At 40.9% G+C, this 123,746-nt stretch overlaps 6 protein-coding genes across 11 annotated transcripts; 2 read left to right on the top strand and 4 right to left on the bottom strand.

The window, feature by feature from the left end:
* Window positions 1-8,167: 8,167 nt before the first annotated feature.
* slc26a1 (solute carrier family 26 member 1) lies at window positions 8,168-17,639 on the top strand. The gene is made up of 7 exons (XM_080755729.1): window positions 8,168-8,667; window positions 9,431-9,637; window positions 10,459-10,705; window positions 11,852-12,083; window positions 13,388-13,571; window positions 16,295-16,582; window positions 16,722-17,639. The coding sequence occupies exons 1-7, from the start codon at window positions 8,248-8,250 to the stop codon at window positions 17,313-17,315; spliced, it is 2,172 nt and encodes a 723-aa protein (XP_080611855.1). The 5' UTR covers window positions 8,168-8,247; the 3' UTR covers window positions 17,316-17,639.
* A 2,504-nt stretch (window positions 17,640-20,143) lies between these two features.
* LOC308310212 (progestin and adipoQ receptor family member 3-like) lies at window positions 20,144-36,172 on the bottom strand. The gene is made up of 7 exons (XM_080756422.1): window positions 36,041-36,172; window positions 35,118-35,379; window positions 33,082-33,244; window positions 29,347-29,502; window positions 28,077-28,274; window positions 26,913-27,003; window positions 20,144-25,700 (listed from the first exon to the last, which is right to left on the bottom strand). Exons 2-7 carry the CDS (start codon window positions 35,312-35,314, stop codon window positions 25,558-25,560), a joined length of 948 nt encoding a protein of 315 aa, XP_080612548.1. The 5' UTR covers window positions 35,315-35,379; window positions 36,041-36,172; the 3' UTR covers window positions 20,144-25,557.
* A 2,599-nt stretch (window positions 36,173-38,771) lies between these two features.
* Window positions 38,772-80,731, bottom strand: hook3 (hook microtubule-tethering protein 3). 4 transcript variants are annotated; one of them, XM_080756520.1, is made up of 25 exons: window positions 80,583-80,731; window positions 70,613-70,698; window positions 68,261-68,333; window positions 66,981-67,031; window positions 65,858-65,990; window positions 65,356-65,423; window positions 64,490-64,552; window positions 62,961-63,044; window positions 62,262-62,324; window positions 59,581-59,744; window positions 57,973-58,113; window positions 57,716-57,803; window positions 55,438-55,551; window positions 55,156-55,266; window positions 54,842-54,932; window positions 53,891-53,963; window positions 49,905-50,045; window positions 49,143-49,230; window positions 44,974-45,008; window positions 44,606-44,688; window positions 44,155-44,255; window positions 43,613-43,717; window positions 42,950-43,021; window positions 41,606-41,742; window positions 38,772-41,414 (listed from the first exon to the last, which is right to left on the bottom strand). In XM_080756520.1, exons 1-25 carry the CDS (start codon window positions 80,640-80,642, stop codon window positions 41,402-41,404), a joined length of 2,238 nt encoding a protein of 745 aa, XP_080612646.1. In that variant the 5' UTR covers window positions 80,643-80,731; the 3' UTR covers window positions 38,772-41,401. The 4 variants fall into 4 exon arrangements, with proteins under 4 accessions (XP_080612646.1, XP_080612645.1, XP_080612647.1 ...); XM_080756519.1 differs by having other exon boundaries at window positions 38,772-39,174; XM_080756521.1 differs by lacking the exon at window positions 62,262-62,324 and having other exon boundaries at window positions 38,772-39,174.
* Window positions 80,732-81,303: 572 nt separating this feature from the next.
* Window positions 81,304-89,360, bottom strand: rnf170 (ring finger protein 170). Of its 2 annotated transcripts, none has more exons than XM_080755832.1 (7): window positions 89,228-89,360; window positions 87,893-88,054; window positions 86,615-86,690; window positions 86,011-86,125; window positions 84,807-84,880; window positions 83,886-84,017; window positions 81,304-83,409 (listed from the first exon to the last, which is right to left on the bottom strand). In XM_080755832.1, the coding sequence occupies exons 2-7, from the start codon at window positions 88,030-88,032 to the stop codon at window positions 83,140-83,142; spliced, it is 807 nt and encodes a 268-aa protein (XP_080611958.1). In that variant the 5' UTR covers window positions 88,033-88,054; window positions 89,228-89,360; the 3' UTR covers window positions 81,304-83,139. The 2 variants fall into 2 exon arrangements, with proteins under 2 accessions (XP_080611958.1, XP_080611957.1); XM_080755831.1 differs by having other exon boundaries at window positions 89,208-89,356.
* Window positions 89,361-90,184: 824 nt separating this feature from the next.
* Window positions 90,185-93,689, top strand: arpc3 (actin related protein 2/3 complex, subunit 3). Its single transcript, XM_080755950.1, has 7 exons — window positions 90,185-90,275; window positions 90,609-90,708; window positions 91,091-91,167; window positions 91,748-91,816; window positions 92,584-92,710; window positions 92,903-92,997; window positions 93,404-93,689. The coding sequence occupies exons 1-7, from the start codon at window positions 90,270-90,272 to the stop codon at window positions 93,464-93,466; spliced, it is 537 nt and encodes a 178-aa protein (XP_080612076.1). The 5' UTR covers window positions 90,185-90,269; the 3' UTR covers window positions 93,467-93,689.
* Window positions 93,690-93,839: 150 nt separating this feature from the next.
* On the bottom strand, window positions 93,840-99,954 carry LOC308309949 (ubiquitin-conjugating enzyme E2 G1-like). Of its 2 annotated transcripts, none has more exons than XM_080755952.1 (6): window positions 99,680-99,954; window positions 98,707-98,809; window positions 98,505-98,602; window positions 97,528-97,706; window positions 96,875-96,983; window positions 93,840-95,471 (listed from the first exon to the last, which is right to left on the bottom strand). In XM_080755952.1, the coding sequence occupies exons 1-5, from the start codon at window positions 99,720-99,722 to the stop codon at window positions 96,897-96,899; spliced, it is 510 nt and encodes a 169-aa protein (XP_080612078.1). In that variant the 5' UTR covers window positions 99,723-99,954; the 3' UTR covers window positions 93,840-95,471; window positions 96,875-96,896. The 2 variants fall into 2 exon arrangements, with proteins under 2 accessions (XP_080612078.1, XP_080612077.1); XM_080755951.1 differs by having other exon boundaries at window positions 93,840-95,467.
* Window positions 99,955-123,746: the final 23,792 nt, after the last annotated feature.

Raw genomic sequence — 123,746 nt, 5'->3', positions numbered from 1 at the left:
CCCTAATCACTAATCATTCATCTCAACCGCAACAGGTTTCTCTTGCTGACCCTGGCACCTTGAAATTATACACTCAGCAGTTCAGAAATCATGCTACGGCAGAAGCATCATGTTACGAACTGTTCAAGTCTAGGGGTTTTACTGCCCGTAACATCTATGAAAGAACAACACGGCTCATAAAAGAGTGATCTACTCAATTCACAGAATAAGTTTCACAGAATAAGTTTCAGCAAAACCTAGAGGGTGGCAAAAAAGTGTCAACACAACAAGCTCACAACAATCTACGATCTATACAAGCTCACAACGTATCGCATCACGATGCGTTGTGAACTTGCAGATCTGCCACTTTCAATATAAGGAAAATAAACTAAAATGTTTGAAAATGTTGGCTTTTTTAAAAATATTTATATTTATTGGGTTTTTTCTTCAACATAACATAACATAACATAACATAATACATCACGGTGGGAGCGGGGAAAAGGAGGAAACATCGGGCGACCGATTCACACGCACACACACACACACACACACACACACACACACACACACACACACACACACACACACACACACACACAAAAAGTATACATACAATAACAGAATTTGAGCTTAAATGCAAACGCTAGGGGGAGGCAACTGACATCTCCCGGGACCCCTGAAACATTTTGTCTTCACCCATTAGGTGTTTGTGAGTAAAATGTTACCGGCCTGTTAGTCGTATATAGATAAGAGTGAAGTTTCTGTGTTTATTGCACCTGGGATAAGCCCATATCTTCCCACAACCTATGTAGGTCACTCAATAGCTAGGGGGTGTATGCAAACGGTGTGACATTACTACAGGTATGTCCCTGTGCATTGTGCAGGGATCTCTTCTTCTGTTTCAGTTTGCAAGGCAGGGTCGCAGGTTCAACAGGAGTAACACTATAACGGGGCAGATAAGCTTCAGCATTCAGTCAAAGATTGACTTGTGTTACCCTCTTGCCCAAATACACACTAGTTTTCCCAAGGGAGTACTACTCTCAAGCCAAACACACACACACACACGCATGCACGCACGCACGCATGCACGTGCACACACACACACACACACACACACACACACACACACACACACACACACACACACACACACACACACACACACACACACACACACACACACACACACGTGCTCACGCGCACACACACACACACACACACACACACACACACACACACACACACAGACAAGCTCTCACATTAACCCTAAAGGTGACAGCCGGTTCCGCCCACTCGTGGTGATTCAACCAATTGGAAAGAGCATGAGTTGGGTCAAAGAGCCACACTTATCTTTATGTTTATTCAACATAGACCATCAGCCTCACAACTCTCTCTCTGGCTGTCCACTCAGTTGACTGAGTCTCAGAGAGAGAGAGAGACAGTGAGCCAGACAGCCAGCCAGACAGAGAGAGAGAGAGAGAGAGAGAGACTCTCTCTTATGAGCTGGAATAGTCAGAAGTACAAATCAAGTGGAGCATCAATAGGTGACCAGCAGCTATAAAGTGTTAAAACAGTGTGAGAGAGGGAGAGTACAGAGAGATGTGATCAGAGCCAGATTGTAACAGCACTATACTTCTCTGTGACATTGTGGCTGTGTTGGTGAGTACGCTATGTTTATTTGGCACTATTTTATGTAGAGCATGGGACAGTAATAGTAACTAAATATAGTGCGTGTGTGTGTGTGTGTGTGTGTGTGCGCGTGCGTGTGCCATGCCATTTGCCATGAAGCTGTACAATGATGCTAGGGCGTTCTGTCGCGTCCGGCGTGGACCAATGTGACCGTCTGTCTGCCTTTATGCTCTTGGCCTCGGGTTTTTGTGGCCCTCCATATACTGTAGTTTTATTCTAATCCCTTTTATCTGTCTGGCTTTTTTTTATTATGTGTTCTTGTGTTTTTATTACCACTGTCATTTCCATGGTGACTGAACTTCCCTCATCAATAAAACTAACTCTCTCTCTCTCTATATCTCTCTCTCTCTCTCTCTCTCTCTCTCATATATACAGTATATATACATATAATTATACACAGTATATAATCTTTGTCAACAGACAATCGCGTTTGTGTTCTCTCTCAAAAAGTTTCAGATAATAATTTGAACTGTTGTTCACAAGATCAATAACACACACTATAAGTTGGCTTCAAATGTGAATAATTGTATTTGCTGACCCTTAAGCACTACAGACAAGATCCTCGGGCGGCGACTTGTGACTGCTTTTATATATCCATGTCATGTTTGTAGAGTATAGGCCTATTGATGTGGTGTATCTTTGTTTGAAGTTCTGATTTCACAATTTGCTCAATTCACTGATAAAACTTGCACTTGGAGCACATGGATGATGTGCTCTTTCTATAAACACCACTCAATGGCACTCCAAATGAGCCCGGCAGCGGCACAAAAAAGCTGGCCAAAGGCGTTTAAATGAACGGACAGTTCCTAACTTTTTATGGCCGAAGTCTACAGCAGCGATTGGATGGGATTATATTATACAACACATGATGGAAGAGAGCGAATTTCGAATAAGATACGGTCACGGTTACATAATATACAGTTTTTGTCTCTTTGTTGCTGAAAGCTTTGCGCTGTGATACAGTTAATCAGGTGTTTGCCATTTGTTACATTATCTCAAAGGAAGCTGCGCTTAGTGTCTGGACCATGTGGTGAGCTGAAGTGCCTTCTCGCTCTTCAAGAGCATTGTGCCGTTTTTAAAAGGTCTTTCATGTTTACTGACACTATATATATATATATGCCTGACAAATAGGCCCCGGTGTATGTGATGCACTTTAAAGCGACATGGGAACCACACACCTAAGTGAACTAGCCTACTATTTTGTCACCTTTTCAATGTCCATTTATGTCACTTTTCATCTTTATTGTATATGCCATGCAGTAGCTTTCACATTGTACCTTTGATGATAATACTTTGAGCATCACAGGGTACATTGTTGTCCTGTGTTTTATATCATATGGCCTAATGGACAGTGTGAGGCTCAGAACCCGCTTCACCCATTCTGACCGGGCACCCATTTTGGTGTTAGCATCATGTTATGCTTTAGCTATTTTTGAAAAATTCGAAGAACGACTGACATTTTTAGAATCTGATCTCAGGTCAGAATGGGTTCATCAGACCAGTGTGTGTCCAGTGAAAACCTCGTATGAATCTGATCTCAGGTCAGAATGGGTTAAAGGACCCCCTATAGACCCCACTTTAGAGAACCACTGATCTATAAGACGTGCAGTCGTTGCTTCTTGCTATACCGTCCTAACCATAAGATGCCGTAAAAGTGTATACGGTGTGCTCACATCATGGTGATTTAACGTAGTTATGATGGCAGCAGGGACTGATAAGATCTGAGGTCTTTTGTGGCTATATGGTTGTGACCTGGTTATCTCCTGGGACAGAGCTGCTACTGACTGAGAGTGGGTAAATTGATATGTCAAGGTGCAAACCATAGCAACAGGCTCCAAAGGCTTTGGGGGAGCATGATGGCAGTCAGATAAATGTCACTGTGGCTCAGGAGGTAGAGCAGGTCGTCCGTGGGTCGGTGGGTCGGTGGTTCGAATCCCGGCTCCTCCATGTCTACATGTCGAAGTGTCCTTATGGGCAAGACACTGAACCCCAAATTGCTCCCGATGTGCAGGGAGAAGAGATGAGTCTTAACGTGAGACTTAAAAATATTAATGGCTGGGGCAGATCGAATGTGAAGGGGCAAGCTCTTCCAGCGCCTGGGAGCTCTGGAAGATGTATTTTTTTAATCTAAATGATCAGTGTGTTTATGATAACCCTAACACTATAGGCCATAATGATAGCCTCTAAAATGTCATGAATGTCAGGCATGAATTGCAGTGTTGACCTTTAGGGACTATGAACCCATTAAGAGATCTTGACTAAACTTTCCTCTCCCTCTCTTTGAGCTCAGATGTCCTCTTCTAGTGGCTTTTGTAATATTGGACTTAGACAATGATAAACCGCAGAAGGGAGGCTTTCTAAGGCCATTTGGTCCGGAGTTAAACAGTCTTTCAAGGAAAATAATTTCGCCATGGATTAAAAAAACTAGTCGAGTCCCAAAGTATTTTTTAATTTAAGTAAAAATGTAATGAAAGAAAATCCATAATATACAATATTATACATTGTACAATGTGCACTGCACACGCGTAATGGAATAGAATACGATCATCTGACTTGCAGTGTGATGCTGGTAACTACAAACAGTTTTATCCAGTTTTATCCAGGTGTAACGTTCTCAATTGCAGGACAGACAACAGCCAAGGTTTTGTCTTTATTTCGGTGCGATCGTATGCTGCAGCGCTTGCCATGGCTTTGGTGTATAATATGGTAGATGGCCACAAGGAGACATAAAAAAGGCTGATACAGAACCCGTCTCTCCTCTGACACCTGATTTATTCGGTGCAGGTGCAGTCACGGCTATAGCATTGAGCCCAATTAGTTTGACTCAGGCCAGTATGAATCAGCGATCCCTCCAACCCACACCGGGCTTGGGAAAAAGTGATTTTATTGCCATGGTGCAGAAAGGTTGTCATGGTGCAGAGCAGTTGCCATGGTACCAAATGTCCTGCGCTGAAGATATATCGAAAATTATATTTAGAACCAATAACTGACTTGATTTTACTCATGGTCAGGTTAATCAAATAATCTTTTGACCTTTTTTTTTTTTTTTTTTACATTTCTTATACTGTATATCAACGAATCAACGCAAAATAAATTAAAATACACTTTTTTATGATCGACTAAATAGATCTTTTTGATTAACCAGTTAACCTTGACATCATTTACATCATTGTGCAATGGTGGCATACAAAAACATAGCTCACCACGCTTTTCACGCTTTTTCGCTTTTCAAAATTGTTAATTGTAATCGAGGCAAAAGTTAATAATAATCGTGATTGATTTGAAAACATATTGCCCAGCCCTAATTGTCTATCAGGCAAATATAAAATGATTATAGGGACGCACAACATTATGCTTTGCTGACTATTTTGTCTTTCACAGAGCAATGCATTTATTTTTGGCAGTCAAACTGTTACATGGGATAACTGCATGACATTAAACACAAGGGTAATTGTGGTTTAATAATGCATATAGACTATGTATTAGGAAGCAAAATCTATTGCTTTAAACCAGTTTTACATCTGTAAATATGACAGATGTATGCATAAGTAACAGATGGATACACTGGAAACAAAGCATTGTACAACGTAACTAGCTAGTTCAGTATACTGTAATTAATACCAAACCATGCAGTACGTCGCTATTAACTCTATAACTGATCCATAACCATTACTTCTCCAAAAAGTCAACTATTAACAAGCACATTCCATAAATGTCCATCACATTGAGACCTTGCAGGGCACTATCTTTCTTTCTAAAGTAGTCACTGACTTCAGCACAGGCTTGGCTACTTCTGCAGCTGCCAGCCAAGTGCATATATAGAAAAGGCACTTGGCCAAAATATTATGATGGAGATTGATGCCAGTCATGCCACGGTACAGAACAGTCACAGACAGTTATATTTTATTGGTTTGATGGCATGGTTTATTACTCAATGAAAAGATTTTGTTTTTAGATAGATAGGTTTATTTGTCATTTTTACAACTGTGAACAGCAGAAAAAACGAAATGACGATGTGCTAGTGCACGAGCCGCAGCAACATGAGTCGCGCCGCCACAATACATCTTTCTTGCGTCATAGAAAAATGCGACCGCCCTCTTCAAGAGGCAAGACAAGAAAGATCGCTGTAGTGCTCTAATATACGTTTTGTGATGCTATAAAAGCATATACTGTCCAGTGTTGATTTCGTCGACTAAAACTAAGACAAAAAATGTTTGTCGACAGCCTTTTTCCACTGACGACATGGGTGAGATGACTAAAACTAAGTACGGTATGACTCAAACTAAATATACTGACAAGTTCGTCAACAATTCAAAACTAGACTAAAGGGACTAAAACTAGACTAACACTAAAACATTCCAGTTGACTAAAATGTGACTAAAACTAAATGAAAAGTATTCAAGAGACTATGACTAAAACTAAAATCAAAACTTGCTGACAAAATCAACACTTGACCGTGACATCCCCTTTTGAGAAAAGGTTAAATATTTACATTACTAAGCATGTATATTAGAGCATTGAATTATTATTTTATTAGATGTGAACGGTTGATACTGAGAAACTGGAAGAGCTCTGCTACACCAGAGATCACAGACTGGACCCAATTTATGACTGAAACTGCATCCTTTGAATACTCAATTGCCAGGAGGAACAACGTCAGAGGAAAGTTCCATGAGATATGGGACTACTTTTATTTATATATTAAGGGATGGTTGCAGTAACAATGTATTTATACATTACATATGACATAATCATGAGTGTCAACAACAGAATGTGGAGGGGTTTTGACTGCTAGTTGTGTTTTGTTTTCTGTTTGTTTTTTCTTGTCTTTTTCTTTTGTGTAAGTAATGTGTATGCTTTATTGAAAAAAATCATTAAAAAACTTTGGTGACAAAAGAAATAAATAGATGTGAACGTGTAGACTAGCATAATAAAAAAACTTAAACTAAAAACTAAAACTAAAACAAAACACCCCACAGAAGTGGCCATGGCCCATTGCGGACGAACCTTTGTGAAAAGTTAATCAGTTAGTCATTGTCTCATGAAAAAACAAAGTCCAGCGTTACAGTACATCGATGAATGGTGGATTGATGTGCCTTTTTTTTGGACCAGTCAGCATGAAAAGTTAATCAGTTCTTCTTTGCCCCATGCTAATCTGTTCTAAAATGATAGCCAGCCACCCAGTCACCCACTCTTTTGCCCAGTCAGAGTGAAAAGTGAATCAGTTTGCAAGTATTAGATGGCAATGTCAACTAGGGTAGGGTATGGGGGGGGGGGGATTATGAATCAGCTGTATGATGTGTTATTATGGGCATGACTTATTGACTTATATACAGCCCCAAAAAGCCAACGTGCAGTGTCTACGCTTTTGGACACACCGACCTATTTGTGTACCCCATGAAAGGCCTAAGGTCAAATTATCTTGGGGGATTATTTTGGGGCGATAAATAATTACGTCAAGAACAATTAGCGTGTTGACTGTACGCCATTTTCTTTTCAGATGTTTTCCATGAGCTTTCTATCATCTTATTATATAGTATGCAATGTCACTGAGCAGTATGGGTGGGAGGGTTAAGGGATTTCTTTATCTTTTTTGTCCTTATTTTTTATTTCATTTTGTTTCATAAAAAAATAAATAATGTTTGTAATAATTTATCTGTTCAATAAAAACATATTTGACAAAAAAGAACAATTAGCGTAATATCACTTATATTCCCATATGTAATTTGGCTGACCAGTTGAAACACTTTTAAACCCCTTAACCAGTTCAAAGTTGGTGCAACCACTCCAAGGAACAGCAATGTCCGTGTTCACCTATGTGTCGTCCGCCTATGTAGGCTACCTGTATGTGTTAATGAGCACGAGTATGACTATTAGTACCAGTGGGGGTGCTGTTGTACAGAAACAGAGAGAGAGATAGTGCTGTACTGTTGCCTGCTAATGAGAGAGAGAGAGAGAGAGAGAGAGAGGAGGGGGGGGAGAGGGGAGTTGCACCACTCAGTTCACACGGGTGTGATTTTTTTCATAGTTATTGCACTTTGGCCGAAGTTACCTGCACCATGGGTTCCCTCCTCCAATTGTAATGGGACCTTTGCAATAGGGAGTTGGGATGCATGCATTAAGCGTCAAGAGGCGTCAAGAAAAGCGTCGGCAAAGCGTTTCCGTCTTTTTCCCGACTCTACAAGTTGAAGCCGTGCGCTACTATAGCGTCATTTCCATCCACCAGCTGTTTAACCCATTCTGAACGGGAACCCCTTTGGTGTTCTAAGCATCATGTTATACTTTTTAGCTATTGAGAAATAGCAGATCTACAAGCTCGTAGCGCTTATATTTGGTTGGTGAAACCATATGGTTATGTTGAGGTGAAAGCTATCACAGGGCCTGTTTGTTTAATTATTGTTTTCCTTGCACTACTCACTAACTGCCTGTCTAACCTGCCCTCACTCTCAAGTCTATCTTAACGGTAATAATTTCCTTCTGTTATGATCTCACAGGAGCACGGCTAAACCACCCTGCAATCAACTCCCCGCACAACAACCCCTACATCTACCCGACCGCCGCCTGCACCTCCACTGGGTCATGGAGGACGCCACCACCGCCAACAAGGTCACAGAAGCCGACTCACCTCCACCGCATCCTCACCTGGAACGGCATGTTCGCCAGCGCCACACTCCGCTCTCCACCCTGAGAGCCAGGCTCAAGCGGGGCGCGACGTGCTCCGTGCCCAGGGTCCGGGCGACGCTGACGGGGTTCTTCCCCGTGGTGCGCTGGCTGCCAAAGTACAAGCTTCGGGAATACGTGTGGGGAGACCTGATGTCCGGGTTGATCGTGGGCATCATCCTGGTGCCCCAGGCCATCGCCTACTGTCTCCTGGCCGGCGTCGACCCCATCTATGGCTTGTACACCTCGTTCTTTGCCAACATCATCTACTTCTTCATGGGGACGTCCAAGCATGTGTCCGTGGGGATATTCAGCCTCATGAGCCTCATGGTCGGCCAGGTGCAGTAATTGCTCTGCATGGACGAGAGAAAGTTGGAGTGGGAGAATTTGTGATCTCATTATTTGACAGCTGAAGCTCTGCATTGATCAGATTTTATATTAATTAAAAATGAGTGCAGCTTTTATGGTCAGCTTTAGGGGTAGCTGTGGCACAGAAGGTATATACGGTACTAGAGCCTGTTTGGGAACGGGAACCTGCTTCAATTCTGGGTGTCAAGGTCTCCTGAGCAAGATTATGTGCCCATAACTGCTCCTGAGTAGAAGTGATGTAAATAGGTTTTCAATGTAATGAGTCCCGGGATGCAGGGATGGTCTTTTAGATGAGTCCCAGGGACAAATTTAACTCCAATTTAATATGATATGGTTATAATTCATGTAGAAAAAGCATTGTTATACTTTAGCTATTGAAAAATAGCAGAGCTATGAACTCGTAGGTCTGCTATTTTTGAAAAAAATCTTGAAAATGTGCCTCAAATCTTTGAATATATATTATTACAGAGTGAACATTCAACTCAAATCTTTGCTTCTGTGAGGTCCCTGGAACAACATAGTTTTCAGATGGGGGTCGGGGGTATATTACATATAATTTTTGTGGTCCTTGACATGAAATAAAATATCGAGAACCACTGATACAGAAACATACGGTTTGTCAGAAAACTGTCAGGATTTTGAAGACATTTTTTTTTTTTTAATGTCGACGTCAAATGCTTAATTCAGGTCCATTTGGATTCATGGCCGACGATGGTTCCCTTTGCCTCTACAGGTGGTGTACAGGGAGGTGGATCTGGCCTTTGGTCCCAACGAGGACCCCAGCACCGACGCCATGCATCCTGGCATGGTGTTGATGTTGAACAGCACCGAGGGCACCGATGTCTTCGCCAGTGACCTGGAACCGGCGTCGGAGTGCGGCAGGGAATGTTATGCCATCGCTGTAGCAGGGGCCGTCACATTCCTAGCCGGAATTTACCAGGTATGGCCCCCGAGAGAGAGAGAGAGAGAGAGAGAGAGAGGAGTTGCACCACTCAGTTCACACGGGTGTGATTTTTCTTTACTGTCTGCATTAGCTAAGAGTAGGTTGTGGGTTACCTTATATTGGATGTTGAATTGCGCAACATATGCAAGTTAGCATCCATGCTGAGGACCCATACCTATGCCCATATACTCAACATTAAATGTTGAGTTGAACTTAACATAAAACATTAGGGTACCTACTCCAAAATGTCCAGGTTCACAATGGGGCTCTATGGGCTGGCAAGAAGACTATAAGGTGATGTTTCACTAGTCAAAGAAACCATGATTTTTTGAGCTAAACATGTATTCTTTCTTAGCTAGGATATTAGAAATATTGTAGGTTCACTACTGCTACACCAGCTCAGTGGCCTTGTGGTTAGAGTGTCCGCCCTGAGACTGGGAGGTCGGGGTTCGATCCCCGGCCGGGTCACACCAAAGACTCTAACAATGGGACCCAGTGCCTCCCTGCTTGACACTCTGCATCAAGGGTTGGATTGGGGGTAAGTCCCTGCGACATACTAGCGTCATGTTCAGGGGGTGTACTTGTACATCACGCTACAGAAACAGGAGATAGGCTCCTGCCCTATGGGCCTCATGGCTCGGCAAGGCTACTTACTGCTGCTTCAACTTTCTATATGTCCTAAAGGAGCTATACAGGCTATGCCAGTATGGCCATATTAGCCATATTCCAATAGTCCTGATAACGGTTGATTTCCGTATATTTAATACAGTGATAACTTAACCACCAACCCCACCCCACCACCACCACCGTCTCTCCAGATCATGATGGCCGTGTTCCGGTTGGGCTTCGTCTCCATTTACCTCTCCGCCCCCATGCTGGACGGCTTCGCCACCGGCGCTTCCTTCACCATCTTGACCGTGCAGGCCAAGTACCTTCTGGGCCTGAAGATTCCCCGCCACCAGGGCTACGGAACGGTCATCTTCACCTGGTACAACATCTTCGCCAACATTCACACGACCAACTTCTGTGACCTCATCACCAGTGCAATCTGTATCTTCATCTTGGGTAATAATATATACTAAAGCAGTGGGGTTTTTTCCCCCCGAAACCTTTTCATGTCAAGGACTCCAAATTGTTCTCGTATAATGTGTTTGGCCAAAGACGGCAATCTGAAGATGTATATTTTGTACCAGGGAGCTGCATCGCATGCACGATTTGTGTTATTAAAATGTTTCAACCGCTGATCAAAGCAGATCTCCAGGTTAGTGCGTGTAGATAACCGCGCGTCACCAGACCTTCCACCTCAGAGGAAATAGAGTGTAGATTAGACCAGCTACTTTCAAATTGCTAGTAGTAGTAGTAGGGTTAACTCAAATATGGAGACACAAAGGAGGTTCTTTGTGTTGTAGATCAGCAATGTTTTGCCATTATTTGAATTTAAATCCCGAAAAGTAAGCTACTAATTTGGACTGAAGTGATTGAAGCAGGTCATGTTTGCAAATCAATAATATATCAGTATTCTGATATTGACCTGAGGGCCACATTAAGTGAAGGTGGGGGGACGTATGTGGCCCCCGGGGGCCGCCAGTTGCCCGTGTATGTCTTAGGACCTAGACCAGTCCTAGAGCATGAAGCACTTTATTTATTTATTGTCCTAGCAGTGGTGGAAAAACTACTCAATATGTTTTACTTAAGTAAAAGTACCAATACTGCAATTTAGAACTATACTTCGTTACAAGTAAAAGTACGGAATTGAAAATGTACTTGAGTAAAAGTACAAAAGTATCGGCATCAAAATGTACTTAAAGTACTAAAATTAAAGTAGGCCTATTCATATTGCAGAATGTCCCATTTCACAAGTTCAAAATGTGTAGAAAGTCTATTGAAAAGAGCCGATCTACAAGCTCTCAATGCAACGCATTGGGAGCTATGAGCTATACGCAATGTAGTATACCGCAATGTATAGGGTCGAAGTCGTTGATGTACGTTTTCTAATCAAAATTAAAATAGCCAAAGTAACTAGTAACTAAAGTTTTCAAATAATTGTAGTGGAGTAAAAGTACACATTTTGGCTCCGAGATGTAGTGGAGACTGTAGAGTAGAAGTAAATATACTGGAAATACTCAATACTCAAGTCAACAAATACCTCAAAACTGTACTTAAGTACTTAAGTAAAAGTACTTAATTACTTTCCACCACTGTGTCCCATAGTGGCTGGGAAGGAGATCCAGGAGCGCTACAAGGACCGCCTAAAGATCCCGCTACCCACCGAGTTGGTCGTGGTGGCGGGAGCCACGCTGGCCAGTCATTTTGGGGATCTGAACGGCCAATACAGCTCCAGCGTTTCCGGGCACATCCCGACAGGTTTCATCCCCCCAAAGGTGCCCGATTTCACCCTGATGCCACGTGTGGCACTGGATGCCATTCCCCTGGCAGTTATTAGGTATGGTACACCGGTGTGTGTGTGTGTGTGTGTGTGTGTGTGTGTGTGTGTGTGTGTGTGTGTGTGTGTGTGTTCAGTTCAGCCCTATGTGGGAAATCTGAATAATAGACAAGATAAGATAAGAACAGTCAACAGATAAGAAAGAAAGTGCGTGTAAAGACTATGTGAGAAACATTTCAAACAGGACACGAGAAGATAATCGAAATCATAAATTAATTTGCCTGTGCTTCAATTTAACAAACTTAGCGGACACCAAAATGGCGTTTTAATGATTAACTATACTTCTCCAAACTGTATCCTACAGTATGTGATTTGAATGAAATAGGAACATGTTTGTTTACATATTATGCGGGAGTGTCCTTCTTTTAGATAGTTCTGGTAACAAACAACAACAAAGATTCTGGGCAGAACTTTTAAAAACCAAATTCAAAGACAACTGAGGTTGGTTATCAGAAGCAAAGCAAAGTTCTTTGTTTACCCAGGGAAGTGGACTAAGCTCGAGATGCTTGTTTACAGCCACACCCTGCTCATAGAACATTTCATGGTAGGGGTTCAATGTCTTCAACCCCATTGCAATTGCACATTGCAATTCTGCTAAAAAGGTGTTAGCGGTTAATCACAACCACCACACATACTGCCTCAGTGGTTTTAAAATATTTTCAATAGTGTTCAGTATCAACTATGGATTTCTATTTCCACATTTTGTGTGGAAAAGACACACAAAATGAAGATGCGAAGAAAACAAAAACAGGTAATAAAAGCAAGTATGTAAGTGTGATTTCAAAAGACACTTGAAAGAGAGCATTGCATTTGATAGACTAGACCAGAAAGGCCCTGCATAAGGATATCGGTGTGGGGCTATACACTATCAGTGGTTCCCAAACCTTTTCACGTCAAGGACCCCCAAAATTGACACTAATTAGCCTCGCGGACCCCCATTCGAAAAGACATGCCAGGGTCCCCCATAAGAGAAGATCTTTGGCTCTAGCAGTGATTTCTCAACCCGTTTAATTTCAAGGACCCCCAGTTTGATATGCATTAGGCTACGGACCCACCATTTAACGGAATTGTAAAATCAATGTTAATTGAATGTGTACAATTCCATTTGTATCACTCCCAGAGTTACAGACCCATAAGACCCATAAGGGTCCATTTGGTTCCTATATATAAGTATCATTTAGCTGCCCCTGGAACTCCCTCAAGGACCCCTATAGGGGTCCTCCGCCGGACCCCACTTTGAGAACCACCGATATACATGGCACCATGTACAGTACTCACTCTTTTATTTCTTTGCTCTCTCTCAGCTTTGCCTTCACCGTGTCACTGTCGGAGATGTTTGCTAAGAAGAACGGCTACTCGGTTCGTCCCAACCAGGAGATGCTGGCCATCGGCTGCTGCAACATCATCCCGTCCTTCTTCCACTGTTTCACCACCAGCGCAGCGCTGGCCAAAACCATGGTGAAGGACTCCACGGGCTGCCAAACACAGGTGATACACACACACACACACACAGGACACGGCAAAAAAAGGGTATTCTTGAGGCATTTTTCTGCTGTATTCCAAATGGTTCTCAAACATTTAAATGCCAAGGTCTCCCCCTGTCACAGTTACAGACTTGTATAAGGGTTCATTTAGACTCATTTAGAAATAAGGCATAGTTTTACTGGGGTAAAGTTTAGGCATAGTTTTACTGGGGTTAAGTTTAGGCATAGTATTAGGGTTAGGCATAGTTTTACTGAGGTTAAGTTTAGGTATAGGGTTAGGTTTAGGCATAGTTTTATTGAGGTTAAGTTTAGGTATAGGGTTAGGTTTAGGCATAGTTTTACTGGTGTTAAGTTTAGGCATAGTATTAGGGTTAGGCATAGTTTTACTGAGGTTAAGTTTAGGTATAGGGTTAGGTTTAGGCATAGTTTTACTGAGGTTAAGTTTAGGTATAGGGTTAGGTTTAGGCATAGTTTTACTGAGGTTAAGTTTAGGTATAGGGTTAGGTTTAGGCATAGTTTTACTGAGGTTAAGTTTAGGTATAGGGTTAGGTTTAGGCATAGTTTTACTGAGGTTAAGTTTAGGTATAGGGTTAGGTTCAGGCATAGTTTTACTGAGGTTAAGGTAATAGGAATAAGGTTAGGTTTAACCGTTTAAGCATCATTTACTTAGATTACTTTTTTTTAATCTTACACACCCTAGCGTTGTGGAGTCATAATAGGTGAACATTTGACAAATGCAGGCAGACGTTTAGGCCAGAATCGAACATCGGTGAAAATGTAACTATGTGATCGAAGCTTCAGCTACCAATTCACACTCGTATATTACACGGTTGAATTGTGAGTGTGAACAGTAGGCAGTTTAGTAACTTAACCCCACGTCTCTATCATACTGGGCTACTGTAACTATTAGGCAGTGTTTTATTACCGATCAAGTTTATTACAGAGTAATAAAAGTATGATAAAGTGAGATTGGTTACAAGGTTAATAATTATTAATAATAATGACTTGATAGCAGAGGGAAATTCCGTTCTCATGTAGCTAAAAATAGAATAAACATTTAGACATGCGTCCACATAGAAAGCAATTGATCACACCTTGCTGACCATCAGCTGATGGTCATTCATAGGAATTTTATCTTGTCTGTTATTTCTGCCACAATATCTGTATGGCTGCCCACACACTCTCCCTATTAAAACCCACATGCACCCCAGACCTTTTTTTTTGTTACCTGATTTGTTCATCGTTTTGTATTTCATTGTTACAGGTGATTTGTTTATACGTTGTACGTTGTTGTTGGGCAAAATAGCAGATGTACAAGCTTATATCAATACAAAAGTAGCACACAATACAAATATGTAGAAAATCTAGAAAGACATATTTGATACTTTAAAGAAAAATGCAAGTGTGTTAACTTGTGACTTGTGAGCCATCTATTTTGGAAAACGATGGAAACAATTAGCTAAATCTAGAAAATACGTGGAATGTTTGTCTATAATTAATGACATGCCCAAGATAGGGATTCCAGGTTTAAAGTTAAAATGGTAGAATCACAGACAGTATTCAAATTGTGACATGTATCACACTATTAGACAAGTAATGGGGACGCTGTGGTGCGTGTTCCCTCCTCCGCGTCATCAGTGCCCATACCCGAGGCGGGGTTGGTGAAAGGGCCTTTCTGTGTGGAGTTTGCATGTTCTCCCCGTGTCCCCTAGGGGTAGGTATACCCTCACAAAAACAAGCCGTAATCCTGGTCTCTAAACTACCTACCCCTGGCCAGCCGGGGCGCCTAATGGAGGGGAAAAGGAACTGGTCGGAATAACGTGTTCCTTCCACGTTCTATGTCCGGCTGGGGGAATTCCCCCGTCAGGTGAAACGAAGCAGCTTGGACTCAATCCCCCAGGTTGGCAGAGGAAGTGTAGCGCCCATGCAGGATTACAATAAAAATGGGTTGCAAAATCGTGGGATAATTAAAAAAAAAAAAATACAAAATAAATAAAAAAGAAAGGTAATTCATATCTGGGGAGGAGTGAAACATACTGCATTTGCTTGTATACAAATTATTAACTTGGAAAGAGGCGACCCCAAACCAATCTCAGGGCCCTAAACAAATGTTTTCTTTGTTTAGTGGGTCCGGCAGTCCCTGTTAACATGTGGCCACTCATTAGTCAACACCTGTTGACCGAGTCTTATGAGTCTATATAATTAAGTCCTACTCTTAACTCTGTCATGAGGACATAAAATAAAATTAACGAGTTGCCTCATAGTTTCCTGTGTCACTTTTATTTTACTGTCCACTGTGTCCTATAGGGTGCTGACCATTCTCCACTGGCGTTTGGGGTTGGATACTGAAACCAGAATTAAATATTACAGTAATGATTTTCCCACATTTTAACCCATCCTCGTCGGGAACCCCTTTTGGTGTTTTAAGCATTCTGTTATACTTTAGCTATTGAACAATCTGAGATCTACAAGCTCATAGTGCGGCACTTTTACATTCAATTCTGGGGGTCCTTGACAAGAGATAGTTTGAGAACCGCTGACATAGAAACGTAGGTTTTTTTTCCTGAAAACTGTCATGTTTTAGAAGACATTTTGTGGAATCGTCCTCCGGTCTAAATGGGTAAAGAGTATGGGTTTACCCAGGTTATGAATTATGTGTGTGTTAGCCTACAGTACCTTGCCTTGTTGACCAATGAAAGCACGCTTCAAACCGTCTCTCTCGTATAGGTCTCCAGCTTGGTCAGTGCTCTCGTGGTCCTCCTCGTCCTCCTGTTCTTCGCTCCTTACTTCTACGCCCTCCAGAAGTGCGTCCTCGCCTGCATCATCATCGTCAGCCTGAGGGGAGCTCTCCGGAAGTTCCGGGACGTCCCGTCAAAGTGGCGCGCCAGCAAGATCGACGCCGTCGTCTGGCTGGTCACCATGGCGGCGTCGGCACTCATCAGCGTGGAGTTGGGCCTCTTGGTCGGCATCGTGTTTTCCATGCTCTGTGTCATCTATCAGACCCAGAATGCTAAGGTGCATTTTAATTATTTTAGACTTCACTTTCTGTCTTTCCTCAAGTACTGTAAGTGTAAACTATATAATTCATTCATGTAAAGATCCTTGTAAAAGGTCAAACATAATGAACTATCTAATCCGTGTGTCTCTCTTAAAGGTTTCTCTCCTCGGCCGGGCGGATGATACAGACTTTTACGAGGACATGGAGGAGTACAAGAACCTCACAGCCCCGTCTCGTGTCCAGGTGTTCCGCTTCCAGTCTCCCCTGTACTACGCCAACAAGGACTCCTTCCTCAAGTCCCTCTACAAGGCCGTCGGAGTGGACCCTTTCTTGGAGCTGACGCGAAAGAGAAAGGCGGAAAAGAAGAAGGCCAAGGAGCTGGCCGCCAAACAAGACGCCGCGGCTCAGGCTGCGCCGGATAAAACCAACGGAGAGGTGAGCATTGCGCTGGTTCGAAGAGAACTGGACTTCCACACCATCGTCGTGGACTGCTCGGCCATTCCCTTCGTGGACTCGGCGGGCACGGTCGCCTTCAAAGGGCTGCTCAAGGACTACAAAGAGGTCGGGGTGAGCGTGCTCGTCGCCTGTTGCAACACTCCGGTCATCGACGCCCTGAGGAGAGGGGCCTTCTTCGGGAAGGACGACGGAGATATGGACAGTATGCTGTTTCATACCATCCACGCGGCAGTCATGCACGCAGACATGGCAGCAGCAGTAGTGGCGAGAACCACAGAGGATTCCACAGTATAGTGGTATAGAGCTGAAGACGACGACGATGAAGGGTACTACTACTATAGGCCACCTCTTGTTTCTTTTCTCTCATACATAAATATCTTGACCTAACATAGCCGATCTACAAGCTCACGATGTGTCGCAAGCATGGCTCATTGTGCGCTTGCAGACCCTATATGTTTGTCAAATGCTGGCTCCAGAATAGGGATGCTATAGGGTTCAAGTTAATTGAATAAAAAAATTAAATAAATACGCAGTCACACACAGAGTAAGTTGATAACTTACAAGAATGTCTGTTAAGTACATACATTTTAACTGTAAGGTGTTAGTCCTGTCCAGTGTGCGCACACACACACACACACACACACACACACACACACACGGTATCAGAACCTCGAGACCTCAATGGACTCCTGTCGGGTTCAGAGCAGCAGTAGTTCTCCGACCGAGGTTCTCCATGGTGACAGTTGAAGCCTTAATAATTGTTTCTTCAACCTATACAACATCCATGATCTCACTCAAGCACCCAGAGCATATGGTTATACTATAGCACAGGTGAACGCTGCGATGAAGCCAAACAGGCAAATCAATTATTAGATTATGTGTAATGGATCTGCTCCTTATTTTAAAAGATATATATGTTTCACTGTCACCAGTTTATTTCATATAAGAAAAAGTGCAGCTAAACAGTGAGCAAATATTCCTTTCTTTTTAAAATGGCTGCGATTCGTCCGTCTGGTCTAAATGATACAAAACAAAAGAATATGCATTGAAAAGGGAAATTAATAAAGTAGTATATGATATCACTGTATCTGGGTTATGATTGAAAAACAATGCTTTTTTTTTATGTACGTAAAATACATGTAGCCCTTTGTGAATCTCAAGGAATTACTTTCTTTTATATTTTCATACTTTCGGAATACTAGTTTGATTTTGGAAACATGCTATGGAATAAAAATGTACATGGGGTCATTCCTTTGATTCTTACTTGCAGGAATGTATTAAAACACTGCCTTAATACCGATACTTGAATAACTTGTTACATTTCATTGTGACCGAGTGAGAAACACAACTAATTATATAAATCTCACGTATTCATTGGTAATAGGAGAAATCCTTAACTTGCCTCAGTGTAAGTTTCAATGTATCTTATCTAATCATCCCTCTAACGCATATTAAAAACATTTATATATATTATTATTTTTTGCCATTTTTGTACTTTGATGTTCTGTTTGCAATGTCATCTGGAACCATTTAATTTAGGATTATACTTTTATGATCAGCATCTCTCCTCCACTTGAAATACTATATTTTATACCTTTTTATTTATTTAATTTGTGTCCTAATTCTATTTGAAACAAGTGGTCTGTGTCTTTCTAACTGCTTTTACAATATTTTTTAAAAATGATTGTATGATATTTTTTTAAATATACTGTACATACTATGTAACAAAATAAATCTGTTCATGACTCCCCTAATCTCTGCTCATCACCACAAACTAACTTAGAAAGACCAAAAAGAATGCTGCAATAGATCACCTTACCTTAAATTGTCCTTTTAAAATCGAGCCAATAGAGGGCAGCATAACATGCATTGTGTACAAAATAAAAAAGTGAGCTCCTTTCAAGTTATTAAAAAGGCCTGCAGGGTTAGTTTATTTACATCATTCTTGATTAATTCAACCGTTTTATAAACAGGCAAACGAAATAAACACCACAATGGTCCACCATGCTCTGAAACCAAACGATGACATACAAACGGTCATAAAAAGGTCATTCAAAACAATTTAACCACAAACCAGGGTATAATTAAAAGGCAAATGTTCCAAGAATCAAATGTAACGCACACTCCAAAAAGGCAAAAACGTCAGATCTCGCAGCACTATGGTGCATATCCCAGTTCTGCAAAGTGCAGTACAAGTGCTCTGAACTTGTCTGTGGCAGTTCATGCAGCATTGCTCACAGATATAAGAAAAGAAAAGAAAGAAAACAAACCATACCATCAAAGAATACAGGTATACACTGGCATTATGGAGTTAACGGTACACAAAGAGCTTCCTTCTGACAGATCCTCATTCAACGTGTAATGCCCGATTTGGCGCCACGCACCAAAAACAGTAGCCTGACTCCGCCAGACTGCGGCAGTATCGAGTTCACATGGTTCCCTCCTCCTATACCTTGATCTGGTCTCTCTCAAGCAGAAACGATGAACCGGAAACAGCGGGGACAAAGATCTTGATATCTCCATGACAATTTCGAGTCATAGTCTTAGCTTGTGTTTACATTTGCGCTGTGGCACAGCTACAATCGTCTCGCGATGATCGCGCCTCTAGCGGCCGCATATCGCTCCGATCAGATTTAGTTCGGAGTGCATCGTCTCTGCCCGAGAGAGAGACCAGATGGGAGCAGGAGGAGGAACTCACTGCTGCCGCCAGCTGGCGGAGTTGGGTTACAAAAACAGCACATGCACCTGCATAACAAGAGGGTTAACCACTTAAACCCCAGCAGCATCCGTAGTCTGGGGGGGAAACCTTCGCACGAGAAACAGCAGATCTGCAAGCTCGCAATGCGTTGTTGTTGTGCGAGCTTGTAGGCTACTTTCAGCGAAGTTATTTAAACAAACAAAAAAAGTCACTAGTACAGAGTCCTGAGGGATTCCGGTTAAACCAAGTTTAAGTGGTTAAAGGACCACTTCACCACTTTTCAACCTATCTTCATACAATAGGTCCTCACTAATAATCATTCCTACTCAGTCTGTGTCTCATAGGAGGGCTGTGGGCAGTTCAAAAACCCCTCCACCAGTGACATCATCATTAGGCAGATTTTTTTTAAACAATATTTTTTACAACATTTTACTATTTAACAAAATTTAGATTTTTATTATCGCGATAACGATGGCTTCCATTTTTGCATTGCAACTTTTCAGGACTATAGAAAGCCTGCAGTTTCTATTAGCTTGGAGTCCCCATCGATGATGTCACTGGTGGACGGGTTTCTGAACTGCCCGCGGCCCTCCTATGAGACACAGACCGAGTAGGAAAATAATTGTGCCATTTTATCATGACTATTAGTGAGGAGCACTGAGGACCTATTATATGAAGATAGGTTGAAAAGTGGTCCTTGAAGCAGTCTATATCCAGAGAGCTCTTCATCACAGAGAAGATGGATGAATGGATACAAGTTAAGGTATTTGTCCTTTACGCTCGAGTGGTCAAAAAACAAGGCAACTGTAAAACATAGTCATAAAGGTGTGTGGGGGGGGGGACTTAAATCCCCTCCAAAGCATTAAAACGTTATGGAATAAAGAACATACATTTGATTACATTTATCCTGGGAGGTAAAACATGCCACACAAATGGAAATAAAAGTACAGAAAATAACAGCAGGGTTCTTCTTATATATATATACATTCCAATATTAAATTACTTTTTTATCATTCTTACAGCTTTTACCTGATATAAATTCACAACACTTCATGGCATAAATAGTTTTCCCCAGTGATCATTGTTTCACAGTGTGGTTGGTGGTGAATTTCCAGCTGTTTCAAAAACCTGTCTCATGATTTGTTTTTGCATTTCCATACATATATATATGAATCCCATACATACAGTACATTCCAGAGAAGCCTGGATAAAGGCAAAAGTAGAGGCAACAAACAAAAACAAACAAAATAATACGCATCATTGTTGTTCACTAGGGCTGTCCTCGACTAAATGTAGTCAACTTAGTCTACCAATATTCATTGGAATTTGTCGACTAATCGGTTGGTTTATTGTTCACATTAACTCTGGCGTCCGCATTTTGGGCAAATATCCGAAAATATTATTTTGAATTATTTAAAAAGATATAAACTATTGGATGTGCTTCATTGTACTATTTGACGTAGAACAATAAGGGCTTATGTCTGCTGGTGATTGGCCAAAAGACTGGTAGAATTAAAGGTTTATACACATTACAAGAGATGTGCTCATCAGAAGAAGGGAGAAAAAAAGAAAAAAAAAGAATAATCAACTAACAAAGCGATTGAACTGACCAAAATTGATTATTCGACTATGAGGCACAGCCCTATTTTGTTAATTTTACAATGTGAAAAAAGTTAGATGATAGATAATACAAACATAGCTCAAGACTTGTATTGTCTAAACATTGTGATACTGATACACTTAAAAAGAAAATCAATTTAGCTGGCCTCATGCATTGATACTTGTGAGGTAACTTGAAGAATATAGAGATGCCAAAGTTTTGAGTCCAATACAATCACGATTCTGGAGTTCCAGACCACTCATTATTACCAATGTTTTGACCGATATTGTCATTTTCTTCAACAATTTGAAGATCTGTGAACATTTACACATACCTTTTTTTTTTTTTAAATAAACAAATTTTAATTTATTCAATTTTAACCACTAAAATAGCTGATCTATAAGCTCACAATGCCTTGTGTTACGACACTTGGAGCTTGTAGAATGGCCATTTTTTTTAAAGAAAACAAAAACCTAAACACAACACCGGGGACAATGGCTGTATAATTGCTGATACAGACGTTGTAAAAAAAAAAAGGTGAAATAATGGACTTTATATCGACCCGAGTGGAATAGTAGAGAGTGGCGACACGCTTTGATCTCGCCGCAAAGCAGGTGCCTATGGGCTAATAGTTCCAAACATTGGAACTATCCCATTGAGATAGAATGAGCACGTCCGCATTCCATTGTTACAACGGGAGTCAACGCTATAGTGTCGCCACTCTTCATTTTATTCCACTCGGATATCGACCAGACAAATGTATCAGTTGGGCTCTGATAAGAGATGAGACATGATGTAGCTCTGGTTTAATCTTCCATGACTGTGTCTACACAGTGTGTACTTCCCACTGAACATTTAAAAAATAATTACCACCCCTGGTCTCGTAGGCCACTACAGAACTATCTCTCCTACCTGCTAGGCAATTAAAAACATTTCCATGCAACACCAACTGAATGTTATGTAATTAACATAATTATAGTTCTATGGGAAATACAAAGGCCAGTTCAGATCTAAGATGCATAATGAGGGAGGGGGGGGGGGGGGGGGAAATCACACCCATGTTAAGTGAGGGGCGCTCTTATCATCATACATCATCTCTTTCTGGCCAATCACAATTTGCGTCCTCACTTTTGTCTTCAATGTTTGTGTTTACACAAACCCTCAAAGCTGGACATACTGTAGGAGGGGCTAGCACCCCTTTAAAAAAAGGACTCTTAACAAGCCCTAGCATAGAGTTAAAAACAAGCAGGCAATAGGAATTTTGCCTACCTGAAATGAGACGTTGATGGTCTTAAATGTAACTTTGACTGATCTTAGATCTGAAATGTGCCGACATGTGTGTGTGTGTGTGATGTGATCTATTTAATGACTATTCCATAGCACTAGAATTATAGTTCCATGGGCCTTTCATAAGGATTTGCCCTATGACCCCAAATAGGCTCTGTGTAGAACCACTGCCAAGTCCTGCATGCTAGTAGCAGAGCTGCTTTAAGTCCAAGTCAAATCAAATAAAACGTCCGCTATAGTGCCATTATCCAAAGCGCTTTGCAATGCGAGTTACACTCACCCGTTCAATCAAAACTGACGGCAACGATGCAAGGCGTCAGCCTGCTCAAGGATAAAACCAGGAGCCTTCCGGCTTCCCAAACAGTCACTGTCACCCACAGTCATCAAAAGTTGAGTCTTACTATCATCAGTAAGCCATGCTGTCGCGCTAAAGAACATAAATTAGCGGTGGCGTACCCTAGTGGTGCAGTGGCTAAATACATTGGATGTGGCTGAATGATATATTAACATTATTATGTATTCCTGGAGTCCAAATATGACTGACTGACTGTCATACACGACACGGGGACACCTCCCCGAAAACATCACAGAGACAGTGACCCCATGTAAGATGACCCCATGTTATTCTCCATAGAGAAAAACATCTGCGAACGCCTTGGAACCAGGGCGGATGAGCGTGCAACGCCAGGACTTCGGCGCTTTATATTGATGTGCCAAGTCTATACTGTATATGGCCCAGCCTTGCTGGGTTACTTACTTAGTGGGGGAATTGATCATGAACACCTCAACTTCTTTTGCCACACTGGCATCCAAGTCATTCTCACACTGCCTCTCCATTATTACTCTCTCAGGACTAGTATCACATCCTTTTTGACTGGGGTCAAGTCCTACATTTAGTTGGCAAAAAAGGGGCTTTTCTTCGAGAGACAACTATTGTTGAAAAATGTTGCACATTTCACTGAACAGGAAAACAGCAGAAATTATGTCATGAGATGAGGGAAGATTATACTAGACGACTGGTCAATATGCTCATATGCAATTATAGATCAATCGGTTCAGTTACGGTACTTACCGTAGATATGGTTCGAAATAAGCAATCACTTACAAAAATATCTCCCCGTTCCTTTTGTCCAAAATCCACAATTGCATTATTTCTACTTAGTTCCTACTTCTTGACAAGGCACACGGTAAGACGTTTCCCTAGGGCGTGTGTCAATGCGCATTTTTGCAGCTAGGAAGATTGCAGAAGGCAAACTGACCTTTACAACCTTTACATTGTGGATTTATTCACAATATTTGAATGTAGTCGAAAGGCGAGAGCGCATCATGGTGAAATGCAAATTAAATTATGCCTGTGACCGAGTGACAAGAGCTTGTCTGCTTCAAAGAGCTGGTGGTGGTGGTATCTCCAGTACACTCCTGATTTAATGCTCACTCATCAAACATAATTATTGAGCTTTAAAGGGGACGTTGCGCATCTCATTCCCGTTATTAGCCTTCAGAGATAAACGTCGACTACTAGGCCATACAATGACGCTCGAGTCAATACATTTGAGGTAGACGCTCCCTATGGACATCTATGTGCATATAAAAGGGGTGTTCACTTTACGCAATCCTGTAACGTAACGAACAACATCTTAATTACTGGTACAGTAATCTTATAATAAATAATAAAAAATAATAATGTTAGAATGTACTGTATGGAAATCTTTGAGGTATTCATACGAAGGTGCAACAGACTCACACAAGCTAGCCTCAAGTATAGCCCCTCAGCCTACCAACACGTGCGTGAGAACACCTGAATCTGGACGGCAGCGAGAACCCTATACGCCTACCGTTTTGAAAACCCAATCCTGACACTGTCCCGATATGTAGGACCGTCCTAAAGTCTTTGTATTGGTTTCCGCTGCTGCAATGCAAATGTAAAATCTCTGAATTGCTTCAGCTCTTAATGTTTAAATATCCTCACTCAGGATATATTGATAGGCAGAGATCTCCAACCGAGACTTGGCAAAGGCAGGTGCTTCTCCTCCTCTGACATGGCATGTTACCAAAATGCCAAATGCATGCAGGCGGGGGGGGGGGGGAATAACGAACCACTGTTCCCCCAGGACATTGTCAATTTGCCGGTGGCAGTACGCCTCACTCGGGTTTTGTTTTGGCAGTGCTCAGCCACTTACTGAGGACTAAAGTACAGTACAGTAGGGAGCGGCTGCGATAAGAGATACTGTAGTTAAATCGTTCTACGAGTAAGCCGTTTGCTACAGGGTTTTTACCGGGGTAAAATCTGATCACATTTTTGTGTTTTTACAGTAGGTCTTGAGTCAAGTCTTAAAACAGTGATGTCACGAGTAGGTTAGGCTACACCAAATCCCTCTGCAGAGGAGTTTCAAGTCAAGCTGCAAGTCCTGACTTTTGCAACTTTCACGAGTCGAGTACGAGTCCCCCCCCCCCCCCCCCCCGTCTACAGCTCTGGCTACTAGCCCATAGTGACAAAGTGCACTGGTCTGCTGTTTTAACTTAGCTACTGAACAACTTAGGATTTAGTTTGAGCCAGGAGTCCACTATCGAGAAAAACGGACCATGTCAGACAATTGGAAACTTGCAGTTCAGCAGTAGCCATCAGATATGAGCCTTAAGAATATGTAGCACCTTCAAGACAGTAGCCAATTGTTTAGAGCAGTGGTTCTCAAAGTGGGGTCCAGGGACCTTTCAGGGCCTCAGGGTTCCACTTCCAAATGGACCCTTACAGGTCTGTGAGGGTCCATTTGGAATACATTTTGTAGTTTGCACACTCTCAAGAGTGAAGTCCATGAAATAAAAAAAAGGTTTGAGAACCACTGGTTTAGAGGTAAATGGCTGATGGGTTATATTTTTGCCTAGTAGTGGTCTAGAGACCCAAATAATTCGGTCATAATATTGTCCCCAGTTTTTTTTCTCGTGTTTCTCTTCTATCCACTGTAGGTTTGGTCTGAGCATGGATGGGTGTGCCTGAAGCGCATGAAGTATATGGCGGTCTGGTGCCACCAGTAAAACATCATTACCACCAAGACATGCCATACCTGGTGGCTGGCGCCCACGTAGTTCACTTGGCCTAGGAGAGAGAGAGAGAGAGAGAGAGAGAGATACACAGCGTTCATATGCTTACTAGCCCATTGACGCCTGGTGCAGTGTTGTTTTCGTCGACTAAAACTAAGACCAACATTTTTCGTCGACTACCTTTTTTCACAGACGAAAACTAAATGGAAACTAAATGAAAACTAAGCTGACGATGACTAAAACTGAGACTTAATATACGGACAATTTCGTCAACAAATAAAAAAATAGGCGAAAATGTTAGGAAGGGACTAGTGGACAAGAGACAAGACGCGTTGTGGGCTTGTAGATCGGCTATTTTCAGCAAGTGAAAAAAAAAAATCATTACGACGGCATCAAGACCCGCCAAAATACATTTCTGTTCGACTAAATCAACTGTAGATTTAGTCGACTAAAATCTCATGATATTTAGTCGACTAAAACTAGACTCAACACTAAAACATTCCAGGTGACTAAAATGTGACTAAAACTAAATTAAAAATATTCAAGAGACTGACTAGAAACTAAAATAAAAATTTGCTGCCAAAAACAACACTGCGTCTGATGCAACCTACACGTTGTTCTACCTTTGACGCCGGTGCGCGCTCTGTGCCTCTTCAGTTATTGCTATACATGTAGCAACATAACTATAAAAAGAAAAAAATAATCTGAATTTGAAGGCTTTCAGAAACCTTAAGGTCAGGCCCTTTAGAAGGCGTTCCCAGATCCAGCACTCAGGCATCAATGGGCTAGAAATTGTTGGTTTCAAAAATATTTAAGCCTTCAAATGCACATGAAACACGTCACACGTGCATTTTTGAATCAGAGACGTGAATAAATGATAGAGTGAATCATTATTCAACTAGAAAGTTATTCAACTATTTTCACAATAGTTAGTTAGTTCAGCTCTGTGATTACGTAAGACAGTTTATATGTAAAAGCTAAAAAGACAGCAATATTCTATCACTGAGTGCCGCGCTATGAACTTGTAGGTCTGGCTATTTCTGAAAAAATCGTGAAAATGCGCCTCAAATCTTTGAATATATATTCTTTCAGAGCGAACTTTTTTTTTTTCGAGGCCCAAAATGGGCTAATAAAAAAAAAAAAGTAATCGATAAGGAGTAAGCGCTAAGAGCTAAGAAAACAACCAACATAGTTGCAGCCCTACCATCTATCTCTCCATCTCCCAAGACAGACAGACGGACGGACGGACGGACGGACGGACACTCACCGGGGAAGTAGCGCTCGGGCACCTTGGTGACGTAGAACAGGAAAGCGGAGCCTGCTATCAGGTACATCACCAACACACGGGGGAAGAAGATCTGCACCGACAGGAATGGAGGTTTACACAACAGCCATATTCACGGAGAAACAACAACAACACAGAGCAATTACACAACCTCCACAATTACACAACCTACGGAGACACACACACACACACACACACACACACACACACACACACACACACACACACACACACACACACACACACACACACACACACACACACACACACACACACACACACACACACACACACACACACACACACACACACACACACACACACACACACCGTCAGCAAGCGCCTCTGGGCTGTAGAGCGATGCGATCAGTTTTCATATAGCACTAATTTGACCGGGCACATGACCGGGCACCTGAACTTGACAGGTGATTTACGTCATGGGCCCCCCGATGGTGTTTTAACAACAGTGCCACCTGGTGGACACCAGTTTTAGCCCTCCACCCGAAGCCCATTATAACTAAAAGAAAGAAAATGTAATTCCATTGTGCATGTCATCACCTGCACACCAGATTAGAGGAATTTTCAAAATATGGATCTTTTTTTTTTTGTTTTTTTTTTGTTAAGTTGCCTGTGGCACTCTCGGGCCACCAGGGGGAGGCGTCCAAAGGCGTCATGTGGCATGCAATGAGTTGTACGTTTTCTAATCAAAATTAAAAATCGCCTAAAGTACCTAAAGTTTTCAAATAATTGCAGTGAAGTAAAAGTACACATTTTGGCTCTGAGATGTAGTGGAGAGTAGAAGTAAAAGTACTGGAAATGGGAAATACTCAAGTAAAGTACACAAACACCTCAAAAGTCTACTTACTGTACAGTACAGTACTTAACCCATTTTGGTGTTAGCATCATGTCGTGCTTTAGCTATTGAAAAATAGCAGATCTACAAGCTCATAGCGCGCCACCGAGTGGCGCGCTACGAGCTTGTAGATCTGCTATTTTTTTTATCTGATCTCGGGTCAGAACGGGTTAATCAGACCAGTGTGTGTCCGGTGGAAACCTTCGTATGAATCTGATCTCAGGTCAGAATGTGTTAAGTAAAAGCATACTTTGCACCACTGTGCAGTGTCCATGCATTACCCCCCCTCTCACCTGTATGACGTTGGTGGTGAAGCCTCCGTTGAGCCACACCCAGTGGCAGGCGGGCACGATGCTGATGCCGGCCACCGCGCAGAAGATGGCCGTGCGCAGCCGCCGCCAGTCGTTGCTGAGGTAGTGCGGGTGCACCTGGACGCAGAAGACGGCCAGGATCAGAGAGAGGATGATCACCAGGTACACCTGCCGCCAGACCTATATATATATATATATATAGGAGGGAGGGACAAGAGGGTAGGAGGAGGAGATGACGTCGAACTTTAAAACTTGTTGAAACCCATTTGGACCCGAGAACGGTTCTAGAAATGCCTTTCTAAATACTGACAGTTTTCTGAAAAACCCTTCTATGTTTCTATGCCAGTGGTTCTCAAACTATTTCATGTCAAGGACCCCCCAGAATTATATGTATTTGGCCACCGACCCCCCCCCCCCCCCCCCCCCCCGTCTGAAAATATGTGGTTCCAGGGACCGCCCCAGAAGCAAAGATTTGAGTTAAAAAAACGTTCGCTCTGAAAGAATATATATTCAAAGATTTGTGGCACATTTTCACGATTTTTCAAAAATAGCAAGTTCATAGCGCGGCTATGAGCTTGTAGATCTGCTTTTTTCCCCCAACAGCTAAAGTATAACATAATGCTAAAAACACCAAAAGGGGTTCCCGCCCCGGAATGGGTTAAAATAAATCACACCCGTGTGAAGTGAGGGTCTTGTCGTCGTACATCGTCCGATAAAAAAATTAATATACTTCAAGAATTAATTTGTCAACTTATATTATTATTTTAACCATGATACAATGTTTTTTTTTTTTAAACGCTCGTCTTTTCACCATGATCATGTAAGATGACAACTGAATTTATGCCATACATACGACGTAAATTGTCCTTTCATCGTCAATGGCATTTAACCTATTTAGGCCCGACCTCAAAATTTAAAGAAATTCTTCTAAATCCTCCAGTTTTCTGAAATAAATATTTTCACCATTTTTCAAAAATAGCAGACCCACAAGCTCGTAGCGCGCCACTCGGTGGCGCGCTACGAGCTCGCCACTCGGTGGCGCGCTACGAGCTTGTAGATCTGCTATTTTTCAATAGCTCAATTATGACATAACACCAAAAGGGGTTCCCGCCCCTAAATGGGTCAATGTTTGTGTTGCCACAAATGTACGCCACATTTCAGGCACATATGACGTAAATCCTCCAGAATACACATAAGCTACAGCCAAAGAGACCATCTGAATAAAGAGACACATTCAGCCATGCTTGCTTACGGTATTGCAGTAGAAGGCATAGAAGATCCCGGGTACATAGCAGCCGAGGATGCCGACGGAGATGCCCGCATAGTCCAGCGCTAACCAACGGCGACATGTGTTCTCCGACCGGTGACATGAGAACATGTGGTAGCCGACCGAACACAGCATACACACCTTAGAAAAGGGAAGACATTGTCAGTTATACGGTCTATGTTTACGATATGAAATTCGACGTCAGCCTTTGCGTTAAACACTTAAAATTCCCTGTATACTTTGGTCAACTTGACACCGAGTTGGGTCTGTACTTGCGCCTCTCTTTTTGTCCCCACACTAATACCAAATATCTTTGCACAAATAGCAGATCTAATAAAAAAAAAGGTGCAAGCTACGTTAACTGAATGCTCGCTCTGAGGGCCGATTCATACTCCTATTTTACCGCTGTTTCGGCGCTGTAGTGCCGAAACGATTTCGGCTCGTCAGAAATGTTCAGTAGCACCGAAGAGACGACTTTAGGACGGTACCCCCCCCCCCCCCCCCCCCCTGAACCTCAAATGACGTCACATTGTAGGCAGAGCCAAACCGACTTTTATTCGGCTCTAAAATAGGAGTATGAATCGGCCCTTAGAAATGGGGATGCTCGGGTTCAAGTAGTTAAGATTACCGGAAAATACCTCTAAATCTCACTAATCAAGTTTTATTGTATAGGTTTCAAAGGAATGAGACATTAAATTCCAAATATAAATATAGGGAGATGACTCATGGAGTTGCCAGGTCACCACTTAAGACCTATTTTGAGCTACAGTAGGTAGCCCTGCCAATTATTGTCATGTGAGCGTGACGCAAAAGTTATACCGTACTACTACATAAAAGCCAGCTGTGGAATGAATAGAAGCAAACATTATGGAGAGCTTCCGTTTATAAGCGTTACTGGATATTGTGGTTGGCGAAAATGCATATAAACACTATATGGTATCGATTAATTTAATTAACGTGGCCTCCTTGTAGATGATACTTAACACTCTAATTACCACCTGTTCCTCGCTGACAAACTCATTAGAGACTGCCCGACTCGTGTGAACCTATTTCAAACTGTGCGAGTTAACTATAGAATAGAGTCCATTTAAGGAATGACCATCTCTTGTTACTCCTGAAACTCTGTACACTGCTGAAAGGATAGAATGTGTGTGGGAGATGTGTGTAAGGGGGTGCTGGGGGAAGCTCTGGAGGGAGACACTATAGTCTCTCTCCGGTGTGATGACATTATACAATAAAAGAATGGAGTTCGAATCCTGACGGTTGAGTCCTGCTTCTTCCTGATGTTGTTTACTTACCAATAGTAATATCAAAAACTCCCACTGCAATATTCAGGGGGAAAAACTGCTTTGGTACCTTATTACAATTTAAGGGTGTAGTCAGCTGTTGTATATGCCATCTTACAAATCCATCTGTTACAGTACACAACCATTAAAGTGTGTACTGCCCTAGTATACACCCTGAAGGTGCCTCCCGAACGCACGGTTGGTTATTCATTTGGACCTGGATTATTATTCATGCCATTTCTCTTCCTCTCTCTTTGGATAGTACTCCCTTCCATGAGCACCAGTGGTTTGAGGGACATCTGTATAGCGCTCCTGTTGTGTCCCTGTTAAATGATGCTTATTGGGACAGATTTGGTCTAATTCTGCAACTTATTTAAACAAGAGCCGTGGTCCATCAAAGCATATTTAGAGACCATGTCAAACTGATTGATGACATTAAAGATCAACTTATTATGACACACAGCAAGTCAATCAGCTGTAGTTTATTAGAAAAAATACATCAGTCTGCAGACCAACAGTGAATGAACTTGTACAGCCTCCAATTACTCCGAATAAATAGCTGATTCATATCGTGAATTACTTGACGATATTGGAGGCGAGTGGGGGAAATGGCCGTATTAAAAAGAGCGTTGCGATTCTGCGAATGCGAGTGATGTTTCACTCTCGTGGTACTCAAAATATTTCCCTACGGTAGGGCAGGCAGGTCTACTACTGCATTGTTCTAAATAAAGCAAAAAGTAGGTCACCCAGACATTTTCATGCTACAACAAGTACTATTGACATATGATATTGTACCAGGTTATTGTAGGCTACACGAGCTAGTCCTACTGTATACATTTCTTACAAACCTGAATATTTTGAGGTGAACATACTGTATTGGCAATGCACCTGTATGGGGATCAGGGGGCAGTCAGACGGATATTTTGTGAAGCCACTAAGGAAATGAAAGTTCATATAATGGCCTGTTGTGGCGCTCTCATTGGGCTCAAAAAAACCCATAGCCCCATAGAAGTCCATGTATTTGGGCCCAACTTCACCTAGACTGTATTACCTTAATAAACATGGTCATGAATACTTTTTGCTTCCAGTCACTAGTTTAAAGTCTCATTTCTAATGTCATAATATTCTTTTTGGAAAATTATGGTCCCATTTATTAGAAAAATTACCATAAAGTCGCGCATGTTCTGAGGGGCGTGGCTACCGTTACAGTCTATGAACGGGATCCCCCACCCACTCGAGTCAAAATAAAAACCAACGAAGAAGAAGGGGGAAGTCCCGCCTCGTTCTCTGGGCCAGCCAATGGGCCAGCTGGCCTGAACTGGGCCAAAACGGATCTAGAAAGATGGCGACTTCCATTGCAAGGACTGACAGGCTTCATTTTACGTTCACGTTAGACCCGCGGGACGCTTTGTCCATATTTTTTACAGTCTATGATGGGGATATGTAAACGCGTAACCTAAGGGTACACCAAAGTACAAGCGCAACTGATCTACGGAATTAGTCTGCAGACATAACCGATGACAATTATGATTGAAGATACTGTACTGCGATACTCAAATGACACGATTGATGCGCTTGTTTTGATCAAGAATACACACCCATGAATGCTAATGAAAAATAATGGCTATTTATTAATGAGGGAACAATAGAGTGGCCCAGCCATGTCGCCACTTTGTAGGGCAAAGTTAGCCGCAAGATGGTGGATTGTTCACAAGCCAACATCTTATCATATCATCCCATTTGTAAAACATGGGATGACATGACGGTACTGGGAAAACAATAACAACATCCAAGAACAAAAAAGCTGGATCACATAAGGATGGACGGTTTTTATATGATGTGTAGGTTACATTATTAATTCACTCAGGCATGGATCATATAATATGATCCAATAATAATAATAATAATAATAACAACACACATGACGTGCACTAGTGTTGTTTTCGTCGACTAAAAACAAAACGAAAAATGTTCGTCGACTACCTTTTTTCACTGACGAAAACTAAATGGAAACTAAATTGAAACTAAGCTATGATGACTAAAACTAAGACTAAATATACTGACAATTTCGTCAACAAATAAAAACTAGACTAAAATGTTGGGAAGGAACTAATGGACAAGAGATCCAGTAAGTAAGTCAGTGATTTACTTACAGAGTAAGTAAGTCATTTTACAATTAGTTGCTTGTGTAAAATTAGCCATTACGACGGCATCAACGGCCACCAAAATACATTTCAGCCGACTAAATCAACTGTGGATTTAGTCGACTTAAAATCTCATTTAGTCGACTAAAACTAGACTAACACTAAAACATTTCCAGGTGACCAAAATGTGACTGAAACTAAATAAAAAACTATTGAAGAGACTATGACTAGTAAAAACGCACGCACGCACGCACGCAGGTGTGTGTGTTGTGGAAACACGTGAAGGTTACCTGGAAGCAGAACAGTCCTATGACGTAGATGACGTAGTCCTCCCTGTGGGCCCCGGAGACTGGCAGCACCGTGGAAAGGTCGTTGACCCCAAGAGAGAAGAACAACAGGAAGCCAAGCAGGTGGGTCCAGATATTCACAGTCTCATTGGACAACATGAAGATACTGGAACAAGGAGGGGCACACGCACACGCACACGCGCACACACACACACACACGCGCACACACACACACACACACACACTTCATATTTCTCTTATACTGTCTTTTCTGTTATACAATATACTGTCAGAGAAAAGATTAAGACAACTGTCCAGATCCCAATCTTAAACCTCCAAATCTACTCTTACCCACATGTCATGTGCTAAAAAAAAAAAACCCAAAAAAACAATGAATCCCACATGATTATAAATTGGAGGAGCATGGCCCGTTGTTAGCTAAAGTAGCACTGTGTGACTGTCCTGTTCTGCCCCAGATTTGAACCTGGCTTCCTGCGCTGAAAAAATCCAGTGCTTGCTTAGTTGCTTTAATAATTGGGGGATAAATTGAATCCTGTGTGAGACATTACCTTCTTGGACGCGATCTAAATAGACTAATCTGCAGAGGGCTTTTTTTTTTCTTGATTGATTGATAATTTATTTGATTAGACAATAGTGTCCCTTTCATGACGACGCCAGGCCCAGGAAATAATTCCCAATAAATTTTTCCCCAGACATTTCAAAAAGTATTTATTTAAAGACGGTTACGCCGCAGACAAAGCCAACTCGAGACAAATCATGACAACAAACACAATATTTTGGACCAAACAAATAATTACAAAGAAGTAAAACAACAAAAAAAGTGTTGTAAAGTTGTAAACCTGCCGTTTTCTTCTTCTAATTCTTTGTTCGGCCCAAAAAATTGTGTTTGTTGTCATGATTTGTCACAACTCGAGTTGGCTTTGTAAGTTTGTACGAGGCTTAAAAGGTCTTTTAATAAATACTTTTTGAAAAGTCTATGAGGACTAAAATGAACGGGGAATCATTTCCTGGGCCCTGGTAGGGGGCGGGATAGCCTCGATACCCAGGCTTTCATTTCGTCTGCGCAAAAAATGAAAGCCTGGAGGAACGCATTGGCTGCCTTGGTCTAGAAGTGGGAGTCAACGCTTCCGGGTGGGCGTCGCTCCAAATTATGTGACGTAGCGCTTCACTAGGTGGGAGAGGAGTGGCCAGGGCTGACGGACAGATCGGTGAGATCCAATCAGGGCGTGCGCAAATCTCAGCCGCGACCCACCCCTATAGACCAGAAACTTAACACGTTAGCTCAGGCTAGGGGCGGGACTGCGACACTATAAGATGCAAACAGTACAGGGTAGTCAAGCACAGCATTGGTCCAAAAGGACAGCACCGAAGAAAGACCTTGCGGTCTTTGTTTCCATTCGGGTCCCGTGCATTCATTCACAATGACAAATAAATAATAATTCTCAAACACATTAAATCTACACATACCATTAACAACCTATAGAAGGCAAAATTCCATCATGCTTTATGTAGCATGTGACGTGTCAAACTAAGGGAGTCCATTTCCAAGCATTAGTTTTGCAAAAAAACAACACTCATTGGGCAAAAAATGGCCATAGGCAGCCACTGGGCCGTTTAAGCCCAAGCATCATGAAAACACCCTATTTTGACACATTACATGCTACATAAAGCATGATGCAATTTTGCATTCTATAGGTTGTAAATGGTATGGTCACGAATTAGGACAATTGCTCAACATTATGCAAGTCAGCATCCGGCAGTTTCTACATGCTGGGGACCCATACTAAACATTGCTAACATAAAACTTTGGGTGTACTTAACATGTCTGGGTTCACATTCTGGCAAGTGGACCAACATGTAGGTTGGAATAGAAATACATTTGATAAAAAAAGGGGGTCACATGTGTGGGCCGTGAACAACACAAGTTGGCCCTGATGCAAGACACACTTGGGAACAACTGCTTTAGTCAATGTGGAGTTGTGGACATTATGACAAACCAAACCGACGAGTCGACCTACCTCTTCAGGCAGAGTGTGGAGGGCAGGTGAGCCCTGTAGCCATCTGTAATGAACGGGTTCTCTCGGAGGAAGAGCGGGATCTGCTCGTAGGTGTACAGTCGGATCCTCTGAGGGATCAGCACAGGCCAGTGCTGCTGGTAGCTGCCCAGCTGCATGTAGTGTCCCTTAACCAGTTTCTGAGGCATCTTCAGCAGCATTGTGTTCGTGGGGCCCACGTTTTTTGTGCAAAGTGTACAACTCAACACACTGGGAGGTTTCAAGGCTGAGTGAAGTGACAAGGACGGTGGCACTTATTAAACTCAGTTCAAAGTGCACTCACAGTCTCAGAAGGTGCTCTCAATGGATGAGGCCCGTGCAGCACCTATATCACCATCATTTTAAATACAATGGCAAATTCAACTGAAACTTTTACCAGCTTACATTAATACTATTATTGTAAGCCCCAGGGTAAACTTGGGCTTGCTGGTGCATTGCACCAATAATACTGTACAATCACAGCATGTGATGTGACATGCAGTGACATGCTACATTGGGATGGGGAGTGTTTATTTTCATAAGCACACACGCATGCACATAGCCTACCACCCGCCTTCATTCATTTTTTAGGTGTAACGAGTAAGGACGTCATTTGTGGGTCAAACTGTACTACAATTGAATACATGTACATACATAACAGACAGTACATACTAGGGGCATTTGCAAATGTACTGTCCCGCGCACACGCGCGCGCGTGTACAATTATAAGATGTACACAAAATATATAAATAAAGATCTTGGAATCGAGACTATAGTCTCTACTATACTTGCTAACCCTAGCCCTATAACCAAGAGTGCCACTGCTAACATACCGGCAGCTATAGGCTATATATCGATTTGCGATGCTATCAAAAAGGGGAATATATATATATATTCAGTAGCCTTACCATTTATAGTAGTCCCACTATCGCCGTGCTCAATGCGCACCTATCCGGATGGCAGAACGACAACATAGCGGCCAGTTTAACTATTAGCTGGAATATATATCCCAGCTAGCCTAGCCGTCGAAAGCTGCAAAACATTAATAACCCTCATCCGGGTGACCACGGGATGTTGCACTGAAAATAGTGACTTATCGCATTCTGTAACCACAGGCGTCGCTGTTTGGTCCACTCACAAAAATACATTTCCCCCATCACACACACGCACACGCACACGCGCACTCGCACACCTGAAAAGGTCAGAGACTTTTCGTGGAATGACTCCAATAACAAAGACACTGTTTTATACAAGCTTTATTTACATTTTTATTTCCAAGTCTTGCAGTATAGGAAGCATTATTATTTATTTGTAACAGACTATGAAATCCTGCCAATACTTTTCTTTTCTCCTCGTCAAAAATGACCAACCAGTTTCTCACATACAGTATAATATGTACAGAGGATTTGTATACAAGCAATATAAAACTTGGCAAATGGAAAGGTTATTTACTACTCATTTACTAATTCAGTTAAATTAAAATAAAGACAAAAAAGGAAAAATACATCTTCCTGTGAGTATAAAATACAGCAATCATTTACACGTGTGGTGGTGATAAGACTCGGACTCAGACCCGTTAGCCTTTAGTTGTTTTTAAATCTCAAATACACATTATTAGACCACCCTACACAGAACTCAGGCAGCATTTTTGTCTTATATGTGTGGGTAATATGCAAATGTATTGTTGAATACAAAAACATTGGGATTGTTAATATTCAAGCCAAATTCCTACTTTTGCCTGAAAATCAACTAGGGCTAGATTTTGGCAACGTGGCACCATTTTATACAATAAAGTATAAATTAGGCGGTACATTGTGATTTAAGTTTTATATATTAATCATTTATGTTGGGCAAAAATATATTTTTTCTACTCTACCACCCAATAATGTAAATTTCATTGAAGAGACAGACAAGACATTGCTTTCCATAGGCTAAACGAGTTCAGGCAAAATGTAACAACTCTTAATATTTACCCCAAAACGGAGATAATCCAGTATACATCATCATTATGTATACACTTATAAGCGCCTCGTTTGCTTCAGCCGAGTTGTGGCAGAAATGAACACAGTTTACTACTTCTTTAAAGGGAAATGTGTTTAAAACACTATTTTCATTTAACCACTCAGCCATACTGCTACTAAGACCTACACGTATGGGGATGGACGGTTAGGAGACCAGTAGAACATGACTTTACTTAGCCTAGGATGTGGCGTTTAATGGCAAGTGGCTTACAAACTAGCTCTTTTGTCTTTTCACTTGGGACATACAATCTCCAACTACGGACAGACGGCAAGAAGACACTTTGAAAAGGAGTCTCCTCTTGTGCGTACTGCTTTGACAACACCGCAATTAATTTCAAGTTGTACGTTATGGGAAAGCCTTATCATTTCTCTGCTATCCAACCACGGCAACACATGAAGGCATTTCCTTTAATGCCATTATATGCTAGCTACTGTTTATTGATGCAACAGGGAATATGGAAGCGAATTTAGACACATGAGGAGACTTACATTATCATACAAAACAAGCTATTAACATCATCCATATTTAGCAAATTATTGACACGGACTGTTAATGCAGTGAAACCCTACATTCACAGTAAACTAAATGAGGGGTAAAATAATAAATAATAAATAGCACTTTAAAAAAGTTATATAACAAAACAGGCAAATGGAACAATCAAGTGAATTAGGTGAAATGTCCTCGTTAAGCCATCTACATCTAAAGAGCACATGGACAGTACACAGTAAAATCCATAGTGTTAATTTAACTATCAGACACCGAGTATACAAACAGAACCAAACAGCCCTGAATTTGGTTCCATAAACTCAGAAACTAGAACGATTACATTCAAGTTGATTGGCGGATGCAATAATTAGTTATTTTGTCTAGAGAATCAGGCTTTTTGACTACAAGGCACTGCAAATTTCCAAAACAATTATTCAACTACATCCTATTTTTTGTATGAGCTTAATGGACTCATGGGCTTAACGAGGACTTATTTCCACTATAATACCATGTCTGTTAAAATGTATTTAAAAAAAAAAAGAAGCTGGTTATTAATGATGGAATCTAGCCAGCCTGTGCTCCCTGGGGGATGGCATTTCAAACCCTTGGGCCCAGGAGGTCAAAGTCTATCAATTACACTACCACACAGTCTCCAATTGCTCCTGAATATGGTACACTCTCTAAATTGAGGTAAAAGCACTTTTAAAATGTTGCAGAGTACTTCATGAGAAGGGTTGCGTTATCCGTTTTGCCATGTGCCGTTTTATAAAAAAAGTTACACGGTGACAAATGCATCGCTAATTGAACTGCTCTGCAAGCCATTACACACCATGAACAGCAACACAATGATTAGATATAAAAACCATTTGCCAACCATTGATCATTAAGTCATTGTCAAACCCAACAAGAAACAAAACAAAAACATAAAAAAATATCCTTCCTACCACCAGTGTTCTGAACGGAGGGAGCACACCCATGGAGAAACACATAAGTGAGGTATCCTGACACAAGTCTGCCCACGTCATGACACGGACCAATACTATACGCCTGTTTGGTCAATGTAATGTTTGATACATTTTAGACCAGAAAGTGGCTTATCTCTACCCCCCCCCCCCCCCCCCCCCCCCCCAATGTGCCTTAATTGGGTTGAATCAGAAAAGAGTAGCTGCAGACAGAGTGGAAGCAAAAGCAGTTATGTCCATGAGGAATAAGGGAGGGGAAAAAAAAAGAGTAGATGGACGAAATAGTGTGTGATAGGAGAGCTGGTTTGAAAGCAGGGAAGAGAAGAGTCAGAGTGGTGGAGGTATAAAACCATCCACCTCATCCGTTTGTTACAGAGAGTTGTAAAGTAACTCACATACTGCTGGTGGCAGCGTGATCATTTTTGCAGGCTCAACTCAACAATAAGCCATGCAAAATGGCAGACAGGCAGGTAGATCATGCAGGACATGCCAGAGCCCAGCCCAGTTCAACCCAAGCCAGGCCAAGCCAGATTTGGTAAACTCATTGGCGGCGTGGTCATGCAGTAACATTGCTGTTGAGGGAGGAGAGAGAGAGAGAGAGAGAGAGGAGACCAGTCAGATGGCATTTCTCAGTGTAGTATTTGGGTCCTGATTTAGGCAGGCTTACAGCAGGGTAAGCGTGCGTATAGCCAGATGACCAGGGATTTCCCACCTACGGTCTTTCTGCAATGCCGTCGTGTCATTACATTTCAGAGTGAATTTCCATTCAACCTTTAGCCGATTTCTTGAATTTTAGACGTCACCAGATGGATCAGTAGGTGTGGATGGAGATCTCTGATCACCTGGCTACTGAGACCATCAGCAGGGTTAATACAAGAGCTCTTTTAGCCTATGGCTATGGCAGGGTTCCTACACATTTGGAATTTAAAAATTCCAAACTTATCCAGACTCCAGAATTTCACGGGCAAGCTGCGGCCCGGAAAACTTCTGTGGACGCCAGGCGCTCTTCCCGGGGCAGGGGACTCGGGGGGGGGGGGGGGGGGGGGGGGGCATGCCCGGTCGGTGATTTCAGCTTGAAAAACAGCAAAGAGAATTTCCCTCCACGTGACTGCAAAGTGCCAGAATGTATGTGCCCCCTTGGGAGTACGGACACCCCAGGCACCTAAAGGCCTTCATAGTCCCAGTTTTAGGTGATAAAGGTGACCACCGAAAACTACAACACCCAAACACATCTCTCCGTTCTTACTACCGGTAACCACCCTTTCAGTGGTCACCTTATCACCTAAAACGGGACTATAAATACTAGGCGACAGCACGAGGTGCAATCACCGACCGGGCAGCGACCAGGAGCCCCCCCCTTCCCCTGCCTGGGAAAACAGAACAGTCTGGAAACTTATTTTTGAAATAAGTATGAAATTAAATTCCATGATTTTCCATACTTGCGTAGGAACCCTGCTATGGGAAATCACTCATGTACCAGATAAAACAATCAACAGACTACACAGGGCAACGGAGACAGAACAACATACAATGTTAATTGATGGATGACTCAAGAGTATTCTAATTGAGATCATTTGGGATTATCTGGCAAGATAAAGAGGGCTAGTTGGCATGGACAAAAACACAATACTGACACACACACACATAATCCATAAACTATGCAAAGTTCTTACGCTCTCGTCCGTCTGTATTAGTAATACTAGTTACCACAACCACACTTCCAATGGTAAAACGTATAGTGAGGGAGCGCAACTTAATCCAACTGGCAGCTAGATAACCAGGACAGGAAGCGATGAGTTAGGATGCCTATAGTGTAATGACTACCGGTAATTGTTGTTTAGTTGAAAGTCGTATATTCTTGACAGAAATATCGTCACTGCATTGCAGACAGCATAGAGAAAGCAGTATGCATAGCATTGGCTTTCTGCCATAGTCATCTATGTTTTCCTGTTTTGAAGTATTTTGTGTTTCCAAATGATTGATGGCCGACTGTAGATTTCCCATAATTCCAAGACGATCTGAAGACCCACGACACATAGTTGACACCATAAAAATGTACACTTGACATGAGAATACCGTTATCGCCAGGTTGCTAGTACTTACAACTTCTATATATGTCGATAACTACCTCAACACTGACCTCATTCCACAGGACAGTACATGTAATAAATTAGACACCGCTGTAGAGCCATTTTACGAAAATATCAACCATTTGTATACAAATATTCAAAGACATTCACCGACAAATATATCAGAAAATTGCTTCCGTTCTTTTTTTTTTTCTTCAGCTTCAGCCAGGTAAAACAATAAATTCACAGAAAACCAAACACCATCTCCAGTCAAAAAGGGAGGGGAAAAAAAAAAAGCAAAAAGTAAATAATCTCAACTGGGATGTCGGCTGCATAAATACTGTATGAACAGGTAGAGAAGTTTCTCCTTAATGAGAACATGAGAACACTGTGTTGCGTGTTCCCAAGAGGAGTAGAGCAGGGAGACAGAGTGGAGTGGTTTACGCGTTATGCTGTTGTTTCAGCTTTGTTCTGCTTGCCTGTGGGTGCACCACGGAGTTGAGGAGGGGTCAGTGTTGTCCGAGGTGGGGGTGGGTGGGTGGGTGAGGGGGGGGGGGGGGGGGGGGTGGTATTGTTTTTTTCCCGACCGTTCACCATGTCTATAACATCACGGAAATGTTAGGACACGTCGAACAAGAGACATTAAAGGATGAATGTCTAATACCATCAAAGGGATGCATACTCAGAAAAAAAATAAAGGGCTTCAGGGAATACATGTGGCATGTCATCTCTACCTCAAGGATCTGATCAGAAAAAGAAAAAAGAAAAAAAGAAAAAGGAAAAAAAAGGAAAGAATTAATTCAGAGAAAGAAGGGAAAAGGGAACCACTATTTTGATATGAATTGGAAGCGTGTGTGTGTGTGTGTGTGTCCCAAAACAAAAACCTGACATCTATCTACGCTCTATGCTCTCTGGCGCCATTGGTGTAGTCTACCTTGCGGTAGCCGATTGGACGTGCCCGGAGCAGCTGCGGCGCGTGCTGGTGGCCTGCCTCTGCCGGGCCAGGAAGGACTGGCCGGAACCGGTGCTAGCGAGCCTGTCTTCAGCCGCCTTCTTCTGCAGAGACATGCCCTGGGAAAATGACAAAAACACATTGAACAGAAGATTAAGGAAACTTACGTCAAAAATGTTTTACCCTGAAAGTGTGAAAATGGACTGGAGTTTGTTTTATAAAAACACCAAAGATCTGCATGGTGTATGACTGTACGTTGTTAAGGTTTAGGGGTGGCTGTGGCTCAGGAGGTATAGAGCAGGTCGTCCAATGATCCGTGGGTCGGCGGTTCGAATCCCGGCTCCTCCTCCTGTCCACATGTCAAAGTGTCCTTGGGCAAAGACACTGAACCCTACATTGACTCCAATGAGTCGGTCGGTGTGAGCTCGCCACCGTTGGTGCGTGAATGTGGGAAGTGAGGACGCTGGCGTCGACTGTTCGCCGCTTCACCCCCCCAATGTATGAATGAATGAACCATTGTAAGCGCTTTGAGTAGGCACGCAGTGCATAGAAAAGCGCTATAAAATTGAAATTCATTATTATTATTATTAAAAGATTAGGCGTGGCCCGGGCCGCTGGCCCAAAAACAAATCTTAAAAAAGGGGTAATATACGGTTTCATTGTGATTATCAGATACATACATTAATAAAATACATTATGCACTGCAGCAAACTTAGCAACAGTAGGTGTTTGATTAATGCAAAAAAGGGAACGTAGTCCACACATATTACACCCACACAAAAGCCTATATTACCCCCTAGTGGCCAAAGCGCAGTCCTAATCCAAGCTTGTGTGTGTAACAACTCAAACACACTAGACTTTTAAAATCCAATACAATCTGAAACCACTGCCCATTACAAGATAATGGATCTCGAATATCAGTGGTCATGACCAAATTGAATATTTTAACATATTTGTACGTCTCTAATTGTTATGATGAATTGAACATGGTGGGCCCTATTGTAAACAAGTGTCGTCCACAGTTTTGCATTGAGTTGTGCTTCAAACTGTAATTCTCGAATCCGTTAATAATTTCATCAATCAATCCACAGTTCAAGGCATAATTGCACAGATTGATGGATTTCTTTAGCATAAATTAATGTTATACAGTATCATATGACCTATGCATGATGAGAAATTATTTGAACGCGTTGAGCGTGTAAAACATTTAGCCTGTTTTCAATATTAATTTCCTTTCTTCTGCTTAGCACTTGGCAGTGTTCATCTGTATAGGATAGCATTAAAAGACCAATAAAACTGAGAAAATAAATACAAGTTTATCCATACCATGTTGTACCAGGCCGAAACAATCAGCTTCTCCTCGTAATCTCTCTGGGTCTTTGTCTTGTCCATCTCTTTCTGTTTGGGGGAAATAAGGTTCAACACAAGTTCACATAAAATTGCAAAGTTTAAACCTGCATTCTCTTTTGTACAGGGTCGGATAGAAGTAGGCTGAAATCAACCGTAGGCTGGAATTTGAGAGTGACAGAGTTAACACACCGAGTCTAGAAATAGACTAGAATGGACAGACAGACAGACACTTAACCCATTTAGACCCGAGGACGATTCTACAAATGTCTTCTAAATCCTGACAGTTTTCTGAAAAACCTCATGTTTCTATGTCAGTCGTTCTTAAACATTTTCATGTCAAGGACCCCCAAAAATATATGAAATTGGCCGCCGACCCCCCCCCCCCCCAATCTGAAAATATGTTGTTCAAGGGACACTCCCAGAAGCAAAGATTTGAGTTAAAAACGTTCACTGTGAAAGAATATATATATATATATTCAAAGATTTGCACTACATTTTCACGATTAAAAAAAAATAGCAGACCTACAAGCTCGTAGCGCGGCAATCGGTGCCGCGCTATGAGCTTGTAGATCTGCTATTTTTCAATAGCTAAAGTATAACATAATGCTTAAAACACCAAAAGTGAGACAAATAGATTACCTCCAGTGAATGCAGCATTCTGACCTTCTCTTGCAGTTGGTTCTTCAGGGCCTGCACCTCTGGGCCTGTTCCCTGGTTCTGTTTGGGGTCCAAGGTCCGAATCACCTAGAAGAGCAATAAGCACACAGATTATATTAGAGCATATTTATATTATTAGAAGTAGACTATATAAAGCAGCACAATAGGAAACCTACGAGTTGTACAGTTCGTTCTACTTCCATTTCCATGACAATACCTTTGCACATTTACTCAACCAAATGTTCCTTTTTTACTTTAAACATAGTATTTCTACATGGTGGTATCTGAAGTACTTCTTCCACCACAGCCTGTGTCATTAACAACTTAGTTCATTATTTCTCAATCCTTTCACAACGGAAAATCTTCCTTAAGTGGCTGAAAATCCTAAGTTACAATTTTGGTCCTACCTTTATCAATATTAATTTCTTGGGAAAAGAGTGTCTTATATTATATATTATGTATTTTGTCACAATAGGCTTGCATTCTTAGCTCCTTGTCTTTGGAAAGTATTTATTGTCACTTACACTCTTGGCCTTTTCCAAATATTTCTTATATCTCTCCTCCATTTGTTTCATATCATCGTCTTTCTTCTTCAAGGCCTCCTCCAGCTCTTCCACGCGTTGGGCTGAAGGGATGGGACAGGAAAGAATGCAAATGAATTAGCCAAATGTTTACCGATCGATTCTATTAACTTTATAAGCGAGTGTGACCTTTTTCCAACTATCAACGCTTTTCAAGTCATTATAATTTATATGTTACGATTGCATTCTTTTATACATTATATTTACTATATTTATTGTTTATACAATACAGTATTTACTGTGTAATATGATGTTTTGTATGACTGGGTGGCTGCGGGTGCATGTATCGTATACCACGATGCATGTACTGCGATGTCTGCCATGCACAATATTCATGAAAGACAACGGGATGGGGCCCGATTACACTCGTGCAGAATGACAGCTCAGAACTCACAGCTAGCATTGTACTTGGGCTCCATGTCGTCGATGAGGGCATTTTTCTTCAACACATCTTCGTTCAACTCGCGCAGCTTCGACCTGGCAGAGTAAGCAGATTTATTAACAGGAGAACACGCAAGGCGTATAGTCTTCAAATGGCCTCCACTTGGAATTGTAACCAGGAGGACCGTTGTGGTTATGTGGAATAGCGCACAAATAGGCACGAGCGCCCTTCTCAGCCGTCTAGCCATTAACTTCAGGTGTGGGCTTCAAATTATTTCAAATCAAGTTTATATATATTTTTCATGTTTGAGTAAAGCACTGCACAAGGTGTGACTCAATCAAAAAAAATGTATTCACGACGAAGCCAAAGTATGGACTTACATGTGCTCTTCGTATTTCTTCTTCAGAATGGATGACTGAAAGAGACAAAAGCAACGTAAACTCATCATTACGCAGTCAATTTAAATCAAAGCTAGAAGAGGATCCCCAAAAGTGTTTCAACAGACACTCTGCTGGATGTACACAGGAGTTGCCATACACAATTTAATAACTTTGTTTAATCCATGTAAACACATACACAAAGAACGTAGATTTTTGCCCAATTCGCTATATACATACAGTATATGATTGCTGCCAAATCTTAGAAAACTATGTGCCTTTATTCTGTTACAATGCACTATGGAGTAGAGGAAAGCCCATGGTGTGATTATTTTTTACAACCTTTTAAAAATTATACTATAAGTATCATGACAAGTGGAGCCCTTGTAGGGGGGAAAAAAAAGGAGAGATACTGTACATTTCCCTTGGCATCCAACAGAGAGTACTGTATAACACAAAACGTCTCAAGCAGAGCACCATTGTGCCAGTTATAATAAAAATAAAAATTAAATGTTGTTCCCATAAGAAATACTTTTTGTAATCTTAACAAAATAATCTGATTTGTGGCCACCGTGACAAACAATGTGGCTGATCAAAGTAATGGTAATCAAAGCCAGAAAAGTTTATAAGCATTCGAAATGATAGACATGAGCTTTTTCATGCCGTTGCATGTTGAGCTTATGAAAGGGGGGACTTGTATAGGCTGTGTATTCCCATCCAACGTGATATTTGATGTGGTATGCCACAGTATCATGGGAAACAAGACATCTACACACACACACACAGCATTGGAGACAGGATTACACGCTGATACTGCATCTAAACCAGCAGCGAAAAGCATAGAGGAATCAGTAGGAAACCGGGTTGTCGAGGAAAAATAAATAAATAATAATAATAATAATAATAATAATAATAATAATAATCACTGTGGCCAGGGAAGGGAAGACAGACCCTAGATCCAGAAGACGGGATACTGTAGAGATGAATCAATATCAAAAGAGGGGGGAAAAAAAGTGCTAAAACCATTCTGATAGAAGAAAGAGACGTCATGAATCCAAAAGAAGGCGATTATTACATAACTAAATCTTCCGGCGGTTCCCAAGCTAATCGTCCTCAAAACTCTCCTCCCATGACCGTGATTGCAAAGGGATTGCTTGTTTTGGTTTCATGTGACAACTTATTCATTCATTTTCACCAGCTTGGCAGCATTTTCACCGAGTGGCGCGCTACGAGCTTGTAGGTCTGCTATTTTTGAAAAATCGAAGAACGACTGACATTTTTAGAATCTGATCTCAGGTCAGAATGGGTTAATCAGACCAGTGTGTGTCCAGTGGAAACCTCGTATGAATCTGATCTCAGGTCAGAATGGGTTAAGGTGTATAAATAATCTCCATAGGGGAGGCAGATAGGGGGTCACCACCTACATTTACTTTAGGCCGATATATGAGGCTAGGGGGGGGTGCTAAATGTAAAGAAACGCAGACTTGTCAGAATGTCAATCCTGTATGTTTTGTTTGAGTAGATAGCATTAGACTCATTGGGTGTCTCCCCTGCCTTTCTGTGCAAAATAAGGCTAAGCAAATAATTAATCAAAAAGGGCCTCAAACTCATTTAATAAGAAGTATTGAACGACCGTACATATTTGTCCATGACACTACATGGAGTACAGTGTAAATCCGAGTGCTTAGAGAAGGAACACCTTTCTAAATGTCCTGGCCAAACCATTCAAAAGTTTTGAATATCAATCAACACAATATAAAGTATGTTAAGTACAGCGGGCCAAAAACTGTATTGAGATATTTTAACTAAACAAAACTCAAACAAATAGATTGGTTTCTATATATTTATGGCAGATATGAAACCAGACACCCGCAGAAAAACAAAGATTTCTTTAGTGTTTTAGGTAGGTTGGTCATGCAGCAAAGACAAATAGCAGCTGGTTGGAAACGGCGATGAGCATGCATAAACCACACACACACACCCACACACCTACTACATAGTAGTTGGACAAATTATAGACAGTAGATGTCGCTTAAAAGTAGGTTGATAGCAAAACATACTTTGAAAATTGCAAGCATATTTTCACCACAAGCTGTGTCTCATAACTTAATAAAAAATGTGTAAAGTTTACAAACTTCTATCAGGTGATTGTGGCCACACATATGCCAAATAGTACAGTAATTTAGGAGACAGACCACCATGAAATTAAACTACAGTAGAGGCTTTAAGTACTAACCTTCCACTATTTAACCAGCGGGTGTCATGGTGGCATAAACATAATTCTCAAGGTCACAGAAAAAAGGTGGTAGAGCACAGGTAAGGGAGAAGGAAAATTTTCTTTTTTGACGGTTTGGGGGACGCACCCATGGTGATGCCGTGACAAATATGGCTACTTCCTGGCAATGTCATCGTTGATTTGAGGCCACCCAATCCCCGGGAAGTCTTCAACAAACAAGGCCTTGTAGCCATCATAAGAAAACAACTACCTTTCCAAGGCTAGAAACACACATAAGTGACATAACACAAATACCCATGCACACGGAAGAAGAAAACCACAACATGGATGACATGACATGGGTGTTAGGGTTAGTGTCAGAATGAGTTAGTCAAGACATCTCACAACAAACAGGCATCTAGAATAGGAACGTTATAGTAAGTAAAGAAAGTCAAAGTAAGGCCCTACTGTCCACTAGGTTTCTTTTGTTTAACACCACTGTCTTGTATTAAAGGAGAATTCCATACTAGAAGGCTTTCTTACCTTTATTTTTAGTTGTTACGTCCCCCACCAAAGAGGTCCAGGTGATATTTTGTGCAAAAGTGCATTATTGGCTATTTCCCCTACCATAAGCCCTCAATGAATTGAATTGCATTGAATGGGGCATTGGGGTGTTGTGCTAATATTATTTCCATTGCTCAAAAAAAAAAAAAAATGTTGTATATACCCTCTCTTCATAATGTAAATAGTATCCAGTGCCACACTTTACTACTTATTTAGATTATTTAAATAAGCGAATTAGCACAAAACACCCAACCCCCATAGAGGGCTAATATTAGGGGAAATGGCCAATTATGCACTTTTGCACAAAATAACACCTGGACCTCTTTGGTGGGGACGCAACAACTACAAATAAAGGTAAGAAAGCCTTCTAGCATGGACGTCTCCTTTAAATAGAGCTTTTCCATGGCACAATGGTTCTGAGAAAGACTTGGGTCTTGGGTCTAGGCATGAACTATTTTAATTTTGCTCAGTAACGGCTATTAATATTGAATGTAGTCTTTAATATTAGTAGGTCAGAGAGGCTTAATCATGCGCACCGCTGTACCAAAATACTCATTCTGATCCAAAATCAGAATATCTTTATTGTCATTGTACAAGACAACGGAATTGATTTGCAATCCAGCTCAAGTGCATTTAAAACGAAAATACATAATACTTATACTACTCTATATGACAAAAAAATAAAAATACATTAAGACATATTGCACAGTAAGACAAGTCCCTTTAGTCCATAAAGTGTCAAGTGTCAGAGTTCAAGTGTCAGTGTTTAAAGCTATGACTGCTCTGGGGTCAAAAACTATTTTTCAGTCTGTTCGTCATTGCATTGATGACCTTATAGCGCCCCCCTGAGGGCATAAGTTGCAGCAGGTGGTGACCGGGTGGGATGACCCATGGTACATGATAAACCTATACCAAACATGCACACAAAGTAAACCGCAGTGTTGTTTTTGGCAGCACATTTCTATTTTAGTTTTTTAGTCAGTCTCTTGAAACATTTTCATTTAGTTTTAGTCACATTTTAGTGTTTAGTCGACTAAATATCATAAGACTTTTGTCGATCTAAATCTACAGTTGATTGAGTCGACTAAAATGTATTTTGGCGGGTCTTGATGCCGTCAAAATGGCATATTTACACTTCTACATGCTCACAACGTGTATTTTCAGCATGCAACCAAGTGTAAAATGACTTATACTGGATCTCTTGTCCACTAGAGTCCCTTCCTAACATTGTAGGTCTAGTTTTTATTTGTTGACAAAATCGACAGTATATTTAGTCATAGTTTTACTCACCATAGCTTAGTTTCCATTTAGTTTTCCTCAGTGAAAAAAGGTAGTCGACGAAAACAACACAGGCAAACCGTAAAGCGCACATATAGTGAGCCAGACTACTCACGTCTTCTGATTTGGTTCCCTCCTCTTGAAGGCTTTTCTGTAGCTCCTCTACCTGGCTCTGTCCCTCCATCACACGTTGGTTTATTAACCTATTAAAAACAAAACAAATAGAATACCGGCTAAACAGACTGGAGGAAAAAAAAAGTTCTGTAGCTGGAAATGATCCTATTCGGATAAAGGCCCCCACACCGCCACCGCCCCCCCTCCCCACCACCAATACAAACTGACTGCAAAAATAACTTAATAGAGAAAATATATCATAAATGAATACTGAAACCAGATATAATCATTAAGGAAAGTTTATGCATGCACCATGTACTATGTAAACTCTTCATTTCCATTTCCCAGCCATTCAGTTGCAAAAAAAAACCACGGGTTGAGAACCCCTGTTCTAATCTATAGTAGTGTCATATCGATCAACATACAATATGTACATCATGTTGTATTGAACAATACATGAAACTAACGACTACAGTAAACACATAAGAAATGTGTCACGAGGCAACACATAGTTTATTAGGGTAACATTCCCGTAGGCTTCCATACGAACAAACATTTTGCAACGACTGAAGTTGCCCGTGGGAGCCATTAGGCTAATGTACACTTACAAGCCACGTTTCTCAAAATAAATGAACGATGTTTGACTGAAAATCGTGCCTAAGTGGAGAATCTGTCATGACAGTGTGTGTGTGTGTGTGTGTGTGTGTGTGTGTGTGTGTGTGTGTGTGCGTGTGTGTGTGTGCGTGTGTGCGATAATTCAGACCTATTCTCTGTCTCCAGTTCATTCTTCCTGCGGTTGGCATCTTCCAATAGACTCTGGAGCAGAGCAATCTTTTCATTGTCGGATCCCTCCTGAGCTAGCTTCAACATCTTGTTCTCATGCTGAAGACGGATCAAATGCTCTCTGAAATGAAGAAGAGGACAGTCACACGGTTGCATTTCATCTGGATTGGCACAGTGCTTTAACGTCCACCCCCTAGTAGGGTTTCATAAGCAAATCGTGCATTCATTTCTAAATCTGAAAATGATAACAGTTCCGTTCAGCATTACAAAAGACATTGGATCCACCACCATGGAATGATATTCGTCCAAGACTTCATTTTACAATTTAGGCATTTAGCAGACGCTCTTAATCCAGAGCGACTTACATTAAGCAAGAACAAAAAAGCATGGGAATACATCACATGAAAAGCATTCATCATGAAACATGTGTAAGCTAAGAACGTAACAGTGGAATATCTATATAATGAAACTATACATATATACTATACTATGCTATACATATGTACTATGACGTGCTATGACTACATACAATGCAATTATAGTGCCGTCTAAATAACATGCTATAAGTCTGTATCAAATACTATCCAAGTCTACAGAAATGCTATCTAAGGGGGTAGGGTAAGTGCTATGGGCCATGATGGAGTCTGAAAAGGTGGGTTTTCAGACTACGGCGGAAGATTGGGAGTGATGCTGCAGTTCTGACTGCAATGGGAAGTGCATTCCACAGTTTTGGAGCCAGAAGGGAGAAGAGTTTGGGACGTGTGGAGCGTTGTCCCGGCGTTTTTAGTGAGGGTACTTCCAGCTTCCCTGCGTTGGCTGATCTGAGTGCGCGGGAGGGTTTGTAGGGTTCAATAATACTTGCAAGATATGGGGGAGCCATACCTTTGGTTGCTTTGAATGCCAGCATCAGAGTTTTGTATTCTGTGCGGGCAGCGACCGGGAGCCAGTGGAGGGAGCGGAACAGGGGGGGGAAGACATGTGAGAATTTTGGCTGGTTGAAGACCAAGCGAGCTGCGGCATTTTGCACATGCCGGTAGGCCAGTAACTACTTGAACCCTATAGGAGTCCCAATTGTGGGGTGAACATTCTACAAGAATCACAGATTTACAAGCTCACAATGTGTGTAAGCATAGAGTGGCTATCCCTCTACACACCAAAGGAGCGGACCAACTATAGACCAACTAAGTGTAGGCTACATATGGTTTAAGTGGTTACGCTTCAAAAGTTTCCTATATACTTTGTACTAGACACAATGTACAGTAGAAGAACAAGGCAAAGATACACAGTACATCACATATTATTAATACTAGAATAGTTCTGTGGTGTTCAGTGTAAATGCAAAAAAATTAAAGTGCACTTTACATCGAGAATGTTTGAAGACAAAGTCAAGAGAGTGTACATTCTTAACCCATTCTGACCGGGAACCCATTTTGGTGTTCCAGCATCATGTTATGCTTTAGCTATTGAAAAATAGCAGATCTACAAGCTCATAGCGCGCCACCGAGTGGCGCGCTACGAGCTTGTAGGTCTGCTATTTTTGAAAAATCGAAGAACGACTGACATTTTTTAGAATCTGATCTCAGGTCAGAATGGGTTAATCAGACCAGTGTGTGTCCACAGTGGAAACCTCGTATGAATCTGATCTCAGGTCAGAATGGGTTAAATATATATATTCCACAATGTGAAATATTGAGTCTAGAAATGACTGCAGATGTACAGTATGCGTGTAGATATAACCAACATAACTTTTCTAACATAATTAGAAAAGACACCAAGAGTTTCCATTGTTGTGTTCAGTGCTCTCCCGTTAACACATTGAGTACGCCAACGTGCATCAAAATAAAGGCCGCTATAGTGCCAGAGTAGTCTGATCGCTTTTACTCTGAAAGCCATGAACCGGAAATACTTTCTTAAAAAAATTGACTTGACAAAGTGAGCTCATAATCCCCGATCATCTTAATATATTTATATAAACTCCAAAAAGCGTTCATATTTTGCGGGAGAGACGGATGAGGAGCAGAAATGCAGCGCCAGCATATCGATCCATTCATCACCACGGAGAGCGCCCTGGATGAGGAGATACGAGTCATTCTTTCCGCCGCGCTAACATGGGAGTCAATGACAAGCTAATATTTGCACAGAGCGTTAGCATACGGCAAGCGAAAAGCGAAATGCCAAAAAAAAAAAAAGGAATAATTCTGAATATTATTATCTCGCCCGCGTCGTTTGGACGTCGCTAGGACGTCCACAGACGTCTAAGGTATTACTCGTTTCTGATCCTTATGACGTTTCCAGACGTGTTTTGTACAGAATGTGTTAAGGGTGGGGCTCACCAACTAATGTAACTTTTTCCAGACATACAGTTAGTACTCTCTGTTGCTAACTACAGTATAGCATGTATTTTTCCCATATCCTGTAACTGCTTAAGCTTAATAAAATAAAATAAAAACAGGCTGAGCTTGTGTAGGCCTCAACTTAACACAAACCTAAGAAAGACACCGCTAAACCCCTTATCCCTAAACTTATTTGCCTTTTTTACTATTTTGAAAAACATTTTTGAATAGTTCAACTAGCCAATCTACATTGACACTTTGTGAGCTTGTAGACTGGCCATTTTAACTATTCAAAAATGTTTTGCAAAATAGTAAAAAAAAAAAAAAAAAAAAGGCAAAGAAGTTTAGGGATAAGGGGTTTAGCGGTGACGAGAATGGAGCCCCGAGTCTTCTATAAGTTAGGCCGTATGTCGCTGCGCTTGCCGAAGTGAATGGGAAGAATGTTCTACTTTAAGCCTTCTTGAAGGTTAGAGGGTTCCCACTAAGTTACAACTTCACTGTGCAGGTTTCAATAGTGCACGGACACTACTGTAGGCCTATAGTATGCACTCATGGAATGTCTTAACCCATTCTGACCGGGCACCCATTTTGGTGTTGGCATCATGTTATGCTTTAGCTATTGAAAAATAGCAGATCTACAAGCTCATATCGCGCCACCGAGTGGCGCGATACGAGCTTGTAGGTCTGCTATTTTTGAAAAATTCGAAGAACGACTGACATTTTTAGAATCTGATCTCAGGTCAGAATGGGTTCATCAGACCAGTGTGTGTCCAGTGGAAACCTCGTATGAATCTGATCTCAGGTCAGAATGGGTTAAGATATTCTGCTGTGCTGCGACACCAGTAGAAAAAAAAACAGCTACCTCTGGAAAGCTACGGCTCGGCTGATGCAACTCAAGCATCTGGAGTCTGACTGTTACATAACCCACATGCACACATGACACACACACACACACACACACACACACACACACACACACACACACTCGGCACGCTTGCCAGAATTCTCAGCTGACTTTGTAGCACAAGTGGAGGCAGAGAAAAAAAAAACAGGGAGAGGCCTGGAAGCTTTCGGAATGAGGAGTTATACAGCCTGTGAGCCTGACACAGTGTGCACAGTTATACTGCAGCAGCAACAGTCTGGTGAGAACATGCCGTCTAATCACTTGCGTTATGGTCAAGCAGAAAACTTTGAAAACAACTCAAGGTTTCGTAAACCGACCTCACAGGACCAATACGTCAATGCATGTGATCGTCTATTCACAGCTGACATTGTAATTTGAAATCATGGGCTACAGGAGGAACAGAATGTGCATTATAGACTGTGTACGTCTGTTTATCACTCGCATGTGCGGCTGATCTGCTGATCTAGACTTTATCTCTCATTTTCATTCCTATCCGTATGAATAAAAGACACGCGTACAGCCTCATAGCTTTCAGCTTTGATCCTTGTCGTTCTGTTTCTGAAGAAGAGCATTTTGTTATGCACTTTGTGATGCTGAAAAGCAACCTTTTTATTAATAGGTTGCTTGAGGAAAGAATGACATTTGGGAAGAATCAAGCAAAAATTGGGATCAGCCGCGACCGCTCCCTCAGTTTTTTTTTTAATGAAGTCAACAGATTAAAGTTCATACCGAATCTCAGGAGTGGTGATCTCAGCAGCCAGGGAGTCAGAGCCCTCGGTACCACCAACCATTGGGAAAATACCTGGTCAAATAAGAGACAGTTGGCATTGGAAGGGAAACATAATGTGCAGGGCAGATAAGACAGATATTTCGATCGGAATGCTGACACGTGTTTTTCACCCCAGGGACAAACTAGTCTAATGTTTTCACTGATAATATACATTTCCACTGGCTGCGTCAGATATCAACAGGTGAGCCGACCCGGATGAATCACTCTGCTGGCATTTTGGTTATAATTAGAAACAACGGCCATCAGTCATATTCAGTCCACCAACAACAACAATCCAACACCGTTTTGTCTTTTCTTTCAATGCACTCGCGAGCACATCAGTTCTACGGTAATTCATTTAACTCTACTCAATGGCAAACCAGTTCATCGGATATATGTTAATTAAACAAGAGACAACAGGTGGAGAGAACAAGAGAACAAGCCTGAGGCTTTACCTAGACCGTTATTAAGTTGGTCGTTCCGACTGAGCCACAAAATAAAGCTACGTCCCTTGGACAATTCCCTGGCGTCGATTCAAAAAGCAGCTTGCTTGCATTTTAAGGCACGTATTGACCTAATGACATATCTTGTAATGATTTGGTGTGCGAGTAATTTAACCTCCAAATTCTGAGATGGAATCATTTATGAGCATCAACAGCACAATCTCAGTTCCATGACGGCACATTAGCCCCTTTTGGTGTTTTAAACATTATGTTATAATTTAGCTATTGGGAAAAATAGCAGATCTACAAGCTCATAGCAGCGCGCCACCGAGTGGCACGCTATACGAGCTTGTGTCTGCTATTTTTGAAAGATCTTAAAAAATGTGGCGCAAATCTTTGAATATATATATATATACTCTTTCAAAGTGAATGTTTTTAACTCGGGGTCTAAATGGGTCAATGTTATACCTGAGGTTAGACCTCCGAGTCCTTCCTGGGCCTGAACACAATGGAGCTCCTCGATGGTCTCCTTCAGAGAGTCTCTCTCGGTCCTCATACGCTACGAATACAGAGACACTACGATTAGGGTTCCAACAGTTAACTAATCATTATTAATCCATTATAAAAGACCATAAATGTTTTGGTTTTTTTTTCTCCCTGCCCACCTCGCACCGGGATGCATCATGTTATAAACTTGTATATATTCTTTAATTGTTCAACTTTTCAACTGAAGAGTGAGTTGCACATGAATCTACAAATTAATGAATGAGAGTAAAGTTTACATCTTTTTCTTTTTGCAGAGAGTCCACTTTCTCTTTGACACGTTTGTACTCAAACTCCATCTTGTCTGCCTTTTTAGACTCTTCCGACAGCTTGTTTTGAAGTTCAACAACCTGTGGAAGGGAGAAAGGACAGGTTGAGCAGGACTGGACACGTTAACATGAGTGTGTGAGTGAGCGTGTTGTGTGTGAGCGTGTGTGTGTGTGCGTGCGTGCGTGCTCATGATGTTTTCGACAGCCACCAAACAACCGCTTGGTGACAGTCGGTGTTTATGAGTAGACTACCTGTCGCTTGTAAGTCTCCAGCTGTCCCTTGGCGGCGTTAGCTTTACGTAGCTCCTCCTCCAGACTAACTGTGTTTTCCATGTACACATTGTTCTTTTCTTCCAGGAGCTTTACCTGGAACAAGATCGGACATTTAACCCATTTAGCCACGAGATCAGATTAAAAAAAAAAAAATCTTCTACATCCTGACAGTTTTCTGAAAAAGCTATGTTTCCATGTCAGTGTTTCTTCGATTTTTCTAAAACAGCAGACCTACAAGCTCGTAGCGCGCCACTCGGTGGCGCGCTATGAGCTTGTAGATCTGCTATTTTTCAATAGCTAAAGCATAACATAATGCTAACACCAAAAGGGGTTCCCGCCCAAAATGGGTTAAACCATTTAGACCCGAGACCAGATTCTACAAAATGTCTTCTAAATCATGACAGTATTCTGAAGGGAGAAAAAAAACTATGTTTCTATGTCAGTCGTTCTCAAAGTTTTTCATGTCAAGGACCCCAAAAGCTATATGAAATTGGCCACCATCTGAAAATATGTTGTTCCAGGGACACCCCCCCCCCCCCCCCCCCCAGAAGCAAAGATTTGAGTTAAAAACGTTCGCTCTGAAAGAATATATGAAAGGATTTGTGCAAAATGTTCACAACTTTTCAATAATAGCAGATCAAGTGAGCTATGAGCTTGTAGATCTGCTGTTTTTCAATAGCTAAAGTATAACATAATGCTTAAAACAAAGGGGTTCCCATCCTGAATGGGTAAAGGGTCGTTCAAACGGTCGTTCAAACCAAGAATAATAACTATAAAGAGATAACTTTAACAATGTCAGTATCCAACCATACTGATTAAACAATAACGTTCTATAAACATGATGAGACAGTGTTGAACAGAACAAACTGAAGCGTGAATTCAGATGGAATTTGATTGGCCGTCGCTTTTTCCATCATTCATCAAATCGTGCCCCGATGTCAGTCATTGTTGTTATAGTTGTAGTGTGTGGACTCAAAACTAATTTACTTGAGTTTTTGCGATTTTTTACCCCTTTTGGTGTTTTAAACATTATGTTATAATTTAGCTATTGAAAAATAGCAGATCTACAAGCTCATAGCGCGCCACCGAGTGGCGCACTACGAGCTTGTATAGGTCTGCTATTTTTGAAAAATCGTAAAAATGTGGCGCAAATCTTTGAATATATATTCTTTCAAAGTGAATGTTTTTAACTCTTGATATAGAGAAAGAGCACCAAACTTGAAATGCGATTGTGCAGCTGCTATACCAATTAAGCCTTGTTTGTGTTCATAGCACTGCTTCTTTTAGTGCATGTTGGCTGTAGCCAATATATTTTAATTACAATTACACGGATTCCAACATTCTGCTATGTGTGTTCTCTGACCTATCTGGAACATTTATTTTCTTCAACCGTTCTTTTTTTTGATGCTGTAAACAATTTCACTGCTGTCCTGAACATCCCAGCCTTTGTGAGCATTTGTGCGTTTAACCATTGCCATAGGAAATGACAAACTACAGTATCAGAAAGAATGCCAGTTTGCAGACAAAAAGAATGTCGTATGAATCTTTTACGAGCCAAGGTTGTTTTCAGCAATCCAGACGCTTGTCTATGCTTTCATGGTTGTCAAACAGCTGACTGGACGCTGACAAAGGTTTCCACAGGGTTCTCCTAGCAACAATACTGCTGAAACCCTCTGAACAAAGAGTGCTGCACGAGGGCAAAATTTGGCGAATATGTGGAATATATGTTTAGCCCATTCTGACCTGAGATCAGATTCTAAAAATATCTTCTACATCCTGACAGTTTGCTGAAAAAGCTATGTTTCTATGTCAGTCGTTCTTCGATTTTTCAAAAATAGCAGACCAACAAGCTATGAGCTTGTAGATCTGCTATTTTTCAATAGCTAAAGCATAACATAATGCCAACACCAAAAGGGGTTCCCGCCCAGAATGGGTTAGAATGTGTGGGCGATCAAATATCACCATATTTATGGCCCAAATACTTTGATATCCACAACCAGACGACAATATCATATTGTGAGGATAGTCTAAAAATGTATGTACGTTTCTTGATTTTCACAAATAGTCGATCTATAAGCTAACAACATATAGGCCTTAAGTGATTAAAGTAACAGTACCACGTTATCCAAATATTTCTCATATCACATTGTCGATATCATTTCAATATATTGCCCAGTGTTTTATTAAAGTTACTGTACCTGTCCAGTGTTACACATAACAAGGTAGGCACAAACAATCGGTGTGTGTATGTGTGTACCTGCTTCCGAAGAATTCCCAGGTCCTCTAATTTTTTCTTATAGTATTCCACCATGCCTTCCAGCTTTGACACTTTGTCTGATGAATGCCTGAATGAAGGGGACAACACACAGGTTTATAAACCCGTAGGGCTCTTCATCTGCCTTCCGAAACCAACAATTGTTCAAACTGGTCTGATCTGGTCTCTGTGTGACACTAATATTTGCATTGGAGATAACCAGAGTTTGTATATCTATAGGACTCGGCAATGTATCAAACCTTAGGACGTCCATCTCATCTTTGAGGGACTGTGCTTCTTCAGCCAACGATGTGAGCTCTTCATTCTGAGACCGGACCTCTACAAGCTCTTTGTCCAGTTCCTCGCAACGGATGCGGTAGTCATCCTTAGCTGCCTCCAGCCTGGAGGAAAACACCAAACGTCAGTTTTCAAACTAAAAAACAGGAACCATGTGTCAAGGAAATGTGGAATGCTTGTACATTTAAGGACATCATAAACCAAGCCATGAGAAGCTGTTTTCTGTGACCTGTGACATGTGTGGTCTGGAGGGGTCTTCTGATGTCATGTGTTAAGACCCACCTACCCCTGGGGGGGGGGGGGGGGGGGGAATAATGTATTTAAGCTGAAGCCTGACTGAGATGTGTCGAGTCAGTACGGTGTTCCATTGTAACGCTTCACTACTGTCTCCGTATTCGAATACATTTTATTCCAATACTCTGAAACTCTGAATTGTGTCCGTCTCATTATTGTTGTTTTCAACTATGTTATAAGTGCTCACAGACAGATTTCTTTAACACATGACAACTATATCTATATCTAGGCATTCTAGGGCATACATGCACGATTATTAAAGCATACAAATTGCAATGAGGGTGTGAATCATTGACGTGTTACAGGAATGTGAACGGTGCTTCTAGCTTTCCATGGCCTCAGATATCACGTTAGTGGGACAAACTTGTATAGTTATGTTATTGCGGGGGGGGGGGGGGGGGGGGGGTTGCTCGGGGGGTGGGGGGGCAGATAGACACATTGCCCGGGCCGGGGAAATCGAACCCGAGACCTTCCACTTCCCAGGCGGGCTCTCAACCCTTTCAGTGTGTAGCTATAGGTGAATACGGGGAGATATTGTCATTCTCTGGATAGATTGGTTTATTCGTGAAATGATAATTCACATTAAAAGGACAACTTTAGTTGTAAGTAAAAGATGAGTGTTAATCTTTTTTCATCTGCTGCTTTCTTTCGTTTCAGGGATTTTAGCTGTTTTTGACAAGGGGGGCGGGGGCATTCGAGCATGGGGCTAAATATGTATTTTTATTACACCATTTTATGGTGATTTCTTTTTTTTTTATGGTTTACTATAGTCCTAATAAACGGCAGGAAATTACATCTGGCCACAGAAGATCACAGGATCTATTGAATGTGAAGGTAGCCTACTGGGGGAAGGCTTATACTTTTTGTCGTATTCAATAGATCCCGTGATCTTTTGTGGCCAGATGTAATTTCTTGGGGTCTAGTAGGACTATAGTAAATAATACAAAAATAAATCGCCATTACATTTTTTTTGTAAAAAAAATACATATTTAGCCCCTTGCTCGAATTCAGCAGATCTACAAGCTCATAGCGCGCCACCGAGTGTCGCGCTACGAGCTTGTAGGTCCGCTATTTTTGAAAAAAAATCGAAGAACGACTGACATTTTTAGAATCTGTTCTCAGGTCAGAATGGGTTAATCAGACCAGTGTGTGTCCAGTGGAAACCTCGTATGAATCTGATCTCAGGTCAGAATGGGTTATGGGTTATGAATCGTCACTCATCAATACCAAATCATTCATTCCAGTCCACCTTTCCACACACCCCCCCCCCCCCTCACCTGAAAGTCTCTTCCTGTAGCTGCTCAAGTTGTGTCTGAAGCTGGAGGTGTCTGCGTCCAGCCGGGCTATTGACATCTTCTATCGAGTCAGACTGGTTGAGTCTTTCCATGAGGATCTGGTTCTCGCATAGCAAACTGCCCTTTTCCTCCTGAAGCGCTGCCACCTATAGACGAGCGGAAGGTCAAACGGTATAGCCAAGACAAGAAAGGAAAGGAAGAAAGAACGGGCGGGCGGGGGAATAAAGGATGGGGGGGCAGAGAGGAGAAGAGGAATGGAATGATGGGGTGTGCAGCAGGTTGTGAAAAGCGTTCGGGAGAGAAGGAAATAAAGCCAAAAATGGAGAAGAGAGGGAAGAAGAGGGGGCAGAAAGGGAGAGAAAGTGTGGCATGGAGACATGGTTGTAGGACAGAGTACAGGAGGACACGCCGAAGGAGGGAGGAGGGATGTGATTGAACAAAGGGGAGACATGGAAGAAGAAAAATGTGTATTAGGAGGTGACTTTAATCTTCCATGTAGTTTAAAAAAAAAAAAAAAAAAAAAACCTTTTAACTCCAATTAGTTCACAATCAATCGCAGTGTAATCCAAGTGCGTATAACCAAACAAAGACACATCATCACACTTCCAACAAAGCAAACCAACAAACTCTTGACATAGCCGACAGGGCTACATGCGGTTTGACGTGGCCTTTTTTAACACGATGGGCAGAATGTCAAACTTTCACACAAAAGCAAAGCATGAGCAGCTTCTTCTTGTTTTTGATAAACAGTGATATGTTAAATGTACAATAACCCAAACCATGAGAAGTTTGAGTTTAGCACGTGTTAAAAATGTATGATTACCAACTCCTTTCAATAGTATTTATTATTTCCTCCCAATTGTTGAACAACATCTCTGGAGATTTGCACAATCATTATTATCTTGGTGACTGGCGCACAAGAGATGACCAAAAAAAAAACCATGTAAACACTGTAGCAATGAATGATCAATAAGATGTGCAGAATACAGCAATTTGCCAAACGGTTTCTTAGTCCTGAATAAAAAGATGAACCTCCTTTTAATATATCCCTTTAAAACAGTCTGGAATGTATAGCTGATGTATAATGTACAATGTATAATCTTTATGAAAGCTACTAGGTTTATCTGAAGTCATCTTCTCAGAAGGAGAATGTGCAAAACAATAATAGATAGGATTGGTAATGTGTTTAAAAGGCCTCGCATCTGGGTATTTAAAAACAAAATAAGCATGGGATCTCTACGGGTCCAACGGGCAGTCAAAGAGATTCTATATAAAGAGGCGACACTCTCAAATATTTGGAATCACCACTAGATGGCGCATCGGTAGCGCTTTGACGTCATCACACCAAGATGGCGGCGGGAGAGGATAATCTTAGAAGTGGAATAGAATGACTTCAAAGACTCTTTTTGGAAGCGTTCGGAAAGAGCGCACTTTGCAATGCAAACTAATACGAGAGTGAGCTCCCGGTGAGCATTTGCGAACGCACCCATGTTTTTTAGAGCAACCGGAAGTTGCGTCATCACACCAATATGGCGGAGGCACTGGGCGCTGGTTGTTACTATGGGGTTTAATGAGAGTGTCGCCTCTTTATATAGAATCTCTTTGGGGCAGTGAAGCCTTGAGCATTCAAGAATAAAGAGTCGTGTTTCTCAGCTGCTGACAGTTTAGTTCCCTACCAAAAGCCTTTTAGAGAATGTTTGAAAATAATATTTGAAATACTTTGTACATGTGTGCTTGATTCTTCTCCTGGTCCATTGACAAACCGCAACGCCATTCACAAGATGGCAGAAAGGTCCTCAAGTTTTTTTTTTTTTTTTTCCCAAAATCCCGGGAAATATATAAATAACTCTCCTTCTGTCCTGTCTGTCTGCAGCAAATATGCAGCTTTTCTGGTGGCTACTTCCTGAGTCCAAAAGCCAAGCTCCTCCCCTTCCTGTCATACTGCTGCCAATGGGAAGCCATTGTGAAACACACCAGGGTTAACAAGGCAGGACGTTATTAGTTAAAGCAGTGGTTCTCGCGCCACTAAACAGTCGCTTTTATTTCTCCGGCGCGATTTGAAATGGAATACTCTTAAAAAGGCCTGGAAAGGCCTCAGCCACCCCACCTTGCTCTTTTTCCAATGCATTGAGGCTGAAGGGGGAGGGGAGCTTTGATTAGCGGTAAGCAAGCCAACCTTTATAGTTTTATCATTAAATAGAGCCGCTAATTAACACGTTAAAGGCGCCGTTGGCGGTGCGGGATCTCATTAAAAAGGCGCTAACCCATTTTGACCTGAGATCATGTCAAGGTGGGAGGAGCTGGGTCCCCAGCTCAAATGGCCTGGAAAGGTTGAGAACCTCCGAGACGTCACGCCACACACACACACACACACACACACACACACACACACACACACACACACACACACACACACACAGTACTGCTGGTGCTGGGGGGGGGGGGTGGCTGTCCACACACCATGTGCATGTGTATGTGGTGACGACAAGCGTGCACACGCACGCACACACACACACAGTTTGGGAGAGGGGGGAGTCTGGAGTCCAGAAAAGGGATGCTGTTGCAAGCAAAAAGTGCAAAAGATCCAGGGGCTCAATAAAACACGCCACACACGACAGATGGAAAGGAAACAAAGAAAAAGAAGAAAAAAAAAAAAGATTTACCCTTTCTTCTAGTTCATTAAACTCTAACCTCAGTCTATCTCGTTCGTCTTGGACGTGGAGGGCCTTCAAAGCAAGGCACACACACAGTATTGAAAGAATCAGTCAGAGCATTAGAGAGATTAGAGCCCCGACCGATGCCATATAGGTTTGGCTCGGGAATCTGGACATTTTGGGCCATTTTCACCTAAACGGGGGCATCGGCTTGGAAATGCTTGACATTTGGGCACGCATGGGCTGAATTATAGCAGACACCGATAAGAGTCAAATAGTGGCAGAAGTTAACAGCCAAACGGATACATCGGTCGGGCTCCGTCAGAGAGAGAACTGACTTCGTAGATCAAACCAATTACCAATAATTAGTTAAGAGCGAACTGTATGCGACAATGCTAGAGTTTTCTGCATTAGGAAAGCTTTTTTGGGGTTTTTTCAACTTAAGGTGAACCAACCGCAAAAAAAAAAAATCGCAGTTATTTCTTTGCTTCCGAGCTTCCGGAAACACCTCTCGTCAACCAGCGTTCCTACCCGACCGCAGGTTCAAAATAACGTATCGTTTCACTAAGGAAAGATTAAGATTAAGATTAAATCTAGATTAAGGTTTCGAAACGAGTCACGGTTTCAAATTTTACATTAACAACATCTAACAAACAACAAATAAACAGACCTACGGGATCATCTCGTCTGTAACACACCAGTACCAACCTGCATATCTAGCTCACGGCATCTCTGAGAGATCTCGTCCTTTGTGGACAGAGCCTCACTGAGCTCCTCCGCGGTCTTCTTTAGCTGAGAACACAAGGTTCAAGGTTAGCTTTATTGTCCCTTTGCAGGAAATTGGTTTGCACTGCAGGAATCAACGCATGAACACAAGGCGGGTTAACATTATTATGTACTAACTACCTACTATTGCATGCAGAATGGGTGACCAAGCTCTGTTTCCCCAACGGTAAAACATATTTACACTAAAAAAATATTTTTTTTTTTCCTTTCATAAATAGGGAATCTTTTACTCAACCGGAACTGCTCCCGCCGCAAGTTGATGATGTCATATGTCCGGAAGAACGGTCTACTTCCGCATTTAAATGCGGAAGTAGACCATTCATTTAAATGCGGAAGTAGACCATTCATTTAAATGCGGAAGTAGACCATTCATTTAAATGCGGAAGTAGACCATTCATTTAAATGCGGAAGTAGACCATTCATTTAAATGCGGAGGTAGACCATTCATTTAAATGCGGAAGTGCAAACGAGCGCTCAATGTTACAACCCCAGGCAGCTACATTGGGTTTCCTCGTCGTAAATTCAGGGGGCCCGCCTGCAGTACCAGCTCTCACCACTACGTCTCGCAGCTTCAACACTGGACCAGCCTGGCTGGGGGCTTGGGCTAGCTAGACCATTATTATGACATCATCAACTTGTGACAGGAGCCGTTCCTTTTGAGTGAAAGATTGTTTATTTATGGTGTTTTTATTTTTATTTTAGTTGTAGAGAGGGCAGGTATAATGTTTTAAGGCATATTTGTCTCATTAGCCAGGGATCCCTTTAAATTAAGGTGGTTGCACACGGCGTGCGTTTCTTTGCTGTGATTTGCGGATCCGAAAGTAGTAGGCCATCACTAGATATCAGCCTGTCACCAACACCCTTAAGAGTATATATGAATAGAGAAGACACCCGAGTTCTCCTTCCATCCACTTGCATTATAAGTTGCTCAAAAGCACATGAGGCGATTTCACTCCTCCTTCCTGGTAGGAACAGAGTGCATTCTGGGACGGATTGCAATGGTGAGTGGCCCCAAACACATGAGCGCGCTTCCGTTGAACGCGCACGAGCGTCGTCTGTCGTGAACGTGTACACTGTACAATGATAGTCAACGGACCAGCGCGTTCATGTGTTTGGGGCCCAGGCTGCAATACCTTCATTCGGCCACTATGTCCATTTCGACCTCAGGGTTTCCTCTGGGTGCCTTCTCTATTCATATATACTCTAAGGCTAAGCCAACACCCCACTAGACAGCTGCGGAAAATGTATCAAATCAACGCCGGTCCGGGAAAAAAACACACCCGTATGCAAACACCTTTAGGGTCATATTTCAGCTGTTTAGCTGTGATCAGCCTAACCCTAACACAAGTGTCAGTAATATACGGACAATGGGGAAACTAGAGATGGACATTTGGCATTATAGTTCTATATTGTAAGAAAATGCACATTTTATGAATTTTATATACATATACCTGTCTGTCCAGATCCACATATGATTCATTTGTTCCTGTGACTGGAGTTTCTTTACTCATCAGCTAGGGGGGGAAAAAAACACAGAAAATAGTTTCTAAAATGTTTCTTTGCCAGAGTGCACTCAATATTGAATATGGAGGGTGTTATAACCAGTTTTCTCATCATCCAAAGCAATAGGTTGATAGAATAGAAAAACTACGGTAATCTAACAACATGAGGGGCGACAGTGGCTAAGGCGATAGAACCCCCTAACTACCCCTGATGGAACGCCAACATTTGGACAATTTTGGACACCAAAATCTGGTGTCCAAAATGCGGAAGTGCTCAATGTTAAACCCCAGCTGCACGGGGTTTCCTCGTGATAAATGCAGGGGCCCGCCTGCAGGCCCAGCTCTGACCGGTAGGGCGGAGTGCTTCAACGTTGGACTAGTTGGACTGCATTTTTTAGCTCGAAAAGCCAAGTCGTTATGGGGTTTTACAGACTGCAAGAAGTTACGCAACCTAATTTTGTCTATAACTCGAGAAATACTTAAAACCACATGAGCCCTAGCATCCCTGTGGGTGAACATTCAGCAAGAATTTCAGTGAAGCTATTGTGTAGAGGGAAAACAGGAGGGGGCCTAGTTTAAACCCCGGTCACGTTAATTGGTGGAGTCACTCATTGTTATTATTAATTATGCTTTTTTTAATTATTAGAACACTCTAGTCCTCCTGTCCTATATCCGAAACCGGAGATGTTGAAAAGTTCTGGGATTTAAGATATCATATATATATATATAAATAATGGAACACTATGCACCCCCATGTAAAAGTAGCCCTAAAAAGTATATGCAAATACAAGTCAGATCTGCAACTATTGGCATGCCTCTTGGATGGCTGTCATGACGACATGTTGCACCGATTCCTCCATCATCATTATGGTCTGGATGTACTCTGGAGCAACAAAAACAAAAAAAGAGACAAATGACCAGTGAATAAATAAGGCAGTGTTGTGTTACAGGCCAGTATTTAGTTACAAACAGAACAACAACAGAATCAGACCAATTGATAGATTTTTTTTTGTAATTATTGTGCCCTCCCTAATCTGTGCACATTATGTTGGATCAGAACTTCTGATCCAACATATTATGTGCACGGATTAGGGAGGGCACAATAATCGAATCGAAGAGATCTTAATTTATGGTGAAATTGTCCTCTGTCATACTCTAGGGCAGTGTTTCCCCAAACTTTTTCATGTCAAGGTATACCCCCAAGTTGACACCAATTGTCCCACGGACGCCCAATTGAAAAGATATGCCATGAGAGAAGAACTTTACGGCAACAACGTTTCCCACCCCTGCCCTACACTACCACATACAGACACACACCTTGTTTCTGTTCGCAGTTGACGGCACAGCCGAGTATGAGTTGTAGCATCCTGCCGAGCTCTGCTGCGTCCGAGTGTTCCCCAATAAGATTAACGTCTGGCAGTGTGAAGTCATTTATCTGCTGGCCTAGGACCTACACAAAGTAAGCGGGACAATGCATGTCGTTATTGATATGGTGCATCGCAGCTTGCACAATGAGTATATGTTGCAGCAACTTTACCATACAAATGTACCATTTGGTTATATAAGACATGTTTCTTTTCACAAAGTCTTGCGGTGTGTTTTTGAATACGGGAGGAATTGAGTATGGTAAGAAGAAAAGAATATAACCTAATAAGGACATTCATTTAGCTATTTAGATGGTCATAAAAGCTTCAAACACAATGCTTTTCCATTATAAAGTATGGTTTAGTTTATGTGGGGATGGTTGATGGTGGGGTGACGCAAGAGTACGACACAAGAGCATAAAGGACTGTGATTAAAGTAAATTTTGTCCAAGTCAATAATGGATGCAAACCAAGGTTTTTGTTAAAGGTTCAAAGCAAATACTATAGAGCGTCGCAGTCCCGCCCCCTTTCATGACGACGCCAGGCCCAGGAAATGATTCCCACTGCATTTTTCCCATAGACATTTCAAAAAGTATTTATTTAAAGACGGTTACACGGCAGACAAAGCCAACTCTAGTCATGACAAATCATGACAATAAACACAATATTTTGGACCAAACAAATAATTACAAAGAAGAAAAACAACAAAAAAAGTGTTGTAACCTGCCGTTTTCTTTTTCTTTCTAATTCTTTGTTCGGCCCAATTTTTTTGGGCCAACTCGAGTTGGCTTTGTACGAGGCTTAAAAGGTCTTTAAATAAATACTTCTTGAAAAGTCTATGGGGAAAATGAACGGGATATCATTGCCTGGGCCCTGGTAGGGGGCGGGACTGCGACGCTCTAGACTAGGCCGCTGCAAAGCCCTTGACTTGCAACAGAGTCGTGAAAATGTAACATTAATAAGATAAGTACATAATAAGTACAGGAATAAAAACACCAGCAACTTGACAACAACGCTGTCATGTGCAAGCTGATACCTACTAAAATGTCTAAATGAATAGAACAGTTAATTCTTACCTCTTGGTTATAGTCTAAAATACCTTTCAAAACTTTCTTTAGATTGCTGATCTGAAATTAGGAGAGAGATGGGTTATTCAGGACAATGTATTATTACCAACCAAGGGGGGCAGTCAGACAGATATTTTGTGAAGCCACTAAGGAAATGAAAGTTCATATAATGGCCTGTTGTGGCGCTGTCATTGGACCCAGAAAAACCCATAGCCCCATAGAAGTCCATGTATTTGGGCCCAACTTCACCTAGACTGTATTACCTTAATAAACATGGTCATGAATACTTTCTTCTTCCAGTCACTAGTTTAAAGTCTCATTTCTAATGTCATAATATTCTTTTTGGAAAATTATGGTCCCATTAATTTAAAAAATGACCATAACGTCGCGTATGTTCTGAGGGGCGTGGCTACCGTTACAGTCTATGATAGGGATTCCCCTCCCACTCGAGTCAAAATAAAAACCAACGGAGAAGAAGGGGGGAAGTCCCGCCTCGTTGTCTGGGCCAGCCAATGGCCAGCTGGACCAAAACGGATCTAGAAAGATGGCGACTTCCGTTGCTGACAGTTGCTGTCAGGACTGACAGGCTTCATTTTACGTTCATGTTAGACCCGGGGAACGCTTTGTCCATATTTTTTACAGTCTATGTTACCAACACCACCCATTTCTAAACACAATAAATAATCAATTTCAACTGTTTCAAGCGACTAGCTAGAGACAGAGAACATGTCGGCTTTAAGTACCGATTGTGATAGCAGTGGTGGAAAGTAACTAAGTACATTTACTTCAGTACTGTACTTAAGTAAAATGTTGAGGTATTTCCACTACTTTTACTTCTACTCCACTACATCTCGGAGCCACAATTTGTACTTTTACTTCACTACAATTATTTGAAAACTTTAGTTACTATAGTTACTTTGGCGATTAAAATTGTGATTATAAAACATACAGTAACCACTATCAACCCTATACATTTCGGCCATTTGAAAATAGCCGACCTACAAGCTCTCAATGCGTCGCAATGCATTGTAGATCGGCTATTTTCCAATAGATTTCCTACACATTTTGAACTTGTGAAATGGGACGTTCTGCAATGCGAGTACTTTTTACTTTCAGTACTTTAAGCACATTTTGATGCCGATACTTTTGTACTTTTACTCAAGTGCATTTTCAATTCCGTACTTTTACTTGTGGCGGAGTTGCACTATTGGTACTTTTAATCAAGTAAAACAATTGAGTATTTTTTCCACCACTGCTAGACAGCCATTGTCCATCTATGTGATTCTCACCTTTAACCTCCAGTTGTCTCCAACCTCAGGCTTCACCCTGCTGATCCAACTGTCGTTAAAATATACTGCATCTCTGGAGAATACAATTGAGTTACAGAAGGTCAATCAAACTTTCAAATGTCACACAACTAGAAAGAAGAATATTAAAGGGATTGTGACATTAAAAAAAAGGTTTTGGAATTGTTCTTATTTTTTGTAGGTTTTCTAATCTCAATTGCACCCAAAAAACATGAACTTTTAACATTCAGTAGATTTTCTGTGATTTTCTGGCTCAAACAGGCCTCTGATTTGCCGGCAGTTTGTGATGTAAGATCCTGCAAATCCCATATATGTCAATGGGATTTGCCAGCAGATGTCACTGTTTTCACTGTTTTGCCTGTTTTCATTGTAGCTCAAAAAGCTTTCAAACCCCAAAGAAAACTTCAGACCACAGAAAATCCACTGAATGTTCAAAGTTCAGGTTTTTTTGGGTGTAATTGAGGTCATAAAACCTAAAAGAAAAAAGAAAAATAAAAATAAATGAAAATGAATGTCATAAAACCTTTAACAAAACAAAAAAAACACTGTATGAATAGAAGAATAGTAGTCACATGTGCTCTGTCTTTCCCAAGAACACTCTGGATGAAAAAGGTACGGTCAGACTTGTTATGGTTAGAGCGACGCGATTACATACCAAAGTCAATGCAAAGACGAGAAGTTGCGCGAGCGCCCTGGCGCAGCACAAACGGAACGAACCGAGGCGAATATTTTAATTCAAGTACTCTGAAGTTCTGAACATTTCTCATACTAAAGTACTGAGGAAATTGTTTTATTTTAGAGGTAGAAATTAAAGCTACATTGGATTACGTTGTGGTGGTAAAATATTCCCTTATGATTGATAACAGCTTTGAAGGTGATTCCCCCTAAGCTCCACTGAAACAAACGGCATTAATATCATAATGTTTTTCCATGTACGTTTTTTTCTTTAATCAATTAGATCATTAGAAAATAGTGCACTTTTCCCACAAAATATCAGTCCAGCTGCTGTACCAAGATATCGTTATCGAACTACTATCAGTCGGGCTCTATAGAGAGTCGCAGCCCCGCCCCCTTTCATGACGACGCTAAAGAACCAGAAGTGAATTCCTCGTTCATTTTCCTCATAGACTTTTTAAAAAGTATTCATTTAAAGACGATTACGCCACGGACAAAAGCCAACCACGAGTTGTGACACATCATGACAATAAACACAATGTTTTTCGCTGATCAAATGCTTTGTAAGAAGAAAAACAAAACAAAAAAGTGTTGTGTCCTGCCATGCATTTCTTCTTACCAATTATTTGAAAACATTGTGTTTACTGTCATTTGTCGCCACAACTCGAGTTGGCTTTGTCCGTCTTTATGTAAATACATTTTGAAAAGTCTACGAGCAAAATGAACGGGGAATTCACGTCTGGTCCTCGGGAGGGGGGCGGGGCACTGCGAAGGTCCATTCGACTGCATATAGACAGATGGGAGAAGTGGAGCTGGCCAAGTGCATTTTACATCAAAGCCCGCAATTACAGCTACATGGGAATTACAGTGAATGAAACAGGAAGGGACAGCAGGGAGTAAAGTTACAGCTGCCCTGAAAAGACCGGATTGACAACAATGAGTACAAAGGGAATTATTTTGCAGATGATTATCAGTAGACGGTATTGACAACTTGAACAGTTGAGTTACATTACTCAACAGATAAATGTACTTTTACCTTATTTTATACTTTTACCTCATTTTAGACTGGTCACACATTGCCAGAATATTAATAGGGTAAGCGTAAAAAAAAAACATTAATCAGGGATGCAAATTGGTTTGGTCAAGTTGGGTGGTACCAATTTGTGGAAATACTATAAGTATTGCCACTTCGACTATTAGCGTTATTGATAAATACTAGAGCATGCCCAAATATGGAGTCTATATGCAGACGTCAGAATGATGTCAGAACAGGGCCAGCTCCATATATGGACACTGGGCAGGGGCCCTGTCCAGACCCGGGCAGAGGCGTTTTTGGGGCGTTTCTGAACAACCGTGGGTCTGGCCGACTCGACCCCGGGCACTGCACCCTCTGTGGTGGTGTGGAGTGCGTGTGTCGAATTTGAAGTTGGTGGGGTGAACGGTTCTCGAGTTACGTACGTATAGACAGAGACTATTTATAGATAGATAGATTTTATCTCACTAGTCTACTGTACTAGTTTCTCTGGCCCTCACTAATAAAAAGCATCTTGTAACATCGCAGTCAGTGTAAGCCAACCTCTTAATTTGCACATAAACATGCGAATGCTGTTAACTGTTAGTTTCCAGACACATTGGACAAAACAAATAAAAACAACATACATTTTCTGTAGAGTTTGGGCCATGACGACACCAGTGGTAAGGTCTTCTACTATTTTGCAGGGAGCCTCCACTCCAAATGTCTGGACCTAAACAACAAAACAAATACACGAGTTAGTTGTGGGTGCAGAATAAAGCAGTAGAAACATGGGAGTGGAAAAAAAAGAACAAGAAGATTGTAACATATGTCACAGCCACGACCAAGACTGCACTGGCAGTGATTTGTTTGGGAGATACACAACAAAGACGCGAGAAAGATAAACCACACGAGTCATGTTTTTACAAAAGCATAGTTTGGTTTTTAACTTTGCTTTATCTTGGAGTCTGCCACAACACCACAGAATTACCAGGAGGCAGGAAGTATTATAGCAGATCAACACATAAATGGTGAGGTGCATGTCAGTGTTTAGAACTTTTTTATCATAAAACTATTATGTATTTAAAAAAAAAAAGCCAAGTCCTAAATAAAAAAAAACATTGCTCATGTGCGGCATGCGTAGGTCTCAAGGTGCTTGTAACAATGCCCGTTTAACTGTGCTGTGTGGATCTAAACTGGATGGATTGTGTGTGCATTCTGTGATCCCTCCATTGTGGAATATCAATGGGCTGTTGCCTTTGTACTTTATACACTAAATGTTTGCTCAAGAAGAACTTCACACAGGATTGCATTGAGGCCATTTTTAGACCGTTTTCTTGGCCTGGATTCTCTAACAAAAGGAGTTGCATCCTTATTTTGCTAAAAACTCTTCTCTTCTCTCACTCAAGCTATTCTCATCTCAGTGCAACCATTTCACTGCACAGGGTGTTCTTCTCCGTCTGCCCTCTTTCCCTTGCAACCTCCCTCTCTCTCTCTCTCTATCTCTCTCTCTCCACGTCAGTCCCTAGACTAGACTATTCTGAAAGACTCTCGCAAAGACAGACAGAAGGGAATTATTTTCCGTTGAAACACCAGCATGCCAGAGTAGGAGGAAGCTGAAGGGAGAAGGAATGTTGGGATGTGATGGGAAGACGGTGGTGCCTGCTCATGTGTTTTCCTCAATTGAAATTAATTTAATTTATAACTAGAACAAAAAAAACATCGCATGGATGCACCTGGGACATATCCTCATCAGTGATGTATCCCAAGGTCATCTGGGTTTCGGGTCTCTCGAAGGCTCCGCTTCGAACAATTGGCCCTCCTAAAGGCCTCACCGAGGGTTTGTTGGGCTTCCTCCTCACGGAGGACACAGGCTGGGTCGCTAGCCCATACTGCTCACCAGGGTTATTATAATTATTTATTTGCCTTTTTGATTTATTGAATAATTTCAGATTCTGTTATTAATTAACAAGCAAAGCTAATGGAATGTATGGATCTAAATGATGTGTTGCAGCCCCCTAAATGAACGGTCTGCTATTGGAGATCACAGGTGATGTTCTGTAGAACAGAATAATAGTAGAATAAACTATGGGCTTTTTGGTTCATCAGGTGTTAAAGATTAGAGCTAATTTGTTCTTTTCCCAGATTGTGTGAAGTGAGGGTGAGCAAAATCCAGTTGAGAACAGAAGATGGGTAATGGCAAGGTTTCCGTTTTCGCTGGTATACCAGCCGTCTACCGACCATAATCCTAATTTGGTGAATATGATTAGACAAACGAAACGGAAACCTCCCCCTTCAGCAGTCTAGCTAGTGGGGTTGATATGTCTGATTATGAATACTTTAAATGTATAGTTTAAAAGCATCATCAATAAACTTCTGCCCAAATAGTCAACGCTGTGCTATCACGCTCATTTCAAATCAGCAAATCTTTTAGGCCTTCAGTCTGTGAAAGCAATAGGATACACCCGCACACTGTGTATCTGCTCGGTACATGGGTATTTTCTTATTTAATGAAGCAACGTGTCGTTCCGTTCTTCAGGCCTTCAGTCTGTCAAACCACCAGCAAGAGTTCTTCTGTGTTTTAGCAGGCCGGTCTGGTCATTACTGTCAGACCAAAACAACACTATGTTATGCAACACCATTTCAATGAGAGGAAGAGAGAGAGAGCGAGAGAATATCCCCAGTTAGATGCATTATACACAAACACATTACACAGGGACCTTTGTTGGACTGTGTCCAATAGGAAACATTGGAATGGAAGTTGGAGAGAATAGATAAATTGACATACAAATTGACATAGAGTAGTATAAAGATAAATTGAAAAAGGGAGGAGGGTCAGAAAATGATATTTATAAGAGAACATATATGTATATAGAGTAAATACACCGGATTTAGCAGAGGTGCTAATTTCCATCCGTAGTCCCCTGACATGAGGACAGCATACAAATGAGTACATTTCAAAAGAGAAAATAAGAAAATTAGTAAAATAAGCAAAACTATTACTATAGGGTAGGCCTAGCGCGCGTGTGTGTGTCAGTCACTGTACTGTACATGTCATGACTCATGAGTCATGACTCTGTAAGACTTTGTCTCCATTCCACACATGGTTTGCTCCATTTCCTTTAGCAGAAAGGAAGTGGGAGGAATCGAATCGATGTAGACAAAATAACCCCATTACACAGACACACTAGTGCACACCACACTGACAGACATATCGATGCAACATAGTTATACAAGTACACAGGCCAGGATCTGGGCCAAGACAGGTGTTTACACTGTTTTCCCCAAGTACAACTTGCACAATAGCGTCCCTCTTCTTGGACAAACATTTGGTGAAAATAGCAGATCTACAAGCTCACATGATCAGCGATTTATGCCAAAGATAGTTGCTGTAGAGTGGAAAGATTAGGGGGGGGTCTAGTAGGTTCCTGGGGGACTCTGATCAACTATAAGTATATACTGTTTAAGTGGTAAACAATAATGTTTACTGTATGTTTTATGATAGGTGCTTGTCATGTTGCCTGCAACACCAGTCAGTTCAACCATGTAATAGTTGTTGTTAACCAGAAATTCAACTGATAATTATATTGCCTTTGCCTTTACACCTTTTTTTCAATTCACAAACTGTTCTCTGAGAAAGAACAGGTTCGAGATTCTGTGTTGCAGGAGAACATGAAACAGGACCAATGAGAACAATGAGTATGGTAGAGTAGAGATGCCTGAATAATGTCTTTGACTGAAACTTTGCTTAACCCATTTTCATTATGTTATACTTTAGCTATTGAAAAATAGCAGATCTACAAGCTCATAGCGAGCTTGTAGGTCTGCTATTTTTGAAGAATTGTGAAAATGTTTCTCAAATCTTTGAATATATATATGCTTTCAGAGTTTCAGTTTTATAACTCAAATATTTTCTTCTGGAGGGTCCCTGGAACAACATATTTTCAGATGGGGGGGGGGGGGGCGCGGAGGCATATTAAACATATAATGTTTGGGGTCCTTGACATGAAGTCATGAAATATTGAGAACCACGGATATAGAAACATGAGGTTTTTCAGAAAAATACATTTTAAAAAGACATTTTCTTTTTAAATGTAGGCCTAAATGGGTTAAATAAAAGTGTTCAAATTGCAAATGCAGATGGTGTGGCGTGGGTCATGCATTTTTTTGAATACGTTGATCCCTGCCTCCTCCTACACACCCGACTCTGAGCCGATCAGGTGTGCATAAGACTTTGTTTCCGACAATGAGTAGTAAAATTACAATGGCTTCAGAGCTTTGGAATACACCAAACGTTTGCAAAAAAAAAAAGGCTACAATTCAGCCCTAGCCGAGGGCAACCTGCCATCCTTGCATAATTGCAAGCGGCGACTAATGGGAATTTAAAGCAACTAAAAAGGAAGGAAGTTTAGAAGCCCACTTCCCAACTTCTGGCCTGGCTGTCGTTTTACTGGCCGATGCGAACAAATCTGCAAACGAAATGACCTCTAGTGTGTTTAGATTTCAATTTCTAGTCACACCTGCTCATGGCCCCCCCAAGTCACCGGGACTTCCCCATTCCAGAGATTAAAATAGGGTGCATTTTGCATCCCAAAACGCAGTTTATAGTCAAGGGATGCATTACTGTACTGTTTTTTTTATTCTAGTTTATTTTGCTAGCTTTAGTCATTCCTTCTTCAGGTTTTCTACATGAATATAACCACATTATAACCATATGAATTGAAATGGGAGTTAAATGCTGCAATTTGTAAAACATGGCAAAAATATGACTCCTAACGTCATTGAAGTGCAGGGACTCAGTCCATGGGACTCATCTAAAAGACCATCCCAGGACTCATTACATTGAAAACCTATTTACATCAATGGTGCCGACACACGATACAGTAGTTCTGGGTTTGGCAGAAGGGTATAGGGTACAAACAAACTTCCAGGCTTTGCCTATAAGTTAAGATGTTTCTCTTAACCCATTCTGACCGGGCACCCATTTTGGTGTTAGCATCCCATTTTGGTGTTATGCTTTAGCTATTGAAAAATAGCAGATCTACAAGCTCATAGCGCGCCACCGAGTGGCGCGCTACGAGCTTGTAGGTCTGCTATTTTTGAAGAATCGAAGAACGACTGACATTTTTAGAATCTGATCTCAGGTCAGAATGGGTTAATCAGACCAGTGTGTGTCCAGTGGAAACCTCGTATGAATCTGATCTCAGGTCAGAATGGGTTAAGTCATGCCCCTGGCCCCGTGTCATCGTAATCATCTCCCATGAGTCAGCTTATTATGATTACCGCCGGTACTAAAGGCTATATGGGCATATCGTTTGGATTAGCCGCGGTTCTGGACAACTGGATATGTAGATGCTAGGTTCCTGTTAACCCATTCTGACCTGAGATCAGATTCATACGAGGTTTCCACTGGACACACACTGGTCTGATTAACCCATTCTGACCTGAGATCAGATTCTAAAAATGTCAGTCGCTCTTCGATTTTTCTAAAATAGCAGACCTACAAGCTCATAGCGCGCCACTCGGTGGCGCGCTATGAGCTTGTAGATCTGCTATTTTTAAATAGCTAAAGCATAACATGATGCTAACACCAAAATGGGTGCCCGGTCAGAATGGGTTAACGGCATGTCTTTCAAAAAACAAGAGAAAATATTTGAGAAATTATAATTAAATATATAAACATCCGTTTATAAATTCTCACACAGCATAACCCACCTGTCATGCATCTAGTCGTGTGCTCAGACCTACTTCAAAAACACATTTTCACTCAAACTTTACAAAACTGATTCTTCATTAACCGTGGCGTAGGAGGCATGTGAGGAAAATAAGAAGAAGAAGGAATTCAAGGCATCATGGAGTGAGTATAATCTCTCACGACTTGCAGCACCACTGCCCTAAACATGCAATGATGTTGTTGTTAGTAGGAACTATAGGAATAAACACAGATTGAGAAGCACCCAGGAGGAAGTTGACTAGTATGAATGAAAGGAATTAGCTAGCCAAACCGAGAAGGAGGTGGTGGTACCCCCAGAGGAAAAAAACAACAACAACCCGAATGCCATGGGTTCCCTGGTTGTGCGGTGAGTAAATGATAAGAAAGTCATTTTTACGGAATCCGCTTCTCAAGATCATCGTGCTAGATCTGTGACACATCATGGCACCAGTGTTGCCAGATGGTGTAAAAAAGTGGCCATGTCTACGGAAACAAGCCCAATTAAAAGAAGCGACTAGAGACCATGTGAACTGAACACACACACAGCAATTTGGAACTAGTCAAACTACACGCTCACAACATGCGTTGTGAGCTTGTACAGCTTCCTGTATATCTCCCTGGCAAAATTATTTTTACTTTAGAAACCCCAAAAAGCGCCCAACAAACCAATATTGTTTGTGTGTGCATATATATATATAGTTTTATTACAATGTAATTAAACAAAGTCTGTGACTGTCTGACAACGTGATTGACTTTCTTTTAGTATTCCTTAGTTTGTCGTCGTCACCCCTTTTTTTTTAAACACTCATAGATTTACGACTGCTTGCTGACTGGGCACAGTAGTGTGGCGACTTAAATTTAGCTCGCACGTGCAGTTACACAACCTTTGGCTGCTTGTGTGACCATGGCATGGCCCGTGAATGAAATGGCAGAGTGACACAGCGAGAGAGAGAGAGAGAGTTGAAGAAAGAGAAATGAATAATGAATTAATTATGTCTGATTAATCTTATATAAATCAGCACAGCACTGAGTTCATCATTTTTGTAATCACAAGATTAGTTTAAGAACAACTTTGCTTTTATTAAATAAACCTTTATTCACCTTTAAAATGCTAAACTGAAAACAGTTTACGCAAAAAACAGCCGTTAACTACTTAGTGCAAGTATAGCTCCCACCGCAGACCGCAGTGCATGTGACTAAAGGTTAAGCACAGTTCATGTTTCCGACTCTTCATTCACTCACGTGAATAACAGAAGGCCAAGCAAAATACAAACCCAACTGTCACACCTCAAAAACTAAACAATGGGGCCCTAAATGTACTGTATTTGGCCATGTCTGGTGCTCCGGCCATGATCAAGAAAGGTTTGGACCGAGTGGAAATGCTGACTATAGTGTCTAAAGCAAGTGTCCCAGGGGTCAGATCTGCCCCTCAAATGAGTTCAGTTCAGCCTATGGAAATGATTTTAAATATTCACACCCAGTTACTACTACCTCCAGTTATCTGTGTATAGAGCGTCGCAGGCCCGCCCCCTTTCAGAACGACGAGTGGCCCAGGAAATGATTCTCCATTCATTTTCTCCACAGGCTTTTCAAAAAGTATTCATATAAAGACGGTTACGCCGTGGACAACGCCAACTCGGATCGTGACAAGTCATGACAACAAACACAATGTTTTGTGCCGATCAAATAATTTGAAAGAAGAAAATAAAGGCAGGATAAAACACTATTTGTTTTGTTTTTCTTCTTGGCTTTGTCCGCGGCGTAACCGTCTTTATATAAATACTTTTTGAAAAGCCTGTGGAGAAAATGAATGGAGAATCCTTTCCTGGGCCACTCGTCGTTCTGAAAGGGGGACTGTGACACTCTATAGCAGTTGCTTTCTCCCTGTAATGCTGGCAACGTGACTGTTGTGTTGTGTTACCATTGGAAATTGTTGAAAACAGCAGGTTAACCACCTGCTACCGCAAGGGCCCCATTCGACACAGGGGTGTCAAATAATGGCCCGATAGATATCAGCTCGGCAGACATATTGGTCTGGCCCTACATTACATATCACATAATAATGCCATATACACTTTCTAGCCACAGTGCAGAACCCGGTGACAGCGGAGAAGGCAGGCTGTGTGGTTTGAAACTGATTAGCAAAAATTTGTATCATGTGGGCTTTCTTTTGGGTTGTTTTTTTTTTGCTCTTCAAAGTCAAACCTGATAAAAGCTGATTCCAATCTGGGTATATGCCACTATCTGTAAAGAGATGCACCGAATACTCTGGTCTGGACACAGAAAATATTCGGCCGAAAATGGCTAAAGGTGCATTTAATGCAAATGCATGCAGTGCAAATCTATTCATAATGCATTCAGTGCAAAAGAAATCACTGAATAGTCAAAACACGGAGTTACTACGTAACCTAAACTTTAAGTCTAAAAGCACGCCGCACCGAGCACACATTCCTGGCTGGCAAAAAAACGTATCAACCATGTTGTAGGTTCAGGTTGATATACCGTATATGTGGCTGGTTCACCATGTCACAGTCTTCTGCGGCTTGGAAATATTTCCAAATATCACAGATATTGTTACAATGTTTCAGCAGTCAGTCTGGAATGAATGCATTCAAAAGGGCTGAATGAATAATAGTGAAGTTTAATAGTCAAGTTTTGCCATAATCATGAATTTTTCCATAATCAGGTAGCTTTAAGGTACGGCCATGACAGCAATGGTACAAAAACAGTTTAAAATATATATATATATATATATATATATAATATTAATCAGATTTGGCTATTCGGCCAACCGTTTCCTATATTCTGTATTTGGTTTCGGCCAAGAATGGACCTTTCGGTGCATCCCTAAAGCAACTAAATAGTAGGTATTCTGTCTCTTCAGTGTCTCCACCACAATGAGTCATTCAAAACAGGTATGTGAGGATTGAGGAAAGTTAGTTAGTCAGCATTAATTCTCAGAAACTAATATCCGTCTGAGTTTTCTCATTCAAGTTAGTGCAAGAGAGAAGAAAAGGGTCACTTAGGCCGAGGAGTCGAGGCCTAGGATGGATGATGGGATACAAAAATGTCTTCTACATCCCGACAGTTCTCTGAAAAAGCTGTTTCTATGTCAGTGGTTCTTCGATTTTTCAAAAATAGCAGAACTACAAGCTCGTAGCTTGTAGATCTGCTATTTTTCAACAGCTAAAGCATAGCATAATGCTAAGACCAAAAGGGGTTCCCTCCCAAAATGGGTTAAGTAATCAATATGTTCATATGCAACAAATCAGAAAGTCTAAGGTTTACACTACTCAAGATACTACACTGCACCCCTGGGCCAGTACCTCAACTGCAATGTCAGTTGTGCTAAATGAGCCCAGCTTGAAATGACTATTATTTCAAGGGCTTTCAGGGCTTTCAGTGTTCAGGACAACACTTAAAGTTCCAGTAATTCATTATAGTTATACCGGGTACTTTATCGCAATTTGTATTATTTTCAAGTAAAAGACCACACCTGAGGGAGTAGTACTACTGTTGACCCTCAGTGACCCTTGTAGGCAGGCACGGGGCCGCAGAGTGCTGACGATAATAAGAGACAGCTGATAATCACTGCATGGGGTTGAGACCCATGTGCAGTAGTGCACACTTATTCCACTCAGCCTACATCATTCCATTATGTCAAACTTCCATCAGCAATGAACTGTGGGCATAACAGAATGGATCTCATCTCTGACTCTGGCCAAAGGGACTGACATCTTTGTACCACCCCTCCATATAATATCCATTTAGCCTCTGAAAGAGATAATTGTGTTCTGAGCAGAAGGTTCACACACAACACAAACAATACAAGCACATGCTGCAACAGGAGGAGCTATTCTTCAGTATAGTGTTAAAAAAAATACATTGCTGGAATGATATACACTCTCATGATTTCTACTTCCGTTTTACCTCATTCTACATTATTTGAAAGAGACAGAGTCTACTTTGGGTGGTTAATAGCAGAGTATATTTGTATGTCTCTAAATGTTATGATGAATTGAACAAGGTGGACCCTCTTGTAAACAAGTGTCGTGCTTTATTGGGTCGTCCACTCACAGTTAACAGTTTTTTGTATTGAGTTGTGCTTGAAATGTACTGTAATTCGGCAAACTGTTACTAAATACTTCAATCAAAACGTGTTCTGCGACGTCCCAAATACAGAAAACGTCCCAAGGGTCCCGAAAGCCATATAGGTGCTAACTAGTGTGTAGTATGATATGTTGTCTCGTGCCACTGGTACATGTTCAACATGTACCAGTGGCAACATGCATATTACTGAGTAATATGCAGTGCTGAGATTTTAGCAAGGCAATTTAGGCAAGGAGGGGGTAAGTTGTCAAGCCTGTTAGTTACCAAAGATAAAGGAATGGAGGTGGCGGTGGGCATATTATGAAACAACAATGATAAGGAAAGCGATTGTCCGATACGTCAACAATAATCTCCAGACAGACAGGGACGATGAAGTCGCGACGTCTCCGCGACGCCTCTCTCTGTCTGTAAAAAAAAAAGATGTGGCAATTTGCTTGCTGGGGAAGTTAAACAGCTAAGCTAACGTGTCAACAGTCCCCAAAAAAAGCAAACAGGCTTTGGTTTCTTCTAAACTGCTAAAGCAGGCATGGTAACAGCACGTCATCAGGCCACAACACCACAAAACGGACCCCGGGCCTGGACAAAATAGTGGACGTGGTGGGCTAGTGTTTTTGTTATTGTTGTTAGTACTGATGTTTTCTTTATGGTCATCTGTCTGTCTGCCCCCAACGGCTAATGTAGCCCATACAGGCTAACTTTAGCCTGGTATGCTAGCATCGCTCAACGGGGGCGCCCCGACAAAACTATGTGTCAAACAAAATCAACATAAACATGTTCTGATCTTCGTAACTTACCCATGTCAAGAGGCTCTCACACAGCTCCATTCGATCCAAAGACTCCGACGTGGTAGTCATTGTAACTTCACGTAAACTCTAAAAGGGATTTTTGTTTTGGGGGGAAAGAGCTTTATCCACTGGCTCTGATGCGGTGTTTCTTTCTACGATATGATTCTGTTCTGAATCTGTTCGGCTCTGTAACATTGTGACGTAGAGAAGAGGCGGGTCCTGGCTCTGGTAACAGTGTGACGTATAGTGGAGGCGGGGCCCAATAGGCGGAGTCTACGTTGGATTTAAAAATCACACCAGTGTGAAGTGAGGGGCGCTAATATATTAAAGTCTAACTCATGTTGATTAGGTGATGTAATGGACTGGTGATGTAAAACAAACAGTGCCAACACAAACATTAAATGCCATTAACAATAGACAATATGACATGAGGGACAATATGACGTACATTTTCCCTTCATTGTCAATGGCGTTGCCCCTCAAAAGGGAGCTGAAAGGAGTTCAAAGGTGAACATATATAGCACATTGTTATTGTCTTGATATTACAGCGGTGTAAACAGTAGGAAATATTTCCTGCTATTTTAACAGGCTTTAAAACTCACCTTATAGATGAAAAGAAAACGTATGTAAAAAATACTATGTAATAATATAATAGGTAATATGGTAATTATCTCTGCCACTCCCAGCTCAAACCAGTTTACACACACAAACACACAAGGGTCCACGATGGTAATTAGCTTTCCTGCTTTATTATCGTTTCATCCTTTTGCCAGATATGTACAAAATGTTTATGTACAGTATATGCCTCTTGCCAGTAAAGATGTCAATAAACCAATCAAGCTTTAAAGTGTACTCTCTCTGCATCCCCAGATTCTGCTGCTGTGCATGTCTCCATCCAGTGGTTGAAAAATAAATAATTCACATAACTGAAAAAGGAATATCTGAAAGCTCTTAAAAGTATGCAGAACCGACAGCAGACGTAATAAAGAGCGAGGTGTCTCCGAAATGGTTGGTTGCAGGGCTTCTCAGTCCAATTGTTTTGCCAGAGCCTTTAGATATTTGAGCATTGGAAGGAAAGAGGACGAGGAGAGCCATAAGCAGTACCACCAAAGTGTCAAAGAGGGCCTGAAGATGTGGCTCAAATGATGCAATAGGTTCATCTTTATGAACCTATTATTTTCATTAGATTTAAATACCTATACACGAGGTACTATAATGTATACTTTTGGATGATACGAGAGTTCCTCACACAATTATATGCACATTTGAGATATGAATGAACCCGATAGATCCAGCTTGAGGGAAGACATGGCTGTGATACATTCACGACGGTCCATTTTTTAAAGTTGACAAAGAGTGTCAGATTATTGTCCAAACTGATGATATATCAGATTCTATTCAGCATAACATTTATATTTGTAATTGAAAATATACACATCTGGCTTTTTGTTTGTTATTGTATTAAATAATAAGTTTGAAATGCCTGCTTTTTAGCTGAAAACACCTGGACAGTGAGCAGTAGTGCATTTGTCCACAAGTTGTCCCCAGCAAGTGGATATCTAAAATAAACTCAGCAAAAAATGGTTCGGAACTTTGGTGCATTATGTTTCCACTTTAGTAATACCAATTGGTATTATGTTTTATATCCTTTTAATCAGTGATTAGTCACCTTTACGAGGTATAGCTTGTAAGGATCCGGCATCCATGGGATGAGAAACACAGCAAAACGTGTGGGTAACACCTCCAAAAACGATGTGGCAAAATGGCAAGTGGTTGGTATTCACCCTTGCTTTGAGTTTCTTATTGGATTGGATGATTGCACTCTCACACAGTAATGAGTTCCCTTAAGGCTCATACATAGTCTGGATTTTCGATGGTGGGGTGACCACCGAACTACAACATGACGTCACGAGCCGCGGTGAAGAGCAAACCACCGCCACCGCTCCAGCCCTTCTCTCTGTTTTCACTCACCACCGCTCAACGTTATTTCGCGGTGGTCAGCTCACCACCGAAAATCCAGACTATGAATAGGCCTTAACACTGAGTGTAAAATTAATAAAGTGTAAAAATGGCCAATATGTATAGTTTTTTTTCCTTATTACTGTGTGAGAGTGCAATCATCCAATCCACTAAGAAACTCGATTTTGGCAATTTTCTTGGAGGCGCTACCCACAAGTTTAAGCTGTGTTGCTCATCCCACGAACACCCGATCCTTACAAGCTATACCTCGTTGTAAAGGTGACCAATCTAATTTAACATACAATATCAATTGGTATTATTAAAGTGGAGAAACAATGGATCAAAGTTACATTGACAAAAAGTGATTTTTTGATATCTTGTCCACTTAGACTTGGAACTGTCTTACGTCAATCTATGCCAAAATTAACAGTGCATACTATACAAAAGCATTGAACTTTCCCCTTTTAACTCATAAATTATGGCCAGACTGTAAAAACGAATTATTTGAGGAACAAATAAACGTATCAATCAACTGCCCAGTGCCCACCTCCTTCTTCCAGGGTCTCTTTGTCCCGATACGAGTTCAAAAGTGTCCACATTTTATTAGTTAGCCAATGAGTCTCTGCGTTACCACCTCTCTATACATGATGGAGATGTAAATAAACAGGAGGAGGATGACGAAGAAGTCGTCCAAGAAGCCCAGCAGGCCGAAGAGCGCCTCAGGCACGAAGTCAAGCGGTGAAGCTAGGTAGGTGAGTGCACCGACCAGACACAGGAGGATCCGGATCCTGAACATCCAGAACAACCCGCCCACTGAAAACATCTCTCTGAAGGCATGGCGGAGCAGGGTGGGAACATCTCGGAGCCTGTCCATCACCTGGAGGGAACAGGAGACACAGGCACTTTAGTTTAGAATCATCACGATGGAACTCAAAGCAGTTGATGTGGATCTGCAAGGAAAGGATAACACGAAGAGGAGCAAGCTCCCTGTTATAAGAGGCCCACTAACTGAATTATCCTTGGCCAAGTAAAATATTTACTATTACTAGTAAAAAAAAACAGATGTATATTAGTAGTACCTGAGATATAGGCAATTCTGGAACTTTTTGTCCTGAAAACACTGGGGAATAAATTAACACTACAATCGTGCCTGTAAACAATAACTGTCAACTGAAAGAACGGTTGTGATGAACATTAGGGCTGCAAGCAACTATTGTGAATAATCACAGCTCTAACTATCGATTAGAAAAGTAAAATAGTTGATCTCTACTCTCTTTCCAGTCTCCCCGATGTACACTACAGGCCAATGAAGCAGACAAGACATCATTTTAAATTGGCCAAAAGTACACTCACAGATCGCGGCTGTCCAGAGAACCTGCGGTTGTAGTCATTGATGTCTCTAAGGATGAGCTGTGGCTGTGCCTCACCATCCGCGACCCTCTGTGGGTCGGCATGCTCATGGAAGAGAGGGAAGAGCAACGTCACCTGGAATTAAGAATGATAAGAAAAAGTGTTATTTACTAATAATAACAGGTATATCTATATCAAAGTTGGCATCCTAGTCCTACATAATACTTTTCAGCACATATCAGTACAAACCCAGCACAAATGACAATGACAATATTCCTTGACTTGGTATGTTTTTATATAATTTACACATTTTACAAGCTGTATAGCTCAGAACTAAATAAAAATAACTGTGCTACATTTGTGCCAATCTTTTTCAGTGAAAGACACCTGTTCACTTGTGCTGGCATGTGCTACATTTAGTTGCTCAAGCATGTACTGCGCTGAAAGGCGCAAAGGGTGTCAAAGCATAGGGGACCATAGCAAGCAAAACATTACACTTGTACAGTATTATTAAGTGAAGTTATTACAGGACATTTTTCGCTTTTGGTAATAATTTGATAAGCCTGTATTTGTGACCAGGACATGATGTAGGATGGCTATTAAAAACGAACCAGTCGGCCAGGAACAACAAGTGTATGGTGCTGCCGGATGAAGTTGCTAAACGCAAGTAATAAAACATTTGATATAAAAAACAAGCAGTCTCAGGACCAGTGTCAGTGTGCACAATGTAAGTATCGTTTTACTTTTGTTTTACATAACAGTTAGGGGCCTAATTTCAAGGTTTGTAGTGATAACACTTGTCACTTTGTTTTTGTAATATAATCACTCACTGTTCAGTGTTACATACAGTACATGAATCAAACAAGGTTGGAAAGAAATACATTTGGCTGTACTACAAAATAACTTCTATTCCTGTAGTCTCACCATTTGTCTGCAGATGGGGCAGTTAATAGCCCCCAGCCAAGATCCAAATCTCCAATATGCCACAATACAAGACCCTGTAGAAAAAGACAATTAGTTTCCATTAAGGTAAACGTATTCTTAAATAAACTATGTTCATACTCGCATAATTTGGAATGTGTTTATAGGTCTAAGATGGTGATTATTTTGTGAATAGAAATAACTCGGTTTCTGTGCTTATAAATGGCTGCTCTGTGATTGGTTAGAATGGAAGTACCGGTAGTTAAAATAATTATCATCCTGCTAGGGATGTTATTAGTTAATCGCTGTTGAGAAATTATTCAATTAAACGTAACAGTTAATTAATCTTATTAATTAATTTTCATTTATTTTCCTCATGCAAAGATGCCATTGCCTTTTGTATTCTTTCTGTGCATCAGCAAAATGTAGATTTTTGTGTTGTAGACATCGAGGGAAATTAAGATTCTCAGATTGATCAACTAACCGGTTAATCAATCGATAAGGTTATCAAAACATGTTATCAATTAATCGATAATTCCCATCCCAAAGTCAAAGTCGTACAATTAGTCACACACGTTACCGCAGTGACATTTGTTCTCCGCATTTGACCCATCTCTTTGGCGCGGTGAGCCGCAGCGTGCATCGCGCTCGGGAATCATTAGTTGATTTGACCCCCTAATCCAACTCATTGATGCTGAGTGCCAAGCGGGGAGGCATTGGGTCACTTTGTTGTCAAGAGTCGCCCAGAACTTAGAATTCTATACTAGGTCTTCTCCTTTTTACCCAATACACCAAAGCTCTGTGCCGAATTGGTGATTTACAAGCTCAAAGCAGTGACAGCACGTCACATTGCGAAGCGTTGTGAGCTTTTCGCCAAACATTTCTTCAAAAATAGAACGGCTATTTTTGCCCGAAGCGATTTGATGTAGGCCTTGTAGGGTAGACGGAAGAAAGCAGTCGAAGTACAGTTTTGTAAGGCCAATATATGCTTCTTCCGACGTCCAAACTGTTCTGTCCGAACTTCAGATTGGCAGTCTCAAGCCTTTCCTCGTAACCTGTGCACATCCAGATGTCCTGACTCTCCAAACTATAGAACTTCCTAAAGCCTGTCCGAACCCTGACGTCAGAATGAGTATGTATTGCGCTGAGAGTTTAAGTGGTTATCTTAGGATATTTGTATTGTCCAGCCTGGTAGTGTCTCTCTTACCACAAAACAGGTGTCCACAATTAGTCTCCACAGGCAACACAGCCTGCTGTAGACATACGGGGCAGGACATGTCTGTATAAAATTGTTGTCTAGCCTCTGATGGAGTGCTTTCATCCTGGGATGAAGGAGGAGAAAGAAAAAAACATGTATACGAGCATTTAATGTATAGGTTACAGTACTAGAAATATCTGTTTAGTACTTCTGACAAGAAATTCATGACAATAGGAATTAGTCTGTCCCTAAAAAATATTCAACATGCGTGATATTGGACGGATTTGGATTTTCCAATATACACACTACAAAAACAGTAACTTGCAAAGTTTGCAAGTTTGTCATACCCTTGTCCAGACAGGGTAATATAACCACCTAGCTACAGTAAAGTCCTATTTCTACTCCAGTTTTACCGCAGTGGTTGATAAAACTACAACATGACGTCACGGCCACGCCACGGTGATAAGCGTCTCACCGCTCACCTAAACACATCTTTCTATTTTTACTTACCACCATTTTGGTGGTCACCTTATAACCTAAAACTGGAGTATGAATAGGCCTTAAGTCTACTATCTATTCCTTGGATAAGGCTAAGTTTTAAAACTCTGCTTACCTGCTCTGACTGGAGCTGCTGTCGGACAGCTCGGACATGTTCCTGGTTCTCAGGATGAATGTTCTGCGTATCATCTCTACAAAGGTTAAATGAAAGAGAGATTATTATGCATGCATTCATTCTACTGTCTGAATTGAATGCCAACAAACTCACAATACTGATGTATTTAGTCAAATACCATTTTGATTTCAACTCTATGCTATCAAACAATACTTTTGGTCCCACAGTGCAGACTTACACAGCAGCAAACAGAACTATACTGCAAAAGTGCTTCACGTCTGCTTTGACACTATAAAAGGGAGATTTCACTTTCATGAAAACCTTTCTACTCAGGCTTATGTGAACACTCAGGGCAGTTCTTAAGTTGCGTGATTCAGTAATTAGATTCATTTTAGCTGCCCCGCCCCCTTTCTATACAAACCCATTATAACTTAAAACTCCAACTTAAAACTCCATGATAGATTCATCAAAAACACCTTTTCTGTTGATTGCTATTGTCCTTCTAATACGTGAGGGGCTGTGGTTTGTCATTTACCGTTTCAATTTATTTTTAATATTTATTTTGGAAAGTAACCTCAAGCTCCAGCTCCAAAATCAAAAATAATTATTAAAAATAAATTAAAACAGTGACAAACCACGGCCCCTCACATATTAGAAGGACAATATCAGTCAATAGAAAATAGGTTGGGTGTTTTTGATTAATCTTAAATGAATGGTTAAAATTGAGTTTTTAGTTATAATGGGTTTGTATAGGAAGGGGGCGGGGCAGCTAAAATGAAGATCTAATATCTAAATACTGACTGAAGCAACTTAAAAACTGTCTGGGATGTTCACATAAGCCTGAATAGATGATGAAATGACCAAAAGTTTTTTTGAAAGTGAAATTTGCCAACACTATTCCCATTGCTACTCATGAGAGGTCCTGTGCAATACTACAGGGATTTATTTCCCAATTAACCACATGAACCCTTGGGCCTGGGCATATTAATAATGATAGCTTGGGACCAGGCGGTGGCGAAACCGTCTGGGCACCCGACTGGTGATAGCTTGAATTTATATAGCGCCTTTCATGAGCCCAAGGACGATTTCTTTACATACAAAACAATGAAGGAAAAAAAATAAACTATGTAAGAATATGTCATAATAGGTGAGCATTCTGCGATAATATCACTACGAGCTCTTTGTGACACGCTCCTTGTAAAAGAAAAAATAATGCTTAAACTTTCATATTATTTATATGTGGGTGACTGGGTGAGAGCAATAGATCTAAGTCAATACCTGCAGAGCAGGGTCAGTAAGCCTCCCAAGAAGGCAACACTGAGCACCACCACAAACAGAACCTGGTTGCTGACTCCCTCAATGATTGTGTCCTCATCTTGGATCATGTAGTCCAATTCCCCGCAATGACTCTCCTCCATCACACACACAGTCACTCATAGCCTACAACAGTAAAGGACAAACAAAAAGTAGTCATCAAATACACTGAATGTAAGCAATTTCACAAACATAGTGGCCTATCAAATAAAGTTGTTTAAATACATCTGGCAGAAGCCCATGCGAAGTCTACAATTCAGATAGTCTATCTATGATACATTTTGGAGCTTATAGATCCGGGACGGACGTTGACAATAGTTAAAGGCCAGTCCCAGTCCACACCAATGCAACTACTAGTCACAACACAACTCATTGCAAGGTTGAAACATAACCGTTTCCAGGCCTCTTCTCTATATCCAGTTTCCACACCACGATCCTTGCTAGCCTGGCTCCAGCCCTGAATATCTAGCCAAGTGAAACGAAATGAAAATTCAGACTGACTGAGTGTCAGGCTTGCAACAGTTGCAAGGAGTTGCGAATCATTGGTGTGACGATCGACCAGCACATGTGCATATTATTTTGTTATTACTATAGTGTAGCGTTATATATCAAAGTGAATCCGTCATACTGCACATTATTTCCAAGCTCTTTTTGTTGCAGTTTGTTTCACTATTAATTTCTCAGCCAATATGTCTGAGAAAGTTTAGTGAATTATATAATTTTATTTCGAAACAACACATTTACGTAATTGCACAGCTCTTGCCAAAAGAAGGGACAAACGGTTACATAATTGCACAGCTCTTGCCAAAAGAGGGGAGATTTTTTTTTTGATTGATTGTCTTTTGAAATCTATAGAAAATCTATAGCAATCTATTTGAACAGGCAGGTAATTTACACAATTATCACAATAATAACCAAATGAACCCGCAATCCCGCAGTTAACTTGGCATAACTTGGAAGTTATTGGTTGTCATCGATTCAACAGTACGTCGGACAACAAACCAAGATCTTAAAACCGACCATACTGTTGTCAAGTTAGAAATTAGCGTTCACTATTGATTGTTTTGTCAAATACAGACAGTATTAATGAACGCTACACACTCACACACGGTCCCCGGGCTAATGTTAGCATACTGAATCTTTCATATCAGACAGACAGTAGATTATCGATTGCAAGTGACGCCAATTAATTGACGACACGTACGACACGAAATTTGTTTGGCATGTTGTCACGTACACGTTGTTATAGTGATAATGGTGTTAATGATGTTAACGGTACCTTGTAGCCTTGCTGCCCACCTGTCAGTCAGTACCACCGGCCTTGGTACTGTCTCTACAACAACACGATCACACCATAGAGTATAGTTTAGAAGAATAAAACAAAAACATATCTGGATCGAAACCAAAACACTCAATGGAGCTACTGTTTTCCGCACTCATGCAATGCAATGCATTGTGGGAGAGTCCACAAGTAGCTAACGGAGTAATCTCAATTCAATTCAAATGAGCTTTATTGGTATGAGAAAATAAACGTTTACATTGCCAAAGCAAGTGTCTAGGTCGTCCTCACATTTGCGTTCTAGTGTAGCGTAAAAAAGTGTCACAAATACAATAAAAACAGTTGAAAATGGGGGAAATAAAATACAGTTTACAGTTGGAGGGGTTACAGCATTTTGTAAACAGAGCTATGTCACATTGCATCGTTATGTTATAACAGGGTATAAAGCATTTTATTTTATTTTTTTGCAGTCACTTTGGGACAAATGGCAGCATTTTTCTCAGGACTATTTAAATAGTATACAGAAAACTCAGATTTAAGATTACAGATTACTACTTGGTACAGATAGTAGTCCTTAGGGTGGTTGTATCGGCTATCCTTCTTTTGTCACAAGTTCTCAATCGATGATTTTTGTTTTTTTAGAAGTGTCTCTAAAATAAAATTAAAATGTCATGATGAATTGAAATGAACAAGGTGCACTTGTAAACAAGTCTAGTGCTTTATTGGTCGTCGACTCACAGTTAACAGTTTTTTTTTAGTTGTTCTTGAAATGTACTGTAATTCTGCAAACTGTTAATAGATACTTCAATCAATCAACCAATCAATCAATCAATCAATCAATCAATCAATCAATCAATCAATCAATCAATCAATCAATCAATCTCAGTAAGAAGACTTGCATAAATCAGTCATATGTCGCCACCCTGTGGTTCTTACAGAGCATTGCACGTCCGTATACTTCCTGCTGTAACATTTCATTTAGGGCGGAGGAGGAGAGGCGGAAGCAGAGTAGACATTTCTCTTTCACTGACTGAGCACAAACGCTTGTATTTATCATTCAAGATGCCGGTGAGTAAAAGCCTCAAAATCTAAACAAGCATCGTTCTGCCGTGAGATTTGGTGGGGGGGATAATATTCTTATTGAAACTAACTATCTGTGGATGTCGATGATGCAGCAACATTGGATAAACTGTGGGCAAATAAATGACTCGAGCCCTCTTGCTATCCTGGTTAGCTTACTAACTAACTAACGTTAGGATGCGTGGATTATTTATCAACTGTAGATTCACAAATGTAAACAGTTTACGCAAATCAATAGGGTTACATGTGTACACTGGCCGAGTTGTACACATGGGTGGCTTGGGCTGTGTAACGTTATTTAAATTGAGCATTTTGTTCCAGGCGTACCATTCCAGCTTGTTGGATGCAGACACCAAAATGATCGGAAACATGGCTATGCTTCCACTCAAGACACAGTTCAAGGGACCTGGTCCCAAAGAAAGTATGTTTCCGTACTACGTTTCATATTCATCTATGTAATATGAAATAATAATATCAAAGAGAACACACCACAGCTGTCACTGTCAACTGTGTCAAGTAATGCGTGAACATCACACTGGTACTTTAAACCTGTACTGTATAAGTAGTGTACTATAATACAGGAATTGGGTCATTGGACAGTCCGAGGCCACAGTTTGCTGATTTCCATATGGTCTGATGTGTCCACAGTTCATCCGTTTTTATGTCGAGCTGTCAGAGTGTGTGTGTGTGTGTGTGTGTGTGTGTGTGTGTGTACACACACACACACACACACACACAAACAGGGCAGCACATCAGCAAACAGGAGTGTGTGTTCCTTGATAATGACCACTTTGTCATTTCAGCCAAAGACCAGGATATCATCGATGAGGCTATCTATTACTTCAAAGCCAATGTCTTCTTTAAGAATTATGAAATTAAGGTGAGAACAATAATCTTGGTTCCTTCCAATGCAATTGGTATGTGACTTGGTGTGACAATATGTTTTAGGGAAGTGACTGACTGGGGCCTAACAGGCCTCTATCAGCCGCTTTAAACATGAACCCAAATGTATTCTAAATCAGTAGTTCTCACACTTTCAAATGTTTAAAAAAAAATAGCAGATGTACAAGCTTGCAGCGTGGCACAAAGTGAGTGACACGCTCTTGAGCTTGTATATATGCTATTATTGAATAGCCAACGCACAAATCCAGCCAGACCCTTTATGTAGCTGTTAGCATTCAATGTCATGAATTCTCCCTATTCTTTTGTTTTTAGACAGCAGTTTTTATTTTCTTCTTTTGTAACCCTGCCACTTGGTGTCGCCTTTTGCTCAGACTGTTTCTCTGCTCTTTCTCCACATGTCTCAACTTGATTCTGCCCTCAGCAATGCAATCTTCTCATAGTTTTGTAGTAGTTAAGACATGATGGGAACTGCACTTGAAGCATGTTCATGTCATAGTTTGCAGGGAGTACACTGTGGACAAAATACTTGATTTTAACCGGTAGTGTTGTTTTTTCAGAATGAAGCAGACAGGACATTGATCTATGTCACATTGTACATATCTGAATGCCTAAAGAAGCTACAGAAGGTAAACCATGCATTAATTACATTGTATCCATCTACGTATAAGTATACAATGAACCTAGTATATTTTACTTCCAGCATAATACTGTGTTTATTTAACTCTGTGTAAACCCAAATGCATCTGTTCAATTTACTGGTACACTAAACTAAAATATGTTAGCAGAACAAACAAAACAGGAAGATGTGTTTAATCCAAACCGGGGACACCATTTTGAAGTATTGGTACAATAAATATGTGACTGATAATAGTGTTATTAATTAGTGAATTAAAATAAATAAACTGGTGGGTTAGCCTCCTTGTCACTTGGGCTGGTAAAGTGGAATTACATTGTGTGGAATTTGTATTGTTTGACTGTAATCCCATGCAATATACTCTGCATATCTTTCATGATGACGAGCGGCCAGGGAGATAATTTCCCTTTCATCTTTACCATAGATGTTTCAGAAGGTATGTATTTAAAGACCTGTAAGTCCTAGGCTTTACAGGTCTTTAAATAAATACTTTCTGAAACGTCTATGGGAAAAATGAATTGGAAATTCTCGTCTGGGGCGGGACTGCAACGCTCTATTGCGGACTTCAATTGTGATGAACCGCATTTGAATAACTGCATATTGCCTCTTTATTTGGCGAATGTGCAAAGCACATTTATGAATCGCTGCAATTCACCCTTACTTGGCTTAGGAATAGAAATTAATTAATAAATAAATCAATAAATGAGTCGCATTGTTTAGTGATATCACTCACGTATTGCTGTGCGTTGATCTTTCCAGTGCAGCTCCAGGGGCCAGGGAGAGAAGGAGATGTATACTCTGGGCATAACTAACTTTCCCATCCCTGGAGAACCTGGTTTCCCCCTCAATGCTATGTATGCCAAGCCTGTAAACAAGCAGGAGGAGGGTACGTAAAACTTGATATTCACTGTCCCTTTCTATTAGAAATGAACAGTTTCTCTACTGTAGTATATAAGTTATGAGCCAAATATGCTGTTAATTGTTGTTCTGTTGTGAGCTCTGACGTCCTGAAGGTAAGTTTGACAAGTCATGTTGTGGTGCGTAATAATGCCAACGTGAATGTCTTTCCTCATTTCAGAAACCATGAGGGCGTATCTCCAGCAGATCCGCCAGGAGACTGGTTTGAGGCTCTGTGACCGTGTGTTTGACCCTCAGACAGACAAACCTAGCAAGGTGAGAAATTGTTGGACACAGAACATTGATAAAATAAAGTCTAAATAGTTTTTTCTACTGCATTGCATAAATCTAAATTCTGTCTTCTGATTTTAAAAATAACAATCGGGGATTAGTAATCGGCACATGCACTACATCAATATACAAAATGAGTGACATTTTTTTAGTTAAGGTTTGGTTCTAAAATACTGCATCCGTGATTTGTAAGAAATAATAGTGTACGGTACATTCTCCATCTGCTCGGCTGTTTAATTGATGGAACACTATACAAACAGCTAGTCTTAACATACAACGTACAAATTCCAAATATAGTCGTGTCATACTTTATTTTAACATGCCAATGCAGTGAATGGCCTGGCTGAAAGTTGTCTTTATAACAGTGGCTTCTTTCTATATTTCTTCTCAGTGGTGGGTGTGCTTTGTCAAGAAGCAGTTCATGAACAAAAGTCTGTCGGCTCCTGGACAGTAAACAACTCATGATGTCCACTTTGTACTCTGCACATTAATTAATGGGTGGATTTTTCTTTTTTTTAATATATATATATATATCTCTTTTGTGCTTCTGGGACTGTGTGGTCAATGTGATTTTTATATTGAATACAAGGCCATGGCCAAGGGTATGTTTCAACTTGTCTGGTTGTTAATCTTTTTGAGCTGGTGCTTAATAATAAAGCAATCATAGAGATCGGAAATGAATCTGTCATATTTAATCCTGTGCCTCACATTTGAAAGTGAATAAAGTTGTTCATACTGTACAATCATGTTTTTCAACTGATTAAGGAAAAGTATAATTTAATGCAGCACTGTCATTAAATAGTTATGTAGAAATGTAACGATGTTAGTGAATATTCACACTGAGCTTTATTGCTTGTAAGAATGTACACAAACCTTTTAAATGGTTGAAATTGCACACCTAAAGACTAAAAATATCATACAAGGAGCGTTACATGACATCACCTAGATCAGTGGGTTTTCAAACTTTTGCCTAAAACACACCAATGGGCAAGTTAAAATATCATGGCATGACTTCATACTAGCAGTTGTGCAAGATTAACATGCCCAAACTGTGCACAGCAACTTTTAGATCTTTGTTTATGTATATTGATTTTGCCTCTTAGGATTAGGAAATGACTGTTATGTCAATTATAAAATTTAATAGTTGTGTATACAGATTGAAAAGTGTCTCGCAAACAGTTTGGGACCCACTGACCTTGACCATTTACCTGAATGGTATCGTACATTGCAGGAACAAACATGAGCTTCCCCAAGGGAATACAAAGGCAGGTAACTTAGTTTCTATACAATTCTTCATATTTACATACAGTACACAAACATAGGGCAAAACACTAGGGCTGAGATCTTTTAATATTACAAAAAATATCTGCTTCATGTCTCATGCTTGATTTTTGGTTTCTCAAAAATACATTGAGCTAAAAAAAAAAGTGGAAGCATCCCGACGTAAACTTTCATTTGCTTACAAGGAGAGAAATTAAGGCAATGTTGTGATGTTTCCCCCCTGATGAGAAGGAACACTTTCACTGCCGAGCACTTAGTCTCTCTATCACACTCAAAGCTACAAATGTTGCAAACCTGAAATTGCATAAGTGAGGACACTGTAAAGGTAGATGGCTCAGTGTTGCAGGTTGAATGAAAATATCTTCAAAAAAAAAAGAGACCATGCAGCTATATAAACAAAATAAATGAAAAGTAAACTCACCAAGACAATTGGGTAGAATAAGTGGGTGTACGTTTCTCTAGATTGTTTTTACAAATGATCACATCAGAAATGATAGGCAACTCCCTCTGTTGCAGCCAAGCCTGTGGGATAGTAGCGGCTGGTGCTGATTTTGTTCAGAAACCCAAACAAAACCAGTCAACTTTTTCAATTTTTTTCCTAAATGTTTAAAAGCTCTGGATGGTGTGCCTCCAACCAATTCAAATTTCAATGTAATTGATGGGTGATTTAGTATAACCTCATTGATTTCTGATTGTGTCATTTCCTTAGCAAGTATTTAAGTTTAATAAGGGAACAGAATCACATAAGGATTTTTTTTTTTTTTTTTTTTATCGTGTCTTGTTTTGCCACGAGATATACCCTTTAAATGAGCCACCCCTGCTTGCAAGTGTCAAGATTTACCAGTTTACTGTATCACAAAGGCTTGGGACAACGATTAGCAGCAGTCTATAAAACAACTGTAGTACTAAGCAGAATTCCATACATTGTTTTAATAGTTTAGAAATCCACCATAATCAGACCATACTACTGCCACCATCTAATGTATTTATCATTGTACAGTTGTCTGCATACAAACATCCTTAAACATAAAAAAGGGGGAGGGGGTGGGGGCAGGGACAACAACTAATTTGTTGCTATACTGGACCATACTGTAAGCGCATGTTCATGCCTGGCAATCATATTATTCAACGGTTGAGCTTTCAGTGTAACCACTACTTCAGTCCCCTTCAATTCCTATCTGGGAAAAAAACAAAACAAACATCAATCACAGTAACAAATATTTTTGGTTGGTTACATGTTGAAAAAGCCTCCATACGGTAATACTGAAATGACCATGTAGAATCTAAATGGTCATTTGGATAATCTAAATTTTAGCCAAATATTGATGTGGTTCGAAAGCAAACCTTTGCCCTCATGAAAACAACGCGTTTATGTAGGGGTGGCTAATATGATGAAGGTACATACATTGGCAATGAACAGTGCCTCATGATTTGCTTTGACGGAGGTTGTGTGCATTGTGCGTAGTCTGCAATCCACTATCACCAGTAAAAACGAGTAAACAAAATATTTGAAATTTGTCAATTCATTGCAATTCTTTCTTCCTGTAATTTGGGTTTTGTGATCATAACCTTGCGAGTTTATCATCCGTCAACGTTTGTACTTCCTGGGAGTGACGGTTGTACGGACAATATCCATAATGTACACTTCGCTCTGCATCGTTGAATAAAATGTGGACTGACTGAAGCCAGATCACGACATATCATCCACTCAAATTACCCAAGACATTCGAGGTAACTTGTATATTTACCATTTAAAATGACCACATAAAAAGATTATACAAAGATAATCTTACAAAAGACAAATCATGCAAATTCATACTCCCTTCGCAACTCACAGGGTGTTCCACAAGCATCGGCTGCTGGCTGAATAGCAAGAGTATTTAAACATTTCCAGCTACTTATTTACCCTCTCACGAGCTTCATCTCGACTCTGATCGTCCGAGGATCAACGCGCATCCAACGAATTACAAATGAAAGATCAACTGTTACACATTGCTTGTTTGTGTGTGCCTGTCACACATCTAATATAGATTTGTCTGTCTCATCAAATGTTCACTCACTTGTATTTTATTATAACGTTAATGTTGCGTGCGCGCGCGTGTGTGTGTGTGTACTGTGTACGTGTCTCATCAGTCATACTTGTATACAGTAGAGTTCAAAGACAGTCAAAATTATTTACCAGGTAAAGCATTTTTGTGCTGGTTAAAACATTTTATCATTTTTTCCCCCCACTACAACAGAACACAGCGGACCAAAATGGAAATGAGGCTTTACATTATTTGCTTATTGCTATGAGCTACTGTACTTACTTACCCTAATATGCCTTCCATCTAAGATGCTCAAAGTTCAATAAGACTTGTTTATAATTTGGTTATGGTCGCCTGCTAGAATACAGCCTAAAAGTGTGTGATAAACCATTTCATCCATTATGGGCCCATCCACCCAATCCTTTTCCCACCCCGGTTTTCGACTGGCTACCATTTCCACCCAACTGACTGTATTCACTTGTGGAACACCCTGAACTCACAGGAACATCATGTCATCAGTCAACACAAATCGCCTGACAAGTGGTGGTACTCACACTCCCAAGTTAATTAGAAAACCTAGTCAAAAGCCATCTCCTGACTTTTCCGTACACAGCGTGCAACTTTCTTCTTGAACTCTCCCCTGGGATCCTCCCTCCATTCTTTCTGCAGAGCAGAGCACAAAAAGAAAACCAAAGATATTTTGTCACAAGCACTTTTCGTTTCATAGCAGGCTACATATTTCTAAAAAAAACCAACGAAACAGACTTGACTGCTTTCAACCTGGCGTCCCTACGACGGGAATGTCATCATAGACAAAATGTTTAAAACAAAACCAGACCTACAAGCTCCCATCGCAATGCGACACATGAGCTTGTAGATCTGCTATTTTTGCTACTGTACATTAAAGCGACACTTTATTATTATTATATAGAAAAGGGCATTCATTTACAAAGCAACGTGAAACGGATCAAAATGGAGCTACAGGGTTTCTGCCCGACAGTGACAACATATCAATTATGAAAGTGCCATCAATATAGTATGAAGGAATAATGCTTTTTTTTTTGTATAGTTTATAATCCACTTCATATAAAGTATAGTGCCCAACGCAACTGAATTATAGGCTGTGTTTTAATTGCAGATATTATACATCAGGACTAACCCCAGCATACACAGCATCCAAATACAAAACCATAAAAAAGGCACTTACAGCTGCGTCTACATTGGCAGGAGATTCATCATTGGGGTCTGCCAACATGGAGATAACGCTGATCATGATGGTCTCCACTGTATGGATTGGCAGCCAACGCTCCTCTGGTTTCTCATAGCCGTATTTGTCCACTCCAGGCTCATGCAGAATTGAGATGCATACGTCGCCATTCTTTGCCACTGATAGCAAGCAAAATGGAGAAAAAAAATCAGACTATAGGATTTCTTATGTGTTCTGACTGATATGCATGCGTCGGTAGTCAAATCGGTCCAAACTTCGGTCTCAATGTCTCCCTGCCTACTGGATAACACTGGATATCCTGACTTTTAGTAAGTTAGTTTCTAGGCGGAGAAAATGTGTGTTGTTCATTACATTTCGGGCCACAAGAGAGGTCATGATTAGGACACATACACTGCACAGTATATTTCAAGACAATCTGGTCACTAGTTTTCAGGATATGTCCCAGAACACATATTCAGAATAAGTTAACATGAATCCAGCTTTCTTGCTTGATACCCAACCACTACAGGAGCTGTAAACCACTATATATAAATTCACAGACAGACTGCTGAGACCCGATTGTCTCTGTAATGTATACTCCCATATCCATATGATCACATTAAACCTTGATAATTACTTGAACAGATTGCGACTTCAGCGTGTTCCTGGAAAGTTACGGGTTTATTTCACATTTATGTTTGATTAGACTTAAGGTCCGTGCACACAGAGAGAGCGTTTTTCGGATTTCTAGCGGCGTTTCTCCACCGGGCTTTCTGAAAAACGCGTCCAGTGTGCAACCACCTTTAGTGTGAGGAAGAGAACAGACCGCTTGAAATATCACTAGTGGATGGATGGGGGAGCTATGTGTGGGCTGTCTTAATGTTATAACCAATAACATGTTTTTGTTTAACATAATGGTCTAGCCAGGGAGTCACATAATGGCCTAGCCAGGAAAGGATAGGCCGGGTTTACCTTACCATTGGGATGCCAGAGTTCTGTGATGAACTTCATCTTGGGAGGTCTCAAAGGGTAGTCATGGGGGAAGATCAGGTGTGCTTTGAAGAAACCTCCCTCACTGCAAATGACAAGACGACTGATCACAGTGACCCAAGGACAAGGGCGAGCAGTGTCAGTGAAATAGCAGAATATATCATTCACCGCCGTTTCATTTCAACTCACAACAGTGTATCTTGTGGACCGATGAGGACCACTTCCCACTGGTAGATGTCGTCGTCATCTATGAGACCAGCAGAGAAGCCCTCCACGGGGTTCTTGTTCAACTCTGGAACGACAATGGTCAAAGAGAGGCGCACGCACATCCACAAATTAACGGGTGCAGAATCCAAAAAAAAGTTACTAGGAAAAGAAAAGAGGCACGCCGTTTTTAAAAGCTCCCAAACAAATTATTGTATCGACAACTGAGCTGAAAACAATACAACGTTTTCGGCCTCAGGGGCCTTCTTCTCAGGTTACCTGAGAAGAAGGTAAGGTCTTTTCCTAACTCTGGAACAAAACACTTGGTTTAGGATTTAATATTGCCCCGTATACATCCTAGATATTGTCTAGGAGTTGAGATATTGTAATAAATTATAATGTTGTGAAAGACATTGTTGTCTAATCCTTTTAACGGTTACCACTTAAGCTTGCAGTGTAGAGCATATATTTTATTATTATTGCAAATATTAGATTTGTCTTTTTTTTTAAACATAGATAGAGGTCGCCCATTTAGTTAAAATAAAATAAATCCTGATATTTGATTTTGTCCATAAATCGGCTTGGTCCGAAATTAACAAACTGAAAAAAAACAAAAAAAACAAAAAAAAAACAATGTTTAATCAATCCCACATCATTTCCGAGCCTCCAAACCTGACATTGTTTAAGAGTGTGTCTCGGTCGATGTCAGAAGAGGAAAGTAAACACGTGTCTTCTAAAAGGATATATCCGACTCAGAGCTGCTCAGTCGTGACGTTATAAATATCATTAATGGACACATGGGAGTGCTGAAATACAGCAACGACTGCGGCTAACAAAGATTTAGCATTATGTTCGCATATAGTTCATTACGGACCTACGTCTTTAGGAAAACAACAATGACATAGCAGCTGTTGCCAAAATGAACACTTTAATAATAGAGATTTAGAGAACTTCTTACCTGAAAGTTGTTTACGAAGTAACAGTACTGATTGATCAGTCATGTTGTTGTGTGACTCTCTATAGCAGCGTTATAGGCGTGTTTTAAATTAAAGTAATGTCCCTCCAGTAAATACTAAAGAGCTATACGTTACTATCCGCAGCAGCAGTGTCGAACACGTTTGTTGCAGGGCCTGCTGTTGTTGGCTGGTGCTGTAATCTCCAAACAACTCAAGTTACCAGAGAGAGACTGAGGTTAACACTAACACACTGTTGTGTGCGTGTGTTTGTGAAGAACTCAAGCTGAAACAAACAAAGCGCGCATGCGCACGTTCAAGCAGTGCTTCCGGGTGCTTGCCAAGGAGTACATTGAACGAGGAGAGGTCAGGTGGTCCTATGGCTCTATTATGGGTTATCCTTGTGAAGCAACTTCACAGATATCACTACAGTCTGCCGTCTCTTCCTTCCCAGTATGTCTTGGTTGTCTTGTCAAGGAGCCCTGTTGTTATTCTCAACCACTTTAACCACAAAAAACATTGTACACATCAGCTATTTTATGAATTTGTGGGGGAAATGAAGAAAATTCTAATGGCCTAATAATAGTAAAAAAAAAAGTTTTTTTTGTGTGGCTTTCGCCTTTATTGAGGGCCCCTCCAGGTTTAATGTTTGTTTTTAGTTCAATGTCTGTTTTAAAAACGCCATACATTGACACGAAAACGCGTATTCAGGGCGGAGTCACCACCCCCCGGGTAAACTGTGATTTGCTCTCGTTCACTGCAATGCAATTTGCGGCATTTCCAAAACAATATTGCGCAGAGTAGCGATTATCAAACTTATTTGCAATGACATACGTTGAAAGATCTGTTGCCCGTGGACAAGGCACGCTACCTCCGCAAGTTAGATATTATCGGCATAGATGTTTGTCCGTATGTTATTAAGGATTGGAAAAAGTTGCATTGGCAGCCATAGAAAATTCTGCCAGGGTAAATGTCCCGGATGTGACGTTTTGGGGCGTTCCTGTCTTGTTTCGTGTCAATGTATTGACAATGAAGAGAAATTAATGTTTGTTTTTAGTTCAATGTTTGTTTTAAAATCGCCATTGACAATGAAGAGAATAGAGGGTAACAGGGTATGCGTGTGATATCATCATCATACCCGGAAGTTATGCGGGAAAGCCGAGTGGCAAACCTTGAGTTGACAACCCATACATCCAAACAGAAAGGTCCTATCTGAACAACATTAAATTCACTTTGTCACTCACTTTGCCACTCGATCTGCCATTCACTTAATTCATGCATGCGCATATACCCTCTATTTAATGTTTATTTTGACACTGTTTGTTTTACATCATCATTCTAACCCTATAGCAATTAGACTTTAATATATTAGCGCCCCTCACTTCACACAGGTGTGATTTTTTATGTCACAGACAGTATAGGCTGACAGGAAATGGGGACAGAGACGGGGGGGGACATGCATTAAAGGCCGTCGAACCCGCAGCCCACTGCCAGACTCAGAATACCATGCAGCCAAGGTGCCTGGACCGCTGAGCCACGGCCCAGGCCATAATATAGCACATTTTCCATAAAGGACCATACCATAAAACATATCTTCTCACAGCATTGGCCATATATGCCTATATATCGTTAAAACGTGTAAGATAAGCTGCTGTTATGGTGGTTCTTCTCATCAAAAGGTGTTGAGCTCATATGGATTGAGCAGAAGAAGTGTCCCAGAATAATTGTTCTAATGTGTCACATAGCGGGGCTGAGGCCTTATTATGCCCTTTCGTTTTGCAATCTGTCCTATATTAGCAAGTTGTCACCAGTTTATTCAGTGGCAATACCCATAGGACACCATGGAAGATTCCTAAAATCAACTGATGGGTTTGCCAATCCACCTTTTCTTTGGAGCAGTATACCTGCAGTAAGACGCCTGAGGGCAAGAAGCGACGGTCCTCGCCCCAAAGGGCTTTTTGAATTAGAATCCTGAATTATATATGTTTTGCTATTTTTGAATTGGAATCCTGAAAAGTATTTTTTGTTTAGTTATACTTATAGGCTATACTTATATGCTAACTTTATGAACGTAACTACAAACTATACATTGGACACAGAAAAGACAATAAAAGTGTAATAACTATAGCTACTAATATATAGACTGAAGTCATGAAAGCGAGTAATGTTTTCATTTTTGGAAATCAATTAATATATCCGTTGAACTTCAATAGCTAAATGTATAACATATAATGCTTAAAACACCAAAAGGGAAAAAATGGGTTATACAAAATCGTGGGATAAAAAATATACATTCCCGTCCAGAATAAGGTGTGATTAGATACTGTATGCATGATATACAGTAGTTGGTAATATTCAGTATAGCGTCTATAATTTCATACAATGGAGAACTAGTGATAGTAATCTACTGATAAATGTAGGTGTATAAACAGTGGTATAGTAGTAGTAAACCTTGAAAAAAATAAATACAGGTATGTTCTTATATTTTAAGTGTGTGTGTGTGTGTGTGTGTGTGTGTGTGTGTGTGTGTGTGTGTGTGTGTGTGTGTGTGTGTGTGTGTGTGTGTGTGTGTGTGTGTGTGTGTGTGTGTGTGTGTGTGTGTGTGTGTGTGTGTGTGTGCTTGACAGAACCATGCAGTAGATGGCAGTGCAAGCCACAGAGTAGACCGTTTACTCTGGTATTGGGCATTCTTTTATCATGCTGTGACTGTGAGTGAGATCAAAATAGCCACAGAAAAGCCCGTGTTGAAACATCACTCATTTGAGTAAAAAAGTATTTTTGTGGTCACAGTTATAGCCAGCTGCGTTCTTGATTAGAGCTATAGCAATCGTAGTGGAATACATCATGTGGAGGTATAGTTAATACTTGATCAAGCAAAAACATATTCTATAACCATCCAGCTAGTTGTAGCTTAACACTACATTCTCACAACCCCTGATTGTTTTATTATTATTATTATTATTATTATTATTATTATTATTATTATTATTTTAATGAAAACTATCTGGAGATTCTGGACTCATAAGCAAAACTCAAGACAATTGAATGTTATGACATGGTTACCAACAGGCTTTGGGCATAGTGGTGAATACAATTTAATTCCAGGGTCAACATAAAACTTGACAGAATTATCTTTGCTTATTCTGAATCTACTGTATATACGAGTAGCAAAACAAAGTCTTACGAGCTGCATGTTATAAACAAGTGTGAGTGCTTAAAGGACCACTTCACCACTTTTCAACCTACCGGTATCTATGAATAATAGGTCCTCACTAATAATCATGATAAAATGGCACAATTTTTCTCTACTCAGTCTGTGTCTCATAGGAGGGCTGTGGCCAGTCCAGAAACCCGTCCACCAGTGACATCATCGATGGGGAATCCAAGCTAATAGAAACTGCAGGCTTTCTATAGTCCTGCAAAGTTGCAATGCGAAAATGGAAGCCATCATTCTCACAATAATACAAATCTAAACCTTTTTGTAAAAAATAATATTGTTTAAAAAATGATGTCGCTGGTGGACGGGTTTCTGAACTGCCCACAGCCCTCCTATGAGACCCAGACTGAGTAGACAAAAATAATTGCCTTTTTATCATGATTATTAGTGAGGAGCTACAGTATATATGAAGATAGGTTGAAAAGTGTTGAAGTGGTCCTTTAATCATGGTGCGTCCAGAGTAACAGTTTTTATATTGACCTGTGCTTTCGTTTGAAATGTAGCCATATCATTCTACATACTGTGAAACAAAATACAAATGTGGTCAACCTTGTACTGCATGAGTAACCCTGGTCTAAACCCCTAAATGCATGTCCTCCAGACAGCCAGGGAAATGTGGAGTGGGAATATATTCTCCAAAGGAGTTACAGTTATGGTCTACGAGGACTTAAAGGACACTAGCATTAATAATAATATCCATATACTGTATGTGGCTTAGTATTAAGTGCTTCCAAGAGTGCGCGGTGCTAAATATCCCTAATTGGAAATGGGCTCTTAGAGCTATTATGGGTCTTCTGATTGTTTTGCTCAGCATGAGGCTATATAGACACTGGTTTGTTATGGCATCTTGAGGCACTCACGGCTCTCATTAGCTCTGTATTAGCCCATTCTGACCGGGAACCCGTTTTGGTGTTAGCATCATGTTATGCTTTAGCTATTGAAAAATAGCAGATCTACAAGCTCATAGCGCGCCACCGAGTGGCGCGCTACGAGCTTGTAGGTCTGCTATTTTTTGAAAAATCGAAGAACGACTGACATTTTTAGAATCTGATCTCAGGTCAGAGTGGGTTCATCAGACCAGTGTGTGTCCAGTGGAAACCTCGTATGAATCTGATCTCAGGCCAGAATGGGTTAAATGACATTTCTCCACCGCTGCTTTACCCGAGGCGTCTAGCGCTGAAATGGCACTGAGAATGATCTCCACAGTTTGCACTTGAGCAGCCAAGTGATCTATATAGTCTCTCAAGCCAGACTATATCTCCTCCATAATCGTTGAATGGTACTGTAATTCCGCCCATGTAAAAATGGACAAACATATGTATACAGGTTTATTTTGCCATTGACTTGCTGCCACATGATGTCACAATGTCGGGGGTGTTGGGTGGGGTGGGGTGGGGGTGGGACCCCTTTTCCACCGGTTATATAGGAACCGGTTCAGTTTAGAACCAATTTTTTTGTCCATAAGCGAGAGACCTCCACAATTGGAACGTTAATTATGAATTGAGTGTGCAAACCATACCGATATTAAATTGTCATTATAAGTATAAATTAACGTTTTTGCATATTTTCCTACATAATGCCTAATTTGCATATTGAAATGGACAATTTCAGAAAATGTGTAATACAATAAATCATTGTCTTCGTGTAAGTAATCAGACGTTTCATGGTGATAAATACATTTTTATCACCTATCACATTATAGGCCTACTGTAGGTGAAAATTACAAAATGTGTGATAAATATGAAAAATACTCCCGTGGAAGTGTTATCATATATGATTTACTTAAATTGATCCTATAAACAATTTAATATGGTTTTGCCCACTCAATTCACAATTAACGTTCCAATTTCGAAGGTCTGGCTCATGGACTATAAAAACGGGTTCTGAACTGAACCGGTTCAAAGGAAAATAAAAACAGCACAGGCCAGCGTTGAGGATGGTTGCTTATTTTACCATGATGTTAGGCTTATTCTTTTTTTTTTTTTTACCAGGCTGGAAAAGCTGGGCCATGAGGCTGGCTTTGCTGGTTTGTCAGTATTGGTCAACTTATATGGCTGGTCACCGAGTAAGCAAAGCTGGACTAACCAGCGAAGCCCGGCTGGTAAGACGGTCAAGCTGGTTAGGTGGTTGGATGGCCATGCAGCCAGATACACTGCATGGCTATGCTGGACTAGTTAACTTAACAAAAGCCTTATCCACTTTATTTTCTACTCATTTTCATAGCCTATACAGACCATTCGGGAATCGGCAGAAGCATTTGGAAATTGTGTGAACCAAAGTCTGTCTCAAGACTCCATAAAGTATTTCTATGTTCATTCATGGGGATTCATCTAAGCTTCAAGGCCATGACAGGTCTGTGAGTGTCAGACTTCGTACACACATAAAGAACAACTGTGCTGTGCTCTGCCTGTGTTTCATGGCCGCCCCAAATGCTTTTCCAATGGAAGTCACGTGGTAAGACTGTCAGTGGGAAGGAAGGCTAACATCTATAGTGTTGACTCTTGATATTCCTAACACCCCCTTCCATATGCACGTGCACGCGCGCACGCACACCAACTTCTACAAAAAAAGAATGAAACAAAAAACAAAAGAAAAGAAAAAACACCCTGCCCACTGTTATAGGGTTAATTGAATCGGCAAGGCATTTACACTCTGCCCTCAATTACTGAGTCCATTAAATGCTGAGTCATTGCGGATTTCAGCTGCTAGCACAGGCTGATCGCTATAGCAGTTCTGTTCTCCTGGAAAAATGGTCTCTGCCTATCAGAAATCCACAAGCTACAGTCAGTGAGTACAAAGATCTCACTCACGCACTCAGAAATGTTACAGTGATTCTGAGCCTTTTTTCCCCTCCTTGGAGTTGGAAGGGACTCAAGGGAGGTTCCTTCTTACATCTGATCTGACACGCTGAGACAAATACATGCACTCACGCATCCAAACACTCACTCACAACGTGTCACACCATGTCACGTTGTGAGCTTGTGCATCTGCTATATCTTTGCTATTTTAAGATATATATTTGTTTACTATTATTTACAATAATGACCCACAAAATGCAAGTTATGCTTTGTGTGGGTCATTGACATTTGTTTTTACATTTCTTTGGCATGTACACCAGGTTGGGAAACACTGACTTGAAGTGACACTCTAGGGTTCTATATCTTTGGGAAAACAAGATGTAGAACCAGACGTTTCTTCCTAAAGGCCACTCAATCGCTCACGCTCGCTCCGTGATTTTCACAAATCCTCCGAAATCGTGTAAAACAACATACTATAGTATGCCCTCCGTGACCATGGACTATATAGCCTTTCGCTTTTCCGCGATTTCACCTTTTTTTCAAATCCTAAACAATGATGAAGAATCGCGCACTATAGCATGCCACTTAATGACCTTGACCAATATCAATGACCTTGAGCAGTATAAATGACCTTCAATAAGACTAGTAAATGACCATGACCAGTATAAATGACGTCCTTGACAAGTACAAATGACCGTGACCAGTATAAATTACCTTCATGAGACTAGTAAATTACCTTGATCAGTATAAATGACCTTCATCAGTATGCGGTCCGTGACCATGGACTAGCCTTTCGCTTTTCCTTGATTTTCACCTTTTTTTTAAATCCTCAACAATGATGAAGAATCGCGCACTATAGCGCGCCGCTCAATGACCTGAGACCATGGACCAATGAACCATGTAAATACAACACATTGAGCAGGGCACTGCAGGGAGTTGAACCCCGTTCCGGTAAACCAGAAGTCTGACACCAGTGCCTTAGTTTTTGTGTTGTTGTTCATTTACAGGTCCAGGTGTGCATACGCATGTGCGCCTGTAGGTGTGTATGTGCATGTGTGCATGTGTGCGCACGCTTCAATGACCACTGTTGGACCCCATGGGGATCAAGGACCTCAGGGAGCCACACATAATTCACAACGGTCACGGCGAACTCTGTTGCATCACAACTGGTGGCCAACAGTCGTAACCAACACCGCCGCCGACCCACAGGAGAATATTGTTACACATTATCTAGGATGTATCCTTGACAATAAACTGACAGGTGATAGCATGGCAACAACAAGGGCGATCAAAAGAATAAATCAAAGGACAAGATTCTTGGGCAGAATCTCCTCCTTTGTTAACAAAAGGGCCCTCAGGACCTTAGCTGACTAATTACTTAAAAAAAGTGAGCAACACTCACAGCCATAATAGAGGGGAGCGTGAACAACGATCTGGACTCGTGCCACCCATTTATAAAACAAATATGGGCAAACTCACCTTCCAAAGCACTGCTACCCAGGCGTGGAATGCCCTCCCCAGGCCTAAAGAAATCACCTGTCAGCAGGTCAAAGGGAGAGGAGGTGATCGCCCCTGCAGCCTCTTTATGCTAATATCTCCTTCCGATTAACTTCGGCCCCAACCTGTGCATACTGTATATTTCTTGTTTAGAGGAAATTCATATGTTGTTTTAAATTATTATTGTTATATCACTTACTGTTACTGTGTTAAATTATTATTCATGTCAGTGTGTGAGTGGATGGGACCCGCATGGAAACATGCAATCATGCCAGATGAATTTTATTTCATCAGTAACTGAAATAAAATTAATTTTACACTTGGTTGCATGCTGAAAATAGCAGATCTACAAGACCACGCTTGTAGATCGGCTATTCTCAGCATTTTATTTATTTATTTAATATATTTGCAATTGCTTGCTGTAGGCCTATAGCCTGTCATAATAGCGTGTGCTTGGTGTAAAAAACAAACAAAAAAACATTCGGGTTTCGGGGGGGGGGGGGTATGTTGGTGGCCCAGGGGCCCTTTATCTCTAGATCCGCCTACAGTATAATAAAAAACCCTTTGCAAAATAGCAGCTGTACAAGCTCAAACAATGCGAGCTTGTAGATTGGCTATTTTCTAATTATGATCAAAATGTATGTGGGAATCCAGTACAGGTGAATGGTAGCCTGGGTAAACCCCTGCCCCCTCGCCAGATTTGCATTCTGGGGGAGTGGGTTTACCCAGGCTAGGTGAATGGTGCACCTACTGCACCTGACCTAGTCACATGACCAGCAGGAAGTATACAAAAGTCTTGTTCCTCCTAGTTGAGAGCCATTTTGACTCTGCTGCAGGGAATGGTGTTCCAGCTCTCATGCAGGGTGAAGGAGAAAGCACATGGTAGGCCTTGTTTGTTGCGGCTAATGCTGCTAATGGCTTGTGTTTGGTTGAGCACATGCCACTGGCCCCATTTACACGCAGAAATTTGTTTGGAATGAATGGATTCCTTACAGTCATCAGAATAAAAATGCTCATGTAAACAACTCAATTGGAATAGAATATCGCATTCCGAATGAATTTTCATTCCGGTCTGGAGGGGTGGAATATACCGTTTGAATCGGTATAAATCACCATATAAACACTTTATTCCGAATGCTACTGGGAGTTTGGAATACATGTAGTATTTTACACATGTCTGCCCCTAGTAGACTATAGTTCTTTATGCCCATGTCCAAGCAGGGATGGCCATTTGGAGACATTTTATGTGTGCAGAAATGCGCTATTTTACCCATTAGAAAAATACAAATACACCAGTTTTTTCCCCCCATAATAAAATGCGCTATTTACAAACCCATCAGTGAATTACAATGCCATTGCCAATTGCAGTGTATGGATGCTGTGATTTTAGTTCTGGGTTTTGGTCGCGTGTGGTTGCAGGGACTGCGCTTCAAAATATATATTTATTTTATTTTGTCAGATAATAGCCGTTTGTCGGTTATTTAAGGCAGTGGTTCCCAAAGTGGGGTCCGGGGACCCCCAGGGGTACCTGAGGGAGTTCCAGGGGGGACCCATCTATTTTGTTCATGTTCATAAAGTGCTAAAGTGTTTAAAGCAGTGGTTCCCAAACTTTTTCATGTCAAGGACCCCCAAATTGACACTACTTAGCCTGTGGACCCCCATTTGAAAAGATATGCCAGGGACCCCCATAAGAGAAGACGTACACATTTAGACGTACACATTTAGACGTCTACATTTAGACGTCTACATTTAGACGTCTGTATACATTTAGACGCCTACATTTAGACGTCTACATTTAGACGTCTGTATACATTTAGACGCCTACATTTAGACGTCTACATTTAGACGTCTGTATATGTGATACAAGGGTACCTGGAAAAATATCTACCCCAAAAGGGGTACCTGGTCCAAAAAAGTTTGGGAACACCTGATTTAAGGGATAACAGTTATGGGTTGGCCATCTCTATAGTCCAAAGTTATATTCCTAATGAATGCTTTGGTCATGTAAACAATTGAGGAATATAGGGATACTTGTATTCAGGTTCCATGTAAACAGTTGGGTATGAATCTCTGTTCAGAATGAATTAATTAATTATGAATACATTTTGTGCATTGAACTGAGTCACTGTTGGCCATATTGTTCATTTTTGCACTTTAGTCTGTTTCCATGTTGTCTTATTTGACCTTAATAATCAAATTATTTGACCACAAATGAAGTGTTCTGCTGCTGTGTGTTTACCTAATCAATTCTAACTTTCCAAGCATAAAGGTTGGCATTATTCAGAAGAGTTCAAGGTGAATGTGTTATCCATGTCTTTTAACTTTATTTTTTTTTGTACGTGTAGGGAACAGTTTATGGTCTTCGCTCCTGCACAAACGGACAGAGAGCAACGACCCACTGCACGAACAGAGCACCTGCAAGGACCCACTGCGCAGACAGGATGGATGGAGAAACATCAGTGAGTACAACTCGGCACCCCCTGCTCTCTCTCTCTCTAACCGTGCACAAACGGTATCCCAACGGTATACCGTTTGTAATAAGTAGGTACTATAATAAAAGCATCATATTTTATATTCAGTTCATGTGCATTGTGCAACTAGTGCGGCTGGAAACATTAGATGACGTGTTTATAAACAATGAATCTATACAAAAATATGTGCAGTTCCTTGATGGGGACAAACTATCTCAAAATCTAAAGCTTTTGGAAGCCGTCGTCCCACGGCCTAAAGTGCAATGATTGGGCTGAGGACATGGGTGTATACTGGACAATTCATTAATATTGATTGATGTGGTTTAGATTTAGCTGCTATGTACTTTATTTCCTTTTGGTTTGGTGTATTTATCTTATTTTGATGTTTCATCTGCCGTGTATGGTTAGTTTAGAGGCCACAGTAGGGGTGCACACACACACACACACACACACACACACACACACACACACACACACACACACACACACACACACACACACACGATATTTTTCGCTATAGTATGCCGTACGATATGGGCTATAGCCCACGGTCCAAAATGATGAGAAACGAGGCTAACTTTTTTTTTCAAAATTTCAAAAAACATGGGCTATAACCCATCGTTTTTGTCATTTCGTCATTTTTTTCAAATCCTCAAAAATGATGAAAAACGGCGCGCTATAGTATGCCGTACGATATGGGCTATAGCCCATGGTCCAAAATGATGAGAAACGAGGCTAACTTCTTTTTTCAAAATTTCAAAAAACATGGGCTATAACCCGTCGTTTTTGTCATTTCGTCATTTTTTTCAAATCTTCAAAAATGATGAAAAACTGCGCGCTATAGTATGCCGTACGATATGGGCTATAGCCCACGGTCCAAAATGATGAGAAACGAGGCTAACTTTTTTTTTCCAAAATTTCAAAAAACATGGGCTATAAGCCTATAACCCATCGTTTTTGTCATTTCGTCATTTTTTTCAAATCCTCAAAAATGATGAAAAACGGCGCGCTATAGTATGCCGTACGATATGGGCTATAGCCCATGGTCCAAAATGATGAGAAACGAGGCTAACTTTTTTTTTCCAAAATTTAAAAAAACATGGGCTATAACCCATCGTTTTTGTCATTTCGTCATTTTTTTCAAATCCTCAAAAATGATGAAAAACGGTGCGCTATAGTATGCCGTACGATATGGGCTATAGCCCACGGTCCAAAATGATGAGAAACGAGGCTAACTTTTTTTTCCAAAATTTCAAAAAACATGGGCTATAACCCATCGTTTTTGTCATTTCGTCATTTTTTTCAAATCCTCAAAAATGATGAAAATCGGCGCGCTATAGTATGCCGTACGATATGGGCTATAGCCCATGGTCCAAAATGATGAGAAACGAGGCTAACTTTTTTTCCCAAAATTTAAAAAAACATGGGCTCTATAACCCATCGTTTTTGTCATTTCGTAATTTTTTTCAAATCCTCAAAAATGATGAAAAACGGCGCGCTATAGTATGCCGTACGATATGGGCTATAGCCCATGGTCCAAAATGATGAGAAACGAGGCTAACTTTTTTTTTCAAAATTTCAAAAAACATGGGCTATAACCCATCGTTTTTGTCATTTCGTCATTTTTTTCAAATCCTCAAAAATGATGAAAAACGGTGCGCTATAGTATGCCGTACGATATGGGCTATAGCCCATAATCCAAAATGATGAGAAACGAGGATAACTTTTTTTTCCAAAATTTCAAAAAACATGGGCTATAACCCATCGTTTTTGTCATTTCGTCATTTTTTTCAAATCCTCAAAAATGATGAAAATCGGCGCGCTATAGTATGCCGTACGATATGGGCTATAGCCCATGGTCCAAAATGATGAGAAACGAGGCTAACTTTTTTTCCCAAAATTTAAAAAAACATGGGCTCTATAACCCATCGTTTTTGTCATTTCGTAATTTTTTTCAAATCCTCAAAAATGATGAAAAACGGCGCGCTATAGTATGCCGTACGATATGGGCTATAGCCCATGGTCCAAAATGATGAGAAACGAGGCTAACTTTTTTTTTCAAAATTTCAAAAAACATGGGCTATAACCCATCGTTTTTGTCATTTCGTCATTTTTTTCAAATCCTCAAAAATGATGAAAAACGGTGCGCTATAGTATGCCGTACGATATGGGCTATAGCCCATAATCCAAAATGATGAGAAACGAGGATAACTTTTTTTTCCAAAATTTCAAAAAACATGGGCTATAACCCATCGTTTTTGTCATTTCGTCATTTTTTTCAAATCTTCAAAAATGATGAAAAACTGCGCGCTATAGTATGCCGTACGATATGGGCTATAGCCCACGGTCCAAAATGATGAGAAACGAGGCTAACTTTTTTTTTCAAAATTTCAAAAAACATGGGCTATAACCCATCGTTTTTGTCATTTCGTCATTTTTTTCAAATCCTCAAAAATGATGAAAAACGGCGCGCTATAGTATGCCGTACGATATGGGCTATAGCCCATGGTCCAAAATGATGAGAAACGAGGCTAACTTTTTTTTTCAAAATTTCAAAAAACATGGCTATAACCCATCGTTTTTGTCATTTCGTCATTTTTTTCAAATCCTCAAAAATGATGAAAAACGGCGCGCTATAGTATGCCGTACGATATGGGCTATAGCCCATAATCCAAAATGATGAGAAACGAGGATAACTTTTGTTTTCAAAATTTCAAAAAACATGGGCTATAACCCATCGTTTTTGTCATTTTGTCATTTTTTTCAAATCTTCAAAAATGATGAAAAACGGCGCGCTATAGTATGCCGTACGATATGGGCTATAGCCCACGGTCCAAAATGATGAGAAACGAGGCTAACTTTTTTTTTCAAAATTTCAAAAAACATGGGATATAACCCATCGTTTTTGTCATTTCGTCATTTTTTTCAAATCCTCAAAAATGATGAAAAACGGCGCGCTATAGTATGCCGTACGATATGGGCTATAGCCCATAATCCAAAATGATGAGAAATGAGGATAACTTTTTTTTCCAAAATTTCAAAAAACATGGGCTATAACCCATCGTTTTTGTCATTTCGTCATTTTTTTCAAATCTTCAAAAATTATGAAAAACTGCGCGCTATAGTATGCCGTACGATATGGGCTATAGCCCACGGTCCAAAATGATGAGAAACGAGGCTAACTTTTTTTTTCAAAATTTCAAAAAACATGGGCTATAAGCCTATAACCCATCGTTTTTGTCATTTCGTCATTTTTTTCAAATCCTCAAAAATGATGAAAAACGGCGCGCTATAGTATGCCGTACGATATGGGCTATAGCCCATGGTCCAAAATGATGAGAAACGAGGCTAACTTTTTTTTCCAAAATTTCAAAAAACATGGGCTATAACCCATCGTTTTTGTCATTTTGTCATTTTTTTCAAATCCTCAAAAATGATGAAAAACGGTGCGCTATAGTATGCCGTACGATATGGGCTATAGCCCACAATCCAAAATGATGAGAAACGAGGATAACTTTTTTTTCCAAAATTTCAAAAAACATGGGCTATATATAACCCATCGTTTTTGTCATTTCGTCATTTTTTTCAAATCTTCAAAAATGATGAAAAACTGCGCGCTATAGTATGCCGTACGATATGGGCTATAGCCCACGGTCCAAAATGATGAGAAACGAGGCTAACTCTTTTTTTCAAAATTTCAAAAAACATGGGCTATAACCCATAGTTTTTGTCATTTCGTCATTTTTTTCAAATCTTCAAAAATGATGAAAAACTGCGCGCTATAGTATGCCGTACGATATGGGCTATAGCCCACGGTCCAAAATGATGAGAAACGAGGCTAACTTTTTTTTTCAAAATTTCAAAAAACATGGGCTATAACCCATCGTTTTTGTCATTTCGTCATTTTTTTCAAATCCTCAAAAATGATGAAAAACGGCGCGCTATAGAATGCCGTACGATATGGGCTATAGCCCATGGTCCAAAATGATGAGAAACGAGGCTAACTTTTTTTTTCAAAATTTCAAAAAACATGGGCTATAACCCATCGTTTTTGTCATTTTGTCATTTTTTTTAAATCCTCAAAAATGATGAAAAACGGCGCGCTATAGTATGCCGTACGATATGGGCTATAGCCCATGATCCAAAATTATGAGAAACGAGGATAACTTTTTTTTCCAAAATTTCAAAAAACATGGGCTATAACCCATCGTTTTTGTCATTTCGTCATTTTTTTCAAATCTTCAAAAATGATGAAAAACTGCGCGCTATAGTATGCCGTACGATATGGGCTATAGCCCACGGTCCAAAATGATGAGAAACGAGGCTAACTTTTTTTTTCAAATTTTATAAAAACATGGGCTATAACCCATCGTTTTTGTCATTTCGTCATTTTTTTCAAATCCTCAAAAATGATGAAAAACGGCGCGCTATAGTATGCCGTACGATATGGGCTATAGCCCATGGTCCAAAATGATGAGAAACGAGGCTAACTTTTTTTTTCAAAATTTCAAAAAACATGGGCTATAACCCATCGTTTTTGTCATTTCGTCATTTTTTTCAAATCCTCAAAAATGATGAAAAACGGTGCGCTATAGTATGCCGTACGATATGGGCTATAGCCCATAATCCAAAATGATGAGAAACGAGGATAACTTTTTTTTCCAAAATTTCAAAAAACATGGGCTAGCCTATAACCCATAGTTTTTGTCATTTCGTCATTTTTTTCAAATCTTCAAAAATGATGAAAAACTGCGCGCTATAGTATGCCGTACGATATGGGCTATAGCCCACGGTCCAAAATGATGAGAAACGAGGCTAACTTTTTTTTTCAAAATTTCAAAAAACATGGGCTATATCCCATCGTTTTTGTCATTTCGTCATTTTTTTCAAATCCTCAAAAATGATGAAAAACGGCGCGCTATAGTATGCCGTACGATATGGGCTACATGTGGTTACTTGGTTCCAAAAAGTGAAGCCAAGTTTTTTTCAACCGTAAGTCTGTGCCTGGTTTGCTGGGACCAGTTACAACATTACGTCATCGTTGAGAACTGGGACCAGAGTACATGGTGTGTATATGTATGACTAGCTCTCAGTGATGACGTAAGAGATATGGTCATCTGTGTAGTCTGGTCCCAGCAGAACAGGCACAGATTTACAAATTACAAATCATTGATTAGCAGTAGGCCTATACTGTGGTTACTTGGTTCCAAATAGTGAAGCCAAGTTTTTTTTCAACCGTAAGTCTGTGCCTGGTTTGCTGGGACCAGTTACAACATTACGTCATCGTTGAGAACTGGGACCAGAGTACATGGTGTGTATATGTATGACTAGCTCTCAGTGATGACGTAAGAGATATGGTCATCTGTGTAGTCTGGTCCCAGCAGACCAGGCCCAGATTTACAAATTACAAATCACATTACAACTACATACAGAGTATGTAGTTGTAATTTGATTAGCAGTATACTGTGGTTACTTGGTTCCAAAAAGTGAAGCCAAGTTTTTTTCAACCGTAAGTCTGTGCCTGGTTTGCTGGGACCAGTTACAACATTACGTCATCGTTGAGAACTGGGACCAGAGTACATGGTGTGTATATGACGTAATGTGTAACTTGTAACTAGTCCCAGCAAACCAGGCACAGACTTACGGTTGAAGAAAACTTGGCTTCACTTCGAAGAGACCAAGCGAAATGATTACTTGTGCGCTCTGCTTGCGCAAGTAAAAATGAAAAAGACATGTACAGGGTATGGTTAACTATGAACGTGTCTGCTTTACTACATAAGTGTCAAATAAACGTTACCATGACAACCTTTTGTCATGGTATATAAATTATGTCAGATAATATTTGTATTCACAATTATATCATTATATTGTAATGTATTTGCCTGTAAAATTGCTTGCTCTGGCTAGTATCTGTCGGTCCTTTTAGCTACATGTAAAGTGTCTTGGGGACTGATCGGTATGATGCTGGTTGTGTTTCCCATCAGTGTGGCTGTTATTAACACTGTACAGACTCACGGTCCAGTAAGGCCTGCCACTAACTCATCGTCCGGGGAGACACTCCCCGGAGTTTTTCGTCTCCCACTCTGCAGGTCGATGGACTTCTACTATGGATCCCCAGCTGCCTCAAGAGTGTGACCGTGGACCAGGCCTCTTCATGGAGCCAGCAACAGAGTGTCTGCCTGCCTGGGAATAGTCATCAAGTATCATATGTAAGTGAAGAACCTAACCGTTACAAATTCTATATAATAAACTATGCATCGATACTATACAGTAGGAAAGGAGCTGGTCATTTGTGTGCAGGCCAAGACAAGCACACTGGAAAGACCTGTGGACAAGTTATGCCTCATCTGTCAGACGGAAACTAACATTTAATGTTTTCATGAAAAAGTTTATTTATTGGATCAGTGTCTCTCCATTTGATGTTTAGCTGTAACGGCTAATCCTTGTGTTGGGAATGATATTTGAGTGTTGTATAGATAGCACGTGCAGGTAAAAGCGGTAGTGAGTGAATTCACATTTTCTTGTCTTCTGCAGATCAGCTTCCACCACCTCCTCTACTATTTCCTTCTAATACCAACTCCTAACACCACCTCCTTCTAACACCACCTAACACCACCTCCTTGAATTATGTGGTGTTTTTGTATGGATAGTTTTATCATCGTTTTTAAGAGCCTACTCAGGGACTACAGATGTAAACTAGCTTTTGGCTAACTCTGGCCCATTTACATGGATGTGAAAACGGACATGTTGATTAATGCGCATTTTCCCTGTCAAATAAATAAATAAACATTGTACAGACTCACTGTCCAGTAAGGCCTGCCACTAACTCATCATCCGGGGAGCCACTCCCTGGTGTTTATTTTTGTCTCACACTCTGCAGTTCCATGGACTTGTAATATGGACCCCCAGCTGCCTATCAAGAGTGTGACTGTGGACCAGGCTTCTTCACAGAGCCTTCACTCAGCCTATGAAGAGTGTGAATGTGGACCCGGCCTCCTCACAGAGCACGACCATGGACTGCTACCATATCATAGTACATCACAACGCTGCATTTTATCTTAAAAGTAATACTTCATATGATCTGACATCATTGTGGCAACAATGATGTCAGAAATCATGTCAAAAAGGGCGAAATAAAAGGACAGTCGCTTGTAGCAGGCATTATGTATGTGTTTATGTATTTCCATTGCTGACCCACGAGAAAGAAGCTTAGGGGCTCTTTTTGGTCAAACAGTAGTGTGTTAGAGGCCCATTAGCTCTGTGTATCTTCATTTGATGTTTGACTATAACCCCAAACCTTGTGTCGGGAATTGAAGTCCCCTGTATATATGACAGGTGCAAGTAGATCAGCAGATCAGCTTCCACCAACTTCTAACACCACCTCCTTCTAACACATCCTAACACCACCTAACACCACTTCCTTCCATATTGGTGGAAGCTGATCTGCAGAAGATATATGATGTGAATTCACTCACTCCCACTGGTAGCAACCCAGACCTGGCCTTTGCCGTGTGTCAGCAATGGAAATGCATCAGTACCTCAGTCATGCCACTTGAACTGTTCACAAAAGACTTGTAAAGACTTTGCTGAAGGGTGAAAAAGTGCAGTATCTCGTTGACTTGGGTGGGTGAGTACCTCTCTCTGCTTCAACTGCCACAAAAGTGGACTCAGATAAAGAAGGGTTTCTTTATCTGAGTCCACTTTTGTGTTGTGTATGCATAACAAATATTTCAGGGCCTATCACTTACGATATTTATGTTGCCAGATTAACCCCCTGGTCTCTGTCCCTACTATATTAAGTTGTAAAACTGTGTCAACTATGTCAAGCCTGGATCTGTAACATAATTTCACTGAGAATCAATTTATATAAATTCCTCTAAACTTTATAATTCGGTGTGGTCTGAATTCCTTCGTCTTCCAATTACTTTTTAAAGGTCTTTTAACAAGGTGTTTTATCCATTGCCTGGATTGTGTTCAAAGGGTTTTTCTAGGATTGGTTAAGGTGACTAAAGGATTTTATTCAAAGGGTATTTCACTCATTTGCAAAAGATAATGTATACCGATTAATTTGGTTCCATTCAAAGTTCTCTCAAAGGTTTATCCATTGTGCTATCTTAAATTGACAGCGCACTATATTTGACAACTAGGCCTAAGGTTTTTGAAAAAGTTTCTTACTGTCTTAAACTGACAGTCCTATATTCCTATATTAGGATAATTTATTTGGGTTTTTTCCATTACATTTTCATGGTGGTCTGGACATATTTTAATTTAAGGTCCTGGTTCAGACTTACATTATTCACATATAAAATAAAAACATTCTCATAATGGTAGAATTAGAACCATCACCATCTCCATTTGATTTCATTGTTGTACTATCACTATTATGTTTATTTCTATTGCTACTACTATTGCCTGTATTTCCTCTTTCTCTCCCCCGACATAGTCGGGTTCTGCTTGATGTTTCTTCTAAATTCCAATACCCCAAATCTCGGCCACTTGCTCACTCGCACTCGGTCAGTCCAGCATGGTGGTGTTACGGTGATATTGGTGACCTGCTGAAATATGTGACCATCGATCTTGTGGACTTCACACAACTTTATGGAGATCTTTAAATACAAGGCCTAAATATCACTAGGTTTTTTTACTCTGAATGTAAATTGTTACGTTTCATTTATCAGCAGACACTGACGTGATTGTCTACACGATTTTCACATATTTCAGCAGGTCACCAATTTCATCGTAACACCACCATGCTGGAGTGACCGAGTGTGAGGGAGTGGCCGAGATTTTGAGGTATTGGAATACAGGTTTTTTTATGTGAAATGTGGACTATTGTGTGAGGGGATTGGACTATGTTCAAAAGGACAGTTGAGGTTTTGGTGGCATGGGATAATAAAGTTGTTTTTATTTTTGTTGCTTCCTCTTGCCTCATGTAAAGCATCTTTGGGTACTCGGAAAGGTGCTATATAAGTGTGAGATATTGTTGCGACCATAGGTCGCATTTACTATGAAAACCTGCATCTCCCGTCCGTCCGTCCCACGCCTCCATACTGTACTGTATATGCATGTCGGGAGCGACGGTGTTGTCGGACTAATGCTTGTCGGACTGATAGTATGTCTAACAAATGTATGCACTATGCACCCCAGATATCACACTCGCATTGCACAATTTGAAAACGATTCAAAACGATATAGGTTATATATAGGTTATAGCCCATGTTTTTAGAAACTTTGAAAAAAAGGTTATCCTCGTTTCTCATCATTTTGGACCATGGGCTATAGCCCATATCGTACGGGGTTATAGCCCATCGTATAGCCCATCGTTTTTTGAATTTTTGGAGAAAAAAAATCCAGGCCCATGAATGAGGATAAAGCTCACATGTTACCCAAATAGTTGAATACACAAAAGCTAAGGCACTGGTACTGGTACTTCTGGTTTACCGGAACGGGGTTCAACTCCCTGCAGTGCCCTGCTCAATGTGTTGTATTTACCGGAAAAATTGCGGTGTTGCGGAGGATGAGAAACATTAGCAAATTGCGGAGTGTTTAAAAAAAGAAAAAATTGGCGTAGTATTGCGGAGGAATTGCTGAGTATTGCGGATAAATTGCGGAGTGTTGCGGGAAAATTGCGGAATATTGCGGAGGAATTGCGGAAAACACGTGAAGTTGCGGAAATTGAAAATTGCGGAAAACACGTGAAATTGCGGAAATTGCGGAAATTGCGGAAAACACGTGAAATTGCGGAAATTGAAAATTGCGGAAAACACGTGAAATTGCGGAAATTGCGGAAAACATGTGAAATTGCGGAAATTGCGGAAATTGAAAATTGCGGAAAACACGTGAAATTGCGGAAATTGCGGAAAACACGTGAAATTGCGGAAATTGCGGAAATTGAAAATTGCGGAAAACACGTGAAATTGCGGAAATTGCGGAAAACGCGGAAAACACGTGAAATTGCGGAAATTGAAAATTGCGGAAAACACATAAAATTGCGGAAATTGAAAATTGCGGAAAACACGTGAAATTGCGGAATATTGCGGAGGAATTGCGGAAAACACGTGAAATTGCGGAAATTGCGGAAATTGAAAATTGCGGAAATTGCGGAAATTGCGGAAAACACGTGAAATTGCGGAAATTGCGGAAATTGAAAATTGCGGAAAACACGTGAAATTGCGGAATATTGCGGAGGAATTGCAGAAAACACGTGAAATTGCGGAAATTGCGGAAATTGAAAATTGCGGAAAACACGTGAAATTGCGGAAATTGAAAATTGCGGAAAACACGTGAAATTGCGGAAATTGAAAATTGCGGAAAACACGTAAAATTGCGGAAATTGAAAATTGCGGAAAACACGTGAAATTGCGGAATATTGCGGAGGAATTGCGGAAAACACGTGAAATTGCGGAAATTGCGGAAATTGAAAATTGCGGAAATTGCGGAAAACACGTGAAATTGCGGAAATTGCGGAAATTGAAAATTGCGGAAAACACGTGAAATTGCGGAAATTGCGGAAATTGCGGAAAACACGTGAAATTGCGGAAATTGCGGAAATTGAAAATTGCGGAAAACACGTGAAATTGCGGAATATTGCGGAGGAATTGCAGAAAACACGTGAAATTGCGGAAATTGCGTAAATTGAAAATTGCGGAAAACACGTGAAATTGCGGAAATTGCGGAAAACACGTGAAATTGCGGAAATTGCGGAAATTGAAAATTGCGTAAAACACGTGAAATTGCGGAATATTGCGGAGGAATTGCGGAAAACACGTGAAATTGCGGAAATTGAAAATTGCGGAAAACACGTGAAATTGCGGAAATTGCGGAAATTGAAAATTGCGGAAAACACGTGAAATTGCGGAAATTGCGGAAAACACGTGAAATTGCGGAAATTGCGGAAATTGAAAATTGCGGAAAACACGTGAAATTGCGGAATATTGCGGAGGAATTGCGGAAAACACGTGAAATTGCGGAAATTGCGGAAATTGAAAATTGCGGAAAACACGTGAAATTGCGGAAATTGCGGAAAACACGTGAAATTGCGGAAATTGCCGAAATTGAAAATTGCGGAAAACACGTGAAATTGCGGAATATTGCGGAGGAATTGCGGAAAACACGTGAAATTGCGGAAATTGCGGAAATTGAAAATTGCGGAAAACACGTGAAATTGCGGAATATTGCGGAGGAATTGCGGAAAACACGTGAAATTGCGGAAAAATTGCGGAGTGTTGAGGAGGAATTGTGGAAAATTGCGGAAAAAATAATGGGTTATAGCCCATCGTTTTTTGAACGATGCCTGGCCCCTTCCTACTCTCCTCCTGCCTGGCCCCTCCCCTTCCTACTCTCCTCCTGCCTGGCCCCTCCCCTTCCTACTCTCCTCCTGCCTGGCCCCTCCCCTTCCTACTCTCCTCCTGCCTGGCCCCTTCCTACTCTCCTCCTTCCTGGCCCCTCCCCTTCCTACTCTCCTCCTGCCTGGCCCCTCGCCTTCCTACTCTCCTCCTGCCTGGCCCCTGTGTGTTGGTGATTTGAACCAGCACCGCCTACTAGGAGTATGTCGGTTTTGAACCAGCATACTTGTACTAGGTATTCTATGGATATCATCTGATTTATCCATTGGGCCACTCCTACTCTAGGTGTCAGTGATTTGAACCTTCACCGCCTACTAGGAGTATGTCGGGTTTGAACCGGCACACTTCTACTAGGTAGGATATCATTTGACTTATCCGGTTGGCCATTGAGGCACACAAACATGGTGAATTTCTGGGCTGCTTTAAAGTTGTCCTTCTGGAAATCAGTGTGCAAAGCAAAGTGTCACAGTTATGACTAATGTGGGATTTGAACCCTGGACCTGTGGCTCCCAAGGAAAGCCTCTCATCACACTGAGCTAACTGGTGGATACTACTACACATCTTTTTTGTTTGTTTTCTTCTTCTGAAATCGGTCTTGAAAGTAAAGACTTGAGTCGGGTTTGAACCGGCACACTTCTACTAGGTATACTACGGATATCATTTGACTTATCCGCTTGGCCATTGAGGCACACAGACATACATCAACATGTAAGCACTTTTATTTTATTATTTTACTTGAATATTACATGCTCAGTAGAAATAAGACACATGAACTGTTTTTGTTTTTATTATTTTAAGTTAAATGACAAAAGGGTAGACGTAATAAGCCTATAGGCTTCAGTCTATACCTTTTTTTTCCTCCAGAATAATAAGAAAAAAAACTGTGATGAACTAAGAATGTTTTTTGTATGGAAAAACAAACAAACTATAATAAACTAAACTAAGTATTGTCTGAATCCACGGGTCCGCCTGCAGTCCTTCCTCTTACCACCAGGGCCCAGCTCTTCAACGCTGGAGTGCCTCACTGGCCCCCATGCCACCGGCACCTATAGTGAGTCAGTCATCTTCCTCCTCCGGATCCCAAAGTGTATGGATGTGTGAGTGAAGTGAGCCTTCCTCCGTCAGTGCCAGCCTGCCCGGGGACCGCAGAAGTGTGTTGTTTTGTGTGAGTTATTGAGAGCCTTACCTTTACTGCTGTTATTATTGCCGAGCTGTTGGAAGAGTGCTGTAAACCTGCCGTTCTGCCAGGTAAACACACTGAAACGGATATTCCTTGTTGTCGTGGCATTCTTTCACTCACTCGCCGCTATCAATACTCACCATGCGGATTAAAAATCCCCCGTGGCTCCAAATGTCACTGGCACTGCGTGACGTCACACAACGGTGAACGGTTTAATTCATAATGTACCCTTTTCTCTTCCGCAAAAATGTACTCTACTGAGACGGGGTCAAATATGTGTCTTTGAAATGCAGCGGAGTGAGTGGTAGTAAAGTAAGATACTCAAAGAATGTGCGGAAGACCAGCTAACCCAAGTACATTTACTTTGTTACTGTCGTGTCCACCGCCGCGTGAAGGGGACTGACTGCATGACTCCAGCCAAGCTCATTAGATTTACAGCAACATTATTATTTATCAAGTATTCATCTTGATAAGGGCCATGGGGGTTGGACAGGCCTTCAAAAAATAAATAACAAAAGCCTGAGGGCAATTGCTCAGCCTACGTGCCGAGACACGCGCATGCACGCGCACACGCACACGCACGCACACACACACACACACACACACACACGCACGCACACGCACACGTGCACGCAGAAGACAACAGAGAATCAGAGGCCTGCCAGCTCCAATAACCTTCACATTGGATTCTGGTGGCTTCCAACACAAATCCTTCCACTGATAGAAATGCAATTTAAATCAACTTAAAGAGAAAAAAGAAAACATCAGAGCGGCAATCGTTCATCTTGATGTTTCTTCTCACATACACACACAAACACGCACACACACACACACACACACACACACACACAAAGTCACACATGCGCACAGACAGTGCACACTCACATGACACATGCACCCAGCTTGAAATGAATGGACCTGTGGGGTGTCAAAGTGGAGAGAGTTTAATCTGTCCTTGGACTTTCATTAAATATAAAGCCATATGATCAATAAGTAGTGAGTGTACTGTAAGAAGCAGAAACATATAGTCCATTGTGCAACAGGCCAATTGCTTCCTTTTGCCGCTCATGATTACCAGGCCAAAGGGAGGGACAGAGGTTATGTTTTTGACCGTGTGCGTGCGTGCGTGCGTGCGTATACGCACGCAATGTGGTCCTCGTTCCAATTTCATCCCTATCTTCTATTTCTATCTTCTATTTCAAACCGTACTAGTCTGGACTATACTTCCGGTATGAGCGATGTCTGAGACAGACAATCATTTGCTCTTTGACTGATAGTGATGGCTATACCAGAAGAAGCTGTACTGTGCTGTAGTTTACTGTACTCTGTACTGCACTGCACTGTACTGTGAGCTGGTATAGGTAGGGCTACGGCAGGTAGAAGAGGACATCCTTTTCCCCCATATTCTTGTGTAAATATGGGTTTCATGCATAGAGTAACAAAAGGATAGAGACCGAACCTATTCATGAGTTTCAAATGCAGTCCGACACCTGCCCATGTTTGGGACCAAAGCAGGTGTTTCAATTAGTCTGAACAGTCTGATTAGGCGTATAACTAATTGATT

Source organism: Protomyctophum bolini (genome assembly GCF_963924005.1).
Source record: "Protomyctophum bolini genome assembly, chromosome: 22".
In the NCBI taxonomy this organism is placed as follows: Eukaryota; Metazoa; Chordata; class Actinopteri; order Myctophiformes; family Myctophidae; genus Protomyctophum; species Protomyctophum bolini.
Note: the sequence above shows the minus strand (reverse complement) of the source record. Positions and strands in the feature narration are given on the sequence as shown.

Bases quoted from the DNA above. Each gene is read 5' to 3' on its own strand.
- hook3 (XM_080756519.1), bottom strand. From the start codon at position 80,642: ATGACTACCACGTCGGAGTCTTTGGATCGAATGGAGCTGTGTGAGAGC. The intron at 65,991-66,980 runs GTAAGAATTAAC...TACTTTGTGTAG, and splicing joins TTTTAGACTATAACCAAGAG to GTCCTAGGCCAGCAGATAAA. The intron at 43,718-44,154 runs GTAAGTGACAAT...TTGCTCTTCTAG, and splicing joins ATTTGGAAAAGGCCAAGAGT to GTGATTCGGACCTTGGACCC.
- slc26a1 (XM_080755729.1), top strand. From the start codon at position 8,248: ATGGAGGACGCCACCACCGCCAACAAGGTCACAGAAGCCGACTCACCT. The intron at 9,638-10,458 runs GTATGGCCCCCG...CCGTCTCTCCAG, and splicing joins TCCTAGCCGGAATTTACCAG to ATCATGATGGCCGTGTTCCG. The intron at 12,084-13,387 runs GTATGGTACACC...GCTCTCTCTCAG, and splicing joins ATTCCCCTGGCAGTTATTAG to CTTTGCCTTCACCGTGTCAC.
- rnf170 (XM_080755832.1), bottom strand. From the start codon at position 88,032: ATGGAGGAGAGTCATTGCGGGGAATTGGACTACATGATCCAAGATGAG. The intron at 86,691-87,892 runs GTATTGACTTAG...TAACCTTTGTAG, and splicing joins TTACTGACCCTGCTCTGCAG to AGATGATACGCAGAACATTC. The intron at 86,126-86,614 runs GTAAGCAGAGTT...CCTTCATCCCAG, and splicing joins AGCAGCTCCAGTCAGAGCAG to GATGAAAGCACTCCATCAGA.
- LOC308309949 (XM_080755952.1), bottom strand. From the start codon at position 99,722: ATGACTGATCAATCAGTACTGTTACTTCGTAAACAACTTTCAG. The intron at 97,707-98,504 runs GTAAGGTAAACC...GCTTGCTATCAG, and splicing joins AGAACTCTGGCATCCCAATG to TGGCAAAGAATGGCGACGTA. The intron at 96,984-97,527 runs GTAAGTGCCTTT...TCTGCTCTGCAG, and splicing joins CTGCCAATGTAGACGCAGCT to AAAGAATGGAGGGAGGATCC.
- arpc3 (XM_080755950.1), top strand. The intron at 92,711-92,902 runs GTACGTAAAACT...TCCTCATTTCAG, and splicing joins TGTAAACAAGCAGGAGGAGG to AAACCATGAGGGCGTATCTC. The intron at 92,998-93,403 runs GTGAGAAATTGT...ATTTCTTCTCAG, and splicing joins AGACAGACAAACCTAGCAAG to TGGTGGGTGTGCTTTGTCAA.
- LOC308310212 (XM_080756422.1), bottom strand. From the start codon at position 35,314: ATGCTGCTGAAGATGCCTCAGAAACTGGTTAAGGGACACTACATGCAG. The intron at 33,245-35,117 runs GTAGGTCGACTC...TCCTTGTTCCAG, and splicing joins TCCACACTCTGCCTGAAGAG to TATCTTCATGTTGTCCAATG. The intron at 27,004-28,076 runs GTGAGAGGGGGG...CTGTCGGTGCAG, and splicing joins TCACCACCAACGTCATACAG to ATCTTCTTCCCCCGTGTGTT.